Source organism: Artibeus jamaicensis, unplaced genomic scaffold (assembly GCF_021234435.1).
Source record: "Artibeus jamaicensis isolate MK-2021 breed Jamaican fruit bat unplaced genomic scaffold, CSHL_Jam_final scaffold_847, whole genome shotgun sequence".
Classification (NCBI taxonomy): domain Eukaryota; kingdom Metazoa; phylum Chordata; class Mammalia; order Chiroptera; family Phyllostomidae; genus Artibeus; species Artibeus jamaicensis.
Window position 1 is genome coordinate 3,326,443 of NW_026522057.1, and position 123,087 is coordinate 3,449,529.

The following is a 123,087-nucleotide window of genomic DNA, read 5'->3' on the forward strand; positions in this document are numbered from 1 at the left end:
TATTTATTTATACTTAGAAACAAAACCTATTATCACATTCCAGGGTATTATTTTGCATAAGAATATCATTATCGCTTTCTGGAGTTATACTTTTAATGCATAAGCATAAATAAAAGAATTAGAAACATTTATATAGATACAGAATACATACTACTCATATATAATGCACATCCTTATTTTTCCCTGAAAAATTTGGGCAAAAAAGTGCACATTATACATGGCAAAATACAGTATACAGTGTTACTTAATAACCAACTAAAGGAAATACGTACACCTAGATTGGGTGCCTTTCCCTAGAGATCCAACAGTTACTTTGTAGATACCGGGGGGGACTCTGAACATGCACACCGGACATTATCGTGGTTATGGAGGATGTTGTTGTTTTTAGGAGCTGCTTGTGAAGTGTTTACGGGTAAAGTGTCATGAAGCCTTTAGCTTTCAAATGGGAAAGAAATGAAGGAAGGGAAAGGGAGGAAAGAAGGAATGGGAATGTGAGAGGACGGAAGAAGGAAAGAGAAAAACAAGTGTCGAAGCAAAATGATAAATAAGAATGTTAATCTAGCTGAAATGTATATGGGTGTTGCATGTCCTATTCTTCCAACTTTTTGGCAGGTGTGAAAATGGGAGAGAGAAAGTCACCACCATTCTAGCTGGAAGTGATCAATTTCTCCCTTGAATTCTTATGACACTTGGCAACGTCACTCACATTACTAGTGATAACCTCTCAGAATGTATCCTATTCCTTATAAGCTCCTGAAAGGTAGAGACATCCTTCAATGTTTTGCCCTCCTCAGCACGCCTAGCATGACGCCCAGCACAGAGCAGGCAGTGGCAAGAATGGGTAGAAAGTGGCTGGTGTGGCTCAGTGGACTGAGTGCCGGCCTGTGGACCAAAAGGTTGCCGGTTTGATTCCCAGTCAGGGCATGTGCCTGGGTTGTGTTGGAGGTAAGTGAGAGGCAACCACTTGATGTCTTTCTCCCTCCATTCCCCACTCTCTGAAAATAAATACATATTAAAAAAAAAAAGAATGGGTAGGGTGTCAGGTTCACCTACGAAGCTGGCAAATACAAGTCAGGAACTGGATTTGCCCTGTCGGGTCTAGTGAGAAGCAGGACAGGTCTGTCTCCTGACTGCTCAGGCTGACCCGGCAGGGAGTCACCCAGAGCTGGTGCCACATCTCTCCACGGAGACTGCAGTCTGCGAGAGCTGTCACAAACTGCCTAAGGCGTTCAGGCTGATACTCTGTAAGTCACAAAGCGGTAGAAAAGTAAAGTGCCCTAATAACTCTTTCTCTTGTGATCCTCATAAGGACCCTAAGAGAGAAGTACTGTCTCCATTTGACAGATGAGGAAACAGGCTCAGAGAAGGGAAGTGACCCCTGCTAGGTCACCAAGAGAGGAAATGGCTCAGTCCCACGTCTTCCAATCTAAGGTGCTTTCCACTAGGCCACACTGCCTTCTCTGGGGCGACTCCCAACCAGAAAGAGAAGACGCACTTACCTGATTCAGTCTTGCTTGGGGCTACATCTCCCCACACTGTGAGATCACCACGGGCAGCTTGGGCTTATTGTTGGGCCCCGTGGGAACATTCTAAGACAGAAAGCACAGTCAAAATTCATCCACTCAGCTGCACACACTCCTTAAACATTACTGATGTCTGCCAGCCCCTGGGCTAAGGACTGAGGGATCAGAGGCTGAAATGACAACAGTCCATGTCCTAGCAGATAGGGAAAACACATAATACAGATAAAAAACAATATGCACATTTAAAAATATCAAAGCTATGATATGTAACAATATAATAAGTTATAAGAAAGTATAAATGGGGCAGAGGAAGCAACTAAACATTGCTTGAAGAGGTCAGGGCAGGATTCCCAGAACAGGGGATTATCTGAGCTGGACTGAGGATAAATGGGACGGAGGAAAAGAAAGGAGAAGAGCACTCCAAACAGAGGAAATAGCATGAGCGAAAGCTCAGGGGCAAGAAGGAACAAGGGACAGTGATGTGTGAGAAAAGCTAGTAGCCCAGTGTGACTGGAACGTGGAGGCAGCAGTGGCAGCAGGGGAAGGGAAAGGCAGGCAGGGGCCAGGTCACGAGGGATCTTGAATGCAGTGCTGAATAGGAGTTTATCAAGTAGGTGGAGGGGCCACCCCAGGCCATAGCTCCGTGTGTATCACAGAGGCTAATTATAGGCCAGAAACACTTGGAAGGCATGCGGTCTCTCCTCCTTTCCCTTGAAGAAGTCAATGGAATGGATGACCGGGCCTAACAGACGAAGCCCGCTCAGGATCCTCTCGTTCTTGACCCTAGTCAGGTAGTACCAGACCAGAACAACTGAGGAAAAGGAATCAAAACAGGACTTACCTCAATCTTTCTCATCACTAGAAGTCCATCAATAATTTTCCCTGTAAGAAGAGCATGAGATGGATTTCACTATTCTCATTTGCATAGCATATTCTGGCTTTCAATGCTCATTCTCACACCATTGTCTCATTTGATCCTCACACCAATTCAGGAAATTGAGATTCAACAGAGGTGAAATGATTTACCCAAGGTCACAGAGAGCACACTAAGTAGCAGAATTAGGGCTCAAACCTGAGTGATTGCAAAGCCCCACTGCACCATGCTTCCTCTGGGGTATTTCTTGAGCACCACCCCCCTGGGTTTTCCCCCCATACCTATGTATCACCTGAGTGGTAGCACACTTTATCAGATGGCCCCTTTGTCTTTCCATGCATCTCCCCACCTCCCACTGCTGCCACCTCCCCCCTACTACACAGAGTGGGTAAACTAGTCAGGCTCTCTTGGTGTGAGTGTGCAGGGAATGGCTTCTTTGGAAGTCCCACTTTGGGTGAATGGGGCCAGGACCATGGCACAGGAGCAGGACTCACCAAACACTACGTGCTTCCCATCCAGCCAGTCACACTTAGAGCAGGTGATGAAGAACTGGCAGCCATTTGTACTGGGACCGCTGTTTGCCTGACGGAAACCAGATATACCTGCAGTGAGTTCTCCTGGCCACGCTGGCTGAAGAGAGAGACTACACAAAGAACCTGCGGCCCTGATTCCTCCACACTTTCTTTCAGCAAAACTCACTGAGCATTCATTACAAGCCCAGGCCTAAGCTAGGACCCACGGATACAGAGATAAACTGGACACACAATCTCTGCCCTCAAGGAACTAGATCCTTGAATAAATGTACATTTCTCCTACAGTGTGAATTTTTATTATGGGAATGACTTTATGGGACCTGATTTGCTGTGTTTAGTCCAATACTAGTTGTAACTGAACTACAATGACAGAGCATCTACCAGGCGAGGAAAGGCCTGCTGTCTGTGCCATAAGCTGCTTTGTCTGAGTGGTGTTGTACTATTACAATGGTAATCTAAAAAATTTAAGAAGGTGCAAGTTGTGAGTGATATGATAGAAAAATGACTATATTTAATCAAAGACATTTGCTTTTTACTACTATACCCAAATCCTTTGTTATTGAATTTTACAGAAAAAGTATTTTTTAAAATAGAGAATCTGAAACTTTGTAGGCGTGGCTATATCCCTTCCCTTTTCCTCCCTTAAAATTATTTTTACATCATTATAGTTAATAACACATCATCAAAGAACAGGCACAACCACAATGCAGAGCGGTGCTTTGTAAAAGGAGACCTTTGACCTGCATACAGAGTGCACTTCCGCTCATCCCACACTGACACCCCAAACCGCCCTCAGTGTGCTAAAGCCCGACTTTTGTACATCAAGTTTCAGCAGCACTGTCTTACATCCATGTTGGTGCACCACGAACATATTATGACGCTTCCCCTATTTTGGAAAAACATGAGAAGAAAATGGAAAACTGAAAGTACTAGTACTGTTAAAAGTACAGGTCTTACAAAACTGTTACTGAGGCAAAGCTGGAAATTATTGGATAACTAGCTTTAATCAGATATTAGATTTAAATTGGTTGATTCCGTGTTCAACTGTGAAGGAATAAAACTGTTTATGATATACTATAAAGCCATTAAAGACATTGTCTAAGGGTAAGCTCTAATTAGGGATTTCGTACTATATTTGAGCAACTCGCCATGTAAGATGAGGTTATTTTTGGTTTTCGTACATGTGTTCGGTAACACCTCACACATGAAAATCAGGCATTTTCTGGGCCAGTCAGAATAGGCCTAGGCTTTGGAATGAGGCATAGGCCTCTCAGGGGTCCCAGTTCATCCTATCCACCCACCCACCCACCCATCCAATCTAGTTTGCTGCTCTATGTCTAAACATTTATTAGCGAGCAGACAGGAAAGCAGCCACACGACATGTTTTCAGAGCTCAGGGGACACTCTGCCCTTAGCCACTTCTTTGTTCATTCTGCAAGGCAGTATGACTTACTGGTTTAGAGAATCTGCTGTGGATTCTCGGGAGCCAGGCGACCTAGTGCGAATCCCAACTCTACCACTGACTGCGTGCCCTGAGTTTAGTCCCATAACCTCTCTCTGTGCCTCCGTTTCCTCATTCGTACCTATCTTAAAGATGTGGAGAAGCTTTAAATAAATTAACGCAAATAAGGTGCTTGTTGACTAAGTGCTCAATAAATGTTACCCATTATTCTGATCATCTTCCGGCCATTCATCAATATCTGCTCGACACCTTTCTGTGTCAGGCATAGGGCTTAGAGATCAAAGAGACCCAGTCCCTGCCCCTGAGGAACACGTGATTTAGTGAAGACAAGAGCAAAAACAACCATGCCACCGAACACTGACAGCACAATTCAACCAGTGTCAGCCTGAAGGGAGCAAGGACCAAGCTGCCTTCCATTTTTCTGACTCCTCCATCGATGCTAACATAGCGGCATGAACTCCGAGCTGTTTTAATGCTCCTGGAGAAGATCCAAGCTAACCTAAGCCACTTCTCCACCCTTTACCTGCACTTGCCCAACCTGACTTTCCTAAGAGGGGGCTTACTGTACTGCTGGTCCCCTCAGTTATCAGGGCAGCCTCCTAATGGGCTTCTCCGCCCCGGCCTCTCCATTCCCATGTGCCACTCACACTGCAGCTAGCGTTTTTGTTCGAAAACACAAAGTTTGATCAACTCTGCTCAAAAAGTGTATGGCTCTCTGTAACCTATGAAAGGAAGTTCACACACCTCACCCTTATTCTGCCATGTAAAGCCCTTCGGGAGCCAGACGACCTGCCTCTTCAGGTCTCTTACTGGCCTGTCCACTCCACCTGCCGTTCCCATCCTATGTTCTTCTCAGCACCTTCCTCACTTTCTGTCCCTCAACCAGGGCCACATGCCCTCTGGTACAGAACTCTTTCAAAAACTCAAATGTCCCCTCCTCTGTGACACAGCCTAGCCCGCCCCCCAGCAGCAGTCATTCCCATTCCTCAGGGCCCTCACAGAGTCCTTACATACAGTAAGGTGTCCTTACATACAGTTAAGTGTTCTCACCTTAATACACCGATGGCATGGACTGCACTGAACTATACTTGTTGTTTTGCATGAGTGATACCCCCATTAGACGTTAAGTGACATAAGGACAGGAATCAGGTCTCATACCTTACCGTGGAGCCCGAAACAGAGAGGACATCAACAAATGTTTACTTGATGACTGCCTAAGTGGGTAAGTGGTGGAGAGGGCAAGCAGGGAACGTGCACACAAACATTGGATCTGGGGGTGTGAGATTTGGGGCACTGCCAGAAGGAAAAGGGTGATGAGCAGGAGGGAGGAGGTTGGAGAGAGGGAGAAGCAAGGTGGGAGGGGTAAGGGAAAATGAGGAGTCAGAGGTGAATGTGGGGAAGCGAAGGAGAGTGAGCAGGAGTAGGGTAGATGAACGGTTTTAAGTGAGGTGGGCAGAGGGACTGTAAAAGAGTGACCTGTGTGAGTGGAGTTATAAGTGGGGAGGGGAGTGCCGGGGCAGGGGGTGTGAGTGGAGAGCAATGAGTGGGGAGTGAGTGAAAGGAGGTGACCAGCCAATAGGCAGTGTGAGTATATGGGCACTGAGAAGTGAGGCTAAATGCTCAGCCACATGACTTGGCTCAGATAAATGGTAAAAAACACATAGCAGAGGTCAGTTTTAGTTCCCCTAACCAACAAAATCAAACCACACTGAAAAAAGAGGTGGGCACAACCGAGGTGAGTCCTGGGCTGAGCAAGAGAAGAAAAGCATTTGCTTTCATCCAAAGAGACACCACTGAGCCTCAAGAGGGGCCCAGAAACCAACTGGCGATAAATCTAACTCCAAGTCTTGACTGGACCTCACTTACCATGGAAAGCAGGCCTGGAGCTGAGTGTCTAAGTTTAAAGTTTTCATCTGCAAATGGTCCCCGGTATATACTGGCGACTCCAGTACCATCTCCCTGAGCAGAGAGAAGGGAAGTATTAGCAACTCGCAAGTGCTGGTCCCTCCAGAGACCAGAAAAAGACAGCTGCTGCACCTGCAGTCTAGCTTCCCTAAAGTCCACGCTTGCTGGCCCTATCCTGAAGTCAAAGCAAGCCCCGTCCAAGGCACACGTAGCTTACTACCTGGCCAGATCTCACAGACTGGGTAAAAGAGGTCAGAGCTGGGCCTCTAGAAAGACAGGTTAAGACACTAAGTAGGGAACAGCACAGTGACCATATAGACAATCCTTGCCATTCTCAGACTCTCCTGCCTGCAGTCAGTCACATACAAGTACCCACCTAAGTGACTGTTACCCTACCCCACCTCCCAAACCATGTGGTGGGTGAGCCGTTGGAAACCTAGTGTGTACCACGTGATAGCACCCTCCTCGCCAGTGCTGATTCGTCCAGGGGAGGGCTCTAATTTCCCAATAAACCTAGGGGACAGATCAGCTACCATATCATCCTCTGTAACTGCACTAGCTATTGCTCTCCAGAAGCCAGAGTAGGAAAAATGACAAAAATGAATTTTCAGAGCAAACATTAGAAAGCAACTTAAATTTTCAACAATAGTGGGTTGATCAAATAAATTCACTGTCTATTCATTATGGAATATTAGGTAGCTATTAGAAAAAGTGTTTTGGAAGAAGACTTAATAACAAGGGAAAATGCAAACAATTGTTAAGTACAAAAAAATTAAAACATATGTATGATCTGCCCTGGCTGGTGTGGCTCAGTGGACTGAGTGTCGGCCTGCAAACCAAAAGGTCACTGGTTCAATTCCCAGTCAGGGCACATGCCTGGGCTGCAGGCCAGCTGAGGGCAAATGAGAGGCAGCTGGTCAATCAATGTATCTCTTACATACTGATGTTTCTCTTCCTTTCTTTCCCCTTCCCTTCCCTTCCCCTTTCTCTAAAAATAAATAAGTAAAATCTTTAAGAAATTTAAACATATGTATAATTTATGTCTGTTAGAAATTGTAGTTGACACACATACATTTGCAAAGACTGACAGCTGTAAACTAAAATGACAAGAGTTATTCCGTGAGAGATGACTTACTTCATTTCTTGTACTTTTCTTTTACAAAAAGAAAAGCCCTGGCTGGTGTGGCTCAGTGGACTGAGTGCCAGACTGAGAACCAAAAAGTCACCAGTTCGATTCCCAGTCAGGGCACATGCCTGGGTTGCGGGTCAGGTCCCCAGTTGGGGGTGCGCAAGAGGCAACTGATCTGCATGTCTCATACATCGATGTTTCTCTCCCTCCCTTCCCCTCTCTCAATAAATAAATAAATACCAAATATTACTAAAACAAACAAATATTCTTGGTCCAACTTTAGAAGGTCTCAAATCCTGCTTCTTCTGCCTCTTGCTCATTCTGTTTTTAATTCTCTATGAGTGGCTCTGAGCAGTTGCCTCTCTCTGATGTTCAGCCTTCTGGCTGACCAATTATTATCTAATCCTGGGGCTATCAGCAGGTGACCGGGTGAGTCTGGCAATGACCAGTAAGAAGTTGGTCCTGTTCCCGCGAAGTCAATATGGCGATACGGAAGCCAATGGGAAGAAAGAAAAGAAGGCAGAGAATGTCTTCACAGTCCTTCTTACCAGCTAACAAAGAAATGCATGGTGACCCCAAGCCTTAGTACCATCAGTAGTGGTCAGGGGCTGCAAACTATGGGGGCAGATGACATAAACAAGGGAAACAGGTGTTGGGGACTACGGTGAAATGGCAAGGACACACCTTGTCTAAAAGAAGCAATTATTTGATTTCAACTAATTGTCACCGCATGAGAAACATAGGCCTAGTGCACTCCTATTTTCCATTCTTTAGAGAGGAAACAAAACTCCAGAATTTTTTGCCAGTTTTGCAGCATCATAAAGATGAAAGAAAACATATCTGAAAGCCTGATTTGGCCTAAAATCTGCACTTTGTAACTTTACCTGGATAGGAAAGAGAGAACTCTTTAAAACCCTAAGGTCAGGGGAAGAGTGACAGACTGACTCCAGGGGACACACAGAAACTCTAACAGGAAAGTCATGCTTAGTAGCAGAGCGCTACTCCACTGGGCTCTCCCAGTGAAGAGAGAAAACATCCCTTCAGAACTGTCTACCTCTCTTGCTGATTCCTTGTACCCTAATCAACTTATGATTAAAAACTCAGCTTTTCAGGCACTGTGATACTGGAAGTGAAAAGGAAAATGGAGCATAAGCAGTTAGCTCACTGAAAAGGGACTACTATTTAGTTCAAACAAGTTGCATCTGATTTGTAGCTGAGTTTCACATAACTAATTAATTTGGATCTGTCATGGATCGTCTACAGGACAGGTGGCAAACACAAGGCCTGCAGGCCGAATCCCGCCCTCTACTTTGTTTTATCCGACCCGACACCTTGTTTCTACCCAGTAGCAGCACCGAGCTCCTTGCCCTTAGTTAAGGAGTAGTTACATTTATACAGTGCTAAAATTACATCTGGCCCTTTGAAGGCAACCTTGAAGCTGATGAGGACCCCAGTGCAAATGAGTTTGACAGTCCTGCTCTACAGGTATGTTGGAAAATGTCCATTTCTGTCCCTGAAAGGCTGAGACTTGGAAGCTGGTGACTCAGTCAAAGTACTGATGTGTGTCACCTGATGGTACAGTGAGTGGTAGCCAGCAACGTTCAAGGGCATTCCCATCCCCATCTCCTCCCCGCATCAAGCCTGGCTATTTTGTTCTCAAGCCTTAGGAATGGGTCCCTATAGTAAAAATAGTAGCAACAGCAATAACAAAAAATAAAGAAAGATTCTAAAGCTTTGATAGGAAAGGAACTACTTACATTAACAAAATCTCCACCCTGAATCATGAAATCCTTTATGACCCTGAAACAGAGAACAAAGGATTCTGAGATAAGACTCTGGTTTAGGAAAACAATGATTTACTCATTGTAGTTTAGATTAACATTGATTTCAAAATACAATGTTTATCACTTGGACTTTTAAGAAATCTTCCAATCAATCCTTGAGTTCACAAAAACATTCTTTTTCAAGATCTAAGAAGTATCGTATGGTTTCACTTTCCTCTAGAGGAAATCCCCCAAGGAAGTAATTCTAAAAGCCCCAAGGGTTTGCCTTGGCCTTACCTGTGGAAAGTGCTTCCTTTGTATCCTATAGGAACCCCATCTTTCCTACAGCCAAACAGAAATAAATTTGCTATGATCACAGGTAACAAGCCTTTCCAGTTTACCACATATTTGACTCCAAGTGATTCTCCTAAAGGTGGCCAGGACAAGCGAGATGAAGATAGAATTCAGATGAATACCCTCGGGGTAATACGTTCTATTACTGTCACCAGCAATCATTCAAGGCCTATGGTGGTCCCCCAGTACTCTCAGTGCAGCCCCAGGACACCCCTCAGGAACAAGCAGATAAGTCAACCACGTTTGAGACTCACCTGAATTCTCCAGTGCAGAACTGCCTGAAAGGGAAAAGAGCGAGGGACTCAGTCACCGTGACATCACAGCTGTGAGTGCCCCTAACCTCCAGAGGGGAGAGCACCAACATTGCAAACAGCAAGCCCATCAACCGGCCAGCTAGATGTCCAGGCCCCCAGGCATTCAGATTAACAACGTAAATAGACATGAGGGTGTCAAAACGTGACCGTTCAGACAGAGCAACACCCAGAAGAATACGATCTCAAGGGCAGTGACTGGACGGACAGAGGTAGGCTGACGATTCCACAGGATGAGTTCTGGTTCGGTTAATACGACAAAACTGGAATATATAATCCGGCAGAGCTGGTGCACCTTACCTAAAGTTCTCGGCTGTCTTAGGCACAACGTCAGCAAAGAGCTCGATCTTCATACGGCCAACTTCCTGCAACCGGCGGGAGACAGTCATAAGGTCCGGTCCAAGACCGTGGAGGTCTCACGGAGCAGGGACCGTGAAGGGCTGACCCCTCCCTCCCACATGTACTTGATCTCTCCCACCTCCGCCTCCTTTGCCTATCCTTCTGTTCCGTCCAGACCTTCCACTAGCAGGGCGCTAGGATGCGAGATAAGAGCAAAGCTCTCCATCCTACTCACGCTCACCACGCCCCACAGGTCGGTAGGTTCTGGACCAAATTCACTTTCTAGCTTCCCGAGCCCGCTACCCCTGGGCGGGTGAGTTCTGCCTGCCTGGCCTCTTGCAGTTTCCCTTTGGTGCATGGCTGGGTGGCTTGCTGGACCTCACCTGGCCGCCAATGCTGACATCAAAGAACACCACGGGGTTGACAGGGCTTGAATTTGCCACCGCCATGGCTCCGACCCGGAAGCAGAAGCCAAGAGAGCGAGGTTCCGGCGAAACTAACACCAGCATCCCGTTTGGTTTCCCGCGCAGGCGCGGGGAGAGCCAACCGAGACTGGGCCCCGCCTCCGGAAGTCCCGGCACACCCCCGCATTGCCCTCAGTACCGAAGGTTCACTTGTTTCCGTGCGGAAAGTGGAAGATTTTTTTTTTTTTTTCAGTGAACCACTGCGGTGGCCAGCGCTTGGTCCTCTGGTGGTTGTGAGACGTCTACAAGCCCTTAGTTCTCTCGACTTTCCCGGGAAACGGGAGTGGGGAGTTGCGGCCGGAGGGAGGACGCGGGCGATGTGGTGAAAGTGGAGGAGTTGGGGAAGAGGAGAAATACCTGGCCTTTTTTTCTTCTTTTTTCAGAATGAAGGGACATCCCACTCACGTGACCCCACTAAATACAAATTATTCTTGGTCAGGCTAGGAAGTTTGTTTTGGACAGTCTCCAGGGTACTCATTAGCTCTTGCAGCTAATACCTGAACCATCACACCCTGCTGCTTCTTAGCCCTCCCCACTAGTCAGCCCCAGAAGGCATGAACTCTTGTTCCTCTGAGGTTAGAACAGCCAGGCACATAAGGTGTGTTCAGTAAATACTCGGCCCTTCTTTGAAATCAGTGCAGTAAAATTTTTGTTCCAGTTCTGTCACAAGCTTCCATTTTTGTCACTCCCAATTCATTTCAAGCAGAGTGGCTGGAGCTTGTAAAATAAATCTGCTTATAAATCACTCCTGGCTTCTGTATGTAGAATAAAATCCAATTGCTTACCTACTGAGGTCTACATTACATTATTTGGCTGCCTCATCTTGGCCTAATCTTGTGTTATTGGGTTGGCCATAAAGTCTGTTCAGTTTTTTCTATAAAATAAAAGACATTTTTCATTTTCACCAATAACTTGGTTGATTTGGATATTTTGAGTATGTTGACTATCTCCCACTATTGGCTTCTAGTGGATAGAGGCCAGGGGTGCTGCTAACCATCTTGCAATGCAAAAGACTTGGCCAAAACATCAATAGTACCAAGAATCTCCACAAACCACTTTTTAAAGAATGTTTGTTTGCTTGTTTATAGAGAGGGGAAAGGGAGGGAGAAACATCAATTTGTGGTTGCCTCTCATGTGCCTCCAACTGGGGACCTGGCTTGAAACCCAGGTTTGTGCCCTGACTGGGAATCAAACCAACGACCCTTCAGTTCACATGCTGGCCCACAGTCCACTGAGCCCCACCAGCCAGGGCCACAAACCTCTTTTGACGTGTTTGCACCTTCTCTATATACTGCATAGGTTTTTTATGTTTCAGTTGCATTTTTACTTTTCTTGAAATAACGAAGCATAATACACCAAAAATGTTGCATATTTTCTTTCATCTTCAATATTAAAATGGCTGTACAAGAATTCACTAATTCTGATGTTTTAAAATGCACCCTGATTGACAGCTGTCACAATACAATCTAACAAAATTGTTCTAATGAATGAAGTTAAAGACAACTAAGCACTACTAGAATCATCATACAGAGAAAACCAAGTGAACTTTTTGGCCAACCCAATACTTGTCCTCAGCTACTATACTGCGGGCTTTCTGTCATGAATGGATACATCAGTTACCACTTATCTGAGTTTCCACCTTCCTCCTTTTGGTTGACTGCTGTCAACCTACAGTCTGACAGCTGATCTGATAAGACTTCTACTAAGTGACTAATGGGCAGGTAGCATATAGAGTGTGAATATTAATTTATGTTCATTAAAATAAATGAAAAACTTCAGAAATAAGCAATTCATAAGTTTTAAATTGCACACTTAGGATGTGAGTCATCCCTTTGTCCAGCACATCCATACTGTATATGCTACCTGCCCATTAGTCACCTAGTAGGTGTCTCGGTTATCAGATCAACTGTCAGGGTATCACAGTACTTGTGTTCCAGCTGTGCCACAAGGCCTATGCCATTCACCCTGCTTCATCTCATCACGTAGGCATTGCCTCGTCTCACATCATTACAAGAAGGGTGGGTACAGTACAAGATATTCTGAGACCACATGCACATAACTTTCATTACAGGATATTGTTATAATTGTTCTATTTTATTACTATTGTTAATGTCTTGCTGTGCCTTATTTATTACAGGCGTGTATGTCTAGAACGGAGTATACATAGTAGGATACAGGGTTCAGTACCAGTTGTGGTTTCAGGCATCCACTGGGGGTTTTGGACTATATCCTCCTCAGATAAGAGGGACTTCTGTACCCTTTTAAGGGTCTTGGTACTAGCTGTTAACTGTCTTTAATACTCTTCTAGGTCTTAATGGGGGTGGGGAGTGTTCCTTGTAGTTCAGGTCTTGGCTCAGATGCCACTCAGATGGGAACATTGCACCCAATCTAAAGTAGCCCTCAGTCACTTATTCAGATGTGTCAGTGATTTATTTTCTTCATGCCATCCATCATCCAAAATTATATGGTCAGTCTCTCCACCTCACCCTCTGCCACACAAACATATACCTTCCAAACTAATAGTATATTAATTATGAAGGCAGAGACTTTGTCTGTTTTCACAGGTATGGCTACAGTGCCAAGTATTGAATAGTACACAGTAGGGATTCAATTAATGGGGTCAGTGAATTGCGTGAAAGAAAGTAAATGTGGGCAAGGTTTGGAGTCAGAGCGTGCATTCAGAATCACTGCTCTTGTTCCCTGTAACCTGTGATCGTCTCCAGTGGTCTGAGGAGGCAGGGCTTGCACGTAAACACTCAGTGTGTGTCAACTTACGGGGTCTCCTTTATTCGTGTTCTTCCCCCTCTCCCCTTGGTCTCCCTCTCTATCTCCAACTGAAGATGAAGAAAGAAGAGAAGGAGAATAAGGAAGGAAAAGAGGAGGAAGGGAAAAAGGAGCAGAAGGAATCACCCTTCAGTAGAGTTTTATACCAACTATTTCAGAATACATTTTTAAATTGTTAATATACAATGTTGATGAGACTGTAGAAAAACTAGTACACTCAAACTGCAAGTGAAAATAAATAAAGATATCTAGCATTGGTTAAGCAGTTACTCAGTGCAGAACATATGCTTCATTTCGTTTGGCCCTCACAACCCTATGGGATAGGAGCTACTGTTGTTCCCATTATATGTATCAAGAGATTGAGGCTCATAAGTCATGTGTTGACACGAGCTTTTTTAAAGCAATGAGACAAGTGTGTACCCACACTATATAACATTTATATCCTTTGACACAATTATGCCAATCTTGTGAATTTGTTTCTGGATTAGTTTAAGAGAAGAAAGAGTTAACTTCACAAAGACTTTCACTGCAGCACGATCTATAAATAGTTGGATGTCAAATAACAAGAGAATGTGTAGAACATCAACATGATACAATATCACACGGCTATTGAAAGAATAATTATGGAGAGTTTAAATATGGGAATGGGTTTTGTGGTATATTAAATGAAAAATCAGACTATGAAAATACAATATAATAACCAATTAAAATATGTGACTTTGAGTAAGAACCAGAAGGGAATAACTCCAAAAGGAAAACAGTAGTGTTGAGATCGTGGGTTTGTAGGACAGTTTTTTTCTTTTTAAAATGTTTGCTTTAATGTGATTACATTGTTTTAACTTATACCCATGAAAATAGGAAAGGATATGGAATTAGCCATGTGTGTGTTCTACTGAACATAAACCCAATTAAACCACCCAACTTAAGTCACTATGTTGCTCAATACAAGTCACTGAGGATATCAGACAAACTTGAGACATCAATTTTGGGATCTGGTTTAATGAATTTATCAGCAATTTTCAAGACTCCTGGTTGATGACCTGTGGGGACTCTATCATGACCCTGCTCCCTGTCATCAGGTTCCACCCTCACTCTCACGAGCTTGAAGTTAGCAGCTTTGACCAGGCTAGTCTTAGATGTGACGTGTCTCTTTCAGAGAAGCCACGTGTACGTATGCATCCAGCTTCAGGGCTCTGTGAGCAGCGGAGACTCGAGGGGCCGGAGGTGTGCCACTGCTTCTGACGTGTGTTCTTTAGTCCCTTACGGACTTCCGACGGACTCTACCAAACCTGTGCCAGAAAGACTAAAAAAGGACCCGTGTGAGGACTTCACGTGGATGGGGTCTCTTGGCACCATTTTGGAGTTACAGGGATAAGGCTCAATAGGATTTCGGTTTTCACAACTGTCAAACACATCTGTCAAAACAGCCAAATAAAATTATCTTAAATTTATGTTTGTGGGTTATCTTCTACCGTGAGTCAGGATTCTATATCAGGTGTGGGTGTGAAGCAGTGGTGAGAGGAGAAGGCACTGGAAGGTTTTAATACTACAGATGGAGAAAATGACCCCTGAATGCTATGCTTTCCCAAGTCAGTGACTCACGACTGGCTAGGCAGCTGTGGCTCTCAGCTGTTCAGATGATTGTCTTGACTTACTGACCTGGAGTTTGGTAGGGGCAGGATTTTATTCAATACTTCATATTCAGAGATGCTACCAAGTATTATTTCCTAAACGGAAAAAAAAGATGACTTAAAAATTTTTAATAATAAACCATTAGCACTGTGATCCTAGAATGAGGCTTTACATATTTGATAAAAAATGTAATGTTAGAAGGACTATCATAAAAAAAAGAGAGAGAAAGATTGAGAGAGAGAGGTAATAAATGCTGGTGAGGATGTGGAGAAAAGGGAACCCTTGGGCACTACTGGTGGGAGTATAAACTGGTGCAGCTACTGTGGAAAACGGTATAGAAGTTCCTCATGAATTAAAAATAGAACTACCGTGTGATCCAGCAATTCACCTTCTGGGTATTTATCTAAGGGAAACCAAATCACTACCCTGAAGACATATCTCCACCCCATGTTCACTGCAGCGCTGTTCACAATACCCAAGACATGGGAGCAACCCGAGCATGCACTAGGGAGGAATGGACAAAGAAACTGTTAAATACACACAATATATACTATTAGTCGGCCCTTAAGGAAGAAGGAAATCCTGCCACTTGTGAGGACATGGATGGACTTTAAGGACAGTATGCTAAGTAATGACAAATACCATATGATCCCAGTTATATGTGGAATCTACAAAAACTCCTACAGACAGAGGTAAGATCTGTGGTTGCTAGAGGTGGAGTGTGGGGGAATTAGGCCAGGGTGGTTAAAAGATGCACACTTCCAGCTATAAGATAAATTCTGGGAGGTAATGTAGAACATGGCGACTATCATTAACAATACTGTATGTTTGTGTATTTGAAAGTTGTTAAAAGAGTAGATCTTAAAGTTTTTAAAAAGCTTTTATTTATTTATTTGTAAAGAGAGGGGAAGGAAGGCAGAAAAAGAAGGAGAGAAACATAAATATGCGAGAGAAACATCCATTGGTTGCCTCTCACATGCACCCAACTGGGGACCTGGCTCGCAACCCAGGCACGTGCCCTGACTGAGCATCGAACCGGCGACCTTTCAGTTCACAGATGGGCTCTCAGCCCACTGAGCCATACCAGCCAGGGCTTAAAGTTTCATGACTAGGGAAAAAACTATAAGTATTCTGGGAAGAAACATCTAGCATGTGATACATGCCGGGAAGAAAGCAAGCAGCCTCTATCCTGGATTTAAAATGCAACTCCACTCACTGAAGTTCCTCTTGCTGACTCACTCACCAACCAGACTCTTGACCATGTCTGAACCTACAGTACTTATCTGCTTGGATTTTTGTAACACAATTGCTTTTTCTTCCGACTCAGATATTATCCTTAGGCCTGACCCTTTGCCAGGCCAGACCAGCTTCACCTTACCTCTCTGAACTTCTAATGTGCTCATCTCTCAAATTGGGCTGGAAAAATACATGGCAGACAGGTTGTTGAGAATGAGGCTTATGTGTGAAAACATGTAACATTCATTCATTCTCAAATATTTATGGGCCACCTGTGCATAGATACAATGACACATGAGGTACGATCCTGCCCTCTGGGATCTCACCGCTGAGTTGATTAGAGAGAGAAGTCAAAAGGCATTGACCATACAGTGTTAAGGAAGAAGTTACGAGGCACACATGAATTGCCCTGGGACCACACAGAAGAAAAATGTTTAATAAAATATGACCCAATGAAGAGCAAAGTGGGCCAAGAGCAGACTCTGGGTCTGCTGCCCAGTGTGCAGCCGCTGAGCCTCTTTGCCACAGTCCACCATGGGGCCAAGTTCAGGCCACAGGTATATGAAGAAGATGAAGGGAAGAGAGAATGGAGCAATCATAACAATCTAAATTTCATATTAAACACCTAATAGGAAGCACACTTCTTACCTCTCCTCTGCAAATCTGGATGCTTCTTACAATGCGCTCCAAGAGGCCAACCTGCTCCATGAGCCGGAGACTGTTTTCCTGTAATTGCTTATTTTCTTTATCCAGAGAAAGTACTCTAAGAATGGGACAAATCAGAGGAATGATGAAAAAATTCTACATTATTACTAAAAAACTCAAAACTATGTCCCACTTCCCACTAGCTCTGAGCCTTAGCCTCCTGTCCACATTTTAGAACTGACTTTGGCAGACCAGGTAAAAATTAATAAGCTTCTGGCCTGTACGGAGTCATTCAGTACCTCCTGAGAACAGAGACATACTATGCACAAATGGAGGAAGGAATAGTTCTAGACCCTCGAGTCACTTCAGGAAGGGTATGATCCCATTTAGGGGTGGAGCTGGAAAAAGAGACACTGCATCCGTTCAAACGCAGCGGCTACACAGCCTGCGCCAGATTCCGACCTCAGCCGGGCACCCCATACATCAGCAGCGGCAGCAACCACCGGCCGAGCACTTACCGTCTACTTAGATATGTAACCTCGCCACACAGAAAGCACTTCAAACGTTTCATGCAGTGGCTCATTTAATCCTCACAACAGCCCCATAAAACAGATATTGTTATGAAGCCTATTTTACAGGCGAGGAAACTGAAACTTAGAGAGAGGGAAGTAACTTGTGTAAGAAGATCAAACCAGAAAGCTGGGAAGCTAGCACGCCCGCCCGGAAGGTTCCGATTTCTAAACCCCTAGCGCCTGACTGCTACGGCAGCCCACTCTCCAGGGCTACAGTGTATGTGGGACACGTCACAGCACAGTAGTTTCGATCACAAGTTTGTGTTTGACATCTGGTCCTGCCACTAACTAGCTGTGTGACCTTGGCAAATGACTGAGTCTGAGCCTGTTTCCTCATCTGCGAAATGAGGAAACATCCTGTAGAAGAAACTTACTCCAGGGAAAACATAAGTCAAATTCTGGTGGCCAGAGTGTGTCTTTAGGAGGCCAAGGCAGGAACACTATTAATTAAGGCAAGGGTAACCGAGTCAATCATGTTGCAACTACCAGAAGCAGTGACATAGTTTAATAAGGGCAATGAATTATACAGAATATATTAAAGGCGAGATACAGATAATAAAGGACAATCAGAGACCCTCCAGGTCTGCCCAGAGGAGCATGTACCCAAATCAGTAGAAAGGAAAGTTCCAGTCTGCTTGGCAGCTCTCTCCCCAGACTGCAGAGCCATGGGGTCTGGGATAGGGCTGCTGAGACACTCACAGGCTGGGTGAGTTCCCTAAGTGATCTGGACCTCAGCTTCTCACCTGTAAAATAAGGCTGTAATAGTGTCTCCCACCTGGGAGTGGTGTGAAAGTTAAATGAATATACATAGAGAGAACTTAGAACAGTGCCTTGCATATAGTAAGTGCTCAAAAAAGTGTTAATTACTACAGGTACTATCGGTGATACTGTTTGTTAAAATCAACCCATTCTCTTTGCTCTAAGTCTGTGCTCTGAGAAAACTTTTGATTATAATTAAAGTTTTCTATAGGGGAGAGAATGCTTGTTGGGCTGGCTGATGTGTGAATTCTTATCTGCTGGGAATATTTTCCTTACAAATGAATGCATTGGGACCCTGTGGGGTTTGTGAATTTAAGTCCCTAGTACAAACCTGAATCTCTCTTGGTCTACCTTGATTCCATAGGTATAAAATGATAAAAATGAGTGTCCGCATACATAGTGACAGGCCAGAATGAGCCCAGCCCGGTCCTCTAGGAGGCAACGCGCCATCTTCTCCGTGATGTTTTCCTCTCTAACTTCACAACTTCTGCCATTTGTACACACTGCTGAAAACAGTGGGTGGCCGAGCAACAGTTATGAGATAGGCCCCCAGCTCAAAGGACAGTCTCTGGAACCAGCTCTTCGCTGAGGGAGAGACATCTCCTTCGCCATTCACTGGCCACTCTGGCAGGACCTTACCTACCTGTGCTGGACTGAAGAGATCGTGCACTTGTTGTCATGGATCAGTTTTTCCTGCTCCACAAGCTGCTCCAGAAGTTTTCTGTTTTCCAGGAACAGGTTATCGTTTTGGGCAACGATCTGGTCCTGGAATGCCTTCTCCTAGGGATGAAAGCAAAAGCCCCCTAGTTAGCACGGCAGGAGAAATGATCAGTTTAAGAACATCAGCCTGTTTGTAAATCCAATAGCAAATTTCCCTTATTTATTTTTTTCTCCCTGGTCGTCCAGGCTGTTTTCACGTTTGCTGACGTTGTCAGTTAGATTGTTCTTCTCTATATTTTGGTTACTTATGTCATGTGCTTCATTTGGATAATTACTCATTCTTTTGGGTTAACATTTAAAAATATCCGCACACTCAACTTCTAATAAGGTCCCAATGACCTCACCTGTATTCATACTCTGTAAGTATCAAATCACTGACAAATACAACTGAATTCTCTGAAGCTCTACATTGAAAGAAAAATTAAATGCAGTACATTTCCATATGCTTCATAGTTACAGTTCTTTTTAAGGTAGGGAGAGGAGAATGGGAATTCAGCCCCCTGCCTTGGCAGCGGGTGTTGGGATCTCAGTTGCCTTGGCAAGCCAAGCATTTCAGCCGGGCACCAACGGTACAGTATGCTTGCAATGACGACGCTCACACCATTTCCAACTGGACGCCATGTTTCATTTCCTACCAACAGTTTCAGGGGAAACTGAACACAACAGCTAGTAAAGTTAGAGCTAAACTGATAAAGGAGTGTATTTTTTTTGGAAAATAACCCACTGATATTCTTATAGCGAGTCAGTAGATATTAGTAAATATCACTGTTATTGAGTTAGAAGCTCAAAACGGTTGAATGCTCCTCATTTAACCAGTCACTCGTCAACAGCAGCAGGCAGGTACTTCCACCATTTCCTGGGTGCTCCTCACCCGCCAGCGCTGGGAGGGGCAGAAGAATGATCCCTGGCAGAGGGGTGAATCGCAGGGTGAAGGCGGGCAGTTTTCTGTCTCTGAAACAATAGACGGCTATAGAGCATTCAGAAAAGACTGCCCATATATGTGGAATCTCAAACTAAAAAAGAAAAAGACTCAGATACAGAGAACAAACGGTGGTTGCCAGAGATGTCGGATGGAAGGTGGGCAGAATGGGTGCGGGGAGTCAAAAGGTACAAAATTCCAATTACAAAGTAAGTAAGTCATGGAGATGTAATGCACCTATACATAACATAAAGACTGTTAATAGTACTGTATTTTATATTTCAAAGTTGCCAAGAGAGAAAAAATTTTAAAGTTCTTATCACAGGAAAAAACTTACAACAGTGTATGGTGATGGCTGTTAACTGGACTTATTGTGGGGACCATTTTGTAATATATACAAAATAGAGAATCATTATGTTGTACAACGAAAACAAATATAATTTTATATGTCAATTATATCTCAAAAAAAAAAAAAGAAAAGAAGAAAGAGGAAGGAGATTACATCACGTTCTGAAACAAACCATTCCAGATTTTGAAATCTTTCACCCAGGACCCTTCAATGTCTAACAAGAGTCCCCCCTGGTATTATTCAAATATATTTATGGTCAGCATTGAGAATAGAAGGGGCCACCCCACAAGGAATCCTCTATGCAGTTATAACTGGATTGGAAAGGAAATTGCATGGGCAGGCTACTGACACCTTGGCCTTTGGAAATACCGTATTTCTTTGAACCCCAAAATAAGGACACCTGCTCTATTAAGGACAAAATATTTAAGGAAATCTGGTTTGGATGGTCACAACGGTCAGAGAACTCAACTGGCTCACTGTATGTAGAGAAAGCTGAAGAATGAAGCTCCCCCCAAACCTCCAAAACCTGGCATTATCTTCTGGAGACATGGTGCTTAGTGAGCCCAGCTTTTCCAGGCTCAGGACTCTGGTCCATGGGCTCCAAAATAAGTAAGGTCTGAACCACTGGGTTTGCACCACTGTGGGTCTTCTCGAAGCTGTTTCCAACTCCAGTAGCAATTTCTCTTGTGAACTATGCATCCACTGATTCACATGCTTCTGAGATTTTATTCCAAGAAGAAGGCTACAAGAAGTGGATGTGCCAGGAACCACTTTAGGCATTTCATATTTTAATCTTCACAAAAGCATGGTGAAGTAGGGATTTATTTCCCTTATTTCACGGGTGAGGAAAATGATACACAGGTACTATTAGGAGGATTAAAACAACAGTAATTTGCCCTGGCTGGTGTGGGTCAGTGGACTGAGCGCCAGCCTGAGAATCAAAGGGTCTCCAGTGCAATTCCCAGTCAGGGCGCATGCCTGGGTTGCAGGCCAGGTCCCCAGTGGGAGGCGCTTGAGGGGCAACCATACATTGGTGTTTCCCTGTTTTTCTCCCTCCCTTCCCCTCTGTCTAAAAATAAATACAATATTAAAAAAACCCAAAACAAAAAAAACCAAAATTAATTTCTTTTTCTCACAGTCTGGAGACTAGAAATCTAAAATAAAAATGCTGGGCCTTGGCTGGGTAGCTCAGTTGGTTGGAGAGTTGCCACAATACACCAAGGTTATGGTTCAATCCTCAGACAGGGCACATACAGGCATGGGCCAATGTATGCATAAATAAGCATTACAACAAATCAGTGTTTCTCCATTAATCTAAAAGATCAATAAATAAAAATTTAAAATAATTGTTGGCAGAATTAGTTTCTTCCGGGGCTTCTGAGGGAGGGTTTTTTTCTATGCCCCCTTTCTAGCTGGTGCTTGTTGGCAATCCTTGGGGTCCCTTGGCTTGTAGCTTCAGCGCTCCAATCTCCGCCCCACTGTCACGTGGCCTTCCTCCCCTGTGCATGTCTGTGTCTTGTCTTATAAGGACGGTAGTCATGCTGGATTTAGCTAGAGTTCACTAAATTGTGTGTAATGGAGGGATTCTTAACCCGGAGTCCATAGCCCATGCAACAAGTGGAATGGCACGAATTACTTCGGTATCCTTGGCATGGAGAGGTGGTAGTGTAAAAATGTGCTGGGGATACAAAAGAGTACTTTAGGAATGAGGACAGAGTTTTCAAAATTCTGAGATTGGCTAGGGATTTCAAGAGGGAAACACATCACTGGCTGAGTCTGTTGCTCTCCATTTTGAATTTGTGTTTAATAATCTCAACACCATTCGGCATTGTATTCTGCCCATGTGTAGACACATACCAGTAAGTCACAATGGCATAAGGCAAACAGAAAGAAATGATAGATATTTAGCAATAAGCCTGAAGGCACTAGTTAAGAATTGATAATGGAATAGGGATCACCTACCTTCGTTGCCATTTAAAACCGACAGATGTGCCCTGGCTGGTGTAGCTCAGTGGATTGAGCTCGGGCCTGTGAACCACACAATCGCGGTTTGATTCCCGGTCAGGGCACGTGCCTGGGTTGCAGGCCAGTTCCCAGCGGGCCAGTTCCCAGCAGGGGATGCGCAAAGGGCAACCGTACATTGATGTTTCTCTCCCTTTCTCCTTCCCTTCCCCTCTAAAGATAAATTAAAAAAACAAAAAAAAAACCCGATAGACGTTTGAGGCAAAATGAGGGCTTATAAAAAGTAGGAATAAGTTACTGACGGTGTTGTGGAAGTCTTTACTGAAGGGTGTTTAAGAAAAGACATTTTTTCCCACGAAGGCAAGACACTAATTATAAGCTGGCAGTGCAGAGTATAATCAGAGTCCAGTTTGGTTTAGCATCATTGTGAGTCTTAAATCCTTTCTGGCGGGGCTTAAGCAATTATGCACATTGAAAAAAGGTGCAAAGAAAAGACGTGAACAATGAAGAGACCACAAATAAATTTTAAAAATGAGTGGGCTTTCTCTAAACGACTGACCATCAGCATCATCAGTGAGCTTTCCCCTTTTTTGTTTCTCACCTTTTCTAACTTTTGCCGCAGTATTCCAATTTCATTTTCAAGTAGGTTAATTCTCTTATCGCGTAGCTCTACTTCATTCATGAAATGACTCTTGACTCTGTGAAGCTTGGTTTCACGATGATGACATTTTTTATTATAGATTCTGCAAAGATAAATTTAAATTACAGGCACACTCGGACAGTGGAAATTTATTTTGCTTCCTCCACATACACCTTCCTCAGTGTCCTCTTCTTGCTGCGTCAGGGCCTGGCACCAGACGGGGATAACCTCCTACAGAACACCGGCTTTTAGTCATGGCCGTGGACTCGAGTCTCTGGCTTCTCTTGGTTTTGAGCTGCTGAGTGTAGCATAGCTTTAGCAACCAAGTTTAATTTGGGAAACTCCTTGATTTCTGATCCTTGATCCGCTGATTCAGTCATTAATTTTAAGTTTTCTGTTTCTTGGCTACACCCTTGTATACTAATATAACCCACTTCAGTCTTGTCTATTTCCCAGATAACTGGGTCTGTTCTCAGTCCGTGCCTTGGGGCTAGACTTATAAATGTCAGTTCTACATAGGTCTCTACTCTGATTCTGACGTAAACTGACTTACTGCCAATAAGCACATGAAAAGATGTTCAACTTTATGAGCTAGTAACAAAATGCAAATGGAAACTATAAATGAGATATAACTTCACACCCACTAGGATGGCTAAAATAAAAAGAAAGAGAATAAGGAGTGCTGACAAGGATGTGGTGAGACTGGAACTCTCATACACTACTGGTAGGAAGGTCAAGTGGTTCAGCGTCTTTGGAAAAAGCCTGGCAGCTCCTCAAATGGTTAAACACAGAGTCATATGACCCAGCAATCCACTCCTAGAGGAATTCCAAGAGAAATGAAAACACATATCCACACAAAAACCTGTATACGAATGTTCATAGCAACACTATTCAGAATAGCCAAAAGGTGGAAACAACCCACATTTCCATCCACTAATGAATAAATAAACAACATGCAGTGTATACATACAATGGAACATTACTTAGTCTTAAAAGACATACAATGGAACATTACTTAGTCTTAAAAGGAGATTTTGAAGAAGATGGCAGCTAAGTAGGCAGAAGCTGAGTCCATTTGCTCTTGCCCCCAACTCAGATACTTGGCTAATCTTCAAAAAATAAGTCGAACATTCAACAGAATCTTAGCTGAAAGGAAGTTTGGAGGCCAAGGAGTATAGAAGACACTTCCCAAAAGGCGGTAAGGAGATTTTATAGGTGGAAGGGGAAATACCTGGTGTGTGGCACCTCAGCCATGGAGAGCCTGGTGAGAGACCGCAGCTTTGTGGCTCCCTCCCCTCTCAGGGCAGGGAACCCCCAGGCCCAGGCTGCGAGTGACTTGGATACACAAAATCAAGGAGATCCAGGCTACACAGACACACACTCATAGTGAGCAGCACGCCCATAGCTGCAGCAGCAAACGCCACCTGGGAGAACGCCAGAGAGAGAGAGGGAGAGGGATTCTGTCTGCACTTGGGTTGGGTAGTGGAGGCAGGCTGCAGCCAGCCACGGCTGGAAGAGACTTTTGGCTTTTCTGGAGTAGTGTGTACGTATAGAAAGCTGGAAAGTGACTTGGTGCTGCAGTGGGAGTGCCCAGAGAGACTTTCTAAAAGGGGAGCTAAGGCGTGCTGGACAGGGACCCTGTGCGCAGCTGCCCTGCCAACAAGGGGAAAGGACTGAGAGTGCAGTTTGTTCCCACTGAATCTGGGCAGAGAAATCAGAAAGGTGCACAGCAAGGGGATTTCTCAGCCCCAGCCCCAAACAGCTGGCAGGGTGGACCCTGCTCAGAAGCTGCACAGAGTGGAGAGTTCAGGACTCTGTCTGCTGCAAGGGCAGTGGGCTGGGAGCTGGATGGGCAGGGGTTGAGCACCTGAGATTAGTTACAGCTGGACAGATCCCCCTTCCCTGGTGGAGATCCAGCCTCCATCTTCATAGGATGAAAGCACCACCAACAGGGAAGCTCTGAAAAACAGGCTGGACAGGCTTAACAACCCCCTGCAGGGTGCATATCTGCAAGAGAAAGACAGAAAGAGAAATACCTAAAGGATCCATTTTGAACTTCTCTCAGGGAGACAAATACACTGGTTCCTAGGGCCCTATTTTACTGGGGTCAGCAAAGCTGGGAGATTAGAAATCAGTGCAGCTAGGGGGAATCAGGGTCCCGCCCAACCTTGGCTCACACACAGAGCTGCCATCAGCACCAAGCAGGAAAGAGCTAACTCTCTTATGCAAATTGGCCCCTCCCTTGAAACAGCTAGTTCACCAGAAACTACACATTACTGGAAATAAGCTGGGACAGACCAAGATGGGCGGTGCAGGGGCAAAGAGAACACACCCACTGTTCAGTCTTCTTTTCCCAGGAAGTCAGTACTGAACGGTGTCTCTCCCTGGAGAGACCCAGGGGTCCCACCCTCCCAATTGCAACAGAAGCCCCCCCTAGAGGCAAGTGAAGATGAGACAGGCGGTGTTGCCAGAAGTTGGATGACCCACCAGGGACCTTGAGCTGATAAAAATCCAGAGGTGAACCCAGAAAGAGAAGACAGAAGGCAAACCCCAAACTGCTGAGATGAATTCTACCTTGTTGTTCTTTAGAATTTGTGGTTTTTTTCTTCCTTTTGTGTAGCTTCTTAATATCTCCTCTCTTGCTTCCATTATATTCCAACTAATTCACTATTGCTCTTTACTTTTTATTTTTTAACTGAGATTTTATATTAGTTTTTATTTTACTGGTATTTGAAATCTCATATTGTATCCTTCCCTTGTCTCACCCCATTTTGCCTTTTCTACCTTCTCTTTCTTGTTTTTGTTGTGAATTTTATTCCTCCCCACGCTATGCCTTGTTCCTATTTCCTACTCTTATCATTGCTCCTCCCTCTATCCTCTCAAAAGCAGTCTTCCTTGTTCAGTCAGCTCACATTCTTTTCCCCCTCCTTATAATATTCTCATTTTCTTTCCAGATTGTGCCACCTTTATAAATTGTGTCTTGCTTGGCATGGATATTATGGTTATTTCTCTTCTTCTTCAACTGTATTCCTATTTACTCACTATTTAAAAAATTTTTAAATCTCATAGGTTATTCTCCCCCTGTCTTACTCCATTTTGCCTTCCTCCTGCCTTTGCCGATTTGAGTTTGGAATTTTATTTTCTTCCCTTTCTTAGCCTGGATTCTACTCCTTACTTTTATTATTTCTCCTTGCCTATCCTCTCAAAATCATTTTCCTTTGCTGTAGACATCTCATAGTCTCTTTTCTCTTTTGTATAACATTCTTATTCTCTTCAACCTTTATCAATCTTTTCTCAGCTGTCATTGTTACTGACACTGTTGTGTTTTTTTCTGCAATTTTGTTTCCTCTGGTTCACTAGCTTTTAAATTTTATTTCAAACCTCATATTATACTTTTCCTTTTTCTTATTCCATTTTTCCATTGCCTTTCCTGTTTTACTTACGTTTTAAATTTTATTTTCTTTGCCTTGTTTCTATTCCTTACTCTTATTATTTCTCCTCCCTCTTCCCACTGAAAATCATTTCCCTCTCCTTTAGTCAGCTCATATTCCCTGTTCCCTACCTTACAATATTCTTAGTCTCTTTCGACCTTTATTAATCTTTGCTCATTTGCCATCAATATTGCTGACGTGGCAGGGGAGTATTCTTGCTGCCGTGGGTTTGGTTTTCTGGGCAGTACCGCTTTGTTAACCATCACCTGTACAGCAGTGCACAAGATGTGGCAGGAGTGTGACTCCCAGTCAGCCGCTGGAGGGAAGAACCCACCAACAAATGAGCCATCAGTAATGTAACCCCAAGTATAACACGAAAGTTTGCATAAACAGAATAAAGGGAAACCCTAGAGCAACCAGATCAGGAGGAACACAGGTACAGAAAAAATGTCCGTGAATAAGTACCTATCAACGTAAATGGATTAAATGCCCCAACAGAAAGACATAGGTTAGCAGAATTGATTTAAAAAAACCAAAAAAACACTACCCACATTTATGCTGTCTACAAAAGACCCACCTCAGAACAAAAAGGTTGAAAGGGAAAGGATGGAAAAAATATTCCAAGGAAACACACAAAAAGAAAGTTGGGGTAGCAATGCTTATATCAGACAAAATAGATATCAAAACAAAAGCCATAAAAAAGGGCAAAGAAAATCACTACATAATACTCAAGGGAAAGTGCAACAGGAGGATATAACCCTTGTAAACACATATGCAACCAATATAGGAGCACCTAAGTATATAAAGAAAATCTTGGAGGACTTCAAGAAAGATAGGCAGGAACACACAATATTTGAAAATTTCAGATATCCCATGTAGTAATATTTTTGCCAACATATCTTCTAGCGCAAGGGAACCAAAGGAAAATTAAATAAATAGGACTTCATCAAATTAAAAATCTTCTACACAAAGAAACTGTCATCAAAACGAAAAGGGAACTGACTGTATGGGAGAACATATTTGTCAACGATACATTGGACAAGTGTTTGATCACCAAAATATAAAGAACTCATATGACTCAACACGAGAAAGACAAAAAATCCAATTTAAAAAATGGGCAAAAGATCTGAATAGACACTTCTCCAAGGAGGACATACACATGGCTCATAGATATATGAAAAGATGCTCAACATCATCAGCCACCAGAGAGATGCAAATTAAAACCACAATGAGATAGTACCTCACATCGGTCAGAATGGCCATCATTACAATAAACCCTTACTCATGGATACAATTTTCCCAGCACATGCCTTGACAAGACCTAAGATTTCTCCCCTCTCTCCTTCCCTTCTCCTCTAAAGATAAATAAATAAAATCTTAAAAAAAAAACAACAACAAATTAACAAACAAGTGCTGGCAAGGATGTGGAGAAAAGGGAACCCTAGTGCACTGTTGGTGGGAATGCAGACTAATGCAGCCACTGTGGAAAACAGTATGGAATTTCCTTAGAAAACTAAAAATGGAACTGCCTTTTGATCCAGCGATTCTGCTGCCGAGAATATACCCTAAGAATACTGAATCACCAAATCAAAAGAACTTATGCACTCCTATGTTCATAGCAGGGCTATTTATAATGGGCAAGTGCTGGAAACAATTTTAAGTGCCCATCAGTAAATGGGTGTAACAAAAAACTGTGGTACATTTACACGATGGAATACTATGCAGCAGAAAGAAGGAGCTCCTACCATTTGTGACAGCATGGTTGTAGGAGAGACAGAAACCAGAAGAGTGAAACAGCCTGGGAGGAGGCTGGGGAGCAGGAGATATAGATCGCTGCAGGTAGGAGAGAACCTGAAGGGATGATGGAAATGTTCTGTATCGTGACCGAAGTTGTGGTTATGTCGGTGTACACTTTTGCCAAAACTCATCAGACTGTACATTTAAAATCTGTGCATTTATTATAAGTAAGTTATACCTCCATGAAAACAAAGGCTACTGGGAAAATTCCATCAATAGCGGCACCCAGTACTAATGAGGATGTGGTGAAATGCCTACTCTTAACATAACGATGGCAGCCAGCTTTTTGACCACTAATTCAACTCCTGGGAATGTACTCTATAAAAATTTAGAGTACATTCTAAAATGAAAATTTTTTTAGAAGAAATTTTAAATGAAATCTCATATTTTAAAATGAAAAATATATGTACCAAAATGTTTTTCTGTGTTATTTTTGAATAAAAATATCGATCATAGAACAGTAAGTAATTTTAAACTAAATGAGGACTGTGTTGTGAGGCTTGACTCCAGCAGGTCTAGAATTGCCCTGAGCAGTTTTGCTGAAGTTCTTGCTTGGCACTGACCACTGGTCAAGGAACAAAAATACTGATTATAGAATTGCTTTGTAACACAAGTCCAAGTTGTTTCATGACAGTTTGCACCAGCTGGATAGCACTGTTCATTGATAACAATGAGACTGATGATTTGCAACCGGCCTCAGTGAGACCCCAGGAAGGCCCTGCTCTTGTGGCTGGTTACCTAGCAGAGATATACTTACATGGCCAGCAGAATATTTTTAAAATCTCAGTTGAGATCCCATTTTGAGACCGCTGGCTGTGAGGCGTTTAGTGTGTCTGTGGTCTTGGCGCAAGAGAGGAGGTGTGTCCAGGCATGGCCTGTCTGTAGGGCGGGCCTCGGGGCTCCTGTCTAACTGCTCTGATCACCTGCTGAGAGACAGTCATGGGCTGCGAAGCGTGTCCTGACTCTGATTCCGCTGCCACGCTGTGTCCTTGTCCTGCAATGAGCTGCACGCCCGTGAACGTGGTCACTGGGGTTCTGCTAGTCTTTGGCAGCTATCCAGCCCAGTTTCACTGGCGGGCGCTGTTCGTGTAAGGGCGTATCAACTTTATGACATGTTGTATTTTATAAAAATAAGCAAATTTAAAGACCGTAGCAACAAGGCACAATGCTTATGACATGATATTAAAAGAAAGAATATAAAATTATATCTAAGCTATGATAGTAAAATTATAAAACTAGGAAACTATGTTCATTGACAGAGAACAAGGAGTGAACATGGGATGGATTCTGGCTAATTTTTTTTGTATTCAAAAATTTGCATTGCTGTTTTATTATCTGTGAAATGAGTAAGAAAATGTAACTCCCTAAAAACCAAGTGTATTTTACCTTTGGAGACTGATACTGACCTAACATATATCAGTATTATGTATTATATATATTACATATCAGATTCAGTACCAGTTCATTTGGTGGGCATTGTGGCATTTCACATACTCCAGACGTAGCATTTCATTCTCTTGCCTCCCTCTGATGTACAAAGAGCACTGCATGGGTTATTAGAGGACTGAGTTCCAGTCTGAGATTTGTCAGCAGTGCGAACTGAAGCACAGACACTCCCTTGACCATGACTTTCATATTTCTCAGTGATAGGATGATCAGAGCAACATAATGAATACTAATGACTCTGAAAATACTCTCTGCTAGACAGCAATAAACGATGGCTTTTAAGTCATAATCATTAATATCATCAACATAGTAGGTAAGAATAAAAAAGAATAAGAAACCTCAGTCTATAAAGGAATAAAATAGAAGGTTACAGAGCTGGGAGCAGAGAGGTTGGTCATGGAGAAAAAAATGAAAAATGAATGGGTATAGTAAAAGCTGTGTACTAGACACTTTAAAACATACATTTATTCATTTAATTCTCACAACTTTATAAGTACTGTTATTTTGCTCACTTTAAAGATGAGGGACCTGAGACACAGAGTTTATATAACTCACCCAAGGTCACACAGTTTTTAGTTTCTAATAGAACCAAGATTTGTCTCCAGGCAGTATGGCCCCATAATCCATAGCTGAACCACTGTGCTACGTTCCAGAGAGGACAGTGGGAGGAATGTGGTGGGATAATGACCAGGAAACGAAATGAAAGAGCAGGAAGTTCAGGAAGACACATTTTTACTGTGCACTTACTATATACCAGGAACTACGGATAAAAAGATGAGCGAGATGGTGGCCCATACCCCTTAAAAGCCTACAGTATGGTGAGGGAGACAGGTAGTAAATCACATTATTTCAAAACAACATGGCAAGTTTTTAAATGAGTACAGAGAGGCATGTACAAAGGGACATAGGGACACAAAGAATGAACACTTCTCCCAGCCCGGGCAGGTGGGGTCAAGAAAGAGACAGGCGACTACTAGTCTAAGAAGTACGAGTTGAAATGAAGAGTTGAAATGAGGGGAGGGTGGTCCAGGCCGGAGAAAACAGTGCGGGTAGGGGGAAGTCTGAAGGCAAGTGAGAAGGGTGTACTTGGGGAAAAGCAAAAATTTCCCTTCCAAAGAGAACTTGCTTTTGTTTACCTCATGTAGGCATCAAACTGCTTCAAAACTTCCCCGTATTCTTTACATAGAGCTTCATTCTCCTGCTGCAACCCAGAAACCTTCTCTGACAGTTCCTGGTTGCTCTTGAGATTCTGAAAAACATTTTTTTAAATGAGAATATTGTGTGCTGAATAAAGGCACGATGTTGATGGAATGCAAACTGACAAACCCTTTCTGCTGAAAAGGCTTATAGTGGCTCCAGTTCTGGCACCAGTGAAAAGATAAAAAAATCTATGATTTTTGCTCCTCCAGATTTCCTGAAAGCTTGCAGCTCTTTTCCTTAACTTTCGCTTCACCAGAATTTCAAGTAGTTTTGCAAGCATCTAATTCCCTACATAAAAAGTATTCCTGCTTGAAGTACATAAAGAGAAAGCTGTTTTTCTGACCTAACCCTGACTAATTAAGTATCTGATTCTAGAAATGGCTCCAGCGAACAGATTCTCAAAGATGGGAAGCTCAAGATTGGTTATCTGCCCTGGCTGGTGTGGCTCACTGGATTGCTGGTGGAAAAGGACACTATAGGGAGTCTTTGACAAGCTTTAGTGCGATAGTTCCACCTTAGGATTTGGGAGTGAAGCCCATAATAGCTCTTCACTTTTTAAGGAAGGTTCTTGCTTGTGACTTGGCTCTGGTGCAGACTGAATGCTTAGCCATGAGAAATCAAGTGATCAAGTAACCTGAGCTGAAACTAGGCATTGTGTTATTCACCAAGCCATGAAGCTGGGCATGTGCAGCAGCATTCGATCTTCAAGCGGAAGTGCTATGTAAGACACAGAACCTGAGCAGGTCCTAGAGGTACAAAGTTGTGTGAGCAAGTGGTACTAACTTTGACTACATTATCACTTCTCTCAACCCATCGTTTGGCCTCGTGGGGAGTTCCCTATGACCAGTGCATTGAGGGAGTATATTCAGGCCTGATTTACATACGGTTCTGTACAATATGCTGCAACCACTTGAAATAGGACTGATGCAGCATTATAACCCTATTGAGGGGTGGCCCTTATAAGAACAGTGGGAAGGGAAATCTCAATTGTCTAATCCACTGAGCCTGTGTTCACTTTGCCTGGAAAGAGAGATGGCCAGAGGCATGGGCCTGTATTAATTCACAGAAAGTTTTTAATAATTTGGCTGGATGATCTGGAATTTGGAAAGAATAATGTTGGAGGGCTGGGGAAAAAGAGGTGTAGGAAAGGGGCCTAGAACTGCAAATGCTGCCCAACAGAATTTTTTTGCAGTGATGGAAATGTTCTATATCTGGACTCCGCAATATGGTATGGAAGTCACTAGCCACACATGCATGGCTACTGAGTACCTGAAATGTGGCTAGTATGTCTCAGGAACTGAATTTTTAATTTTACTGAACTCTAATTAATTTAAATTTAAATAGCCATGTGTGGTTATATAGTTGACACAATACTGGACGGTAGAAGCCTTGACTGTGCAAACACATTTTATGTGTTTTTGCTTCCCAGAGGGCGTCCACAGGAGAGGAGGCTCTCGAACACTCTCCAGGTGTCAGCCTCTCTTACCAGCGCCTGTATGCTTGCTCAGTGGGCTCATGTACAAAGTACAAATATATTTTACAAGGGGTCGCCAGTGCTAATCCATTCAAGCTTGCAAAAAGCAATGATCCATGTTGACCAACTGTTATGAAGCCATTGGCTAAGAGTTTCTTACAGGCAGACTTATTACCCGAACCCCTTCCATCACGGAAAGGACAACACTTTGTCCTCAGTGGAGTAGATGCTCCTTTTAGTTATGGATTTACTTTCGCTGTCCATAATGCTTTTACCAGAACCATTATCTGTGGTCTTACCACTCAACATTGCTTCTGACGAGAGTATCATTTTAAAGTAAGATTAAGTAAAACAAAAGCTCATATATATATATATATATATATATATATATATATATATATGTCATTGGTCTTACCATATATCTTCTGGGGTTAGATGATTCCTATCACATGATGTATAAGCTACTTTCTTAAAATATTTTATTTATTTTTAGAGAGAGGGGAAGTGAGGGAGAAAAAGAGGGAGAGAAACATTGGTGTGAGAGATGTTGATCGGTTGCCTCTTGTGCGCCCCCAACTGGGGACCTGGCCTGCAACCCAGGCATGTGCCCTGACAGGGAATCTCACCAGTGACTTTTTAGTTTGCAGGCTGGTGCTTAATCCACTGAGCCACACCAGCCAGGCAACTTTTTTTTTAATTCTCACCCAAGTATATGTTTTTTTTTTTTAACAAAATTGATTTATTTTTAGGGAGGGGAGAAAAATAGAGGGAGAGAAACTTTGACATGAGAAACATCAATTGCCTCCCATATGTCCCCCCACCGGGGATGGAACCTGCAACCTAGGTATGTGCTCTCACCTGGAATCAAACCTGCAGCTTTTTGGTGCATGGGACAACGATCCAACCAACTGAGCCACCTGGCCAGTGCACATGATGTACAAACTTTTAACCAGTTCTTAATAGTATATTATGCCATTTCTCTCATTGCCAAAATACATGGAAGAAACCAAGAGATGGAAGTGGGAATGGCTTCTCACACATTTGGGAATGGCAAAGTGTGTATTATTGTATTCTTGGTAGTTAACTTTATAATTAAGTTGTAAAGTTACAGAGTGTCCATGTGGATGGAGACTGAAAAAACAGCAGTTAACATTGTCCCCCAGCCCTGGCCGATTTGGCTCAGTTGGTTGGAGCATCGGCCCATAACCAGAAGGTTGTGGGTTTAATGCCTGGTCAGGGTGCATACCTAGGTTTTGGGTTCGATCCCTGGTCCTAGTGTGTGCGATCTCTGGTCCAGGCACCTATGAGAGGTGACCAATCAATGTTTCTCTCCCCTATCGATGTTTTTCTCTTTCCTTTCCTCTCTCTCTAAAAAGCAATGAAGAAATATCCTCATGTGAGGATTTAAAAAAACAAAAAACATTATCGCCAAATGATCACCCATACTGATGAAACTTTGAGAGGTTACGTGTGTCTTCATTTACATGAGTGACAGTGTATCATATAGGTGGAAGCATAATATGCCTTTCGTTGTTTATTATTTTATTTAAGTATGGGTTGAGGATGTTAACTTTGTACAAAGTGGATCGTGCTGTTGCTCGATAGGACCGTACTGGTTAAGCTCTCCTCTGTGCTGCAAAGTTGGCGGTCTGAGAACTGTATTTCCCAGAATCCCCTGACAGCAGAGCTCCAGGTTAACTTCTGCAAATCAGAGGCACTTGCACCTGGTTTGGAAAGCACGGTGGGAGGACAAGGTACCGCTCTCCTCTCACACTGGCAGGTAGATAAATGCACGGTCAGCAGAGGAGACCTTCGCAGGGGCTTATGAAGAGTTCCTGTAGATCCCCACCCCTTCCCCTGGTGCTGCAGGAGTTGGCTCCAGGGGTTCCTGAACTCTGCATTTATTGAAAGCAGCAGCAGTTTGTTCTGACCTTCTACTTGCCCTTAACCCTCCCTTCCAACAGTGTGATAAGCATGTTATTCCTGTATTAAATCCCTTCTTGCTTGAAACACCTAGAGTAAATTCTACTTTCCTGACTAAACCCTGGCTGAACTAATTGGTAAAGTGGGAGGCATCAATAATTGTTAGCTATTTCTAATTGTTTCCTATGGGAACTGGAGAGCTGAGAAGCATGTCCATTTACTTTCTTACCTCCTCAGATTTTATTTTTTCATTTTCCAGTTGTTTAAGTTGGGCCTCTAGTTGCTGAATTCTGTATTGTTGCTGAGAATTGGCTGTTTCCAGTATATTCTCTTCATCCTGCAAGATCTTCACTTTCTTTTGTAGCTCATTTATATCCTGATCTAGGAGGTTCCTGAGGGAAATTAATGTACATTAAATCAAACTGTGAATTGCAAAGCCTTGCAAATAAAACTCTTTGAGATAAAATTATTATATCCTCACAGAGGAATTTTTTGTTGGTTCAGTGAGGTGGGTTATATGTCCATAAGACAAAGGGGCCAACACAGGGAACATCCTCCATGATAGAAACTTTGCTTCTTTTCCCCCTCCCCTCCTCTCTCTCTCTCAAAACAACCCTATGAAGAAGAAATAACTTATCTTATGTCTCAGGGGAAGCTGTTGCAGAGAGTTTTAATTAACCTGCTCAAGGTTACACAGCTAGAATGAGATGGAGATAAGGCTCTAATTCTGAACTGAGCATTCCTTGTACTCTTCCTCATTGCTTTACGAGTTCAGTCCCTTGATCTTCTTAGTTCATTGGGGGGTTGTTAGTTATGAACACCATTAATACTAATACACACATGTTAACACTGCTGTAGCTGAATCGTGAATGAGCCTGTTTGATTAATGTTAAAAAAGAAATAACAGGTCCAAAATGGAGTCACTGGTGCTAAGCCCCAGGTCAGCAAATGAAGACCTCAGTGGTTTTAGCCTGTCCCAGGAATGTGACCTTTAATCAGTCAACCTGGAACTACCTTGTCAACACTAGTGATGTGATCTGCTCGATAGACCCCCTACATGTACCCAAAGGGTGGTGACTCTGCTTAAAACACTCCACTCTTTGCTAGAAACTTCCTTTCTTCCCAAACCCCTTCTGCCTATAAAAGCCCTCCATTTCGTACAGCTCCTTGGAGCTGCCTTCTCTTCACTAGATGGGATGGTCCCCAACTCATGAATAGTTGAATAAAGCCAATTAGGTCCTCCAGTTTACTCACTTGACTTTTGTTTTTTAACATGAGGGTCACCCTCTTCTGAAAGGGCCATAAATCCATAACTCCTTCAGAGGGAGTCTTGTCAAAAGACAGTTTGTAGAAAGAGGTTCTGAGAAAATCAGACAAGGATCTTTGAAATTAGAAGACTTATATAGACAAATGATGATGATGATAATGTTAAAATAGCACTGGTGGCAAAAATGCTCACCTGCAGGCTAGGTCACTAAAACGCTGAATTGGACAAATAAGTGTGCTCCCTCTAACTTAATTTTTTTCAGAAACCAATGGGTTCTTGGGAAAGATTTATATTTGAAACATAGGGCCCAGGTCTCTTGACGGCTAGTTCTTCTCATGTTTATGGCTGTGAGCTGCAGGCTTTCCGAGGACTGTGTGGCTGACCTTCTCCAACTCACATCCATCACTGCACCAGCACCTCCCCTTTCAACTCTTATTTCATTTCATTCATTATGTACACGAGCAATTTCTTGCTCTCACTATTTCTTCTTTTTTGATATCAGTCTGAATTTCTGATCGAAAGACCAGACTAAGAGACAAGTCTTGTAGCCTAAAGGGAAGTTTTAATCTGCTAAAACTAAAAAAACCTTGAGGGATCTGCAGCAAAGTTTAGGAGTTAGAAACTAACGTTGAAAAGTGGGAAGGCAAAATTTAAAAAGCAACCCATAAATATATTAAAAATTAAGTTCTACATTATGTGTAGAGCTTGAACAATGAAAGATTAACATACCAGTTTCTGCCGGTGAATAAAATTAGAAATTTAGTAGATTGATGAGACCACCTATCTCTCTAACAGCCTTGACCTCCCTTTCAATCCATCCTATACACAGCAAATAGTGTTCTCTCCAAATCACAACCTAATCATATCATTCTCTTTGCTTAAAATCCTCAGTGATTCCCCATTACTTTCAAGATCAAGTTCAAACTCTTAAATATGGCCTGTTACCCACTAGCCTCATCTTGGCTTCCCTTCCTTGCCTCATTTTCTTGCCACCCCTATACCCACACACATTTTATTCCAGGCAAAAAGAACTTATTTTTACGTCTTGAAACAAGTCTCTTCCATAGTTATTCCTCCTCTGCAACTCCATTTTTTACCCTGTCTTCTTCTCCCGGGCCCTCCTTTGCCTGATCTTCTCTACTTAGCTTTCCCATCCCAACTGCTTCACTCTCAGCTTAAATAGTTGTCTTTGAGGAAGACTTTCTTGAGCTCTACAGGCCAGATTAGACATCCTTACTGTGTACTATCACGGCATCCTAAACTTCCGTTAGTATAACACATATTTCATTGTAGTTGCAAAGTCTTATATAGAAGAATATTTTTTAGAGTGAAACCGAGGGTCCTGATTTACTGTATGATTGCTATTTAATATGTAGTTCAAGCACTCCATTCAGCTTCTTCACAGCTTGCTGTAAACCTTAGCCCTTCCCCTTACTCGTCATTAGTCCCCTCAGGCAGCCAGGAACAATGGCCAAGCCCTCACTAAGGATCACAAGTTATGGGTTTCTGTTAAGTTAAAGATACCGTCTTGACCTAAATGATGTTTCAGCTCCTTGGCTCTAAGGTAGAACAACCTCCTGGCTACTTTTCCAGACAAAGGGACGCCAGAGCAGTCCTGAAGAAATGATTTATTACCCACACTTCACCCCCTACCAATGAGCTCCCAACAGGACCCTGAATCCCAAATCCATGGTGTCTTGTAATTTGGCCCTATATAATCTATAACCTACATGCCATTGGGGAGTCACGCTTTTGAGCATTAGCTTCCCATTCTCTGGGGTGGTGCCACTTATAATAATAAAATAGCCAATATCTCTTCTACCAGAATTCTCTGTGTTTAGTGTTTGGCTCTGCTAGCGCCGGGTGGATGAACTCTTTCTATTTGATAACAATAGCATTATTTATAAAGCAAAAATGTCTTAAAAACATTTTCATAAACAATGATAGATCTATGTAACAGGATGCTATACAACTGCTTAAAAGGATACTATGCAATTAAAAATTCATAACAGGAAGATAGCTGGAAAATCCCAAAATATTTAGAGATTAAACACAGTTCTAAAAAATTTATCTGTCAAAAAAGAAGTCTCAAGAAATTAAAAAATATTTGGAACTAAGGAAAATGAAAATACAACTTATACAATTTGTGAGATGCAGTAAAAACAGTGCTTAGGGGTAAATTTATAGCCTTAAATGCAAATATTATAAAAGAAGAAGGATAGGAAATCAATATTCTAAGCTTCTACCTTAGGGAAACTAGGGAACTAAATAAAGCAGAACAAAAGAAATAATAATAATTAGGGCAGAAATCCATGAAATTACAAAACAGGAAAACAATAGAGAAACCATGAAACTAAAGCTGATTCTTTGAAAAGATCAATAAAATGAACAAACCTCTCTCTAACCAGGCTAACCAAGAAACAGAAGACATGAGTTACTAATATCAAAATGAAAGAGGGATCATCACTACCATCAGGGAAGAAAAAATTTTCTTTACCCTTCTAGGTTCTTCTGGCAGGCCTAATAATCAAACTGAGATGAAACAGATTAGCAGGGGGAAAGCAAATTGAAGTTTAACAACACATACACTTCCTGCATACATGGGAGGGATGCTGAAACACTGAGTGACTCACCAGTACGACAAAAGCCTTCACTTTCACCTTCAGCTAAAGAGAAAACAGGATGATGGGGGCGGGGAGTCAGTTATTGGAGGTTATCTTGGAAAATACAATAAACAGACACATTATCATGCAGATTAAAGTCCACACTTTGTCCATTGATAACAATTTCTAGAGATATTCTCTTCCTGACACAGTGAGAGAACCACCCTTACCAAATGTAAGTGTCCTTTTACAAAGGGTAACTTCTATTTGGTTTTTAGAGGTTCTCCCTTGTCTTTTGTTTCTTAAAATTAATCAGCCTAAATAAAATAACCATTATTCCAAAGGGGCATATTTTGAGGTGTCAAACTCTGCTCCCCCCTACCGATTGTAAGGACATTGAGAACAACAAAGATATATTACTAACAACTCCATGCCCACAAATTTAATAGCTTAGATGAAATGAACCAATTCCTTGAAAGACACAATCTACTGAACTCACACTTACACAAGGAGAAGCAGATCATCTGAATAGGACAATATCTATTAAAGAGATGGAATCAATATTTAATAACCCTCCAAAAATAGAGCACTGGCCCCACATGGTTTCACTGGTGAATTCTACCAAACCTTAAAGGAAGAAGTGATACCAATTACCTACATTCTCTTCCAGAAAAATTGAAGCGGGGACACTTTCTAACTAATTGTAATAAACGGCATTACACTAATACCAAAACCAGATGAGGATATTACAGAAAGGAAAACTACAGACCATTCTCTTCTAGCGACATGTCCAAACTCCTTGATGTGACTAGTTATGAGACAGAGGGATCTGATCAGATCACTGGGGAGAAGTAGGAGGGGCATCAGAGGAATTTGCCCAGGCAACGGTGTGCAGTCCAGGACAGGACTGGCAGAGAAGCCTAATGCCTCCAGAGGGCATGGAAATAAAGAGGGGGCTGGCTCTCGGGCTCAAGGCTCTCTGGCTCCAGGGTGAACTCTCTGGCTCTCGGCCTCTTCCTTCTCCAGGATGGCTGGGTGACCAGGCTACCACAGCCTGTGTTCCCCAACACCCGGTGTTTCAGATGGGAAGGAACTCGGGGCACAGCCTAGGATCGGGCTGGCCTGGCAGAGAGGGCGGCAGGCTAATTCTTTGGGTGTTCGGGAAGGAACGGGCTCTGAGGCAGAAGCCTGCCATTCTTCCAGAATTGTGTAACTTTTGTTTCTTATGTTTAGTTTGTAAACTAACCCTATAGCAATAAGATAACTAAAAACGGGAATTATAGGAGGACCCAGGTGTTAGAATTTAGCCTTAATTGAGAGGCCTAAGTGACTAATCTAATTCTTGCCGACAGCTGTTATTCCAAAATTGTGAAACTTTTGAATAAAGACTCCTTCACTTGCTGTCTGATAAGAGTTAGGCTCATCATGACCAGGCCTAGCTAACCTTTCTAGCTTCTTTTCCTTTCTTTCTTTTTTTTTTTGCCACTCCCCTTATCCCCAAATGTTTAGTTCTAGTCAAAATGACAATTTTTCACTTCACTGAAGATGAGGGGGATGACAATGACAACAATAATGACATCAAATATCATAATAATAACAACAATAACAACATCTTGGCTAGGAACTCTGTCCATGCAGGTTTCTGGTTAGAGTGGGATATAAGAGATACTATCCGTGCAAGTTCTGGAGTGTAGGAATGAAGCATTTTGTTTTTTATTTTTGGGAAGTTGCAATACATGCTTTTGTAGCTCATACACATTGCCACTCATCTGCGACTCATCTGCGGCTCATCATGGAAGGAGGCAATAGCAGGACTCCCCCACCTTCTCCACCTCCAGGGCCAGGTGTCTGTTTAGCTCCTTGCTGAGGGAGACCAGCTACTCCTGCAGGACACCTACTGTAACAAGGTGGGAGGCAGTGAGAACTGACACGGGATCCAGTCCATCCTTTGGTGCTCCCAGATTCCAGCCTGCCACTGCTCTCCCTCACTTTATACGCATCTTCACTTCCTGACAATTTTCCCCGCAAACTTCAAGCCCCAGTGTAAGACGCAAAGATGGCAGCTTCACAGACTTATGTAACCTGTTGCCACAATTGCATAAGATCAAATCCCTGTGATAAATCTCTTATTAAATATATTTTCCTCCTATGGCTCTGAGGCAGGATATAAGGAGCTGGGAAAGTTCCTTGGCGACTGGAATGAGGAAACTGAGATGAAGAGCTGAGTCAAAGTGGCCTTATCATTGGGCACCCTGACTCACCTGCCTTCCCCTTAAGCATTAAGCCCTGTAGACAATGAGATTCTGATCAGCATCTAATAATTTTAGAAACACAGCCTGGGGTCTGTTGACCATAGAGACAGTTTTGGTCAAACTAGAGATAACATCTAGGTCTCAGCTGTGTGTATAAAAAGGGGCCACATACTAAATTTGACCAGCTCAGGGGAGGCCTGTGTGTGACAGCCTTACAAACTCAGAGACCTAAAGTAACCGTATAGGATGGTCTGAAATAAAAACTTTTTTTAAAACTTTTTTATTGATTATGCCATTACATTTGTTCTATTCCCCCCCCTCCATTCCCCTCCACCCTGCATACCCCTCCCCCACCATTTCCCCCTTTAGTTCATGAACACGTGTCTCAAATTCTTTAGATTCTGTATTTCCCCCTACTATTCTTACCTTCCCCCTATCTATTTTCTATCTACTGTCTATGCTACTTATTTTCTGTACCTTCTCCCCCCCTTCTCCTCCTCCCACTCCCCTGTTGCTAACCCTCCATGTGATCTTCATTTCTATGGTTCCACTCCTGATCTAGCTGTCCTCTTAGTTTGCTTTTGTTTTAGGTGTGGTTGTTACTAACTGTGAGTTTGCTGTCCTTTCACTGTTCATCTTTTTTATCTTCTTTTTCTTAGGTAAGTCCCTTTAACATTTCATATAATAAGGGCTTGGTGATGATGAACTCCTTAAATTTGGTCTTATCTGAGAAGCACTTTATCTGTCCTTCCATTCTAAATAAAAACTTTGCTGGGTAGAGCAATCTTGGTTGTAGATCTTTGGTTTTCATGACTTGGAATACCTCTTTCCAGCCCCTTCTTGCCTGTAAGGTCTCTTTTGAGAAATCAGCTGACAGTCTGATGGGAACTCCTTTGTAGGTGACTGTCCCCTTAGCTCTTGCTGCTTCTAGGATTCTCTCCTTCATTTTAATCTTGGCTAACGTAATGATGATGTGTCTTGGTCTGTTCCTTCTTGGGTCCAACTTCTTTGGGACTCTCTGAGCTTCCTGGATTTCCCGGAAGTCTATTTCCTCTGCCAGAATGGGGAAGTTCTCTTTTATTATTTGTTCAAATAAGGTTTCCACTCGTGACTCTTCCCCTTCTGGTACCCCTATAATTCGAATGTTGGAACGTTTAAAGATGTCCTGGAGGTTCCTAAGCTTCTCCTCATTTTTCTGAATTCTTATTTCTTCATTCTTTTCTGTTTGATCATTTTTTTCTTCCTTGTGGTCCACTCCCTTGATTTGAGTCCCAATCTCCTTTCCATTGCTATTGGTTTCCTTTGTATTACCATTCATTTCAATTAGTTTAGCTTCCATATGTTTCTCTAATTTGTGACTAAAATCAACCAGTTCTGTAAGGATCCTGATAACCAGTGTTTTGAACTGTGCATCTGAAAGACTGGCTATTTCTTCATCGCTTAGATCTATCGGTTCTGGGGCTCTGAGTTGTCCTAGAGCCATTTTTGGTCTATTCGTGCCATTAAGTAAGCGGAGCGAAGCCTTAGTTGTTTACCAGGATGGGGCGACCCAGGTCGCTGGTTTGTGACGCTGTGTGTGGGGGCGTGGTCAGAGAGGGAGCAACGGCGGTCCTCTCCACTAGCCCAGTCCATCCAGTCACACCACTCTCCCCGGGCCTGTTTATCCGATCGGAATTGTGCGAGCCTGCTGCCCTGCGCAGGCTCCCCTCCTCACTGGTTTATCCGCACGCAGATGCGCGACCGACCGCAGACAGCCCCCCGCACCTCTTCCCTGCGTTCTCCCGTAGCCAGCCCGTGATCTGTGCCTTCGGCTGCTCACGCGCCGTGCACCACCTGTTCGGGGATTTTTTCTTGCCAACCTACTCCACTGCTGGTTTCGCTCCTCTTACCGGTTTAGCTGAGCATTTCGTTGTCTTCGGACTCCGTATTGTCGATTTTCTGTGTGGCTTGGTTGTGTTTATTGTTGTTAAAAATAGTTGTTCTTAGATTTGGTTGTGCACAGAGGCAAGGTGGTTCCACCTACACCTCCATCTTGGCGGAAGTCCTGAAATAAAAACTTTTAAACTAAACACCGTTTATGGCAGGTAGTCATAAGCTAGAAACTTCCCTGACAAAAGTCAATCTTAACTGAGTCTGTCTATTGTCTTTTTGCATCTATGATAACATACCTTTGGAATGTCAAGGTTAAGGCCCCTTTTCCCTTTTCCAGATCCCTCCATGCACAACCACTTGAGATCAGAGACTACAAATCCCCCATTTTAATTGTGATTGTTGCCATGTTAATTGTTGACCATTAACTATCCCGCACCCACCCGAGTAAAAGAAGCACGTGTCTGTCATTACTTTCTACACAATCTAAGAGGTTTTCACTGCTTTGCTTTCTCCTGTCTCCCTAATCTATCATCAGTGGATTTCATGTAACCCCCTTATGCCTCCTCTTTTGATTGTTATGTGTAAAATAAGGTGCAAAGCTGTCATTTTCTGGAGCATTTTCTCAACTCATTGAGGTTTTCTTCCCAGCAACCATTGTCACTTTGGCTAAAATAAACTCATAAAAATTCTTTATAGGTTTGAACATCTCTTATGTTGACAGCTGTGTTTCGGCTCCAGGCCCAGAAAAGCTGCAAATCCAGATAAGTGACGCCATGGCTGATATCTGGACCAGGTACACTGACTAATGACCACCTACCATAGGGCCGGCCAATCAGTAAAGACCACAATCCTGACCCCATATGCTCATTTTGATGAATCAGCATATTAAAAGGATAGACCTGGAAAGCTGACAAATATTGTATTAGATCCTCCTCTAAGACCTCCCTTAAAACTGCTGCCTTTAGAGAGCAGATAAAATCTCTTAAGGCAAAGGACCCAGTGCTCACTCGCTCTCGCAGGCTCTTGCTCCCTGCCTCTCCTTCTTCTTCCTCTTCTTCTCCCTGGAGCATGCCTGCACATATCTTTGCTTTTCTTTCTCCTAAACTCCAAAGTTCCCAAGAGACTTACAACCAGGGGAGCAGCTCGTCCTGGGCTAACACCCCGAACCTGTCTCCAAAGAAATTACTTTGTCTGTGTAGCTTGTTTCCTGACTCCACGCAGCTCAGCTGGCTCACTTCTGCCGCTGTGACTTTCCTTCCTTTTCCTTTTCCTTTCTTGGGCCACGGCAGCTCCGCCCAGGCTCACTCCTGTTGTTATGATCTTGCCTCTTCTATCTTAAGCCCTTCCTTTGTTTTACTGTCCCCAGCTTTAGTAAGTGTACTCTCAAAATCACCTGGGCTTGTGTTGTAAAATCTTCCCTGCACGAAGTCAAGAACAGAGAGCTGACATCACTGCCAGCAGTCGTATTTCTCCGACTGAACCCTGACTGGTGCACGTGCTCACTATGTGCCAGACACCGACACAAGCGACTGCTTACCATTCATTTAACTGCACAGTGATTCTACGAGGCAGGTATTACCAGGCACTGAGAGGATAAGAAACTTGCCTGAGATTATGCAGCTGCTAAGTGGCTAATAAGATAACCATGTTATATTATTAGGTGGTAATTATTAGGTGCAAATTCCAAAGCAATATATTTAAAGTGATTCAACTTTTGTTAACAGAACAAGAATAAAATGTATATGCATATGTATATGCATAGAAAAATATGTATATGCATAGAAAAAATCTGAGAAATATGTAGTTGAAGGCTAGAATTCTGAAGCACTTAGGCTTTTTGTTTGTTATATTTGAAAATTTAAAATGAGCCCAAACCGTGTGGCTCTGTTGGTTGGCACTGTCCCACAGAGCAAAAAGTCACCAGTTGGATTCCCTGTCAGGGCACATACTTGAGTTGTGGGTTTGCTCCCTGGTCGGGGTGTGGGCGAGAGGGACCAACCTTCATCGGCTGATTGATGTCTCTCACATTGACATTTTTCTCCCTTTCATTCCCCCTCCCTTTCCCTCTCTCTAAAAAAAAATACATAAAATCTTTTAAAAAATAAAATTCATAATGAACAGTTAAAATTACAATTTTATAAGCCAGAATTTCAGGGAAATAATAAAAGATAGGCACAAAAATTAGGCTATGAGGGACTTCCGCCAAGATGGAGGCATAGGTGGATGTGCCGTGCCTTCTCCCACAACCAAGATTAGAGAAAACTAAATATTAGCAACAGAAAACACAGCCAGAACACGGAAAATTGAACTTTTCGGAAGTCCGTTAACAACAAATTCTTCAGCCTGACCAGTAAGGGGAGAAACCAGCGGCTGGCGGAGCAGGGTTGCACAGGAGGACTCGGCCAGACACACTCAGGCCCGCGGAATCCAGGCGCAGGGTCAGACCTAGTGAGCGACCCAGCGAGCAACCAGGCCAGCGACCTCGGGGGAGACAGCCGGGCCCGGGGCTGCGTGTTGACTGAGGTCGCGCATTTGTGCGCGGGTGGACAGGCGAGGGAGTGGGCGGTTGGACCGGGCCGGCAGGTCCCCACGGCAAGCGGCAGTGGAGGGCGCCGCCATTTCCCTGCTCTGACCCCACCTCCACATACAGCGTCATAACCCAGTGACTCTGAGTGGCCCGGCCCAGGTGAACCACCTAAGGCACTGCTCCTCCGCACCCAGCTGTGAGAAGCGGCAGAGGGGGGTCGCCATTTCCCCGCTCTGGCCACGCCCCCACATATAGCGTCACAACCCAGCGACCTGGGAATCCAAGCCGCCGCTTCTCACACTTAAAGGGCCCGAACAGACCAAGAATGGCGCAGGAGGATCTCAGAGCCCCAGAAATAAATCTAAGCGATGAAGAAATAGCAAAACTCACAGACGCACAGTTTAAAAAATTGGTGATCAAGATCCTCACAGAACTGGTTGATTATACGGACAAATTAGACAAATATATGAAGGCGAAACTAATTGAAATGAATGGAATTGCACAGGACACCAATAGCAATGAAAAGGAAACTGGGACTCGAGTCAATGGAGTGGACCAGAAGAAAGCAAATAATGGCCAAACAGAAAAGAGTCAAGAAGCAAGAATTCAAAGAAATGAGGAGAGTCTTAGGAACCTCCAGGACATCTTTAAACGCTCCAACATCCGAATTATAGGGGTACCAGAAGGGGGAAAGGCACAGCCACACGTGGAAAACTTATTTGAACAAATAATAAAGGAGAATTTCCCCAATCTGGCAAAGGAAATAGACTTCCAGGAAATCCAGGAAGCTCAGAGAGTACCAAAGAAGTTGGACCCAAGAAGGAACACACCAAGGCACATCGTAATTACATTAGCCAAAATTAAAATGAAGGAGAGAATCCTAGAAGCAGCAAGAGCTAAGGGGACAGTCACCTACAAAGGAGTCCCCATCAGACTGTCAGCGGATTTCTCAAAAGAGACCTTGCAGGCAAGAAGGGGCTGGAAAGAGGTATTCCAAGTCATGAAATCTAAAGACCTACAACCAAGATTGCTCTATCCAGCAAAGCTTTCATTTAAAATGGAAGGACAGATAAGGTGCTTCTCAGATAAGATCAAATTCAAGGAGTTCATCATCACCAAGCCCTTATTATATGGAACGTTAGGGGGACTTATCTAAGAAAAAGAAGTTAAAGAAACATGAACAGTGAAAGGACAACAAACTCAGTTGTTGACAACCACACCTAAAACGAAAGCAAACTAAAAGGACAGCTGGATCAGGAGTGGAAGCATAGAAATGAAGATCTCAAGGAGGGTTGGCAACAGGGGAGTGGGAGGAGGAGAGGGGGGGAGAAGGTACAGAAAATAGGTAGCATAGACGGTAGATAGAAAATAGATGGGGGGGCGGGAATAGCATGGGAAATGTAGAATCTAAAGGACTTGAGACACATGGTCATGAACTAAAGGGGGGGTGATGGTGGGGATGGGGGGTAGGGTGGAGGGGAATGAAGGGGGAATGGAACAACTGTAACAGCATAATCAATAAAAAAAATTTTAAAAAAAGAAAAAAAATAAAAAAAAATTAGGCTATGAGGATACATATTATGTCATTGTTTGCTATAGCAAGAAGCTGGGAAAAAACTTAAAATATCCAACAACAAAGAACTGATTAAATAAATTATGATATATAATAATATATATTAATATATATAATATAATAATATATCTAAAAAATAAAATGGCAGGTAAATAAATCATAATATTTTAAGTGAAAAATTAGCTTAAATCTAAATATGTAAATTGGGGTTACTTTTGTCTAGGTTACAAAATGATGCATGTACTAATAGTGCCCTTTTTGTGAAAAAGAATTTTCCTACATATTTCAATTTCTTATACTTTGCTTAAATATTACTTCTATGTGTATCTTCTTAGCCAATCTTCACAAAAAATGTATGGAACTGGTATTACTATTCCCACTTCAGAGAGAAGAAACCAAGCTTCAGGAAAGTTAAATATTCCTTTTCCTTGTTCAAGTCTTTGATTACATCTTTAAAAAAAAAAAAATTTCACAGTTTCCTTACAATTGATTCTCCTTAATCCTAATCGCTGAAGTTCTTAGAGGTTATAAATCTGGTGTTCCTTGTTTCTGCTGACTTTTGTTCATGGGAGCCAGTTTCCTTGTGTTATCTGATGCTTTTTGATCATCAGTGTACATAGTGGTACCTCAGTTCCTCGGTACTTGTTAATTCGTTCCCATGAGTGGCAAGCAAGTCACAATTGATGAAGCATTTTCTCTTGCCAGGCATCGTGACTCATACAAGGTCTAGCAAGTGGGACAAGTGGCAAGCATACACGAAGGGCTGAAACATTTTTTATCATTAACATGCGATGAGTACCAGGTTTGGCGAGTTCTGAAGCCGAGGAGTACTGAGGTACCCGTGTTTGATTCAACTTAACATGTGAGAATCCTTAACGTCCAAATTAAGGTTGCTTTCCTCCAGAGATAATTTGGGGACTGCCTGCTGGAAATACTTTAGCTCCTTCAAGATTCCCAGCTAAGTACTGGAGTCTATAGTAGCTCAGCTATCCTACCTTCAGGCCAACTTCCTGAGTTTCTTCTCTGAACACGGGGGTTGATGTCAATGTTATTTGCTCCTTGACTTGACTTAGGAGTTTGTTTACCATTCCTCATTTGGGTTTTACCTCATCGTATGGTTGCCCTTTGGGCTTTCTCTTGCTTTGTGAGCAATGCTTTAAATGGTGTGTTTATTGCAGTTCATTCAGGATCCACTTGTACAGTAACAGGAAGATAGCTTTCCATCCTGCCAGAAGTGACAGTGAGACACCTATTTTCCTGCTACACCTCACTGAGTGAATTCATTATTCATTTGTACATTCACTGACTGACTCACTCAAATATTCTTTCATTCACTGAATATTTCCTGAGTACCTACTGAGTGTCAGGCCCTGGGCCAGAGCTTTTACTGGAGCTGAAAGTAAGTTTCTGAGCTTCATAGTGTATGTGGATATCTGTATATCTTTTCAGTGGCTAAAACCATAGTTTTCTTAAAATGTGTATAAGTCACTCTGAGTGCCATAGAAGTAAGAAGCATCAGTTACTGGAGTTTAGGGCACCCAAGATGCCTATAAGGTAGTTGGGACTTCACTGAAGAAAATCAGCTGATAAATACAAAACACCAACTTCATTCTACTCTGCATTTTGTGCCGATCATGTTAGAGTTAGAAAAGCAAATCCCAGAGTATCCTATTCCCTAAGCAATTCAGTCAAGAAAATCGACTGGGGTACCAAGTGTCTCCCGAAACAACAAGAAATAATCCCTGCCTTATGAATCCCACACTCTAGTGTGAAAGGCAAATAAGAAAATAAATAATTAGCATGTAATGCGATAAGTGAGTATATAGGAAGTGTGTGGTTTACTTTAGTGAGGGCACAGGGGCAAATGCATTGGGGAATTCACGCTGCGGGTAACCTCAGCCAGGGTGAGCCGCGCAGGAAAGCCACATCTTTGCTCCTCTTACCTCTTCTGTTGTTCTTCCTGATATTGTTGCTTTCTTTTAGCTTCATTTTCTATGGCTTCTCTTATCCTTTCCTCTAGTTGCTTCTTTTCCGAACTACAAGCATCTATGCAACAGACTTTCTGAGCATAGTCTAATTTCTGCTGCAGATCCGAAATCTTGAATGAAAAGAGTTTGCAAATAAGACGATAAGAAGAGTATGACCTATTTTTAAAATTATATTTCACTAATCATGCTATTACAGTCATCCCCATTTTTCCCCCTTTGACCTCTTTTTTGCTTAGGGAAATACCACACAAATAGCAAACACAGTATTGCTGCCATACAAATTTGATCTAAAGTAAAGAGTGTGGCTAGATTTATTTTAACTTGAAAAATTAATTATTTAGTTTTTGCAATATGTAATACATTCACACAGCTGTACAGTGAAAACAGAGCTATATAGTGCAAAGTCCCTTTTCCACCCCTGACCTGTCTTCTGCCACCAAAGAGGGGAGCGCTGATATTAGTTTCTTACATACCCTTTCAGAGATTTATTTATGCATACTTAAACAAATGTTATTAAATAGTTCTCCCCCCACAGACACTTTTTACACCAATGATGGCATATTATACTTACATGCCTGGCTTTTTAAAATAAAAATACACTCAGAGAGTTTTCCATATTATAAGTACGCATGCAGCTGTCTTTTCCACAGCTGTATACCATTCCGCTGTAAGAATATACCATAACTTATTTAACTAGCCTCCTACTGAGGGACATTTAGGTAAATTCCAATATCTTGCTGTTATAAACAATGTCTCTGGAACAACTTACAAGGTGTGTGGATTTTCCAGGGCAAAGGTTATTATTTGTTTGATAGATAAGGCCAAAGTGTCTCCATAGTATCAAACCAACTTACACTTCTAACTGCAGTGTGTGAGGAGTCCCTGCTTCCTCCACAGTGTGACTACCTTCATGATTATCTCAAAGTCAAGGTCACCTACAAACTAAGTAGCAATTAGCAGATTGCCTAGAGTAATAGGTCCTTTAATATCCTCGTAACACCAAAAATAAGATCTATGAATTTGAAAGATATGTAACTTTATTCTAGAATTTAAAAAAAATTGCACCAGTCACAAATTTAAATGAAAAGTATCATCAAATTTTTTTGTTAGATGAATATCCTTTAAAACGATTTACTTATTTTTTATAAGCCTTTCTGTCATCTAAATTTGTGACTGGTACATAGTAAATGTTCCATAAATATTTGTTGAATGACTGGATTCCAGCAGAAGAGCTGCTCTCCCTCTATTCCGTTTACTGGCCCCACATTCCCTGCATCCAGTGAATGCCAGCAGGAGAGGTGAAGATGCAAAACGATTCAGGGCAATGGCAGAGGCCAGGTCGAGTTCCTCTGAGTTGCCTCATTTAACTCTGTGCTCAGGGTAAATACTTACTTAAAGACATTCAGTCTTAATTCCCCAGGTGAAAGTATCCCCCATTGGCTTCTCTCTCTCAAGGACATATGTCAAACTTTTGAACCCATCACCCAATTTAAGAAAGAGAACATTTCCAATACTTCTGAAGTTCACTCTGTGACCCTTGTCAATTATACCCCTTCCTGCTCCACCTGAGAAAACTAGTATCTTGAATTGTGTTAATCATTTCTTTGCTTTTTCTTTTAATAATATATATCTCTATAGGACATGGTTTTTATTTGGTACTATTTTGACCTGTATTTTAATCTTTTAAAAAGATTTTATTTATTTATTTCTAGAGAGAGGGGAAGGGAAGGAGAAAGAGAGGGAGAGAAACATCAGTGTGTGGTTGCCTTGGGGGCCACCTACTGGGGACCAGGCTTGCAACCCAGGCATGTGCCCTGACTGGGAATTGAACCTTCAACCCTCTGGTTTGCAGGCCCATGCTCAATCCACTGAGTTACACCAGCCAGGGCCTAGTTCGACCTTTATTTCAATGAAATCATACTGTGTTTTTGGTTACCTGGTTTTTATTCAGTATTATATTGAACTACAACATGTAGCTGTAATTCATTCATTTTCACTGTTGTGTGTATGCTGTTGTGTGAATATGCAATTTATTTATTCAATCTCATGTCAGTGGGTATTTGTTTTCTTTCCAATTTTCTGCTTTTTAAAACAATGTTACGATGAGAATGACTGAATTTTTGCCTCCTGATACTTAGATGCAGTGCAATAGCTTCTCTAGAGTTCATGCCTCGCGGTGGAAGTGTGGGGTTATACAGTATCTTCATCTGTAACTTCCCTAGAAGCGGATGCCTAACTGCTTTCCAAAGTGTTTGTAGGGACTCATTCTTCCAAATGCAGTCAGCATGTTGCATAAAATCCTCACTGATATTTAGTACCGTCTAAATTTAAAAAAATTTACCAATCTTTATCATTACTTTTTTATGGAGTAATAACAGACATGCAGTAAAGTATACACATCTCAAGCATCCTCAGTAAAAGTTTAGTTATATAACTGCCTCCCAGACCCAGATATAGAATACTTCTAGCAACACAAAAGATTCCCTCCTGTCCCTTCTCAGCCCTTCCAGAGACAACCACTATCCACATGTCTGTAAACACCAGAGCTTAGTTTCGTGTACTCTTAAACTTCATACAAATGACATTACGCAGTGATAGAACTCTTAGAACTCTTTTGTGCTGGCTTCCTTACCCCAACATTAGGCATCTGAGTTTAATTCAAATTACTGTCATCTACTTATCGATGTTAGCTGTATGTTTATATAGTTTGTTAAAGTGACTTGTTTGTTGTATAAAATTTGACTCAGACAAACCTGCAGATCAAAACGTGCAACTGCTATGCACTGCTGCCACCTGGTGTCGGACAGCCTGAAAGGCAGGGCAGTATTTCAAAATGGCTCATTTCACAACACAGATCCTTCCGAAAATTACAAAATAAAAATCATGTAAACACCAATCCACAAGAAAGGAGAATAAACCTTTTAAAATTTGAATGTATAAAACAAAAGTCATTTGCTCTCAGTGCTTTAACTTATTGCTTTAATGAAACACCTTTATAAGTTCATGCAATTACACACACACACACACACACACACACACACGATTTACTGGAATTGAAGGAGCAGGTGAAGGAAGTCAGAGGGAGGCAAGCTTGGGAGAGTGAAGAAGAACCCCTAGAAGTCTATCAAGTTTGCACCATACATATTTCTTAAAGTCCTTTGGGATTTCGATAGTGGCATTCAGTGTGTTACTTATTACGGGTGGGGATAATTACCCTTTTCTCTGCCTCAGCAACTTTGGATTTCTCCTGAGCCAGCTTTTCCTGCAGGTTGTTCTGTGATTTAATGCTGTGAGCCTGTGTAAGCACTTCCAGCTCCAGTTCCTTGATTTTCTGCTGACAGTGCTTCCACTCTGCTGGGGGTGAAGAGCACATCCTGGCACCGTCTACTAACTTCTGCTGGGCCTGTTTTAGTTCCATTTTGATCTACAGGTGGGGAATAAATAAGAATGATGGCACTAAGCAGGGAGTGAATGTCAGCATGAGCCAGAACAAGCAGCTTTCAGAGGAATGCCGTCCCCCAAGAGCTTATCACCTCTCTGGAGCTGCCCTGGGTTAGTAAGGTTTGCCAAGGTCTATCTCACCAGATGGCAGCTGGACAAGGCGATATTCCTGAGTTTCAGTACATGTGTGGGCTAAACATTTTCCATCTTTTTTTTCTATCACTTCAAGCTGGCTTTCATTCCCACTACTCCATGAAGGTGCCAGAGCACTGTTGCCAAAGTAACTCCCCTGGACGGTTGCCCTCTGAGGGGCATTCACTCCCTTCCTCTCAGGAAGTTCTCCTCGTGTCTCGGGGTTTGTGATACCACATTCCCCCGATCTTCACTTTCCTCTCTTCTGTTCCTTCTTGGTCTCTTTGGTAGACTGTTCTAATGCTACCCAACTTCTAAATACCACTGGATTAAACTAGGCCTTGAGAGTGGATTATTCTCTCTTGGTTCACGCCCATGATTTAAAACACCACCTCTATGCCCAGTAACCGCCAAAATGAAACTCCTGCCCACATCTCCAAAACTGTTTTTCTCTCAGTCTTCCTGACTGTAGTAAATGATGCCACCACCGACCCTCAGGCCAGTAACCTGAGAGCTGTCCTTGAGTTTTCCTTTCCCACCATGAGCCAGTTCAGCGCAAGCTGTCACTCTGCCTCCAGAGCAGGTCTTGCATCAGTCCATTTGTGCCCTTTGTGTCACTCCCCTCGTCTAGATCATCACCATCTCTAGCCCTGGCCCTGGCAATAGCTTTGACACTGGTCCTGCCATTTCCATTTTCATTCCCTTCTAATCTGTTCTCTGCACAGCAGCCAAGGTGTGCTTTTTAAAACATAAATTGAACTACTTGACACTCCTCCTTAACTCCTTCACTGGCTTCCCATCACTCTGGGAACAAATCCCAGCAGCTTGCCTGGCCTCGTATGATCTGGTCCTTGCCAACCTCTTTAAAACCATCTTGTCTTTCCCCCTCCTTCCACTGATCTCCCGTCATGCGGGCTTCTACTTAGGGTTTCGGACACACCAGACTCCACCCTTCACTCTGCTAGGAATGCTTTCTCTTTTCCCTCCTCATGGTATGGTTGGTTCCTGTCCATTCTTCAGGTCTTAGCTTAAACATCACTCTGTAAAAGAAAACCTTCTTGCTCACTTAATCTGAAGAGGTCTTCTTACTCACTCCTTACTTATTACACCACATTTATTTCCTTCATAGAACTTATCACAATTTAAATTAAACATATACTTACCTACTTGTTTACACCCTTCTTCCCCACTCTAAATACCCAGCAGGGACCATGTATTTTACTCAGTTCTCAGTATCCAAGGCCTGTCAGACTGCCTAAAGCAGATAATTAACCAATATGTACCGAGCAAATAAATGAATGAATGACATTCTAAGGAATATAAGAACCTGGTGAATGGACATACTGGGCAGGGCTCACAGACAAACATGCTCAGACAGAATTTACTTTACCTTAGGCAAAGCAGGATTTCCTGGGCTCAAAGCTTTTCAGCTGAATTAATAGGGATTATAACTATAGTTTCCTCTACCTGTGATTTCCGTGGATCAACCATTCAGGGTTTATCAAGGGAACTTAAAACTTAATAATAACTTTCTTAGTATCAGTTTCTTCATCTGTAATACAGGGACAACTACTTATCTGATAAAAGAGTTGGGAAGCTACATTAAGTAAAGCAATGAAAGTATCAAGAATAGAAACAGCATATAAGTAAATGCCTAATACAAGTTAACTGCTATTCTTCAAGAATCACTTATAGATTATCTACCATATTTGATATCTAGAACTGAGGCAGATACTACTATAACTGTGGTATATTGGTTAGGCTTCCATATCTATGAAGCAGCTGAGACTGGTATTTTCATCTCCCTGTTTTGGAGATGAAAAAGCTGAGTCTCAAATATGGTAGGCAAATAATAGAACATGGTCTGATGCTCTCGCGTCAGAAAGAACAACTTGGCCTTCCTATGAATTATACCTTGCTGCAGACATTGGATTCAACCAATAATAATGGAAACACCAATTAGGGATTAATAAGTCTAGAGATAGAATGAGGGCAGAACAACCAGGGTTTGGGCTCAGGTCACTGAAATTTAAAACGAGCTAAAATTTTAGGTAATAATTAAAAAAAAACTGTATAACTTTAAAACTTTTCATATTTACGGGTTGACAACGTACATGGCCCTTCAGCAGCAGAGAAACCACGGAGCCATGTGCCTGCCTGGCAGGGAGAAGTTAAAGGAGTAAGTTAACCAGGGAGCTCACATCGTCCACCTTCTACGGACACTGTCACGAATCGTGAGGTTGAGAAATTTTGTTTTAATCCTCACCAAGGATATGTTTATTGGTTTGAGAGAGAGAGAGAGAGAGAGACAGAGAGAGAGAGGTGAGACACAAACATCACTCACTTGCCTCCCCTACGTGCCCTAAGCGGGTGATTGAACTTGCAGCCCATGTATGTGCCCTGACTGGGAATCAAATCCACGACCTTTTGGTGTATAGGACAATGCTCCAACCAGCTGAGCCTGCTGGCCAGGGCTAAGGTTGAGAAATTTTGACTCATTTGCCTCAGGGCCAGTGGAGTGAGATTTCTCTATAAAGGATGTTGTCTACCAGACCTACCTTAATGCTTTCATCCTGAAGTAAGCTGTTATGTTGCTTCAAGTCCGAGTTCTTTGCCCGCTCATACCGAAGCTCTTTTTCAGCTGAGTTGCAGAGAGTCTGGAGTCGGTGCAAATTCTGGCGAAGTTGTTGTATTTCCTCTTGTTGCTGGTATTTCAGTTTTTCTCCAGGTGTTAGATTCTAAAACAAACATTTTAAAAGAGAAATGTGCACAGTTTGGGAGAATATTGGTGAGACCTGGGTTCCGGCTGTCAGAACCAGGATTATCAGCATGTGATTATTCAGGTGTTTTTGGAGTTGGCTTATCTACAACAAGTCACTCTTTTATACTTATAGCCAGTTAGTGCATGTTCTTATAATTTAACTCCCATTGCACTAGAGTAAAAAGATAAAAGAAATTATGTAAACAGTGGCAGTTAAATATAGACAATTAACTTTCTTATTTTTCACATCAGTGAAGGGGAACAGAGCATGGAAAATTTTAGGGTAAAAGTCAGGCCTCTTAGTGCAACACAACTACTGTGACCAAAGGAGACGCCACGAGGGTTTTCTCGGAGGGAGGCACGCACAGGCGTGCTGCGTGGATGACAAACCCAACCCCGTCCAGTTCAGCAGATGAGATACACCGTGCATCTCCTCAGGCAAGGGAAACGAAGGAAAAAATAAGCAAACAGGACTACATCAAACTAAAAGGTTTTAGTACAGCAGAGGAAACCATTGACAAAATGAAAAGACAACCTACTAAATAGGAGAACATATTTGTCAATGAAACATCTGATAAGGGGTTAATACCCAAAATTTATAAAGAACTCATACAACTTAACACCAAAAAAAAAAACAAACAAAAACCCACCCAATTAAAAACTGGGTGAAGGACCTGAATAGACTCTTTTCCAAAGAGGACATACAGACATATAAAAAAATGCTCAATTCCACTAATCATTAGAGAAATTCAAATTAAACCACAATCAGATGTCATCTCACATCTCGCAGAATGGCCATCATCAATAAATCAAGGAACAAGTGTGGGTGAAGATGTGGGGAAAAGGGAACTCTCATGCGCTGTTGGTGGGAATGCGGACTGGTGCAGCCGCTCTGGAAAGCAGAATGGAGGCTCCTCAAGTCACCAAAAATGTGACTGCTTACAACCCAGCAATTCCACTTCTGGAATTATATGTATAACCTCTCTAAAGCCTCAGTTCCCTCGACTATAAAGTGGAAACAATAACATTCCTGCCTCATTGTATTCCTTAATATACGAGTCACATACAGGTTATTTAATATAGGGTTTAGAACAAAGTAAATATTCAATGATGTTATTTTTAAAACCATGAAACTAGGTTTTAAACTTATAAAATTAAGACATTCATGGTGGTTCCAACTTCTTTCAAGAATATTGGGAAAGTAATATCTAGAATTCAGCTATCACAGCCTTACCCGGAATGATACTAAACAGCAGAAACTAAGCCCCAGAGGCCATCAGCAGCCACAAATACGTATGGACAACAGAGCTCACATACTCAGAAAAAGAGGCTCTCACAGTTCTTTTTCCATGGATTTTGCGTACATAAGCATTCTTTAAAGTCTGGAATCTGGTCTCAGCCTACAGTTGCTTAAATTTGTCCCCTGTGAGATTAAGAAGACACATCCCACAAGGACGGCATCCAGATACTGGACACCGTAATCTGACAACAGGGATTTGAAACTGGAAAAAGCACGGGAGTTCGGGCTACCTGTCACTAGCAAACCCAATAAGCAATGACAACAATCAAATCTTTATGGGTGCTTTATTCAGATGGCAGGCAGTCTGAGAAGATGGCGGGTTCATCCCCTAACAGACCATCTTCCCCTTTCTTTCCAGGCCAAGGTTTTTATAGCAGGGAATAAACAAGGTGCAGTGAGGGGTTTTGAAATTCAGGGAGGGTCGGGTAGAAGAAACAGCAACATTCCTGTCCAGTTAGCTGTTCATTCCTGGCAGTTAGCTGTTCACAGGGGCAGGTGGTCATTTGCCCCTCCCTGAAACACAATGGCCTGGATGCCTTCGCTTGTCCCCAGGAGGTCATCTTTAGCAGTGCCCGAGGAGGCCAGCTGTTTTCCCAGGAGCCAGGACAGGCCTTATCAGTAGTTTCTGAAATAAAAGCTTTAACACATACATTACTTGCAAGGCTTATAACCTTTTACTTTAAACTAAAATTTTCCAACTTTTGAGTTCCCTATCAGTTTTAGACCACAAAACACACACACAAGAACTAAAAAGAACAATCTATAGACGTCAGTAGGTCAAAGAACCCTATAAACAGAACGGGGTTCTGAAATGATCACTGTACAGCTCACTGCCAAAAAAAAATCTGTCTAAAATGTATTTTCTTCCTTGACTGTTTAAAGATATAACCGAAACAGTGTGCATGACCCTGCTTCGGAAATGCAAAGTTCAAGATACAAACATGTCATTTCTTTTCCACGAGGCCCACTCCCATCTTGTTTACTGCCGCGTGCGCCTTAACACAGGCCAGCACAGCACAGAAACCCAGTTAAAAGTTGAATCAGTAAGAGCAACAACCCCGAGACATTATTATGGAAGGTAATCACTGAAATGCGCAAGAATTCAGGGTGACCTTAAGAGGCCATGTGGTAGATAGGACTGTTTCCCCTTTCACAGAGTGGCTATTTTCCAATATTTCTCACAGAATTTTTATATATATAATAGTTTGTCCCCTCCTTCCTGGGTATTGAAATAATTCTTCAAACAATGGAAAAGGGAACATTAAAGAAAATTGATAAATTAACCAGGGTGCTACTTCTCATACTCTATACCCCATTATTCTAAATGAATGTTGGTCCTTTTGAGCTCACAAGCAAAGATTTTATAATCTTTGTGACCACAGTGTTCGTCCTCGGCCCAAGCTTCCTACACCGGTCCCTCACCCAATACAGGGCCTGTCTGGGAGATGTACAATTAACCCCTTTTTGAATATTTGACGTCATGCTTCCTTTTGGTCTTCTGAACAAATCCAGTAACGACCTCCTCTTTCTAATACATGTGAGTCTCCTTTCAGGTATATACAGGGGTGGGCAAAAGTAGGTTTACAACTGTGCGTATATGAGACACAAAAGCTAATAAAGCTATTGTAATCGGCATAGCCTGCATGACTTTGGAATCAAACAACTGTAAACCTCCTTTTGCCCACCCCTGTGTTTTCCTTGTTTACTGTGATCTGCCGAGTTTTGAAACTCAATGTCTGAATTTCTTTTCAATTAAATATTGACTTCCTTTATTGCTACTTTTTAAAAAAAATATTTATTTAGTTTTTGAGAGAGGGGAAGGGAACGAGAAAGAGTGGGAGAGAAATATCAATGTATGGTTGCCTCTCATGCGTCCCCTGCTGGGAACTGGCCTGCAACCCAGGCATGTGCCCTGACTGGGAATCGAACCGCAATACTCTGGTTCACAGGCCCGTGCTCAATCCACTGAGCTACATCAGCTAGGGCTTATTGCTACTTTTTTTTCTAAATGTATGTGTGAATCCCTTTTCAAATATGTATTATCAGTCTTTTGAATTTGGTTTACTTTATTTATGAGTACAAAGGCCTCTTTTTGTCGATCTCAAAATAGTCACTAGAAAGGCACGGGTAGAGAAATCTTACTTTGTGCAAGAAGGATCCTGTAACATTGGGGTATAAAAGCTGAAGTGTAGCTCATAGTCACTCCCTTCATTTTTCCTGGAGGCAGTAAATAGCAAAATCTCTGGTAAATAGCAAAAGCCACATTTAAAACAATTCCCTGTCTGTGGTCTCTTCTCTCCAAAGCAAAGTATTTTGTATACCTAAGCTAGTCACCAGAAGTAGAAAATGTGGCACAAATCCTCCCATTCCCTATCCTATCTGCCAAGGCCTACGGCAACAATTAATCAGCATTTTCTTCCCAAGCAACCTCAATATAGCCTAAGAACCCTTCATAATAAAATGCATCAGCTGATGGATGCAGCAGTTCAGATTTTGGTTGCTATTTTATACCATTCAGTCTGTGGTTATGATATTGTTCAACAAATAGATGTTTAATGTTGATATAAAATTATGTTTCTACCCACAGCTGATGAGAGGAAACGGCCTGGGCAGAGCGTGTGTTTGCAGCACCTACCTCAGTGCTCCCAGAGCTCTGAGACTGCAGGAGGTTCTGATTTACATGGCTCAGTTCTCTGCTAAGCCTCACAACTTTCTTAGGCTCCAAGGTCAATTGCTGTTCTTCACTTTTCATATCCTGGTTCTGTTGCAAGTCTTCCTCTTTCTGCCTCTCTCTTGGAAAAGTGCCTTCCTCTCCTGTCTCCTCTGGAATTTCCTCCTGCTTATTCTCTTCTAGTTCAGGACTTGATGAAAATATAACAGGGAAAAACTATCAAAATGCTCATTCTACTAACAGAATCTGGAGAGGAAAAATAATCTACTGGTCAAGAAAATACTGCAAGCAAGATTTTCAGCTCTAATTCTATGGCACATCAATTATCTTATTCTTTTAATTTAACCTTAAAAACAAATAAGTGAAGGGATTAAGCAAAAAACAAAAACAAAAAACTCACAGACGTAGACAAGAGTGTGGTGATTACCAGAGGCAAAGTGGGGGGGGGGAGGTAGAAGAGGGTAAAGGGGGGATAATGGTGATGGAAGGAGACTTGACTTGGGGTGGTGAACACACACTACAATATACAGATGATGTATTACAGAACTGTACGTCTGAAACTTATATAATTTTATTAACCAATGTCACCTCAATAAATTCAATAAAAAAAAATGAGTCAACCCAGAATCCTACACCCAGTCAGGCATATCCTTCAAGAATAAAGCAGGAATCAAGACATTATCACATGAATGTAAACCAAGAGAATTAATTTGTCACCAGCAGACCTACTGTGAAAGAATGGGGAAAAGAAATTCTCTGTACGCAAAGGAAATAGTAAAAAGAGGAGTCATGGCTCATCAGGAAGTAAGAAAGTACCAAAAGAGTAAAAATGTGGATATATACAATACACTGCCTTTTTCATTTAAGATTTCTCAATTCTATATGATGGTTGAAGCAAAACTTATAACAATGTCTCATGTGGTTCTAATGTATGTAGAGAAAAATTTTAAGACAATTGTATTATAAATGGGGGAGAAAAAGGGATAGAAAGGGAGGTAAGGTTTCTACATTTCACTCAAACTGGTAAAATAATGTTGTGTGTGTTTATTAATACCTTGATAAATCACTGATAAATCTATATAAAGACATACACTCAAAAACACAATAGATACTTAATATGGAATTCTAAAAAATGTTCAAGTAACCCCAGAAAGGTATAAAATAGAGAACAGATTCAAACAGCAGAGAAAACAAATAGAAAAGCAAAAAAGAAAGAATGGCAGAACTAACCCTAACATATTAATAATTATATTATGTGTAAATGTTCTAAATATACTAATTAAAAGACAGATTAGCAGAGTGGACTAAAAAGTTTCTCAAAACAATGATCAGATACAATGTTAAGTAAAACAGCAAAAAAAAACAAACCTCCCTGCAGATTATAGTCTTAATTATGTAAAAAAAATACATATATATTTATGTGTATGGGACAAAAAGACAAAGAAAATTTAGGATATTAATATCTCTCTATGGTGGGACTTATGCATTATTATAATCTCCTTATACTATTTCATGCTTTACAAATTTTTCATAAAAAGCATATATTTATTTTTAAAAGCAGGAAAAAGTTTTAAACTGTGACACTGTATCAGAAGGCAAACTCTTTGCATAATGCTTGCTTGTAGCTACTAATAAGTTTTCCACTCATATCATTTGGAATTGAATGTGAAATTATTGCAGGGGGTGGGGGAGGGGAGAGGTGGGTGAAGTTGGAAATGGATATAAGGGAGGTAAATGGTAATAAAAAAATAAAATAAATTATAGTGATCAAGCCAAATAACATATACCCCCCCCAAATAATTAACGTGATAGGGGATTTTTGCAGTTTACCAGAGTTCCTCTCTCTCTTCCTTTGGGCTTTGAGTGTCTACTTCTGAAACTGGTACTTTAGACATGAGATCTTTACAGGTATTTTCTTTTGTAATTAAATTAGCAGCTGCAGTATGTGTCCCTAAAGTAAAATCATTTAATTGTTCAAATTCTTGTGCAAGCTTCAAGACCTGTGAAGTTAAGTGAAAAGACAGATATTCTATTTTGCATATATTTATGTATAATTGTGAGAAAATATATTGGTTCCATTAAATGATTAAATAGTTAATGCCTGAAGCAATAAATTGACATCCTACTTGCAGTTGTTATACAGTCTAATCCCTTACCACAGGCATAAGGGTGATAAATCCATGGTTTTTAAAACAAAACATTATTTTTGGTCTGGGATTGGCTTCTCAGGATTTTGTTTCATCTTTTAGGAAGAAAAATAAAATGTGTTCTACAGAGTGTCACGCTATTATTATCCATTTTTGTTCTCAAGTTTTGAATGTACTTCATTGATTCATAAATAATATATTGCTACATAAGCATTAGAAAGAATATTGTATGTACATTACAGGTACAAATTTCTTCCAGTCTGATCCTGTTCATTTGAAAACATTTGAATGTGTAAAGGCTTCTAGACTATGGTAGTGGTTCTCAAACTCTAGCAAATAACAGCATCGATCCTCTGAGTCATTTAAACATGTCGTCGCTCGATGCTGCTCCCCCCTGGATTCAGAATCAGTGGTCTGGGCTGGAAGATGGGGGTTTGCACTGGTCTCCCAGGTAATTCTGCTGCAGGTGGATGCTCTGGGAGCCACTGGTCTCTTGTGTAATTTGGCAAAACATTTGTTTAGGATTTCTTTTGTCGTTGTTCCTTTTTTTTTTATTTTTCAGAAAAACATATTCCTGTCCTCAAAGGTTGCTCTTTATAAAATAACAACAGTTCCAGAAGGCAGAAGAGTGGGTGAGGTATAGTTCTCAGAGTGGAAGACGGATGGATCCTCATTGAAGGGTTGCACTAAAATAGACAACCACCCGAGACTCCCATTCTGAGCCCGTCTGAAAATGCGAGGTTTCTGCAGTGGCTGTGATTGACTGTAAGGACACAATGAATGTAATTCTAAAGACTAATTTAAGCTACGTTAGGAGATTCCTTTGTTTCATTTCCTAGGCCTTTTTACTTCTCTGAAGAGAAACTACAGTGTGTGACACAGACCATCATCTCATAAATCCACACAATCTCACGCAAACTATACCCTCGCCAGGGGACAGTGCCACTCTGGAGCTGGGCCTCAGGGGATGGGAAGATATGGATAGGGAAGAGGCTGTAACACATTTCAAGCATTTGAAGCATGCGCAGTATGGTCAAAGGCACTGGTGTGGAATTGAAAACAGGGTATTTGGGCAGGAGTAAGGAGAACGGCCTTACTGGAGTAGGGGCTACAAAATGAGGAGATGAGGAAATACAGTGAGACTGAGGGGAGGAGCCACTTCTGAAGGGACTCGAAAGAGAAGACTTCCCATTAGGCTTGCTTTACTTTTGTAAGCAGGGAAAGAAGAGATTTCAAAATACTACTTAATAACTGTGTATGGCCAGTGTAAAAATGTAAACATTACAGATAATACCTTTGAGTCTCTTAAGAAGAAAGCCGAAAGGAATTTAAATTTGACATTATAGCAACCTGAGAACTGATGAAGGTTTCTGAAGAGGATGGTGACACACTAAAACTGAGTCTTCCCTAGGTATTCTGGATTTGCACGTGATGGTGAACATCTTAGGCAGGTAGATGCTTTGCTCTTTACCATGAAGAAAATTCTATCCGCAGGAGCTCCCATGGTGCAGATGATGCAGAGCAGGGCCAGCTTGGCCACATCTGCACCACAGGGAAATGAAGATATTTGGTCCACAGGCTCCGCCCTACCAACGTTTTGTCTTAGTAGCACAGCTCAGTCTGGTACTCAGCCGGACTTTAAGTGCCATGAAGTATTAAATTGATCGTTCCACTTTATGCACGAGGCCCCAGGGCAGGGAGGACAGAGCTTAGGCTAGAATCGCCAGGCAACTTGCCAGCTGTTTTCATGTCTGTGAGCCCGGTGTTCTTATATGTAAAACTGAGGGTGCTGGCCTTCATGACCATGTCCCATCTGGCTCGAAAATTCTGTGCCTATGAGTCTAGGTATTGTGACTCAAACTAAATGACATAAAAGCTTATAAAACAGGAGCTTTAGTAAATACATAAAATACAACTTTTTTAGCTACTCTCAGCAAGACGACCTTTAAGTCTACAGCATTCTATGTTCTGAAAGTCAACTGGAATATAACAAAAGAATTAGATTCTAAGCAGAAACTTTTAATGAGTAAAAGTTTGGTGGGAAACAATACATCCAGCCTCAAATTATCTCCTCACAAGATATTTATTAAATGCAAAGGGAACAACAATAACTTTACAGGGGAGAAATCTGGCAGATACTGTCTTAACCAACCAAATGATCGAGTTCACATTACTAGTAATGGAACAAAAGGTACCATGTGTCTCTGGATATAAGGCATCAAGGACACAGTATCGCTGCTGCAGTATTCCTGCCAAAAATACCTCAGTTTTATTGTAAGGAAACATCAGACAAACCCAAACTGAGGACATTCTTTAAAATAAATTATCTGTACTCTTAAAACATATCAAAATCATGAACAACAAAGAAAAACTGAAGAACCGTTGCAGATGTAAAGGAAGCACAGAGCGATGTAATATATGCTCCTGGATTGGATCCTGGACAAGAAAAAAATTGTTCTTTTGCCATAGAGTAGAACGATGATAAAATCTGAATATGAGCTGGAGATTAGGTAATAGTACTAAATCAATATTAATTTCTTGATTTTGAGACTTGTACTGTGATAAAGAGATGTCACTGTTTTTAGCAAACATACAAGGAAATATTATATGTAGTGGTAAAGGAGGACTATGTCTGCAAGTTACTCTTGAAGGGTTCAGAAAATAAAGCATGTGTATGTGTGTGTACAGAGGGAGAATGATAAAGCAAACATGGTGCCGTGTTGATACTTGGAGGAGTACAAGCATATGGGAACTCTTTGTACTATCTCTGCAACTTTTTTATAAGCCTGCAATTATTTGAAAACAAGATGGGATTTTTTTGTTTTTGTGTGTTTGTTTTTATGGGAGAGAAAGAGCAAGAGAAAGCCAGATGACCAGCATAGTGATCTGGATCTCTCGTTTTCCTATTACACTCTTCTCACCTCAGTTCATCCTCTGTGAATTTTTTTATTTTGAAAGACAAGATCCTTTAGCAGCTGTGCAGTGTGATGATAAACCACCTTGCTGACAATGTCCCGCAGACAGAGCTTCTATGTAGGCCATGTTCTACGTGTCTCCCCTCCCCTCCCAGGCAACAGACCCTGGGTTCTGGACTTTTCCCTCCCTAGATCACATACTATACAATCTACATCCCGATCCTTCAGCAATGTGCTCCTTTCCTTCAGTTTACCAACTGCATATTGGATACACTAGGCCTTGATTTGACGCTTCACTTTACATGTGGTGTTAAAACAAAACACAATATATTTTAACTGCTGTGCTCTAGCCCTCACTCCTTACCATTTTAATCAAGGTCAACACAGTGATCGATGAAGAAAAATTTCAGCCAGGAGCTGGTGATAACCTGACAGGTGGGCCTCCAGACGTCACACTGCAGGCAACCCCTCCATCTAGCGTCGCACTAACCCTGGTCTGGCCACCACTTTGGTACTTGGCAAACAAACTGGGGCCAGGACATGTAAACGGTTTCCTGATTCTAAATATAAGCCTAATTTCAGTATAACCGAGAAAGATGTTTTGACTGTAAGTTTTAAATTCAAAGACACTTAGGTAACCTTTTATTTGTTCATAATTTTTACAGTGGTCAAATATACCTAACCTAAAATCTGCCATCTTCACCATTTCTAAGTACACAGCTCAGCAGCATCACACATTCACACTGTTGGGCAGCCATCGCCACCATCATCCTGTTATTCTCTGTCTTGTAAAGCAAACTCCACACCTGTTCAACAGTAACACCCCATCCCTCCCTCTCCCTCTCCCTGGTAACCACCATTATACTTTCTGTCTTTATGATTTTGACTGCCTTAAGAATCGTACGTAAGAGACATCACACAGTACTTGTCTTTTTGTGATTGGTCAATTTAACTTCCCACAACGTTCTTAAGGTTCAGCCCTATGACAGCATATTGCAGAATTTCCTCTTTTTAAAGCTGCATAATATTGCACTGCAGGTGTGCGCCACAGTTTGCTTCCCCACGCATCTGCTGGTGGGCACCTGGGTTGTTTCCACATTGTAGACATTGTGATTACGCTGTCGCTATGAACACAGTTGTACAAACATCTCTTTGAGACTCTGCTTGTAATTCTTTTGGGTGTATGTCCAGAGTGGAATTGCTGTATCACAGGATAATTTTATTTTTAAGTAAACCTTTTACTTCATAGTCTTGCGTTCCAAAAATTAAGCCATTAGGAAGCTGATTTAATGTTAAAAATATATTGATCCTAAGAGTGAAGTACTGGCTGAAGTCTGAATATTTATTCTAAAATTCAGCTTGATTTATAACCCATACTATATGGGTAACTTATTTTATAATAATAAAGAAACTCCAATTTCCATGTCATCTCTTACTGAAAATTTATTTCCTTCTATCTTATTTTCATCAGTGATATGTCATATATCAAACATTTAAATACTTAATGACTCAGTCTCACCTTTGTTTCTAATTCAGAATTCTCTCTTTGTAGCAGGTTATAAGCTACTAAAAAATGATCTTCTGCTGCCTCTGGAAGACTTTGAATTTCGTTATAAAGGCATGTGAGTTCTGACTTTGATTTTTGTAATTCCTAATGAAGAAATAAAGATATTCAGTAGAATAAAATAAAGCTTTCCCCATAAAAGGTTTAATATATCTAAAAAGGAGTCTTTGAAATGATTCTGATGAATTTATTTTTTTCTTTTTTTCCTCTTTTTTAAAAAATTTAACAGTCCCCACTACCCCAAATTATGCAGTCGAGTTTCCCACATTTGGGGAAATCGCAGGGGTCAGCACAGCTGGGGTGCAATGAATGAGCCTCACCCTGGGAAAACCACCTTTGTGATCATGGTATCTCCCCTGCCAGGTAAGTATATGAATTTCTTATTTTAAATACAGGGGGTGGGCAAAAGTAGGTTTACAGCTATAATCATGTGAAAGGGTTAATAAGACTATTGCAATAACCCTAACCTGCACGTCTTTTTCCTTACAAATGACTGTCAACTTACTTTGCCAAGCCCCGTATTTCAGCCTGTCCTCTGGTGGCAGACTCCTTTCTTAGTGATTAAAATAAGCTCACTTAAATCAGTTAATTAGACTAAACATTCAATTTGTATGGTTCACAGGTTCAAAGCCCAGGTTTTGCAAGCCATTCCTGCTTTATGCAAGGCTTGCATAAAGATAAATTCTTCAGCAACTCTGACATTGGTTATAGTACTTGTTTTTATTTATTTATTTATTTAATTTAAAAAAATTTATCTTTAGAAGGAAAGGGAAGGAGAGAAGGAGAGAAATATCAATGTACGGTTGCTTCTGGTGCATCCCCTGCTGGGAACTGGCCTGCAACCCAGGCATGTGCCCTGATGGGGAATCGTGTTTTTATTTATTTTTAAAGATTTTATTTATTTACTTTTAGAGAGTAGGGAAGGAAGGGAGAAAGAGAAGAAGAGAAACAGAGCAATGTGTGAGAGATACATGGATCGGCTGCCCTTCACACACCCCCAACACGGAACCTGGCCTGCAACCCAGGCACGTGCCCTGACTGGGAATCGAACCAGTGACCTTTCAGTTCACAGGCCAGTGCTCAATCCACCGAGTCACACCAGCCTGGGCTACAGCACTTGTTTTTAAATGCATCCTTTTAAAAAGTTGCCTTTTCTAGAACAATGTGCTACATGGTTTACCTTCAGTCTTGTGACAACAGGTGGTACGGTAGGGTTATTAAAACTGAGGCTCAGAGAATGTGAATGACCTGTTTCAATTCACACAGCCTGGAAGTGTCCTTGACTACAAAGTATGCTACCTTACTTAATGAAGTATATTCAGTGACTTAATAAACTAAGGTTTCCTGTAATCCTGTTTTTTTTTCCCATAAGAGAAAATACTTTATTTAGATGCAGATTTTTAAAATCAAATTTCTACATCGATGACATGAATACGCAGTATTTGACTGGTGGATGACTGGGGCCTGAGAGTCGGTTGTCCTGCTCTATGAAGGGAATAGGTGATACAGAATTTACTTTAGGAGAGGAGCTACCTTTATATTCCCTAAGTCTTGAAATCAGAGGGTGGAGAATGTTGCTGAGGAAGGTACTGAGCAAAAAGGAGAGAAGGTAAGTAGAGGCCACCCAAAACCACAGGGCAGGTGGGATCAATTTCCTACTTCATTTCATGGAAAATTTCCATAGATTAGCAGGATGGGATTTGAGCAAATGCATTGGCTGACACCCCCCCCCCCCAAAAAAAAACTGACAGTCGCTGTCCTCTAAATTGGTGATCAACTTTCACGAACTCACTTCCACATCTCTCTTCCAGAGATAGGCTCGTCATGTCTCCTGATAGACCTTTCCAAGATGGCAGGACAAGTGGTTAAAAGGAGACACAAGTCCCTGACTTGGTGACCATCAGGATAACCACCTGCTTCTTAAAAGATTCTCATTGGCTAGTGCTGGACCTCATCTAAGGGAAATAGTCACCCCATTATTATTAATAGAAACATATATTCTATAGTTATAAGTTATTTTAAAATAAAAATAAAGGATAACATGGAATCCCTAAATCAGAAATGTAAAAACAAGAAAATAGTGTCCTAAGTGGTGAAATACCTCACTTTCAACTTCCAAAGCCTTCTGCACAGTATTAGGATCAGATGTCGATTGCTTTCTCCCTTCTCTCTCTTCTGACAACTCACTCTCAAATATTTCAATTTTTTCTTGGCTCATTTTCAATATCTGCAAAAGGGTTTTTACATAATTAATCCTATATATAATAATGTTTCCTATATATTCTAATAGTATTTTTCTGCCTAACTCAATTATAAAGCCATCTAGGGGAAAGAGAAAGCTGGGAAAACTAGTGCACAGTACCACGGCCAATTAAGATGCATTTTTCTCTCTAAGCCTGTTTTCTCAACAAGAAAATAGAGCTCATGCTTATCCTATGTTCATTATAGTCATCAGAATAAGAGTAAAATGTGCTTTTGAAAGTATTTTGTAAATTTTAAGCACCCACCAAACATAAGGCCTCATTGAAATCTTACCAAATTGATCATAATAATTGTAAAAATGTTATGTTACTATTTAGTGCTTAACATATGTCAGACATTATGGTAAATGCTTTACACACTTTATCTCATTCTGTTTTTTCTGGATTCCTATGAGGTTGGAACTATTAGTATACTCTTTTAGCAAAGAACTTAGGCAAGACTCAGATATATTATGTAATTTGCCCAAGGTCACACAGCAACCACTGGAATTCAAACCAACGCTAACTTATAAGATCTTGTTTTATTTTATTTAATTTTTATTGAGTTGTAATTGACCTATAACATTATATTAGTTTGGGTTTTACAACATAGTTCAATGTTTGTATATGCTGCAAAATGATCACCACAACAGTCTAGTCAGCATCTGTCACCATACACAGTTAAAAACAATTCGTTTCCCTTGCAATAAGAACTTTCCAGATCCACTCTCCTAGCTACTTTCAAATACGCAACACAGGATTGTTAAGTATAGTCTTCGTGATGTGTATTGCATCCCCCCCTGACTTACTCACTTTATAACTGGATATTTGAATCTTTTGACCCCTTCGCCCATTCCCCTCTTGCCAGCCCCCATGTCACCTCAGGCAAACACCAATCTCTTCTCTATATCCATGGCTGAGTGTTTTGTTTGTTTTTTGCTTCCACATACAAGTGAGGTCATCCAGTATCTGACTTATTTCACTTAATGCCTTCAGGATCCATTCATGTTGTAAATGGCAAGATTCCATATTTTTATGGGTGGATAATATTACACTGGAGATACACGCCAAATTTTCTTTATCCATTCATCCATCAACGAACATTTAGGTTGTTTCAATATCTTGGCTATTGTAAATAGTGTGGTGACAAACATATCTTTTCAAATTAGTGTTTTCATTTTCTTTGAATAGACACCCAGAAGTGGAATCATTGCATCATAGGGTAGCTCTATTTTTAACTTATTGAGGAACCTCCACAGAGTTTTCCACAGTGACTGCACTGACTTACATTCCCACCAACACTGCACAAGGGTCCGTCCCCCTTTCTCCACATCCTCACCAACACTTGCTATTTATTCTTTTCTTGATAATAGCCATTATAACAGGTGTGAGGTGATAGCTTATTGTGGTTTCAATGTGCGGGTCCCTGATGATCAGTGATGCTGAGCATCTTTTCATGTACTTGTTGGCCATCTGTCTTCTCTGGAAAAATGTCTATTCAGATGCTCTGTCCATTTTAAAATCAGATCATTTGGGGGTCTTTGGCTATTGAGTTGTATGAGTTCTTTATATATTTTGGATATTTAGCACCTTATTGGATATATGATTTGCATATATTTTCTCATATTTGGTAGGCTGTCTTTTCATTTTGTTGAAGGTTTCTTTTGCTGTGCAGAAGTTTTCTAGTTTGATGTAGTCCCACTTATTTCTCTTGTAGCATCAGATCCAAAAAATTATCACCAAGACCAGTGTCAAGGAGCTTATCATCTATGTTTCCTTTTTGTAGTTTTATCATTTTAGGTTGTAAATTCAAGTCTTTAGTCCATTTTGAGATGTTTGCATATTGCTGTCCAGTTTCCCCAACACAATTATTGAGAAGACTGTCCTTTACCCATTGTATATTCTTTAATAAAAAAATTAATTATTGTTCAAGTACAGTTTTCTGTCTTTTACTCCCATCCCAGCCCCCCGTCATTTTATATTCTTTTAAAAACTATTTTATTGATTATGCTATTACAGTTGTCCCAATTTTTCCCCCTTTGCCCCCCTCCACCCAGCATCCCCCACTCCCTCTGACAATACCCCCAGCCTTTAGTTCATGTCCATGGGTCATGCATATAAGTTCTTCGGTTACTGCATTTCCTATGCTGTTCTTAATATCCCCCTGCCTATTCTGTTTTACCAATTTGTACTTTTTAATCCCTGCATCTTTTCCCTTATTTCCCCCTCCTCCTTCCCAACTGGTAACCATCCAAATAATCTCCATATCTATGATTCTGTTCTCCTTGTTTGCTTAGTTTGTTTTTTAGATTCAATTGTTAATAGTTGTGAGTTTGTTATCATTTTAATGTTCATAGTTTTCATCTTCTTTTTCTTAAATAAGTCCCTTTAATATTTCATATAATAATGACTTAGCGATGATGACTTTTTTAGCTTTACCTTGTCTGGGAAGCACTATATCTGCCCTTCCATTCTAAATGAGAGCTTTGCTGGATAGAATAATCTAGGTTGTAGGTCCTTGCTTTTTATCACTTTGACTACTTCTTGCCAGTCACTTATAGCCTGCAAAGTTTCTTTTGAGAAGTCAGCCACAGTCTTATGGAAACTCCTTTGCAGGTAACTATCTGCTTTCCTCTTGCTGCTTTTAAGATTCTCTCTTAATTTTTAAATTTGGCATTTTAATTATGATGTATCTTGGTGTGGTCCTCTTTAGGCCCATCTTGTTTGGGACTCTGTGCTTCCTGGACTTGTATGTCTATTTCCTTCACAAAATTAGGGAAGTTTTCTTTCATTATTTTTTCAAGTAAGTTTTCAATTTCTTGTTCTCTCTCCCCTCCTTTCAGCATCCCTATGATGTGAATGTTGGTACATATGAAGTTGTCCCAGAGGCTCCTTACCCAATCCTCACTTTTAAAAATTCTTTTTTGTTCTTGCTGTTCTGATTGAATGTGGTTTTCTTCCTTATGTTCCAAAACCATTGATTTGAATCCTGGCTTCATCCACTCCACTGGTAATTCCCTGTAAATGTTTCTTCATTTCAATTCATGTAACCTTAATTTCTGATTGGATTATTTTTGTGCTTTTAAAGTACCACTGAGTTCCTTGAGCATCCTAATAAAAACTGTTTTGAACTCTGCATTTGATAGATTGCTTATCTCCATTTTGTTTAGTTCTTTTTCTGGAGTTTGCTCTGTTCTTTAATTTGGGTCATATTTTTTTTTGTCTCCTCATTTTGGCACCCTTGGTGTGCTTGTTTCTATGTAGTAGGTAGAGCTGCTTTGACTCCCTGTCTTAGTAGTGTGGCCTAATGTAGAAAAGCCACTGTTAACTGCTTGGGTGGGCACATAAGTTGGATGGAGCAGAGCCTTGGATAACTGCCAGGGCAGGGCAACCCATGCGAACCGGGTTGATGGAGTCTTGAATATGGTGCTACCACACTGTGGCTGTGTGTGGCAGAAGGCCCAGAAAAGGAACAGTGGCTGCTGCCTGGCCTCTGGAGTTTTGTCTGGGAGGAAGCTGTCCCCTGGCTCTTGCCTTGATGCCAGACACTTTAGTTTCTTCCTATATGACACTGTGGCCTTCAAGGTGCTGCCCTGGTGCTGGATCCCAGAGAGAGTGAGTCTGCATAAGTTTATTTGGGCCCTTTAAGAGATCCCTGAGAATCCTGCAGTTTCTTCCACTCCTCCAACACCCACTGGTTTTTACAACCAGAAATTGTGGGGATTTGTCTTCTTGGCCCTGGAACCCTGGGCTGGGTGGTCTGGTGTGGGGCGGGGATCCCTTATTCCTAAGGTATCCCTCCCAACTTTTAGCCACCATACTCGGGTGTGGAACTACCCTGTTCTGTGTCATCATGTCTCCATGTCTCCTACCCATCTGAATGAATGTGACTACTTTAATTCCTTGGTTGTCAGACTTACATATGGCTTGATTTTCTGACAGTTCTGAGTAACAGCTTTTTTGTAGTTTAGTTGTAATTTTTGCTGTGGTTGTGTAAGCAGGTGAGCCATGTTTACCTATGCCTCCACCTTGACCAGAAGTTCTCATTGCATATTCTTGACTCCTTTGTTGTATCTTAGTTGACCACATATGCATGGGTTTATTTCTGGACTCTCCATTCTGTCTCACTGATCTATGTGTCTGTTTTTATGCCAATACCATACTTTTTTGATTACTAGAGCTTTGTAATATAGTTTGAAACCAGGAAGCATGATGCTTCCAGCTTTGTTCTTTTTCTCAAGATTGCTTTATTTCCAGGACATTTGTGGTTCCACACAAATTGCACTGTTGGTGGAGATACAGATTGGTGCAGCCACTATGGAAAACAGTATGGAGTTTCCTCAAAAAAGTAAAAATGGAATTGCCTTATGACTCAGAAATTCCACTTCAGGATATATATCTAAAGAAATCTAAGACACTAACTTGAAAGATTATATACACCCGTATGTTCATTGCAGTGTTATTTACAATAGCTACAATATAGAAGCAAACCAAGTGACCATCAATAGAAGAACAGATGAAAAAAGTTATGGTATGGCAACTGGCATGGCTCAGTTGGTTGGAGTATAGTTTCATACACCAAAAGATTGAGTATTCAATTCACAGTAAGGGCACCTACCTAGGTTGTGGGTTAGATCCCCCATTAGGGGACATGTGGGAGGCAACCAACTGATGTTTCTCTTTTTCTGTGTGTGTGTCTCTCTTTCCCCTCTCTAAAATCAATAAACATTTTTATTTTTTAAAATGTTTTAAGTTACAGTACATATATACAGTGGAATATTACTCAGCCATAAAAAATGAAATCTTAATACATGCTGAGTGAACTAAGTCAGTCAGAGAAAGGCAAAGAGCATTTGATTTCACTTATATGGGGAATTCAAACAGCAAAATAAACAAACAAACAAAATAAAAACAGATTCCTAGATACAGAGAACAGATTGACAGTTAACAGACGGGTGAAGGGATTAAGAAGTACACATTGGTAGTTACATGGAGCCATTGTGGAAAGCAGTATGAAATTACCTCAAAAAATTAAAAAAGGAATTGTCTTATGACCCAGTGATTTCAACTACAGGAATATATCCAAAGAAACCCTAAACACTAATTTGGAGGAATATATGCACTCCTATCTTCACTGTAATGTTATTTACAATAGCCAAATTTGGAAGCAACCCATGTGTCCATCAGTAGACGAGTAGATAACAAAGCTGCTGTACATTGACAGAATGGAATACTGTAATAACTTGGTCATAAAAAAGAAGGAAATCTTACCCTTTGCAATAGAATGGATGGACCTGGAGAGCATTATGCTAAGTGAAATAAGCCACTCAGAGAAAAACAAGTACTGTATGATTTCACTCATATGTGGAATCTAATGAACAAAGTAAACTAACAAACAAAATAGAAACAGACTCATTGATAGAGAACAGACTGACAGCTGTCAGAGGGGAGAGAGAATGCAGGGCTGGGTGAAAAAGGTGATGGGATTAAGCAAAAACAAAAAATCTCCCAGTGATTACCACAGGGGAAGGGGGAGGTAGGGGCAGTAGAAGAGGCAATAGGAGGGATTAACAGTGATAGAAGGAGAGTTACTTGGGGAGGGGAATACACAGTACAACATACAGATGGTGTAGTATAGAAGGGTACACCTGAAACCTATATAATTTTATTGACCAATGTCAACCCAATAAACTCAGTTATAATTGGTAGTTATAAATAGTCACAGGTATGTAAAGTACAGCATAGGAAATATAGTCACTAGTATTCTAATAACTATGTATGGGGCCCGGTGCACACTGGAAATATTGGCAGAGTGGGGCACATTTTGTAAAGTATATGATTGTCTAACCACTATGCTTTATACCTGAAACTAATATAAAATAATACTGATGTAACTGGAATTGAAATATAAGATTAAAAAAGAGGAGAGTCCTGTTCTACAACTTACCAACAGTGGGACCTTGAGTCAGTTATATAACTTTCCTTAACCTCAGTTTCCTCATCTGAAAAACAGGGATAACAGTTAGGAATATATGGACACCTTGATTACAGAAAGTATCTGTAAGTGGCAATTTACATTATTGGATTCTTCTGAATTTTCACATTTATTCTTTAAAATATATATATATATATATATTTATTTATTTATAGAGAGAGGGGAAGGGAAGGAGAAAGAGTGGGAGAGAAACATCAATGTGTGGTTGCCTCTCATGTGTCCCCTACTGGGGACCTGGCCTGCAACCCAGGCATGTGCCTTGACTGGGAATGGAACCAGTGACCCTCTGCTTCACAGGCCTGCACTCAATCCACTGAGCTATATCAGCCAGGGCTTGCATTTATTCTTTAGTCAGATGATACCTTTCAATCATCTTTACAATTTCAACAGACTAGTTTATCCTAAAAACATTTTTTTCATGGGCTCCTTCCTGACTTCCTGCTTTTTGTAACCACTGTCATAGGACATAAATTTACCCATTTCTGGGAGTGTATTTTCTCCTTTTGCCTATTTTCAGTAATTTTAAAGCATCCTTATAAAGCCTGCCTCACCTCTATTAGAAAATGTAACTAAAGATAATCTCTTTATTTCTTACCTCGTTCAAATCATATACTTCTCTGTATTTTGACCTTTCATACCGGTCGCCCTATATTATTGATAACTCAGGCTCTAAGATGGAAATCTTTATTCAAATATATTACCAGTTAAAAAACATACATATTTGTGTTCTTTTAAAAAATCTACTGAAAAGATAAGCTGCATTTCCTAAGTGCCTTTCCTGGAGGTTGTATCCCTGAAGCCTCTCCCCACCAACAACTTTCATCTCTTGTCTGGTCTTGGACCTTGGGGAGACTTGCGTGGAGTTGCGTTATTAGGAGCCCTGGCTGCAATCTGGCAACTGGACCAAAGGGAACAAGTGTTAGAAAAATACATCACAGAATCCTGATTGTTAGGAATTAAGCTGATCATTTACCTATGAAAATTTCCAAAAGTAAGTTTTGATTGTTGATTGGTCTAGTGACAAAATTATGTGCAAAAGAGGTTTATAAATATTTAGGTGTAATTTGGAAACAGAAGAAACACCGATATTATTTTTATTTAGAAACAGGTTTCGAAAAATGTCAATTAAGTTTTTAGTTTAATTTAGGGATAAAAATACTCATTGACTTGGGTTGAAGAAAGGAAAATGTTGATTCATACAGTTTTATCTAATTAAACTTTGGGGAAATACTTCTGCAGCTTTGCTTATTGTATTTTTAGATTCATAACTTACTACCAGATATCTATTAAATGGAACCTATAAATTTTTTAAAAAATTAATTCACCAGTTTAAGAAAGTCGATTATCCATAATTTACCTTATGTTTAACATCAATAAAACAGGAATAGCAATCCCAAGCTGATGAGGCGAAGGTGACTCCTCCCCTCATTTCCTTTGTGTTTGCGAGGTATAAGAATGCCATTTATTTTAGCGCTCAAACTTTAAAACATAACTTTTCAAAAGAACAGATTTGAAATTTACCATAATTATGACATACTAAACATAGTTATGTATTTAGGCAACTTATGTACTTTAGGCGACCGTAGTTTAAAACAGGAAAACACAGGAAAGGCACGGCAAGTCATCTGAGATGTGAGCAAGTAGATGCTGAGACCTGTGAGCAGCTGAAGGGAGCCCGCCTCACCTGTCCGTCAGTCCGCAGTAAACAACGCCGGCTGATGGACTCACTAGGGAAAAGCCTCATTGGCACGGGGTAGCTGCCAGCAACTCTGGAGAACGGTGAAACAGTTCAGAATTTCCACTGTCAATGTTCCACTCCCTGAAAGGCAGGGATCATCTAATGCTCTGGTCCAAGCTAAACCTCCCAGGCACAGTAGTACAAGTGTTCCTGCCATCCCCCCACGGGCTTGCATTGTGCTGTACCCTCTCACAGGCACAAATGCGATGGCGAAGGCGGCGCCGCAGAGCAGGGGTCCCCAACCCCTGTACTGGTCCACGGCCTGGCAGGAACCGGCGCGAGGGAAGCTCACGTAAGCTCCGCCTCCAACCCCCCTCGGTCTTCCACAAAACTGGGCCCTTGTGCTGAAAAGGCTGTGGGCCGCTGCTGCAGAGAACGAAATACTGCGCGGTAGTAACCTCCAGGAAGGGATGATATATGTGCTCGGTGCTAGGCATGCCGTGACCCCTACGGGTCATAACAAATCCCGAATATAACTCCTCACAAGGGTTGGTATGTTGCAGTAAATGAGCTGCAGGGCCAGACAAAACAGGATCAGCTCCTGGCTCTCTTACTTTGGTCAAGTTCCTTTAAGTTTTCTCAATATGAAAGACGAATATTCCTACTTCCCATAGAAAGGGCTGTTACAGGAATTACACAAGACTATGTTTACAAAACACCTAGAACAGATCGTGGTGTATGACAGGTGGTCAAAATATTGTGGCTGTAATTCTTGCCAGGTGCCTAACATTTCTTACATTGGAAGTGTCTTCTCTGCAAACAGGCATTCTAGCTGCAATGGGATGGTCTGTTTAATATTAAATCCATCGGCATATAGAAATGGGTAAGTAACACAGTCATATCTTGGGGAGTCCGCTTGGTTTAAGGGAGTGGCTTTCTTACTTAGTTATCCTTTTTAATCCACAGGACTCCCACATCCCATTTGTTTTCAAAAGAACCCCAGTGAGGAAGCTGCCTACAGAGTGCTGGTGAGTGAAGGCTTATGGTTCTCATGCGAGTAGAAGACCCAGAGATTTGCATCTGGGAACAGCAAGGATCCCTGACCTGAAAATCAAACTGGCAAAAACGGGTTTTGTAGTCAGTTTAAATTTGAAATCTCGACTTTCACTCTTACAAATTTGTGATCTTGGTTCTGTCATCTGTAAAGCAGGGTAAACATCTACCTCCCCAAATTGCTATTAATGTTCAATGATTTATGTCAAACCCCTAGCAGAAGGTCATTATGAGATTATAGGTGCTCAAATCTGACTTTCTGTTCTTTTAGTTCCTTTTGGTAGGAAACAGAAAATAAAGTGGTCAGAGATAAGGAATGCCTGCCTGAGGCACTCAAATGTCTTTAAAGCTGAAGATCCGCACCAAGGAAAGCATGGCTCCAGGTCAGGACCTGGAGACCAGTTCATTACCTACTGTTTACAGCACTTAGTGCACTCAGTTCTCTGCTGAGAAGGATGCTTTAGTTAATGCTTATCGCTACCACCATTGCCAGGCCGCTAAACATGACCAAGGAAGCTTAAGGTTTTTTATTCTTGAGAGATCAAGAGAGAACATTGAAGGCAAAAAAAAAATCTATTTAGCTATGTCCTCTTTCCTAGATAACTGACTTTAAAAGGCCATTTAACAATTATTGGTTATTTAACCATTGAGTGCCTTTTCTAGGTTTATAGACTTCTACTTCTAAACACCTTTAAAGAGAAGGAACATTTATTTTCGGTGTTCCTCATTAGCCCATTCCAGCTGGCTCTGTGTGGGATGCAGTAAGGGGAAGGATCACTGGGAGTCAGCATAAAGCCTTATTATGTTAGAAATCCACACGTTGCCTGTTAGGACAATGCGAATCAGGATCACAATGAGATACCACCTCACATTCATTAGGTTGGCTACAATAAAAAACAACAAAAAGTAACAAGCGTTTATGAGGGTGTGGAGAAACTGGAATACTTGTGCACTGCTGGTGGCAATGGAAATGGCGTGGTCACTGTGGGAAATGGTGTGGTGGTTCCTCAAAAAAAATAAACAGAGAATTACCATATGAACTGGCAATTCCACATCTAGGTATATACCCCAAAGAACTGAAAGTAGGGACTTGAACGGATTGTTTGTAGACTCACGCTCATAGGAGCATTCTTCACAACAGATGAAACTCGAAAGCAACACAAGTGTCCACTGATGCACGAACAGCTATAAGTCTTTGCTACATACTTACTATGGAATATTATTCAGCCTTAAAAAAGGAAATTCTGACATATGCTACAACATGGAAAAAACAAAGGCATGTTAAATGAGCAAATCACAAAATAACAAATAGTGCATGATTCCAATTATACAAGGTGTGTACAATAGTCAAAATCATGGAGATAGAAAGAATGGTGGTTAGTGGGGGCTGTGCGTGTATGTGGCAAGGGGAGAGTGACGAGTTACTATTTATGGGTATAGAGTTTCGGTCTCACAAGATGAAAAGAGTTCTGGAGTTGAATGGTGGTGATGGAGGCACAATACACTGTGCTTAATATCACTAAACTCTATACTTAAAAGAGTTAACAAAATAATATTTCTGTTTTCTGTATTTTACCACCATAAAAAAAGTTGAAAAAGTAAAACAAAGACTTTTGCAGATAAACAAAAACCAGAGGATTCATCACTAGTATAAGAAATGTTAAATTAGGCTAAAGCGCTAATGATGAGCTCTACATGTGGTTAACACGTGGTCAGATAGGAAAGACTTTTTCTCATTAAAAAATCCCTCTTAAAGGTAAGAGACCAAAACAAAAATAGTAACAATGTATTACAAGGCTTTTAATATCAAATGTTGGATCCTTTATATTAACAGCTCATCTCTCAATTTATCTCTTTTAGTTTGCCTTTTACCACAAGCGTCAAAGATGAACCAGGCTGTGGTACAGTTTGATGATAGGTGGTGTGATTCCTCTAAATGTGTCCTTTCTCAAGATCACTGCTGCAATTCGGGGTCTTTTGTGGTTCCGTATAAATTTTTGAAATATTTGTTCTAGTTCTGTGAAATTCGTCTTTGGTATCTAGATAGGAATTGCATTGAATCTACAGATTGCTTTGGGTAGTGTGAACATTTTAATGATACTCTTCCTATCCATGAATACAATATGTGCTTCCACTTATTTGTATCATTTTCAATTTCTTTCTTCAGTGTCTTATAATTTTCTGAGTATAGGTCTTTTGCATCTTTGGTTAAATTTACTCCTAGGTATTTTATTCTTTTTGAAACAATTGAGAATGGGATTGTTTTCTTAATTTCCCATATGTGGAATCTAATGAACAAACTGAACTAACAAGCAAAATAGAGATGACTCATAGAGAGCAGGCTGAGAGCTCTGGGGTCTGGAGGTAGAAGGACTGAGTGAACAAGAAAGTTCTCGTGCACACAGACAATAGTGCGGTGATTGCGAGGGGAAGGGTGGTAGGTGGAGGTGGAAGAGGGTATAAGGGGAATAAATGTTATTGGAAAAAATACAATAAAAATAATCTATTTTAAGAAAAGATAAACCAGGCTGTGCCTTTCACATTTTGTTTGGAAATCACCTCTGTTAAATATCCAAGTTCACTGCTTACAGGTTTTACTTCCAGCCAATGCTACAACATAATTCAATCAAGTGCTCTGCTCCTCCATAGAAAGGATCACCTTTTCCCCAGAGACAGTAACACGTTCCTCATCACAGCGATGATGAGGACTCACCAGAAGCACCTTTGATGTTCATATCTCTAGGAACATTCTGTTTATGGCAACCCACGCATTCTCTAAGGAGATAAAGCTCTCCTTATGGTTTTTACTTCTTTCTGAGCTCTCACCACAATCACTTCTAAGGTCCAAATTTATACCAATAGTCTCTTCGAGGCAATTTAGACTTTTTCTATTTAGCACTTCAAAATGATTTCCACCTCTACACATAACACAGTTCCGAAGGCACTTCTACAGTTTCAGGTTCTTGTTAGAGAAGCACCTTACTTTCTGGCACCAAAACGTATCAGTTTCCTAGGGCTGCCATAACAAGGTGGCTTAAGACAACAGCAATTTATTCTCTCATAATTCTAGAAGCTAGAACTCTAAAATCAAGGTATCAGCAGGACCATGTTTCCTTTGAGACTCTGGGTAGAATCTTTCCTTGCCTCTTCCCACCTTCTCGTGGCTATCTATTCTTGCTGTTCTGGGTTTGCAGCTGTATTACTCTAGTCTCTGCCTCTGCCATCACCTGCCACTCCCTGTGTGTCTCTGTCTTCACATGTCATTTCCTCTCCTCATAAGCACACTGGTCATTAGGAGTGCATCCTAATGACCTCATTCTAACTTGATTGCATTTGCAAAGAGTCTATTTTCAAGTTTGGTCATATTCACAGGCACTAGGGGGTTAGGACTAACATATTTAGGGGGACCACGATTTAGTTTATAACAGAGACTAATAAACAGAATGTATAAAGAGCTCTTGTACCTCAACAATAAAAAGACAAAACTCCAATAAAAATTTGCAAAGGATTTGGAACACATTTTCCAAAGAAGATATATAAATAGTCAATAAACACATGAAAAGATGTTCAATACCACTAGTCATTCAGGGAATGCAAATCAAAACTACACTAAGATAGTACTTCATACACAACAGAATGGCTATAATAAAAAAAGAACATATGTTGGTGAAGGTATGGAGGAATTGGAAGTCTTACACACTGCTGATAGGAATGTTAAATGGTACAACTCCTATGGAAAATAGCCTGGCAGTTTTTCAAAAGTTTAAAGATAGAGTTAACATATGACCCCATATTCCACTTCTAGGTACATACCCAAGAGAAATGAAAACATGTCCACACAAAAGTTTGTACCTGAATGTCCACAGCAGCATTACTCATGATAGCCACAAAGTGAAAACTACCAAATGTCTATCAATTGATGAATGGAAAAGCAAAAAGTGGTATATATTAACATAACAGAATACTATTCTGCCACAGAAAGGGATAAAGTATTGATTCATGTTACAATATGGTTGTGTTTTGAAAACACTATGCTAAGTGAAAGAAGCCAGATGAAAAAGGCATATACTGTATGACTCCATTTATATGAAGTGTCCAGGATGGGCAAATTCATTGAGACAGAAAGGTTAGTGGCTGCCAAGAGGCTGGGGTCTGAGTAATGGGAAATGGCTAATGGTATGAGGTGTCTTTTTAGGGTGATGAAAATACTCCAGAATAAGATAAATATTCTAGAATTGCACAACTGTGTGTAATTTTTTTATACTAAAAATCACTGAACTGTGTAATTTAAAAGGGTGAATTTTATAGTGCACATATTATATTTCTATTTTTAAAAATAAATTTAATTAAATATATGTAAGACGCGTGTGCTGAAAACTATGAAACACTGCTGGTATAAACTAAAGAAGACCCAAACAAAGGGAAAGTTAGGCCATGTTTACACGTTGGAGGACTCAATATTGATAAGATATAAATTTTCCCAAAATTGATCTAAAAATTCAATGCAATCCCAATAAAAATTCTAGTAGGCATGTTTGTCAGAGTTGAGAAGCTGATTCTAAAACATATAGGGAAATGAAAAAGACTTAGAACAGCCAAGACAACTTTGAAAAAGAAGAACAAAGGAGACATTTTCTTTCTGACTTTAAGACTTAAAATGACAGTATAGTATTATCCTAAGAACAAATGTATAGATAAATGGAACAGAATAGAGTTCAGAAATAGACTTGCATAATCAATTTTTAATAAAGTTGCCAAAGCAATTCAATAAGGAACTAACTGTCTTTTCAATGAATGATTCTGGAAAAACCAGGTATATATTTGGAAACAAATGAATCTCAATATTTGCCTCACAGCATATACAAAGATTATAACTCAGTGGATCTTAAACCTAAATGTAGACCCTAAAAAGCCTTTAGCAGATAGGAAAAATATTTTGTGACCTTCTGTAGATAAAGATTTCTTAGATAGGCTGTTTGTGTCCTATCATAAAATTATTAAAGACAGAGCTATGATTCTGTCTCCATCAAATCTTCAAAACAACTACTCTTTTTAAAAATTTTTTTAAAAAGCTAACTTCACTTTTAGTTAATACATTGTGAATATTTTACCCTTTAGAGAGGAAGAAGAGAGAAAGAGAGAGAAAAATCAACGTCTGGTTGCCTCTAGTGCATCCTCTGCTGGGAACTGGCCTGAGACCCAGGCATGTGCCCTGACTGGGAATCAAAGCACGATCCTCTGGTTCGCAGGCCTGCACTCAATCCACTGAGCTACACCAGCCAGGGCTTAAAACGACTACTCTTCATAAAACTACTCTGCACAAGGAAGTAAAATATAATCAGAAACATTGAATTAAAGAACAAACTGACAGTAACCAGAGGGGAGCGGAGAGAGGGATAATGGGGAATAACAGGGGAAGGGCCATCTTGGAACATGTATAAAGGACACATGGACAAAGCCAAAGGGGGTAGGTTTGAGGGTGGGAGACAGATGGGTGGGTAAGGGGCTGAGGTGGGGTGAAAATGGAGACAACTGTACTTGAACAATAATTAAAAAATGATATACTAAGAGAAAAATATTTGACATATGTATCTCTAATGACGGACTGGTATCCAAAATATGTTAAGCATTTCAGCAACTCACTACAAAGAATAACAATGTCATACATATAACAATTAAAAATGAACAAAACATGTGAATAGATGCTTCACAAAAGAATGTACACAAAGGGCCAAATGGGCACATGAAAACATACTCATTGTCATTAGTGTTGAAAATCAAAATAAAAAAAGAAAAAGATACCACCACATGTTTGCTAGAATTTAAAAGATGGATAATAGCAATGTTGGTGAAGATAAGGAGGAACTAAAAGTTTCATACTATTGTTGGTAGAAATGTAAAACAGTACAACTTTTTTGAAAACCAGTCTGGAAGTTTCTTATAAAATTGAACAAACACTTACTCTACGACTGGGTTGATTCCACAGCTAGGTATTCATCCAAGACAGGTAAGACACTGACATGTGAATACTAGATGCAGCCGTGTTCACAGCAGTCAAAGACGGAAACCACCGGCTCATCTACCAGCCAATCGGTGGACAAACGATGCATAGTATATCCACATATAGAATACCACTCAACAATGCAAGAAATGAACTACTGATACAGGAAGCAACATGGATAAATCTCAAAAGCATTACAAGTGAAAGAAGCCAAGCATGAAAGAATACGCTAGATGATTCTATGTGTTTGAAATTCTAGAAAGGTATGATAATAGAAAATGGTGAAGTTGGGGGTATTGACAGCAAAGGGGGAGGGAAATTTTTAGGCTAATGAATATGCTTTCTTTCTTTCTTTTAAAAAATGTTTATTTTTAATTTATCATTATTATTATTCCTTTTTTAGAGAGAGGGGAAGAACGGGAGGAAGAGGGGGAGAGAAACCTTGATGTGAGAGAAAAACATCGATCAGGTCAGTTGCCTCTCTCACACGCCCCTGACTAGGGACTGAATCTACAAACTAGGCACATGCCCTAACTGAAATCAAACCAGAGTCTTTGGCTTTGTGGGACCAAGTGAGCTACACTAGCCAGGGCTGTTTTCTTTCTTGATTGCAGTGGTTGTGATTATACAAATGGATGTATTTGTCAAAGCTTATTAAACTCAACTTTTAAAATATGTATGCTTATATTGTAGTAAATATTTCAATAAAGTTAATTTTATAAAAAACAGAAAAAACTTTTAAACATATGAAAGTGTTTAATCTCACTATAAATAGATAAGTAAAAATTAAAACTGCATTGAGACACTCATTCTCATCTATCATTTAGCGATAATACAAAAGTTGACAATACTTTCAGTCGATGAATTTTTTAGGAAACCAGTTTCCTCATACATTGCTGATGGGAGAGGAAAAAAGTACAATTTCCACACAATAGTATCTGGCAAATAGTATTTATCCAAACTACAAATGCACTAACATCTAACCCCACAATCTCATTTCTATGATTCTATCTTATAGAAATACTTACATACACTATCTGCAAAGGACTAGAAACGACCCAAGTGTCCATCAACCCGAGACTTGTTAAATAAATTATAGTACATCACACAACAGAATGCTAGACTGCCCTAGAGAAGGAGGAAAATCTCCTTGTATGATACGGAAGAATCTCCAGGAGCATTTTAGTAAAAAAAAAAAAAAAAAGAGAGAGAGAGAGAGAGAAGGAAAGAAATCAAGAAAGGAGAAAATCTGAATAAATATTCAAATAGCTTATGTTTAAATAAATAAATAATAGAAAGATAAATAAAAAAACTAATAAAAATAGTTACTAATAAATCAACTTGCTTTAAATTAGAGCAACACTGGATTCTTTGGGAATAATTTTGGTAAAAGTTACTGAAGCCCTGCCTGGAAATTCCTTCTTTCCTTCCCTCCTTCCTTCCCTCCTTCCTTCTCTCTTTCCCTCCCTCCTTCCCTTCTTTTCTACAAAAATGAGTTATTTACCTACAAGGGGATTTTGGGAGACAGGTAGGCAACTAGTTCCTTGGCTGAAGTCAAGAAATCCTGTGGCTACAGTTTTCCTGATACCTAAAAGGTCTGGTATGTAGGACCCAGGGAGTTACAACAAAAACAAATTCAGTGAATGAGATGCCTCAGCAACACGAGATGTCCCTCATATTAAGTATGTAAGAGGGAAGGCTGCCCCTGAGAGTGGTGTAGCTCCTTTACCTGAATGTGTGATACAGCCCTGTGGAAAACACATTGCCTCTTGCTTCAGTTTGTCTTGTGTTTGATCATTGATCACTTTGTCCACTACTTCAGAGGCTGACAAGACTAGACACAGTGCACACCGAAGCCACGTACCAATTACCCCCGCCCCCATCATTTGCCAATTCTACAAATCAACTCCATTTTGATAATTAAAGATACCCCAGTTGGTTGCATCTTTGTAAAATTCTTCTTTTCTTTAAAGAGAAAGCCCATCATATTTTTCAAATTAATTATTCCCTGTGGGGAAGAATTGAACAGAAATACAGCCTCTGGACCTTAATTTCTTCCTCAACTCTAATGGCTGAGCCATAGAAAAAAAGACAGGCAATAAGAAGAGAGTAGCAAGTGATTAGCACCAATTGCTCGGATGTACTCTGTAAATCTGTGACTCCCTTAAAAATTGGAAATCAGAAGAAAGAGAACTTTAAAATACCTGTAGTTTCTGGTCAGCACCCACAGTTTTCCCAGCAGAGTAGTTTCCAAGTTGCTTACTCTCTTGAGATTCACGAATCTCTTCTTTAAGCCTTTCAACCTTAAATACAAAAGTATTTCAAATACTGAAGTTGGAAGGATGGAGGACTGGTTTTGTTTTCAAAATATACAAGTAATACATGAACACATTCTCTGTGTAACAAAAATTCAAACAACACATAGGTATAAAGACTAAAAAGTGCTATTTTTCTTCATATAACCTTACCCCCAATAATCTCTTTCCCCTTTCCAGAGGTAACACTGTTTACAGTGTACTGTTTCTGAAGTTTCTCTCCCCTGTATATATGTATACAAGTATATCAGACATATACTAAATACATAGTATATACTTGTATATACTATGTATTTATACTTGTATAAATACATATACTAGGTATTTAAATTTACAAAGACACTTTAACATTCTTTGTTTATTCATTCTCACTAATAATTACAGTTTTAAATTTTGACAAAATATACATAACACAAAATTTACCATGTTAACCCTTTTTAAGTGTACAGTTCATTAGCATTAAGCACATTCACATTATCCTGCAACTAGCAGCACCATTCATCTTCGGATTTTTTTTTCATCTTGCAAAACTGGAACTCTATACCCACTAACCAGTAATTCCGTATTCTGCCCCTTCCACAGTCCCTGGCAACCACCATTCTATTCTGACTACTCTAGGTGCCTCTTACAAGTGACATCACACACTATTTGCCTTTTGGGGGGGCTTGCTTATTACAATTAGCATAATGTCTTCAAGTTTCATACATGGGGTAGCCTATGTCAGAATTTCCTTCCTTTTTCAGGATGAATAATATCCCATTGTATTTTTATCCATTCACCTGTCAATACATACTTGGGTTGCTTCAACCTTTTGGCAATTGTGAATAATACTGTTAAGAACATGAGTATAATAGTATCTGTTAAAGCCCCCTTTCTCAGTTCTTTTGGGTGTACATCCAGAAGCAGAATTGCTGGATTTTATCGTAGTTCTATGTTTACTTTTTAAAGAAATTGCCATACTGTTTCCCACAGTGGCTGTACCATTTTACATTTCCACTAGTGCACAAGGGTTTTAATCTCCACATCATCATCGGCATCTGTTATTTTCTGTTGTTATAATAATAGCCATCCTAATGGCTATTTACTCATTCTCACGATGAAATTTTTTGAGCACTTGGTATATATGCCAGGCACTGTGTTACAGACATGGAGATACAATTGTGAAATTAATATAGACTAAAATTGGAGGGATATAATATACCCAGAAATTGGAAGTATACATTAAAAATCAATTAATTGCTAAGGAGGAGTGGTTAAAAAATGTAACACAACTAAGAGTGTAGTATTAATAATCTCAAACATATCCAGTATAATAGAGTAATAATTTCTATTTGGTAAATGTGTTGAGTGTAAACTATTATCTAAATCCCATTAAAAATAAGAGATCATAAATTCGCACAATAGCAACAAGATTTCTGTTAAGCATAGGTAGTTAAGAATTATAGGATACAAATACTGACAGCATGCATTCAAGTCAAAGTATGGCATTTGCCTGGGATCCTAGCGCCATGAATATCCATCCTCAGTAATGACCAATATGTGGTGTGTATCTTTATTGCTCTTCTGCTGGGTTGTTATTCTACACACATTTAAAATAACTCTAAGAACAAACTAAATTAAACAACTTACCACTTCCCCAAGCACTTTTCTTTCTGAGTCAAGTGATCGAACCCGAGTTCTTAAAGCCAGAATTTCCTCATTCAGTCTCTGATTATATTCCTTTGCTTTCTTTAGGTCAATTGAATCTAAAACAGAGGAGAATGCACTCTATTCAACTAGAACAAAGTTTTCATTTGGAGGAATTAACTCCAAAAATGGAGCAAGTGTGGTTCCCTGACTTTTTGTCATGTCTCTGAATGTAACATCTAGAGCTCGCATATTTGACCAGCCTAACAAAACAGAACAGAATGTTTTTTATTTCTCACACCAAGACTAATGAATTGGACTTTTGTGTGTAGGGTTTCCAGCAATAGAGGTTCTTCCAGGACCCAGAATTTTAAAACAGTTGAGCCAATCTTCTAGAAGTTAAATGATTAAAAAAAATGACCTTCCTGGCTTCCTTATGGTCCTGTCTCTCTTACACACCCCGCATACTCCTAGATACTTCTTGTCTGTTCATTAACAGCAGGTGCCCTGTAGATGACTGAAGTAGTGAACTAGGAGCAGTGAAAGAACACATTTACCATGTTAAAGCAAATTAATTCATCAAAGCCATCTCTCTGCCTGTAGCTACACTGCCATTAAAGCCGTAGTCCACTCTCAGCTTAGCACCTAATGTTAAGACTCACTCTTTCTGATGCTCATCAGGGTTTCAATAACACAAACTTGCTGCTTTCGACTTTCCTGAATTTGTAGCTGTTTCTTTTTAGCTACTTTCTGCTCGTTTCTCTCTTCCGTTTTCCTTCCTTCCTTCCCTCCTTTCCTTCCCTCCCTTCCTTCCTTCCTTCCTTCCTTCCTTCCTTCCTTCCTTCCTTCCTTCCTTCCTTCCTTCCTTCCTTCCTTCCTTCCTTCCTCCCTCCCTCCCTCCCTCCCTCCCTTCCTTCCTTCCTTCCTCTCTCTCTCTTTCTTTCTGCTTTCAAAGTCTTTGTTTTCCTTCTTCATTGTCTGTTTTGTATTTAAGTTGTATTAATTTTTCCTTCTTCATTTTTTCTCCCTTGCTACACTCATTTTTCATCCTTAGTATATAAATTTTTTAAATTTGAAAAATGCTAAAAACACATTGGAAAAAATAAATCATTCACAATCCCTACATATGTAATATATATTCACAATTCATATATATAGTCAAAGTATATTGAACTGAATGAACACTTAAGATATGTAGGAGATATACTGAGATATATATATATGAGAGAGAGAATGCAAACAAGATTTGTTCTACCTTTGGTGTATGCAATTTTTAAAAAATTAAATAAAGTTATACCTACTGTCTGCAGTGTTACTGCTGCAACTTTACCACTTGCAAACATATCATGGATATATTGCCAGGACAATCCTTATAAAGTCATTTTTTATTTCTTATTTGGAACTATTTTTAATTGAGGTATAATTATATACTATATAACATACCTATCTTAAGTGTTCAGTTCAATGCACTTTGACAATTTTATGTACCTGTAAACTTCCCCCCAAACAGATAAAGGACATTTCCATCACCCCATAAAGTTCCCTCACATCCTTTCAATCAGCTCTTTACTCCCCCCCACCCCAACTCCCTGACTTCTGTCACTAGAGGCTGGTTTTGCTTGTTCTTGGTTTTCACATAAGTGGAATCTTACAATACACATATTTTTGTGTCTGGCTTGTTTCACTCAGCATATATTTTTGGGATGTATCTGTGCTATATCAATAATTTGATCTTCTTCGTTCTTTCGTCCATTTAATTAATGTAGCACATTTATCTATTCTCTCATTTTGTTCTGCATAGTATGCCACTGTCCAAATGTGCTAATTCACTTAACCTCGCCATGACTCAGTTTCTTCATCTGTGAAGTGGAATAATGACACTCACTGCCTGGAACTGTTGTGAGGATTAGAGGGAATGCCTGTAAAGGGCCTGGTAGTAACAGTAATAGTAAAAATAGTAATAATGGCAGTAGTAGTGCTATTATTATTACAATTATTAAATAATATTATTTAAAAACATTGTTTAATGTTATATTATTATTTACTGTATTATTATTAAATATTACATCTGCTTCCCTGGCTGGTGTGGCTCAGTGGATTGAATGCTTGTGTGCAAACCAAAGGGTTGCAGGTTTGATTCCCAGTCGGGGCACTTGCTTGGGTTACAGGCTGGGTCCCCAGTGGGGGCACACAAAAGGCAACCACACATTGATGTTTTCCTCTCTTTTTCCCTCCTTTCCCTTCTACCTAAATATAAATAAAATATTTAAAATAAAAAGTAAATATTACATCTGTTAAAATGACTCACCATTTTCTTTCAGCTTTATCAAATTTTCTTTGAGTTCCTCAATTTCTAGTTGAGCCTTCTCAAGTGCAGTATCTAGAGGAAAACAAAGCCACAGGGTGGGGCAAAACTATGTTTAGAGTTGTTCATATGGAAAATAATATGATCATTAATACAGTATAATACAAGAATTAACTCTGTGCTTCTCATACTCACAACTGTGAACCTACTTTTGCCACCCCCTGTATTTGTGTACAGAGTACAGAAGTTGTGTGATAATCAAATTTCAAATAACTGGTGGGCTTCCTATCGTGTCAGGATGAAAAATCTCCCAGAAGTAAAAGACTAATATGAATCTTATAAGAGATCATTCCTAATCACAGAGAAAAGGTGCCTGGGACAAAATCCAGAGAAAATCAGGCAGAAGCTATTAAGAGTCTTATAGTGGAGTCGCGCGGGATGTGCTGAATTTCTCCAGAAAAAAAAAAATTGACACTAGGTGTGAAATGTCTACCAGGGAAACCCCTCACAGACTCAGTGACCAAGGTGTTTATAGGAGGCTGGTCAAGTATATGCGTACATCATCTTCTGCACAGCACGTACTAAAATTCCAGGCTCTCAGAACAGAAGGAAAGCAGGACTTCGGCATAAACCACTGTTTGTACAAACAGCTTAGGCCCCGTGGGCCGCCTTTACAGATAACATATTAAAAGACTTGCTAATTCAGCTTCCCAGCAGTCTGCTCCCAGTTTACTCACTGTGGAGATAGATTTCGATTAATAGCTTAGGATCTACCAGACCTACCAGCTGCTGATGGAGCAGGTGCCTTGTGATTGTGTTCTGTTGTGTCCAAATGTAACTGAGTAACGGGTGTACTGCTTTTCCTTTCTCCTGTATTGCAAGCAGCAAAGACCAGTTCTTACACAGCCAAATCTCTTTTCTTTTCTTTTTTAAAAAATTGGGTTTATTGGGGTACAATTTGCAGACAGTCAAATTCATCCTTTTAAATATATAGTTTGACAATTATATATAAGTATATATCCAGCAATCCAATTAGGATACAGAACAATTCTATTTTCTAAAAAGTTCATTTGCATTCACTGTTTAAAATGCATCCTTCAAAAATCTCAAGCCTCCTGATATTTTTTTGTTTTTAATCTCACAATCAATTTGGCAGAATCATTATTATTTTATACATATAAAATTCTCTAGATGTGATCTTAAGGTAATCCATAAATGATGTTTGAAAAGAATCAGTCTAATTTCTTCAATAATTGCAGATTATAAATATAGAAAGGAAACAGAAAGTTTTAAATTTTATACTAAAATAAATTATAGATAAAGCAAAGACTAAAATATAAAGAGCTAAACCATAAAAGCACTAAAAAGAAGAAACCAAGAGGTGGACATTTTCAACACTGTAGTGATGGAGAAAAGTCTTTACACATGCAAACCATGAAACCATAAAGAATAGCTTTGGCCCTGGCCAGTGCGGCTCAGTCGGTTGGAGCATCATCTCCTAAACCAAAAGAATAACTCTGTTAAATATGACCTGATAAATATTAGCATTTCCATGTGGCAAAAAACAAAACAAAACAAAACAAAAAACCCCAACATCACATTTGTAACCAACATAAAGCTCATATCTAATATATATAAAGAACTCCTGTCCTGGCTGGTGTGGCTCAGTAAATTGAACATCCGCCTGTGAATAAACAGGTTGCTGGTTTGATTCCCTGTCTGGGCACAGGCCTGGGTTGTGGGGGTTTAAAAAAAAGAATTGTGCACTTCTTTGAAGGTATGTTATACCTATGCTTCCTTAAAAAATTGTGGACACTGAAGAAAATGAGGGTCTTTATCAGATTTTTGCATGTTTATCTGAAAAGATTATTTTCTCGAGGTACTCATGTTTTACCTGAAAAAAAGATCATACTTAAAACACAGTAGACTTCTTGTCAATACAGTAGCATAGGTAAACATGGCTTATCTCCTTGCACAACCACATCAAAATTCCAACTATACTATGGAACAACCATCACTCAGATCCATCAGAAATCAAATTGAAGGGAAGTCTGACAACTATGGAATTAAAGAAACCACATCCATCCAGACTGGTACTGGGGGGACAGAGATGTGAAGCAAGCTGGTCCCACATCCATGTGTGGTGGATAAAAATTTGGGAGAGATATCTCAGGAGCAAGGAGTCCCAGCCCCACACCAGGTCCCCCCAGCCCAGGAAGGTAAGTACCCATAATTTCTGGCCACAAAGATCAGCAGAAACTTAGTCAGTGGAAGAAACTGCTGGATTCTCAGGCAGTTCCCTTTAAAGAACCCACACATGGACTTGCTCAGACTCACTCCCTCTGAGCTCCAGATGGGGGTTACTGCTTGAAAGGCACCAGTGGCATACAGGGAGGAACTGATATGCCTGGCATCAAGGTGAGAGCTGGGGGACAGCTTTCTCCCACTCAGAAAGGTGGGCAGAAGACACTGGTCCCTTCTCTGAATGAACCCTCCACCAACAGAGCCGGGAGGCTGGAGCCATACCTGAGATTCCATCAACTGGCTAACACTGTTTGCCCCACCCTGGAGATCCCGAGACTCCATCCCACCCAACTTATGGGCCCAATCAAGCTGTTAACAGTATATGCTGGGTATATACTTATATATAATTAAAAAGTCACTGTTAACAGTGACTTTTCCACATGAACAGCTGATCTTGGCTCATGCTTCACAACTTCCTAAAACCTCTCAACCAAGCAACAGTTGGCTTCAGTGAGCCCCCAGCTCCCATACCTCTTACTAAGTGGCCACAGGACTGGCATCAGCAGCAGCCAGCCTAGATTCACAGTTTGGCCTCACCTGGAAATCTCCAAGACCAGCACAAGTAGCAGCCATCTCAGATTACAGAACACTGGTGGGGACTGAACTTGGCCTATATCACCTGGGAAATCCCAGAGCCTACGCACCCAGTGGACAGCTACAGACCTTGTGGGAGCACCACCACCCTGCCCCTGCACAGCTGATCCTCGATGGAGTACAGAGGTTAGTGGTCAGTGGTCGCAGCCAATCCTTACAGCAGAATTGACCTGCCAAGAGCAACCAAGGCCCAACTAGAGAGCATTTTAATGGTTGCCAAATGGGAGGTGGGTGAAGAGGTGAAAGAATTAAGACGTACAAATTGGTAGTTACAGAATTGCCATGAGGATGTAAGGTACAGTACAGGAAATGAAGTAGCCAAATAACTTATATGCATGACCCACAGATATGAACAAGGTTGTGTGAATTGCTTGAGTGGGGTTGCTGGGTGGAGAGGGCAAAGAGAGAAAATTGGGACAACTGTAATAGCATAATCAACAAAATATAATTTAAAGAAAACAAGGCCAGAAATGTTCTTCTGTAACCACAGCTTACCTAATTTAGTCTGTTCCTTGTCATTCCCTTGCAGCTCATCAGCGAGCCTTCGGATTTCCTCATGGGCCATCCTTAACCGCTTTGCTATTTGTTCCACATCTCTCTCTATGCAGTTTTGTGAAGTTTCATCTTTTTCTATGTCTTTGTTATGGAACTAAAATAAAAGCATTGTTAGTAATAAAACAAAAAGTATACTCTTATGACCTTGCACTATTTTATGTGTGTTTAAAAACCAATAAAGTGACCAACAATATTTCATTTATATGCATCTTTTCATTAAGTTGAACCTTATAAAATTGGTGATATTTGATTATTTTTGACCTATAAACATGCCTGTAGTGTGTGGGTTTTTGACTTTGTGTAGGAGATTTCACAATACGAGTCTGGATGATTTTGATACTACATTTATTAATGCTGGTGACAGTAAACAAAGGAAAGATTTAGGGTAGAAATAACAGGAGGACCTATGCAGAGCTCTGCCTTGGCTCCCTAGAAAAGCTACAGGTAAGGAGTAAGGTAAGCTGCTGTTAGGTCACTGGAAAGTAAAAGTCAGAGACAGAAGTGAGTCAAGGCTGGCTGCTTTTACTTCACCCGGAAGTCGGAGAAAATGGGGGGTCCTGGAGACGGATCAGTGGGTAAGCCCGGGTCAGGTTGCTGCTGCCCACTGCTCCCCTGGCTGCAAGCCTCCTTGGGATCCTTAGTTGGGAAATGTAAAAGGTTCATGCCCAGGAAGGGGCATTGGTGTGTGCTACAGCAAGCTTGCCCTGAGTCTTTGTCCTGAGGACTTTTTATCTTTTTTCTGCAGTGAGAAACTTCATCCGCAGGGGGAGGGCTTCAGCAGATTATTCATCAGTTTTTCAGGTGTACTTTTAATATGCTGATTTGTCGAAATAAGCACACAGAGGGCTTTTGGGAATATTCTTTGGTCTGCTATACTGTTTTACTTTTATCTTGAGTTTGTCTGGCTTTTCATGGGGTTTTTGTTGTTTGTTCCTGACTTCATCTGTCCTTGGGTGTAGCTGACACAAATGAGACTAATTGGGCCTCTGTGCTCTATGTCCCAGACGAGGGAGGTTTAAGCCAGGTATTCTTCGGTGAGGGAGGAGGGTTATACACCATTCACTCTCAAGTGTCCTCGGTTAGGGGAGACAGGTTCTTGTGATTCACAAGCTGGCTGTAAGTTGCTCAAACTGTTTGGTCCCGTTTAATTTTCTTGTTTCAGTTTCCCCATTCCACTTACCCAGGAATTTTTCTAGCTTCTTACCACCCCGTGTCAAACTGATATTTAAAATACTGTGTTTTACTATGGAAGTGGGGGGTGGGCTGCATGGAGTGGGTGAGGCTGGGAAACTGGGACAACTATAATAACAAAATTAATTAAAATATTTTAAAAAGAAAAATAAATAAAATAATGTGCTTTACATTTTAAAGGACTCCTCAAAAGAGAAGCTTCAAACATATTTGGAAGGGTGTATGTACTGTCCCAATGTGATTTTTCAACATTGTCCAAATGTATGTTACATTCTTACAAAATGTAAAAGTCTCTTCTTTCTTACTGCTGTGTGATATTCCACTGTGTAAACGTACTGCAGTTTTTTAATCCACTCCTCTACTGATGGGCCCTTTGGCTGTTTCCAAATCTTGGCTATTGTAAATAATGTTGCAGTGAAGCACAGGGGTGCTTACATTCTTTTGAATTGGTGTTTTGGGTTTCTTCAGATGAATTCCCAGAAGTGGAATTGCTAAATCTTACCTTTTGCAACAGCACGGATGGACCTGGAAAGTATCATGCTAAGTGAAATAAGATGATCAGAGAAAGACAAATACCATATGATTTCACTTATATGTGACATCTAATGAACAAAATAAACAATCAAAATAGAAACAAACTCTTAGATACAGAAAACACACTGACAGCTATTGGGGGAGGGGGCTAGGGTGAAAAAGGTGAAGGGATTAGCAAAAAAAATACTCATAGAAAGAAACAGTATGGTGATTATAAGAGGGAAGGGGGATGGTAAACTGTGACAGAAAGAGACTCGACTCTGGGTGGTGAACACACAATACAATTTACAGGTGTAGTATAGAATTGTACACCTGAAACCTATATAGTTTTATTAACCAATGTTACCCCAATATATTCAATAAAAATTAAATAAGTTATGCTGATGTAATATACAGTGTGGTAGCTATAATTAATAATACTGTACTGCATATCTGTAAGTTGTTGAGAGTAGACCTTAAAAGTTCTCATCACAAGAAAAAAATTCTGTAACTACATATTGTAACACGTACTAACTACATTTATTGTGGTGATCATTTCCTGATGTATACAAATGTTAAATCATTATGCTGGGCACATGAAAGTAATAAAGTGTTTCATGTCAACTATACCTTAATAAAAAGTACACAAAATAGAAAAAAACATAATGCTTTATAAAAAAGTTATTTCCAGAGTTGATTCCTTACATACAATGTCCAAAAACAAGCAAAACCAAACTACTACATCTGTTGTTTAGAAATGTATACCTTAGTGGGGAGGAAGGGGGCTGCAACCCGAAAGGTATACAGAGGAAGCTTAGCAACGTTGTATTCTTGACAGGACCAGTGGTCACATGGCTATTTGCTCTACAACTGTTAAAACTATAGTTTTTAAGTTTTATCATTTTTCTGCATATACATTATATTTCACAATAAAAAACTTAAAACTCTTTGATTATTTCTGGCATTAAATATCATCCCTTCATTCTGTTGTCCAACAATAAAGTGGTTAAATAAATTTTGATACATCCATTCAAAAGAGTATATATATTGTCAAAAAAGACTAAGGCAAATCTGTATGCACAAATACAGAAAGTAAAAACAATATGTATAATAGAATATATTTTGTATTAAATGGATAAAAATTTTCTAGGATTTTCTAGGATAAAAAATTGTTGGCAGTGGTAGCATAAGAGTGTGGAGCTAAGGATTTGGGGGGGAGAAGATAATTAATTTTTCATTCAGTTTTATAGTGCCTGAATTTTTTTTACTATGTGCTTGGATTAAACCAGAAAACCAACCAATCAAAAACAGATGTTAAGTAAAATATAGTCAGTATATAGAACAGGCCTTGTAATATTCCTTGGGCTTCCAAGTCATCCTATGTGGCCCCATTTTGGTTGGGATGACTCTCTTCTACTTTACCCACAGGTAAATTCAACATTAGCCTATGCAAAACAAAACTAGAGAGGCAATGAAATGTTTACATTTCATAACAACAAAAACCTTTCTGCCCTGGCTGGTGTAGCTCAATGGACTGAGCACAGGCCTGTGAACCAATTCCCAGTAGGGGCAATTCCCCAGTCACTGGTTCAATTCCCAGTCGGGGCATATGCCTGGGTTGCAGGCCAGGTCCCCAGTGTGGGGCACATAAGAGGCAGCCACACATTGATGTTTCTCTTCCTCTCTTACCCTCTCTCTAAAAATAAAATTTAAAAAAATAACAAAAACTTTTCAAGTATTTGTTTTAATTCTTTCTGTCCATTATTAGGGAAACTATGACCTAATGGAGAAAGGGTAGATAGGAGTAGAAGTCATCCAAGACTTGACCCCCATCATCAATGTGTTTTATAGACTCCATCTCCTTAATGACCTAGTCCATCTTCCCTTCTCTAGTTACACTCTGAGCTTTGTGTTTGGTTCTTGTTATTTAATTCATTATTATATACCTTGTCTTGAAATCCCTGCTTCCAATCTGGCCCCTATCCAATCCATCCTTCCACTGTGGCCAGAGTGTTCTTTTTCTAAAACACAAATCAGATGATGTTACTCACCTCTTAAAATCATTTAGCAACTTTTCAGACCATCTATAACCAGTCAATCATTCACACATTCAAACATTTTTATTCTTATAGTATCTTCCAGGACCACTGCTGGGTACTAAGTGCAAACTCTTTATCATATGAATCTCACATGATGTGGTTCCTGAGATATCTCCAACCACTTTTCTCAGCATTCACTCACATAAACTAGTCTGAATTATACACTATTTTCTTTCCACCACCAGAAATGTTTTTCCCTGTATCTTCATCTAGATAACATCTATTCAGCTTGAAATACTATTCAACATCACCTCCACTGGAAGTCTTTTTACCCATTCTGTCTAACTCAGTCCCTCTCCTGAGTTTTCCTAGCTTCTTTTTTCTTGTGAAAATATTATATTTAAAATATTTTATATATGCTATTAGAATTGTTCCAATTTTCCTCCCTTTGCCCCCCTCCACCTACTCCATCCCCCATTCCCATAGTCAATTCCACACCAGTGACTATGTCCATGGGTCATACATATATGTTCTTTGACTAATCCCTTCACCTTTTTTCAAACAGTCTCCACCTTCCCCCTCCCCTCTTCCAACTATCAGTTTGTTCCATGTTTCTGTGCCTCTGAGTCTATTTTGGTTGTTAGTTTGTTAATTAAATTCCACTTACAAGTTAAACTATATGATATTTGTCTTTCACTTACTGGCTTATTTCACTTAGTATAATAGCCCCCATTTCAATCCATGCTGTCACAGAAGATAAGAATTCCTTCTTTTTTACTGCTGCATAGTATACTATTGTGCAAATGTACAGCTTTTTAATCCACTCATCTACTTATGGGCACTTAGGCTGTTTCCAAATCTTGGCCATTTTATAATAAATAATGCTGCTATAAACATAGGAGCATTATTCTTTGAATTTGTGTTTCAGGATTCTTAGGATATATACCCAGCAGTGGGATCACAAGGTCAAATGGCAGTTTCATTTTTAATTTTTTGAGGAAACTCCACGCTGTTTTCCACAGTGGTTGCACCAGTCTGCATTCTCACCAACAGTGCACTAGGGGTTCCCTTTTCCCCACATCCTCACCAGCACTTGTTGTTTGTTGACTTGTTAATGATAGCCATTTCGACAGGTATGAGGTGATATCCCATTGTGGTTTTAATTTTAATTTCTCTGATGGCTAGTGATGATGAGCATTTTTTTTCATATGTCAATGGGCCATGCGTATGTCCTCCTTGGAGAAGTGTCTGTTCAGGTTCTTTGTCCATTTTTAATTGGATTGTTTGTCTTCCTGGTGTTGAGTCATATGAGTTCTTTATATATTTTGGAGATTAAACCCTTGTCCCATGTATCATTGAGAAATGTGTTGTCCCATACAGTGGGTTCCCTTTTCAATTTGCTAATGGTTTCTTTTGCTGTGCAGAAGCTTTTTAATTTGATGTACTCCCATTTGTTTTTTTGTTTCCCTTACCCTAGCAGATATATCAACAAAAATATTGCTACGTGAGATATCTGAAATTTTACTGCCTATGTTTTCCTCTAGGATTTTTATAGATAGCCTCGTGGCTCATATTAAGTCTTTTGTCCATTTTAGTTTATTCTGGTGTTTGGTTCATGTTGGTAGCCTAGTTTCATTTTCTTGCAGGTGCTAGTCCAGTTCTCCCAAAACCATTTATTGAAGAGATTGTCTCTACTCTATGGCATGCTTTTATCTCCTTTGTCAAATATTAACCTTAAAGCCCTGGGTTTATTTCTGGGCTCTCTGTTCTGTTCCATTGATCTATATGTTTGTTCATATGTCAGTACCAGATTGTTTTTAGCACAGTGGCCTTACAGTATAGTTTGATATCAGGTACTGTGATACCTCTTTGTTCATCTTTCTCAAGATAGCTGAGAATATGTGGGGCTTTTGGCTTCATGCAAATTTTTGGATATTTGTTCTACATCTGTGAATTATGCCATTGGTATTTTAATAGGAATTGTGTTGATTTTATAGATTGCTTTGGGTAGTATGGACATTTTAATGATGCGAATTCTTCCAATCCATGAACACTCCCACTTATTTGTATCTTCCTCAGTGTATTTCTTCAGTGTCTTACAGTTTTCCAAGTATAGGTCTTTTACCTCCTTGGTTAAACTTATTCCTAGGTAACTTATTTTGTTGTTGCAATAGTAAATGGGATGGTTTTCTTAGTTTCTCTTTCTGGTAGTTTAATATGGGTGTATTAAAATGCCACAAATTTCTAAGTATCAATTTTGTATACTGCTACTTTGCCGAGTTCATTTATTAGGTCCAGTAGTTTTTTGGTGCAGCCTATAGGGTTTTCTATATACAATATCATGCTGTCTGTGAATGAGTTTTACTTCCTTCTTTCCAATTTGGATGCTTTTTATTTCTTCTTGTCTGATGATTGTGGCTAGGACTTCCAGTACTATATTGATTAAGAGTGGTGACAGCAGATATCTTTGTCTTGTTCTTGATCTTAAGGGAAATATTTTAGTTTTTGCCCATTGTGTATGATATTGTAGGTTTTCATATATGGCCTTTATTGTGTGGGCCTTCTATTCCCACTATACTGAGTTTTTATTATAAATGGATGTTGGATTTATCAAATGGTTTTTTAATAATTTTGATTATCAAATGCTGGTTATAGCCTTTGAAGTGTATTTCGTCAATATATGAATTGCTATCTCTTTTTTGCATCTATTGATATGATCATGTGATTTTTATCTTTTTTTCTGATTATGCGACGTATCACATTTATTGATTTTTAAATATTATGTCAATTTTGCACCCCCAGGATAAGTCTCACTTGATCATGGTGAATGCTCTTTTTTGATGTATTGCTGGATTCAGTTTGCTAATATTTTGCTGAGGACTTTAGCATCTCTATTCATAAAGGATATTGGCCTACAGTTTTATTTCTTTGTCCTGTCTTTACCCAGTTTTGGAATTAGGATAATGGCCTTGTAGACAGAGCTGGGAAGTCTTCTGTCTTCTTGAATTTTTTGGAATAGTTTGAGAAGGATAGGTGTTAGTTCTTTGTGTGATTGGCAAAATTCCCCTGTGTAGTCATCTGAACCAGGACTTTTGTTTGCTTGGGGTTTTTTGAATGTTGCTTCAATTTCATTAGTTTTTATCAGTCCATTCAGGTTTTCTGCTTCTTCCTGATTCAGTTTTAGAAGAATGTGTTTCTAGAAATTTATCCATTTTGCCCTGTTTGTTCAATTTCTTAGTATATAGTACTTTATAGTACTTCATAGTACCATAGGAAGTTCATAGTACTTCCTTACAATACTTTATATTTCTGTAATATCAGTTGTTACTTCTCCACTTTCATTTATGATTTTATTAATTTTTGTCCTTTTTTTTCCTTGATGAATCTGGTTAAAGATTAATCAGTTTTATTTATTTTCTCAAAGAACCAGCTCCTGGATTCATTGATCTTTCAAAATTATTTTTTTTAGTCTCTATTCCATTTATTTCCACCATGATCTTCATTATTTCCTTCCTTCTAAACATTCTGGGCTTTGTTGTTGTTTTTCTAGTTCTTTTAGATATAGGATTATATTATTTATTTGAGATTTTTATATCTCTTCAGGTAGGCCTGTAATGTTATAAACTTCCCTCTCAGGACTGCTTTCACTGTGTCCATAGGTTTTGGATCGTGTGTTCATTTTCATTTGTTTCCAGGTACTTGTTGATTTCTTCCTTGATCTCATTGATGAACCATTCATTATTTAATAGCATGCTATTTAGCCTCCATGTTTTTTAATGTTAGATTTTTTTATTGAGGTTGATTTCTAGTTTCATGTCATTGTGATCTGTGAAAGTGCTTGATATTTCAATTTTCTTGAATTTGTTAAGATTTATTTTGTGTCCTATCATTTGGTCTATCTTTGAGAATGATCATGTGCACTTGAGAAGAATGTGTATTCTGCCGCTTTGAAATAAAATGTTCTGTATCAATTAAACTAATTTTTTCTAGTATGTCATTTAAGGTCACTGTTTCCTTGTTGATTTTTTTTGTTTGGAAGATTTATCCATTGGTGACAGTAGATTGTTGCTATCTCCTACAATGACTCTATTGCTGTTGATCTCTTTCTTAAAGTTCATTAAGATTTTCTTTATATATATAGGTGCTCCTATATAGGTGTATATATGTTTACAAGGATTATATCCTCTTGTTAGATCCATCCCTTTAGTATTATGTTAGAACCTTATTTGTTTCTGGTTATAGTCTTTGTTTTGAAGTCTATTTTGCCAATATATGAATTGCTATCCCAGTTTTTTATCTCCATTTGCATGAATTATTTTTTTCTATTCCTTTACTTTCAGCTTGTGTAAATGTTTTGTTCTGTGGTGGGTCTCTTGTAGACAGCATATATGTGGGTCATGTTTTCTTATCCATTCAGCTACCCTATGCCTTTTATTGGATCATTTAATCCATTTATATTTAAGGTTATTAATGACAGGTACTTTGCCATTTTATTCCTTTATACCTATGTATAAAGCTTTCTTCTTAAAGCAGTCCACTTACTATCCCTTGCAATGATGGTTTGGTGTTAATGAACTCCTTTAGCCTTTTCTTCTTTTGGTCTGGGAAGCTCTTTGTTTTGCCTTCCGTTATAAATGGTAGTCTTGCCAGATAGAGTCAGCTCAGTTGCAGATCCTTGCTCTGCATTAGTTTGAATACTTTATACCAATCTTTTCTGGCATAAAGTGTTTCTATTGAGAAATTACTTAACAGTCTTATTGGAACTCCTTTTTGGGTAACTGAGTGTTTCTTTCTTGCTGCCTTTAAGATTCTTTGTTTTTAAACTATGACATTTTAATTATGATGTGTCTTGGTGTGGGTCTCTTTGGATTCATCTTGACTGGGACTCTCTGTGCTTCTTGAACTTGTGTGACTTTTTCCTTCACCAGGTTGGGGAAGTTTTCTGTCATTATTTCTTCAAACAGGTTTTCTATCCATTGTTCACTTTCTTCTCCAGGTATCCCTAGGATATGAATATTGTTATGTTTCATGTTGACCCAAAGTTCCCTTAAACTCTCCTCATTCTTTTTAAGTCTTTTTTTTTTCCTTGTTCTGATTGGGTGTTTTCTACCTTGTCTTCCAAATCGCTGATTCAGTCCTCTGCTTCATCTAGCCTGCTTTTCATTCTTTCTCATATATCCTTCATTTCAGATATTGCACTCTTGATTTCCATGCTTCTTATTTATAGTTTCTATGTCCTTTTCCATGGTAATGTTGTTCCCATTAAGTTCCTTGTAGTTCCAAGTTCCTTGAGCATCCTTATAACCATTACTTTCAACTCTATTTCTGATAAAGTGTTTGCTTCAATTTCATTTAGCTCTTTGGGTATCTCTGTTTCTTTCATTTGGGGGGTGTTTTCTTGTCTTCCCATTTTAGCGCTCTTTGTTTATTTCTATGTATTAGATCTTCTTCGACTCTTTGTCTTCATGGAGTGGCCTTATGAAGTAGGAGACCTACAGGACCCAGTGGTGCAATATCCTTGATCTCCTGAGTTGGATGCTCTAGGAATGGCCCTTGTGTGAGTTATGTGGGCTCTCCTCTTATATTTGGGACTTGGTTGTTGTTGGCCTGTTTGTTGGTCTCCCCTCCAACTGGCTGACTGCCAGGCTCAACCCCCACCACATTTTGTATACTGTTGTACAGGTCCTGACAGATCAAAACAAAACGACATAAAAATCAGAACCAAAATAAACAAAAAAAGTCTCCAACAATAACAGCAAAATCAATAATGGAGCAAAGAATAACAAAAATGGAAAGAGAAATAGAATAGTAAAAGAAAAAAATATGAGAAGACCAAAGAAAAGAAAAATGATTATGAGGGTAGAGAAGGAAGAGAAACAATAAGAGTAAGTAACAGAAAGAGGAAATAGCCAAAAAAGAACAAAGAAATTGGGGGGGGGGCTGGGATGGGAATATAAGACAGAAAACTGTTCTTGACCAACAATTTTTAAAAAAAGAACAAAGAAAGGGAGAGAATAAAAAATAAGAAAAGGAAAGAAGAAAAAAATTGAATAAGAAAATGGAAGAGTAAGAGATATGAAAGAAAAATATTTAAAAACTGAAGAAAAAGAAAAATTAAAAAAGGTCATACAAAAGAAAAAATAACAAAAATAATGTAAAGAACAAAGTGGAATTCATCTCATTAGAGTTTAGTGACTGTTTGCTGGATTCTCTCTTTGGACACAGCTCTGATGTTGTCTGAAGCTGGTGTAAGCCAATTTCAGATGCTGTCCACATCTAGCCCTCAGCAGCCTGTTCAAAGCTACAAGCAATCCACAGTTTGTGGCTGTCTCCTCCGGGCTTGGCTGCACCCGGAATGGGCCATGATGCACTGCAAGGCTGGTTTTTATCAGCACAGGGCCCAGGTGTGGGTCAGCTGATGGCCAAAGGCACTGCAGGATCTACCTCAGCCTGTCCTGCCTCTACCTGCTGTCATTCTTAGTCTAGCCACTGATCTGTTTCTGAGAGGGCTTCTGGAGGAATCAGGAGGAGGTGACCCTTGGATCTCCTGAGGGAGGTGCTGTTCATACTTCAGGGATGGTGGTGGATGTGTTCCCCTATCCCCACGCCACACGTCTGAGTTGGTCCCTGATTATTTCCTTGAACTCAGTAGGGTGGAGCCCATAGTTGGAAGGTGAGTGAGGCCACTTTCCAACAATGCATTTGGGTTTGCATTTCCAGCGCCCAGCATTTGGGTTTGCCAAAAACTAGGAGGTTGTTTCTATGGTTCTCCCATGAGGGGGAAGCGCCAGTTTGGTTCCCAGGAAAGTGTATGAAATGGCTGTGCCCTAAAGCCAATCTCTGACACCCTGAGTCTGCCTATGTTGCAATCTCCTTGGCAGGGGTTAAGATCCAGGCTGGGGGAAAAAGAAAAAAAGGATGCAGGGTGGGTGAACAGGATTACAGAGAGTGGACTAAGGAGTTACCCACAGGGTGGGGTAATTATTTTTCCACTGGGAGGGGCTTGTTCTTCTCAAGAAAAATGGCTGCTGCAGTCATTTTTCAAGGTATGTCCCAGCATACAGAACCCAGTAGCCATTTTTCCACATCTCTCCCCAAAGCTTCTCACTACAGAGTCTCATCAGGTGATGCCAGTCCACACTGCTCGCCCTTCACCTGAGCCCAAGGTGAGTCGCTGAGAATGAGAAAACTGTGCCTTGGCCCCCTTAGGAAAAAAACAGTTTCTCTGTCTCCAGCGAGTTATGTCTCTCCCTTGCAAAAACCCTGCAGCCTTTCACTGCTGGATGCTATGTGGGCAGCTGATCCCGACACTGGTGCTCAGTGCTGGGGAGCCTGGTCTGAGGTCCAGACTTTACGCCTCTCAGGGGGAAGCACTCACTGCTGCACTGTACCTTGGCCTGCTGCCCATGGGAGTGGTGCCAGCCCCTTTTGGGTCCCTGCCCTTCCTACCAGTCTCGAGGTGGTTTTTGCCTGTCCTTGGTTAAGAGTCTCCTCTTCAGGTAGTCTTCAGTGGTTTATTCCAGGTGGCTGTTCCCCTCTTCATTTTTAGTTCCAGTTTGGTTCTGGGTGGTGGTGAGAGAAAGATCCTCCTAGTCCACTGCCATCTTTCTCCTAGATCCAGGTTTTCCTAGCTTTCTGTGCCTTCCTTTCTCGTAGTACTTTCCACACTGAACTACAATGGCTGGTTTACTCCTTTCCCTCACTAACGTGTTCCTTGCAGTGCAGATCATGTCTACATGTCTAATTTCACTTTGTTTCTACGTCTGCTAGTACAAAGCAGGAACATGGTAAGTTCTCAATAAGTAATAAAAATAATGTTAATTAATGTGTGAGGTACTACTCTAGAGCTTTATATACATTAAGTGACTTTGTTTTCACGATCATCTTGTAGAGCAATTGAGTTGATCCCAGATTTTATAGATGAGAAAATCAAGGCTCACAAAAGTTAACTAGCTTCCTTAAGGACAAAGGAAGACCACCCAACCTAAAGCCTGTATTCCTAAGTACTGTTAGGACTGGCTTCCTGACATTTTAATGAATGAATGATTAAATGAACAAATGTATTTTAAAACTGACTGCCTCTTATTCAATTATCTTGTTAATTGTGGAATACCTGGGGAAATTTTTTCTGTAGGTTACTGCTCAGGTATCTCTGCGACTCTGGCTTTGAGTCCCCAGGTGCCAGTGCACTCAAGAGTTTACTTCTCTCTACCCGTAAGTATGTAATCTCTTCACTGGGGCTACTCAGAGTTATTTCAGAGCCTTCTTGACACAACATTTCTTCAACCTCCTTTATTTGCGCTTCTGTTAGGAAGAAATAACAGAAACAAACTTAAAAAGAAATGCAGTTAAATAACTACTCTGTAAGATGTTAAATAAATTCTTAATTAGATAACAAATTAATTTTTAAAATAAGCTACAATACTACTACTACACTTCTCCCCATCTCTTTGGGGTGTTTGCACACTTTCAAAATTATAACGCCAACAAACCCCAGGCCACCCCCCTTCCCCCGAACCCCCCCCCAAAAAAAGTAGTGGGAAAAGTTCTCAAAAGCAGTAGATGTTCTTGCTACATGCAGAAATTCAAAATGTGTTCTCGTATAACTTTAAAATTTGTTTATTGAGTGCTTACTATATAGCTGGTATTATATTAAATATCTAAGATAAATTTATCTTATCTAATCCTTACAACAACCCAATGATGTAGGAATTATCCTTTTATGAGAGGAGGACTCAGACACCAAGAAACCAAATAACTTGTCCAAGGTGACTCAACTAATCCTGCCAAATTCTCGGTCATTTCAATATTCAAGTGCCCTGTCTTGTCCGTCCTTTCACCAGCTAACTTCTAAAGATCTAGTCCACTATCTTGGCCACCTAATTCTACAGTCATTCCCTAGGCATTGTCATTAGCAATAACTGGAGCCTCTCCCTAGTCCCAACTGCAAGCATCCTATTCTCCAATTATTCCTTCCTATGTATTTCTAGTAGCATGATTTCAACAAGTGTTCAAACATATTAAAAACAATAATTCATTGACTTTAAACACTTCCCAATGTTCCTTACCCCGTTCCCATTATCATTTAGTTTCTTACCCAGCTTAGATTCTATAGTTCATCATTATAATCACTCCCTTGAAAACACTCAACTCCCTTGCCTCTGTTTCCTTCCATTATATTTGGTTGGCAAAATTCCAATACGTTTAAATCCAACTCTCCACCTCTTTTGCACCTTACTGCAGGATCTGAATGTGGGCAGATGAAACTGCACAGCCAGTGATGACTGATTATATGTTAAAGTCATGTCTTCTGATATCAGGAGGGCTCCTACTTCTGCCTAGCAATCCCCCTGCATTTCCCTGGCCATCTCCCTCTCATTCTCTAGAAGCTAGACCATTATTTCATTCCTTTCTCTACTCAAATCTCCAAACCTTTCCCATCCTCACTCTCCACCGAATGCACTGCCTCGTATTTCACAGAGAAAAAGAGAAGCACTCTGAAGACAATATCCACAAACTCCTCTTACCAAATCTGCCAACTCCCACATACTCTTCCCTCTTGTGAGATTTAATGTACATATCTTTGCTTCTAAGGCCAGCCCCCCCCCTTGTGTACTGGATCCCATTCTCTCTTATCTCAAAGATAACACTCTTCCAGTTGACTCCTCTCTCTATTGTCTCATCAAGCTTTCTTTCCAGCTAAAGCATTATAATCATCTTAGAGACATGCTATATATCCCATTAAAAACAACAAAAACAATTAAACAAAAACCTTCCTTCAACCTCATCACTCCCTCTAGCTTCTGTACCATTTCTTTATTCTTTGCAGCACAACTTCAAGAAAGAATTGATCATACCCATGTCTCCTCTTCTACTCCTACCACTCCAATCAGGCTTTCATATCCACTACCCCACAGAAACAGCTCTCATCAAAGTACTAATGACCTCCATGTGGCCAGATCCAATGGTCCATATGTCTCCTCATTCCACCTAGCCTACTAGTGGTATTTGACCCAGTTGTTCACATCCTTTTCTTTTCTTTTTTTTTTTTTTAAGATTTTATTTATTTATCTTTAGAGGGGAAGGAAAGGAGAAGGAAAAACATCAATATTCTTTCCCCCGTCTCAATCCACTGAGCTACACCAGCCAGGGCTCACATCCTTTTCTTAAAACACTTGTCATTTCTCTTCTGAGATACCATTCTCTGTTGGTTTTTTTCCTATTTTGAGTGCCACTTTTCTTAGGTTCCTTTGCTGATTTCTCAACTTTCTAACCTCTGAACACTAGAATAAGCCAGCCAGGAATTTTCTTTTCTCCCCCTAGGTTATTTCCTATAATCTCGAGGCTTTAAGTATTAGCTATGTGCCGATGACTCCCAAATGTATGTCTCCATTGCACTGAATCGCCAATACATACACAATTGCCTGCCTGGTGCTTCCACTTGGATATCTAATATAGACCTCAAATTTACACGTCCAAAAGCAAACTGTTGTCCCCAAATGGCGCCTCCCATATTCTTTCCATCTGAACAGTTAGGAACTCCACTATTCTAACTGCTCAAACCAACAAGCTTTAGGTCACCAGTGATTTCTCTGCTTTTCTCCCACCTGACATTAAATGCATTATCAAATCATGTTATCTCTGCCTTCAAAACATAATCCTTCACATAAGCATTTCTGGTGTGATTGACATGTATTCCTAAAAAGAAAAACAACTTTTATTTCATAAAACTGTTCACTAAAAATAATAGAGCTCATTGAAAAACATGCTCTAGACCACGCACAACCTTTGACATTGTGTAACTGGAGTGCTATAAAAAATATTAACAATCGTAATAATTATAGTGGTACATTTAAAGAGATATGTCAAATTCCTAAAAAGTAAAGGAATACCACAGTAAGTATGAAAATGTGTTTTTATAAAAATAATCAAGCTTGTTTTAGGGAGCTGAGTCTGCAGAGTTATGGAAACCAAGTCAGGAAACCAAGTCAGAACGCACAAAGATTAGGGATATCTTTGCAGTGAGCACTTCCAAGGCAAAAACATGTGGCCAAACTGAGCCCCAAAGAATGTGGGCTTTATGAAGAAACTTCAAGGCTTGCTGGTAGCCCAAATCATTAACATGCTGGGGAAAATTGTATATAAACTTCCACATTACAATGACATCATTCCCCTATTTACCAATTTTTCATGAGCTAATTTATGCTGGCAGGAAGACAGACAGTACCTCCTGTTTCTGGCAGTGAACCCTGAACAACTCTCCTGCTGAGAGTAACTAAAAATGCTGGGAGAAGAGAAGCAGATTTGAGAGTTTAAACTCCCACTTTACAATGGTCACCAAATAAAGCCTGTGCTGTGAACAGTCAAAATAATAATAACAACAATAATAATAGAAATAATGCAGAGAGAAATTTTAAAAACCCTTCAAATTATATGAAGCAACCATTATATGAACTAAAATAGAATGCAAGCTTTTAAACAGCAGGAGAAAATTCAATATACCCAATGGAAAAACAACAGGGAGAAAAAACAAAAAGAAACAAGAGCATGGAAATATGTCCTATGATTAACTCAACATTCCCTGTACCTTAGAGTCACAATAAAGAAAAAAAATTTGTCCATCACCAAACCTTCATGAATAAAGTTCTAAAGGGAAAAAAAGGAAAATGATCCCAAGTGAAATATCTGAGCTGCAAGGAAAAATACTGAGCCAAGAAATAAGAAATATGTGATAAATATAATCACTGACCACATACAATAATACTAATTTGGGGAGCTACACAAAGTAGAGCAATAACATAAAGGGTCCTATCTGTATCTTCCTTTATCACTTTCAAGTGCTTAATAAATATTTCCCAAGTCCTTGCTATGCTGGGCACTTTACAAGGCAGGTGCTGTGGGGAACAGAGAAGCCACACTAAGACTAGGACGTGGTCTCCGCCCCAGGGGGGTGACACAGGCGACTGTGACACAATGTGGTGAGGGCTGCAGCAGACATGGAAGGAAACAGCCGTTCTGCACTCTGTCACACACGTTTCAGAACGTATCAGATTGCATACTTTAACGAGGCGGGCAGAAAATACATCTTAAACATTACATGTACTTTTGTAGTATGGACGACATGTAGTATTTTCCCCTTCCTTCTACTTTTATACATTTCTCAAATTTTCTAATTGTCACATATTAATTTTTATAATTGAAATTACATTTTTACAAAAAGAAAAAAATACCCTGTTTGCGTTGGAGCTCTCTGAAGTCATGTCTGAGATATTTTTGTTTTCATAACCATGAGAAAGTGATTCTCTTCCCTCTGGCAAATTACAGACATGGTTTGCATCATTTCTCGCCTAAAAAGAAAATAATACATTTCCTTACTCTTGTCCATGGTTCATATTTTAACACATATTAAAAGTCTATGAAGTAAGAGAGCCATCAAGAGATCACCACACTAATGGGTCTATGACCAGCGACATGAACACAAAACTCAGCTCTCCCTCAGGGCAGGTCTCTCTCCCTAAACGTGCTACTAGGTTACCAGACACCGTTTCCCACAGATATGATGACATGTAACCACAAATTTTATGAGACAGTCACTATCTGTCATATTTTTACCATGAATACACCAGGCTTCAAAACAAATCTCATCTGTGGTTTAGAAAACACAGTCATGAAACCCGTGAACAGTGAAGAACCTACACAATAATTATGTTTACACTCTTATGCTAAAACTGAATAACATGTCTGAAATGTTAATAGGAGAGTCTATCGAAATAAATTGTTGGGTATTCTTTAGAAACAGTTTCTGGTTAATATGGCAGCCTCACAAAAGGTAATTTTGTATGGCTCATAATGATGGATCAAAAGCTAACTATACGCTCCAGGCACTACTGTGGGGCCAAATTCCAGGTGGGGCGAACAGTAGGTGTACAGTTGTGAGTACATGAAACAGAGTTTATTCTTGTATTATTATTTGTTAATGATATTATTTTTTTAGGCCAACAACTGCAAACGTACTCTTGCCTTACCCTGTACTTAATTTTGACCACAGTCCTATGGGACTCTAATGCTTCCACTTTATATGTGAGGAAGCAGGCTGAGAGAGGCTAGGTTACTTGTCTTGTCATGCAAGGAATAAGGGGAAGAGCTAAATTACACACTCCAGTGGGCTTAGAAGTAGACTACCAAAATAACTGAACTGTATTTTGGTGAATTGTTTTGAATCCTATTGGACAACTCCCCAGAATATGAATAAAAAGCTGAATTTTAGCTTTGGGAAGTGTGGCTCATTTGGTTGGAGGGTTGGCCCGGAAGCCAAAAGGTCATGGGTTCAATTTCGGTCAGGGCACATACCTAGGTTAGAGTTTGGTCCCTGGTCAGGGAGTATCCGAGAAGCAACTGATTGATGTTATTCTCAAATCGATGTTTCTCTCCTTTTCCCTTCCTCCCTCTCCCTCTAAAATCAATAAGCATATCCTCAGGTGTAGATGACCGAAAATAAGAAAAGCTGGATGTTACAGAAGGAAAAGAGGGTTGCAGTCTAACTTGATAACTTCCTGGTGAGCTTTAGTTTCCTCCTCTTGAAAATGGAAGGAAGAATAATACCTATTTCTAATAATAATAGCTATAATTTATGAACTACTTGTTGGGTGCCAAATAGGTGTGTGAAAGGTTTATTCATATTCCCTGTGTGAAATACCTCTGAAATACCCTTGAACAAACTATTACCATTTTCAAGCTCAAAAAAGTCAAGTTACTTGCCCAAGGTTATACAGACAGTTCTAAAGGTAATTTTTCACCCCCATCTGCCTCATGTTAAAGTTCATGGTCTAGTATGCTCTACAGCTTTTGTTCTGAAGGAGCTGTATTCCTTTCTAAGACTTTGGAAATCAGTCTGTCCTTTTAAAAGTTAAATTTTAAAATCAACAAGTAACCAATCTGAACTGAGACGTGGAAACAAGGCAGAGTGATGATTCCTAAGCAACCTGAGAGAATTAACACATTTAAAGAAAGAATATGTCAGAAAGTAGGTTGATCAGTATTGCAAACATCAGAGAGTGATAAGAGAGCCAAAAGATGCCATAATTTACTCATCTAAGGGCTGGGTACCCTGGTCCTAGGATGTAACAGGTCTAGAAACAAATGCAGATATAGATAGGCCTAGCTAGTACGATAAAATTTTAGAATCACTTGTTCACCAAGTAAACATAATTAAAATGTGGCTTCCTATCCTATGTAGTGCGCCCATAGCGAGCGAATGCAACAGGCAACAGGTCATATGTGACTGGTTCCTCTGGCAATTATATTTGTCAGTTAATAAGCTGGTGTCTATTTCTCTAAAACCTTTTCTGTGAGTTAATACAAGAGTACCTTTGAGAAGCAGATCCACTGAGGTTTCTAAACCAACAAGCAAGAGAGCTGGCTAGAGGGTCAGTTACTGAGAAAGGAGGAATTTGCCAAGAAAATAAAAGTTACAATGAACAGACCTATTTGGATGTTTGACCAGTCATCCTGCACATGTCTGCTATTAGAAATCAATACAGACTGTTGATATACAGGGTCTGACACAAATAGCACCCCTTTTTATTATAAAATGTTTTATTACAAAATCATAAGCATGTAATTCTGTAACATAACAATATCACACTCAAGCACACCATATGACATTTTAGCAAGATGTTTAAGTTAAAACTATAAAGTATTATACCCATATTATTACCCTACCAACCACACTCAAGCAGGCGTTACTTCTGCTGGACCCTGTATTTCATGAAAAAAATGTACACATGAGTGCAAACTCTATGGGGTGATATTCAAATGTTGGTTTTTAATGTGTGAATTTAATGGACAATGAACAAAACCACAGGTATCGTAAAGCTTTCTGTCATTAGCTCTTACTTCTTCCAGTCTTCCATGCCTTTCACTGACAGTTCTTCTGGATTTCTGGAAGCAGTCCTCAGCATGTCTCACTGTACTAGAACAGGTGGCAGGCAAAACAGAGTTGTTCTTCTGTAGTAACATTCAATGCTACCTCAAGACGGTGAAGTTCATCCTCTAATTGAACTTCTCCCTTGATAGAGAGAGGCGTGTGTGTATGTACACACCACGCGCACACACACACACACACACACACACACACTATATGAGCTGAGCATGCTCTGATATGTATATACAGGCTTGGGCAAAAGTAGGTTAATAATAATAAATAATACGGCATTTCATAAATAGATAAGAATTCTGTTTCATGTATACACAACTGTATGTACACACAACTGTAAACCCACTTTTGCCCATCCTTGTATGCATAACTGTTGTGTTATCCAGTTGTAAAGAGCACTTACATGAAATAGGTAACACCACACAAAAAATCAAAGCTTTGAACAGCTATATATCTTCTACAATAAAAAAATGACATGACACACAGAATGCAAATGTATGAGAGTGTTCTTAAAAATAAGCTTTTCTGTCTGCCCAGTTCTGAGGTTTGCCATGTAATAATCTGCAAGTCTCCCAAAGGCCCCTTGCAATGTTGTAAATTCCAAAGAAGCCTTTGCTCCCCTAGTGAATACTTGGAAATAAAAGGACTCCTCTGGAAGCTACAGAGCCCACTAATTCTGTACCATCAACGAACTATTTGGCTTGCAGAATAGGTCTTACCATTCTTGAATGACTTCTAAAGTCATGCAGCTTACTTCTAAAACTCCTAACTCTAAGCCTGCTGTCAATATTGCCTTTAATTTTTTTAAGTTGAAAGTAGTCATACTTTTACACAGTGGGTAAAAGATGAGTATCTGCTGATTGAGCACGAGACTGAGAAGTGGTATTGTGTTACTAGGACCATTATGCATTAAGACTTGCTGTTATACTCAAACACAACTGTTAACCAAGCTGATTTACCTAAATTGTAGTGATAAGTGTAATTATTATTATAGTGTACATAATTATTGGGTTGGCCAAAGTCTGTTTCGTTTTCTCCATACATTAAAAGACATTTTTTATTTTCACCAATAACTTTAGTGATTTGGGTATTTTGAGTATGTCACCTATCTCCCGCATGGTATAATGTTGACTCTTCTCAGTTAATGTCTCGATTCGATTGCCATCAACTTCAGTGGGTCTACTTGACCGTGGACTATTGTCCAGTGAGAAATCCTCATGCAACTTCGCAAACCACCTTTGACACATTCAATCAGTCACAGCACCTTCTCCATATACTGTGCAAATCTTATTTTAAATTTCAATTGTTTTTATCTTTCTTGAAATAATAAAGCATAATATGCCAAAAATGTTGCTTATTCCATCTTCAATATTAAAATGGCTACACAAAAATTCACCAATTTTGGTTAAGTTTTTTTTTAATGCATGCTGATATAACAGCTGTTACAATACAATCTAACAAAATTGTTTCAAACGAAGTTAAAGACACTGAAGCACAAGTAGAGTCTTCTTACAAAAAAAAAACCACAACTTTTTGGCCAACCCAATATATTGTTTTGCTTTTTTAACAGCAAAACTAGACCTTTATTATTTTTCTTCTTTCTTGTTAAGTCTTTCAGAGTCATTATTTCATGTCAACCATTTTGTGGAAAACATATAGAATTTTAATTATCATCTGATATTCACACTGAAAGAAAAAAGGAGCCATATCTGAATCTTTGTACCCCCGTGTCTTCCCCATGACCTACAGCTAAAAATCTTCTCATGCTTTTCCCTATCCCACCCCCATCGTCTGGTCCCCACTTATATCCTCCTCTTCCCTCCGAGGTCTCTGGGCATTATTCAGGTACTTGTGGTTTTTAGTCCTGGGTTTCATATTGCCAAAGACACTAGGAGTATATAGTATCCTATGAGGCCTGTTTGCTAATATGGAAAAATGCTTATATTATAATGACAAGAATGTTAAAGAATTACAAGTATTTGAAAACCAGACACACAAAGACTGGAAGCAAATATATCAAAGTTGTAAATGTATCAAAGTAGCAAATGTATCAAAGTTAATACAAGTTGTGATAAACAGAAGAGATTGTGAGTTGTGAGAATTATTATAGCCTTGTACTGTGGGTTGCTCGCCCCTAGAGAGCAGCATAATTTCTCCCTCCATATTGTAGGGGGAAGGAGGAGTTTCAGAGGAAGCTAAAAGGAAAAGGGGGTTGGGGGTATTGAGAATACCTTTGGATCCCTGGCTTCTGGGAGATCTGAAGGTATTGGAGGTGACCAGGAATGTAAGAAGAGGAGGCTTGTGGGTCAGGAGGACAGTGTTGGCTGCAGACCAACATCCAAGTGTATGATTTATCCAAGCTTCTGGACTACAGCACACTCCCAGAGCTAGTGATCTTCAGTCTCCATTCTGCTCAGTCATCGGTCCCCATAGCTACATCCGAGCCCTTCTCATGATGTGAACTACTGTTGAAATACTGCACTCCTAAACCGCAAATGTCCCACTCTGTCCCCACTTTCCATACTTCCTGCTCTTTCTTGTGTGTGTCTGTGTCTGTGTCTGTGTCTGTGTGGTAAATAAATGAGATCTAAAATTTACCATTTTAACCACTTAATAAGTGTAGAATTCACCCCCTTTTCCACAGAAATAAGACATCTAATTTTTTGAGCAGTCACACAGCTGCCTACCTTAATGTTAGATACAGCCTTGTAACTAAGTTCTGAGCTATGAGATGTAAAGGGAATTGTGTGACACCTCTAGGACGTGTACTTAAAGGATCAGAACGCCCTCTTTCCCACTCCTTCCTCCTTTCTACTGGCTGAATTGCAGACAAAATAGCTAAGTCTGAGCGGCCATCCTGGACACCATGAGGTAGAAGCCGCATGCCCTGTGATGTCAGCCATTAGAATGATATACTATCATGAGAGAAGAAATCAGTCTCTGACTATTTCAAGATGCTGCCCTATCAGTTCTGGACTGCTTTCTTCTTGACTTTTATGTGAGAGAAATAAATTTCTACCTTTTCAAACACATTATTATTTTGAGCTTTCCAAATCTCTCAGCCAATCAATCCTAACTACTAAAGGAGGGTACTAAAAGAATAAGATACAGGGGCACATGCTGCAAATGAAACATGGCTATATTGGAATTGGACATGGAACTGGACAGCCGTTACTAGTCTACCTTGACCTATGAGGGCTTCATCTCTTGGTTTCTCTTTGAATCAGCCCATATTAAATTGCTTCTCTCCATGGCTGGACTTTCTCTGCTTGCTCATCAGCAGTAGTGCAAACAGACATTCAGATCCTAAATCTATGCTACTTTTCAGATCAAGTCATTTCCATCCTTTTAGTTCAAATTTGTGAAAAAGAGACAATTATTTGTTGTTCACCCAATGAATTGTGCCCCCTCTCTGGAGTTAGTTGTATAATCCCCATTCAATCAATTGTGGCTGGAGTGGGTTAGAAGTAGTAGTACAAATATGGCCACCAAAGCAAGGATTTGTGGAGAGGTACACATCCAGAAAGAGGATGTAGGCTAGAAATGCAATATAAAATGAGTCTATTGTTTAAGACCAATGCATATCCACTGTCTAGTGAACAACTCAGTTTGAACAATCTGCTCTTCTCTTACACCTGTTCCTGTATCTGTACTCCACAGTTAATAAAATAACCATTACTATAGTTTCCCACCATGGCAGTGTTGCTCAGTAGATTGAGTGCTGGCCTGAAAACTGAAATGTTGCCGATTCAATTCCAGGTCAGAGCATGTGCCTGCATTGCGGGCCTGGTTCCCAGCTTGGGGCGTGCAAGAGGCAATGGATCAATGTGTCTCTCACACATTGATGTTTCTCTCCCTGTCTTTCTCCCTCCTCCCTTTCCCTCTCTCTGAAAATAAATAAATAAAACCCTTAAAAATATATAGTTTCCCAAGGCCCTGTCCCTATAGCTCAGTTGGTTAGAACATCATCCCAATACTCCAAGGTTGCAGGTTCGATTCCTGGTCAGGGCACATACAAGAATCAACTAATGAATGCATCAATAAGGGGATCAACAAATTGATATTTCTCTCCCTTCCTCTCTAATCTATATATATGGTTTTCCAAGCCAAAAAAACTGGGAGTCATCCTGGATCCCTCCTTATTTATGTCACCTGGATGCATCATCCCTGAATTTGTAGATTCTACCTGTTTTTTTATCATTTTCTAATTCCTCCTCTCATGTCTACAGTTGCTGTCTTAATTCAGGCTCTCCTCACTATTTGCCCAGTTTAGTGCAATAGCATCCTTAACTGGTTTCCCTGCTGCCAGGCTGGCTCCCATCCAACTGTATTCCACAGAGCTCTCAGACTGATCTTTCTGAACGCAAATCACTTGCTGTTTAACATTCGCACTGCTTTCAGGAAGATTCAAACCCCTGAGCTTGGCACCAGAGTCTTCAAAATCTAGTTCATGCCTGTCCCTCTAGTCTTACCTCCTGCCACACTCTGAAATGAACTCTTCATACAGTATACTTATTGATCCCCATAATGCTGCTTATATTTCCATGACTTTGAATATTTGAGTCCCTCTGCCTGTTATGTTATGACATCCCCAAACTAACATTTATTGAGACCCAATGGTTGAGTAAATTGAAAATTCTAAAAAAACATTATCTTGAGGTAATATATTTCTAGTCTTTGAATTACAAATGCTCTGAAATTTAAACTGTGCCTAAACTGTCCACCAAAAAAAGTATGCAAACATATTATTCTCTACAAAGTAGATACTGAATAAAATGCTCATTAAGTATATTAAAAGCCAACTCTTTGGAGAGAAGCACAACCTATAATGTTTTGGGACCTTCAGAAACTTCTAGATGTGAAGAATAAGGTGGTAAAGCTGCAGGCAAACTGAGAAAGACACAAAGAATTTTAAGTGAGAAGAAGTCAAGGAAAATCGGTGAAGAGTTATTCCCACTTGTTCTTATTCTTCCTACACAGCAGGTGTCTCCCAAGGTTCAGGACCACACCTCATGCTACAGCGTATCGCCTAGCTTTGAGCAAAGGATGAGCTTTGGATCCAACGGTCTTTGAGTGACACTAGAGAACAAAGTAAACGGCATGGCCACAAAAGCTGAAATATATTGCCCTGACCGATATGACTCAGTGGGTGGGGCATTGTTCCACAAACCAAAATGTCACCGGTTCAATTCCTGTTTAGGGAATGTGCCTGGGTTGTGGGCCAGGTCCCCAGCTGGGGAGCAAGAGGCAGCCAATCCATCGATGTTTCTCTCACACAGTGATGTTTGTCTCCCTCTCTTTCTCCCTCCCTCCCCCTCCTCTAACAATAAGTAAATAAAATCTTTTTTAAAAAATCCATGAAACAGTCAAGTTATTCACTCTAACCCTCCTTTCTTCTTTCTACACAAATATAATTTAAAACTTACAGCCATTTTAATTATAAGATATATCATAGTTTCTTCTTTTTCATTCCTCAAATGAGAAAAGTAATTTTTAAAAGTTAAAAACAATATATCAAGGTTTAAATGGTTAAAATACAAAATTAAGTGAAAAAGAAAGGCATAATGTACTATTCATAACTATGTAAAAATGTACACATGTGCCCTGACAAGTGTGGCTCAGTTGACTGGGTGTCGTCCAACAAAGCAAAAGGTTGTGGGTTTGATTCCCAGTCAGAGCACATGCCTGGGTTGCAGGTTCCGTCCCCCATCAGGGCATGTATGAGAGGCAACTGATGGATGTTTCTCTCTCGCATTGACGTTTCTCTCCCTCTTTCTCCATCCCTTTCTTCCTTCACCTTAAAAAAAATGTACACACTGGTGCCCTGGTCAGGTGTTAACATGGCCCTAACGATGTTTGTTCAGTACATACATATAGGGAGAGGAAAGGAAAGCTTCTTACAATATAGAATCAAACATGCTAGCTGAGTGACTTTGGACAAGTTAATATATATATATGGCATCTAACAGCCCCCTTTTTTAAGAGTTAAAATTTATTCAGTTCCAATTTAATGCAAACCCCCAAAACAACAAACCCCAAAAAGCTGCAGAACTTATTTTTCTTTTCCAATCTATTACCTAAGAGAATGCTGAATTTTTCAGTATTTAGAAATCTGACCTGGCATCAAGCATGAAATATCACAAATAACTGCTATAATTGACCCGAGAAATAAAAATATCCATACCATTCTAGCCCCTAAATACCTGCTAAAATACCTGATATACTTTGTATATCTTCCCAATAGGTTTACATTTTAACCTGAATACCAATGAAGTAGAAAGACTAGATAAGGAACATGTACTTTAAAACAAATAAAGTTTTCCAAGATAAAATAAAACTGCGTTGGATATAAATAAATCTTATTCTATTTTTAAGGCCCTCTATTCCAGTATTTCTAGGATTAAGTCTGCCCTCTTGCCACAAATACTTGTTTTCAATCACCCCTCATTGTTTTTTGTTTCTTGGCTCACATCACGAAGCATGTTTTCTGACCAAGAAACTCACATGAAGAAAAAGCACAAGAACCGTTTCAAGCATATTCTTTCCAAAAATTCCATCACATCAAGGTGCTGGCTTCAAATGTATTTAGGGTTGGAATCCCGTTACATGATCACTTTGAATGATCTTTTCACACATGAATACATCACTAAAAGGTATGCCTAACGAAGCATTCACTTAAGCAAGGAACAATATGTCTTTATACAAGCCTGAGATGGGCCCAAAACTTCACTTCGGTTTTCCCCCACTTCGTTTCCAAAACACACTAGGCGGCTTATAGTAATTTAGGCTTGTATTTACCATTGTGCACTTTCCCATTCTAGTCTCTATTTTATCTAAGAGAGAAAACTTGCCATCGTGCAGAGAAACATACAAAAATATTTCAAATGATTCCGGGGCTGGAGAATGTGAAATACTTAGTAACCCAAAGCACTGCAGCAGGAAAACGGGGGGGGGGGGGTGTGTGAGGTGGGGGGGTCTGTAGATGAGAGAGGTGGTGGAGACGAATGGACATTAAGGTGCAGCGTGGATAAGAAAGGGTGAAATGGCTGTGGAAGAAGCAGGATGAGGAAACTGGCGTTCAGGGTGATGAAAGTGGAAGGCAGAAGGTTAACTGACTTGATGACGTCTGATGCTGAGAATTCAAAAGGCCTCCAAGCTTCAACGGGAATTGTGTGAGGTTCTGCATGACGAGCACAGGGCAACAAGGCAGAAAACGGCAGTTCTTTGTTCACAGTCCGGGAAAGCCGGAGCTCCGTGACTTAGTTAATGGCCGGGAGCTCCAGACGCAGTCGCATGTGCAAGGGTGGGTCTTCGTCAGTAAAATGAGGACAAAAAAACCCAAAGACAAAACAAACAAAACAAAACGCCTAGCTGGGAGTGTTCTAAGCCCTGACTAAATAAGAGCGGCAGCCTAGTTCGAAATGCCTGTGGCTTTGTGTCCCAGAAACGGGCGAATCCGTCAGGCAGAATCACTCCGGCCCGTGGCTAGAAAGGCCGCGCCAGGGCAGAGGCTTTTCCCCATAGTTTCGAGCCATTCCGGGGAGAGAAGCGGTAAAGTCCCGGAATGGCGAAAAAGCTCGGAGAAGAGACGCTTGCCTCCTTGGAGCTGAGATGGGTACCTCACGAAGCAGGCCACAAATTGTCTTCTAAAGAGCGAGGTGAGGGTCCCGGGTCGCTCTGCTCCTACGCCGCTCCACAGCTAGCTGCAGGTGCCTACGGAGCCCAGGTAGTCATAGCAACCGCTCCAGCCGCGGAGACGCCGAAGCATTCTTCCGGCGGGAACCTTAGAAGCGACGCATCCCATTGGCTCAGGGGCTGCTTTTCTTGCAGACTCTATTGTTACCAGGCACACCATTGGTCTTTGTATTGTGAGGCGGGACTTTTTCCAACAGGAACGGGGTCCAGCTCCTTCCTTAGGCTTTATAGTAACCATGGTAACCTCAGGGCTTTAGTTTGTAAATTACAGGATACTTTTTATCATCAGGCATTTATAGTTCTCAAATAGCTTCTCGCCAGGTCTTTCTAGAGTCCTGGCATAATAACCTTGGATTTATTTTTCAAGGAGTAATTTCATTCTTAAAAGGGAATTAAGAGTTTTAGGCCTAGATCTGTAAATAACCACGGGGGCACCTAAAACAAATCACATTTTGTGACCTGACCTATTACTGTAAGAGGGCTTGATTAAAATTATCCCTAAGAAGTCCTAAACACTGAAATTTGGTTTAGGTGATCCGTTCCTCCACCTATGTAATACAAAATAAAAATTTATACATGACACAAAATTTAACATAAGCTCAGTCTATTCCATCTTTATTTAAAATGCTTTCATTGCAAGTTTCTAGTTAGCACATCAAAGTTTGATTTTACTCATGTCCAGAGGGCCCTTGCTTTTCTGGTAACCCAAACACGTACTTAACATTTCTTAGTGTTCCTCTAGTTTCACATAGGATCCATTTCAAAGCTCTGCCAGTTCTACGTGCATTATCTGGATGGATATAAAATCCCTTACTTTCTAGAACTGCTTCAACCTCTACTTCTGGCACCACAGACCTTCTAAGTTTTTTTTTTTCCTCTCATCTAAAATGTTCACCACCATCACCTCAAGACCACTCAACTCCTGCTTATCAGTTCAAGTGTCATTTCCTCGGGGAAGCCTTCCTTGGTTCTCCAATCTAAATAAAATTCTTTCTTATTTGCTGATTGACTCATGTTCCTTTTTTATTATCTTCTTTTGTGCACTTCCATTTGCTGTTTGAAAAAACAAAAATAAAAACAAAACACTCTTGGAATTTCATTCTGTGTAAATACTGTTTAAGTGCTCAGAATGGAAACTGAACAGAGTTGCAAAGCACTTTACATAATTCCATTAGGAAAGTGGTGGTTGTTTCAAGCATAACAAAACAGGATAGGAAATGGTTCCAATGGAAGTAATAATTATGATAAAGATAAACATTAAGATTACTTCTAGTTTTTAAAAATTAAATTTATTGGGGTGACATCGGTTAATAAAATTATGTTTTGGGGATACAATTCTATAATACATCATTTGTATGTTGCAGTGTGTGTTTAGCACTCCCAAGTCTCTATCACCTTTTATCCTTCCTTTACCTTCCCCTACTTCCTCCTATCCCCTTGCCCCTCTGGAAATCACCTAGTTTTTCTTTATTGTTGTTTTGTTTTTGATTTTTGCTTAATCCTCCCACCTTGTTCACCCAGCACCCCTACATCCTCCCTTTTGACAGCTGATCACTTCTACTTTTAATTCTACTTATCCACATAGTCTATTCAAAGATGACAGTCAACACCCACATAAAGCCAGGTGTAGGGAAGAAAACCAATCTTTTACTTCCTATCCCTTCACTACTGCAGCCACTGCTGACAGAGCCTGCTGCTTTTGAGTTTTTGCCCACTGGTCCTAAAGTTAATTAAAATTGTTTTTCAGTAGGGCTGTTGCCTCCAGAACAGTCCTGATTACTGCAGCTATGTTTCCTCTGCTCAAGGTCATACTTCTGATTTAATTAATAATTTCAGTGCATCTGTAATTCTTTTAAAAAATTATATTTTATTGGCCATGCTATTACAGTTGTCCTGATTTTTCTCCCTTTGTCCTCCTCTACGAAGCCCCCCCACTCCCTCAGGCAATCCCCCCACCATTGTTCATGTCTATGGGTTATGCATATAAGTTCTTTGACCACTTAATGTCCTATATTGTACTCTACATCCCCATGGCTATTCTGTAACTACTAATTTGTACTTCTTAATTCCCACACCTCTTCACCCATTCCCCAACACCCACCTCCTATTTGGCAATCATCAAAAGCTCCCTGTATCCATGATTTTATCTCTGTTCTTCTTATTTGCTTAGTTTGTTTATATTCAATTGTTGATAGATTTATATTTATTGTCATTTTATTGTTCAGAGTTTTGATCTTATTTTTCTTAAATAAGACCCTTTATAATAGACTTCACATAATAATGGCTTGGTGATGATGAACTCCTTTAGTTTTTTGTTTGTTTGTTTTGGTCTGGGAAGCTCTTTATCTGCCCTTTGATTCTAAATGGTATCTTTGCTGTGTAGAGCAATCTTAGCTGTAGGTCCCTGCTTTTCATTACTTTCAATATTTCTTGCCAATCCCTCCTAGCCTGCAAAATTTCTTTTGAGAAATCAGCTGACAGTCTCAGGGGAACTCACCTGTAAGTAACTAACGGCTTTTCTCTTGCTGCTTTTAAGATTCTCTCTTTATCTTTAACCTTTAGCATTTTAATTATGATGTGTTTTGGAGGGGACCTCTTTGCATCCATCCTATTTTTGGACTCTCTGTGCTTCCTGGACTTGCATGTCTATTTCCTTCACCAAATTAAGCAGGTTTCCTTTCATTATCTTTTTCAAATACTGTATTTTTAGGACTACACAACACACCAGACTATAAGATGCACCTGGGTTTTAGAGGAAAATAGAAAAAATTTTTGAAGCAAAAAATGTGGTAAAATATTTAATAACATAAATAACATAGCTCCCCCCGCCCCCATGAGCCATGTAAGCTGCCTTCGGACTATAAGACGCACCCTCATTTCCTCCCAAATTGGTTGGGGGGGGTGCGCCTTATAGTCTGAAAAATATGGTAGATCTCCAATTTCTTGCTCTATCTCTTCTCCTTCTGGTACGCCTATGAGATAAATGTTGGATCTCTTGAAGTTGTCCCAGAAGTTGCTTATACTATCGTTATTTTCTTTCTTTTTTCTTGTTCTGATTGGTTATTTTTTGCTTCCTTCTGTTACAAATCATTGACTTGATTCTCAGCTTCATTCACTCTACTGTTGTTGCCCTGTAAATTGTTATTTCAATTAGTGTATCTGTTGTTTCTGACTGGATCTTTTCTATGCTGTTGAGGTCCTCAGTAAATTCCTTGAGCAACCTTTTAATCAGTGTTTTGAACTCTGCAACTGATAGATTGCTTATCTCCATTTTGTTTGGTTCCTTTTCTGGAGCTTTGGTCTGTCCTTTCATTTGGGCCATGTTTCTTTGTCTCCTTATTTTGGCAGCTTCCCTGTATTTGTTTTTATGTATTAAGTATAGTTGCTATGACTCCCTGTCTTGGTAGCATGGCCTAATGTAGTAATTGTCCTGAAGGATCCATTGGCACAGCCTCCCCTATCACCCAAGCTGGGTACTTGAGGTGTACCCTTCATATGGGCTGAGTACACCTCCTTTTGTAGTTGAGCCATGATTGCTGTTGGCAGATCAACGGGAGGGATTTACCTAGGCCAGTCAGCTGCAAGGACTGGCTGTGACCACTGACCACCAACCCCTGCCCTCTGTGGAGCATCAGCTGTGCAGGGTCAAGGTGGTGGTGCTCTGACGTGGTCTGTAGCTATCCACTGGGTGTGCAGGCTCTGGGTTTTTCCAGGTGGTGCAGGCCAAGGCCAGCTTCTACCTGTGTTTTGCTCAGGGCCACCCTGCCTGAGCTATAAAACAATCTGAGATAGATGCTACTTGTGCTGGGCTTGAAGATTGCCAGGTGAAGCCAAGCTGTGAATCTAGGCTGGCTGTTACCAGTGCCAGGCCTGTGGCCACTCAGTAAGAGGTCCAGGGGCTGGAGGCTCACTGAGGCCAGCTGTTGCTTATTTGATAGGATTTAGGAAGCTGTGAAGCCTGAGCCAAGACCAGCCATTCATATGGAAAAATCACCGTTAATAGCTTGGATGCACCTGTACATTGGGTGGGATGGAATCTCAGAGGATCTCCAGGGCAGGGCAGTGTTAGCCAGTTGATGGAATCTCAGATATGGCACCCGCCTGCTGGCTCCGTTGGGGGAGGGTTCAGAAAATGGACAGTGGCCTCTGGTTCTTGATGCCAGACATTTCACTTCCTTTCTGTGTGCCACTTTCAAGATGCTATATGTGCTTGATCTTGGAGTGAGTCTGAGTAGGTGAGCCCATGTGTGGGTTCCTAACAGAAACTGCTTGGGGCTCCAGCAGTTTCTTCTGACTTAATCCCCACTGGTTTTTTGCAACCAGAAAGTTGTGGGGACTTATTTTCCTGGCACTGGAAACCTGGGCTAGCAGGCCTGATATAGGTGTGGGACTCCTCACTCCCGAGATATCCCTCCTGAATTTCGGCACGTGTGCCCCTCCTAACAGTCTGAATGGATATGGTTTAATTCCATTAAACTCTATTTCTGACTTTTCTGAGTGCTGGTTGTTCTATATTTTAGTTGTAATTTTGATGTCATACAAAGAGGTGAGTCATGCCATCTTGACTGGAAGTCTGTATCTTGGCACTTCCCTTCAAATCTTTTCAACTACATTTTATTGTACCTCTATTATCACTCCATTTGGGCTGCCCTTCCCAACTTACTTCATGAAACATCATAAATTACATATTAAATCAAATATTTGTGTGCAGTATTTGCTTCTAATTAGTTTTTGATGTTAGTTTTTCAAAGTGTGCTGTGGACCACTCATTTAGGGGATTTTTCTGGACTACATTTTTTGTGCATGCCCAACCCAAAGCCCAAGACTGTGAGAGCTTTGCAAACTGATGAGAGAACTCAAGAGTTGGGAAATTTTAGTTTTAGGTAATA

At 40.3% G+C, this 123,087-nt stretch overlaps 2 protein-coding genes and 1 non-coding gene across 8 annotated transcripts in view; all 3 read right to left on the reverse strand.

Annotated features, from left to right (window-relative positions):
• Positions 1-10,683, reverse strand: part of PPIH (peptidylprolyl isomerase H) — a 17,817-nt gene extending 7,134 nt beyond the window's left edge. For 3 of the 4 annotated variants that reach the window (XM_037149725.2, XM_053660695.1, XM_053660696.1), the window contains exons 1-9: positions 10,577-10,683; positions 10,155-10,219; positions 9,798-9,821; positions 9,487-9,531; positions 9,184-9,226; positions 6,259-6,351; positions 2,892-2,979; positions 2,365-2,405; positions 1,500-1,589 (exon numbers count right to left, since the gene is read on the reverse strand). In XM_037149725.2, coding sequence (XP_037005620.1) covers positions 1,521-1,589; positions 2,365-2,405; positions 2,892-2,979; positions 6,259-6,351; positions 9,184-9,226; positions 9,487-9,531; positions 9,798-9,821; positions 10,155-10,219; positions 10,577-10,642 — 534 coding nt within the window. In that variant the 5' untranslated portion in view covers positions 10,643-10,683 and the 3' untranslated portion in view covers positions 1,500-1,520. Of the gene's footprint in view, positions 1-66; positions 1,243-1,499; positions 1,590-2,364; positions 2,406-2,891; positions 2,980-6,258; positions 6,352-9,183; positions 9,227-9,486; positions 9,532-9,797; positions 9,822-10,154; positions 10,220-10,576 lie in introns of those variants that run through there. The other variant, XM_037149726.2, reaches the window with a different exon arrangement.
• A 3,529-nt stretch (positions 10,684-14,212) lies between these two features.
• CCDC30 (coiled-coil domain containing 30) lies at positions 14,213-118,241 on the reverse strand. 3 transcript variants are annotated; one of them, XM_037149643.2, is made up of 16 exons: positions 117,620-118,241; positions 103,682-103,872; positions 91,766-91,919; positions 88,376-88,447; positions 86,071-86,186; positions 84,331-84,429; positions 54,360-54,539; positions 51,443-51,652; positions 48,184-48,338; positions 34,376-34,538; positions 30,686-30,798; positions 22,837-22,978; positions 18,929-19,065; positions 16,958-17,072; positions 15,101-15,168; positions 14,213-14,744 (listed from the first exon to the last, which is right to left on the reverse strand). In XM_037149643.2, exons 1-16 carry the CDS (start codon positions 117,687-117,689, stop codon positions 14,702-14,704), a joined length of 2,028 nt encoding a protein of 675 aa, XP_037005538.2. In that variant the 5' UTR covers positions 117,690-118,241; the 3' UTR covers positions 14,213-14,701. The 3 variants fall into 3 exon arrangements, 2 of the variants coding, with proteins under 2 accessions (XP_037005538.2, XP_053516596.1); XR_008390713.1 differs by lacking the exons at positions 14,213-14,744; positions 15,101-15,168; positions 16,958-17,072; positions 18,929-19,065 and adding exons at positions 24,107-24,299; positions 24,743-24,882 and having other exon boundaries at positions 22,896-22,978; XM_053660621.1 differs by lacking the exons at positions 14,213-14,744; positions 15,101-15,168; positions 16,958-17,072; positions 18,929-19,065 and adding an exon at positions 24,743-24,882 and having other exon boundaries at positions 22,922-22,978.
• LOC128626689 (U1 spliceosomal RNA) lies at positions 65,375-65,530 on the reverse strand. The gene has a single exon (XR_008390737.1). It is a non-coding gene; the product is annotated as a U1 spliceosomal RNA (small nuclear RNA).
• Positions 118,242-123,087: the final 4,846 nt, after the last annotated feature.

Bases quoted from the DNA above. Each gene is read 5' to 3' on its own strand.
- CCDC30 (XM_037149643.2), bottom strand. From the start codon at position 117,689: ATGCAGAACCTCACACAATTCCCGTTGAAGCTTGGAGGCCTTTTGAAT. The intron at 103,873-117,619 runs GTCAGTTAACCT...TCTTCCTAACAG, and splicing joins TCAGCATCAGACGTCATCAA to AAGCGCAAATAAAGGAGGTT. The intron at 86,187-88,375 runs GTGAGTCATTTT...CCTCTGTTTTAG, and splicing joins GATAAAGCTGAAAGAAAATG to ATTCAATTGACCTAAAGAAA.